Genomic DNA, 137,850 nt, shown 5'->3' with positions numbered 1-137,850 from the left:
TGTGTAAATTTTAATATTTGTGTCTTGCTACTTTGGTTCGATTTTAGTTTTATAGTTTATATTAGGAAAAATAAGTTTTTTGTCCATTAAATTATCTATGTTTTTGGTCTATTAACTTTTTCAATGTGGATTTTGGTACACTAACTTTGCATCTTCAGTGTTTTTTGATCCAACTGCATACGTGTGAACTTCTGATTGGTCCAAAATGATGACGTGGACCAATCGGAAGCTGACACGTATGTAGTTGGACCAAAAAACACTAAAAATGCAAAGTTAGTGTACCAAAACCCACATCGAAAAAGTTAATAGACCAAAACCCAAAGGAGTTAAAGTTACTAGACCAAAAAACTTATTTTTCCTTTATATTAACGAGGTTCGGTCATTTCGATTTGTTTGTTTTATACAGCTGGATAATTATTTAAATTAATTAGTGATTAAATTATACTTGAATTATAAATTCTACATGAATCAAACAAAAATTAATTACAAAAATTAACAATTTTATTATTAATTATAAGGTGTTTGGATGGTCATTTAATTGCTTAAAAAGCACTTTTTAAGTCAAATTTGAAGTTTTTTCAAAAGCCAAAAATTAAAGTTAAAAAAAACATTTTTTTAAAAAAATATTTTTGAAATCCAAATGACACTAAATCTCGGTTTAACACTACAATTTTAAAAACAGATATTCGATTTGATTCGATTTCAAATATTTTTCAATTTAGATTTGCGATTTTTTATTCAATTAAGCTAAAGTTTGAAGTTTGAACATCCTACTTAGGTAGCGTTTGATTCTAAAACGCTCTTTTGAATTTGTAAAATAAAAGCTAAAAAAAACTTCATAGAAACAATCCAAACACTACCTTAAAACCTTGTAGTGAGTCATGGTTGAAATTTGAAAACTCATGTGCAACCGATTTTTGGTAAGTGGGCCACGGGTTAAAGACTTATGAATATATTCCAAATTGTACACTTTACGCCGGGTCCCTTATCTTGAATAAGGTGTTTTAACTGTTTAATTTAATTAATTAATTATGTGTTATGTTTTTTATTCAGAAAAACTCTTACAAAACAATTTTTCGGATAAATTTATAAGATAAAGCTCTTATTTGATCAAACTCATTACAAAAATATTATTATTATTTTCATTAAATCTAAGTCGATCGAAGTATTTTTTAAAAAAAATTGAATCTTGAAAATTTTTATGAGATCGACCCAAAACCATGTAGGATCCATGTAAATCTCCCCGCAGTCAAATTTAAAAGGCTCAAATCAAATGTGTTTGGGGTTTAGCTGGAGACCCGCACTTTTGTGCAACTTGGGAGTTGACATTTTTAGGATTGGATCCGGATAACCATTTTATTATTTTTATCTGAATAATCCAATCGACTTTATTTAATTTTGACATGCATTAATAAAGTATTATGTGGCTTAATTTCTTCCTACCTAATTAAATTCCTTATTTCTGTACGTACGTAGTATGAACCACCAACTTAAAATTTCTTAATTAAATCCCCGGATGAGTTATTAATTCAAAATATACAATTCACTATTCAGTAAGAGAGAACCAGTCTGCGTTGTACAACCAGCAAATATATAATTATTTTTTCTCTTCGAATCTTTGTCTTGCGTTGAAATGCATGTGGTCAAAACTATTTATTTATTATGTATATAGTATATAATCATTTATTGAAGTAAGGCACGTAAATACAGATGACCCTTTTTCTCCATTCTTCCTTTATATAGTATTATTTATTTATTTCACACATGCAAAAGATATATGCAATGTGGTCAAATCACGTCTCTTTTCTCACTTTTTTTTTTTGGATCAACAAGAAAAAAGGTTTTGTCAAAAAACTAGCTGGTATAAAATAATCATGTCGATTTAGATTTTTTTTTAAAAATAAATTATTGCAATTTAGTACAAATCCTAAAACATCAAGCAATATTTAAATAGGGTATGTTTGCTTTGTGCGTTTGGAATCTGGCATCTAATTTAATTACTCGCCTGTAATAGGTGGATGATATATATAGTTTTCAAATAAAGAAATACATCAACAAATGAACGTGTTATCTTACCATGCATACAACCTTCTAGTCATGTGGTGATGAAAGAGTTAAGCCCTCTATTTAAAAAATTAATTAGTAGTTGTAAATTCATTTATTTTTAAAAATATATCGCTTACTATATTATTAAATCTAAGCACCCTATACCAACTGATTTTGGTGTCATGGTGAATTTTCACCTATTTATTCCTTTTATACCCCTCATCACTCTCTCTCTCTCTCAACTTCTTTCCCACTTCTCACTCCATCCAACAACCTCCATCCTTCGAATTTTCTATCCATTATTTATAATATATTTTTCTGAATTTATTTTTATTTCTGTTTTGTATTATTTCTAAATTAAAGATATAAACACTTTTAAATATTTAATTTTTGTCATTTCCAAGTTTTACACACGCATCGCGTGTGCCACGACAACTAGTGTATATAAAGTGGGGTCGAATTGAAGTTATCCATTACATGTAGTTAATAATAATAATTCGGTGAAATTTGTCGTGATTAAGTGTGTTTGGTGTGAAAAACGATAAGGCAAAGATTTGTGGGGTTAGTTAAATGTCAGGTTAATTAGGACCCCTGACTGTATACCACACGTGGACTCTATGCATGTGTTTGTGTATAAATGGGATTTTGCTTGTTTGTTTATTCTTGGGATTTAGGCATGTTCTAATAATGTTGTTAGAGTAATGAAATTAATTTTCAGAGAGTTTGATGATACTCGTAATCATTTTTTTTAAACATTTACAAATACTATATATATATTTAAAAATTATAAAAATTTGTAGATTTTAATTAAGGGGGAGTGAATGATCAGTGATCGAAGTGGGTATTACCTACCATTAAATAGGAGGGATGGTCAAAAGATTTACTATATATCGCATATCCCACAAGAATATTTGGACTTTAATTAGTGTTCAAACTTTTTATTGAGATCGAAAAAGTTGGCTTCAACTGTATCGCACGACATTACAATTTCCCATAAAACTTATAAATAAATGGTTTTTGGAAAAGAAAAGAATTTATTAATAAATTTTGTGAAACACAATTACTTAAATTTCTAGGAAGGTGAGTGGGCATGTGAACGCACGGAAAATTCTATGATATGCAAATAATGAAATATTCTCGCAAAAAGGCTTAAGGTGTGACTCATGCATGGAGATATATGTAGAGGACCGCAAATAAAGTACTTATTTGGAATAAATACGACTTTAAATAAAATTTAAATTATTTTTTATTTTATATTATTTTAATTTGTTTTTACAAAATGTCTAACGGCAAATTGTATAGTTTTAATAAAAAAATATTGTGAACATTATTCATTTGACGTAGCCACATTTTTTTGTGAAAAATATATGCAAACAAATATTTATTAACTATTTTTATAAATTTTTATTTTAGTTTTATGCATTTAATTTTTAAAATTTTAAGTAATTAATTTTATGAATTAAGATCATCATTAATAAATTTACTCGAAATATATAAATCAATGAAAAAGGTATCATGATCAATATATGAAAAGAATATTTTATTCCTTAAAATCATCCTATTTTGAAAAAGATTTTATTTAATATATTTTGCCTTTCTTGGACATGAAGTAATCTTTATCTATGTGATTTATTTCCTATTTGCGATATTGATAAGCTGATTAGAATATTTAACATATCATATCTAATATTTATCTTTCTTTATTTGTGTAGATTTGATATGATCAAATCAAAGGAATCCTACGTCTACAAGGAAACATATATATTGAAAAAGGATTCTTGGCCTATTTATTTTGAGATAGGCGTACACAAGAAGAGAGAGAGAGATTTTGATAGAGAAAAACGTGAGAACCGAAGTACGTACATTGTGAAACGCTGAAGATCTCTCTGAAGCTTAGTTGAAGCTGTGACAACGTGAAGCCGTGTAGAACACTTGAAGATTGGAGATCAAGAAGTGTGCTGCTCGTGTGATTTTGGCTTCAACATAGTTTTTCTCCTTACTGTGTTTTCGTTATTCTATTTCTTATAGAATGCTTTTAGGAGAACGTTTACTATTTATTTTCTCACTTGGTTTGAGAAATTGAAATTTACAATAATCACTAGTGTTAGGGTTTGTAAAACTCTTTAGAAGTTTTCTAGTGAAGTTTTTCCCTGAGGCGCTGCAAGAGTATTTTATACTCTTGCTTAAATCATTTGAGTCTATTTATTTGGTTGCTTGTTTATTTTATTTACGCTTTAATTATATTCCGCTGCAAATTACTCAAGGTGTTATTGTAGGTGTTGTCAACACCTTGTGACAACACCTCAAACAGTTTATGTGCAACCCCTATTCCCTTACAAGTGGCATCAGAGCCATATTCTTGATACACTAAGAACTGATCTTGGTTTGTTTATTTTATTACAGGGAATAAGATGGACTCATCGTCTGTTGCGAACTCGTTCCTGAAACCTCCGGTCCTTGATGACACGAATTACGCACTATGGAAGAATAGGATGCGATATACTATTAAGGCTATGGATGTTCGTGCTTGGCAAAGTATTCTGACTGATTAGACTCCTCCAAAGACGCTAGATGAAGATTGAGACTACATCATCAAGCAAGAAAAAACTTGGACTGCCGAGAAAACACAAAGTTCAAGCTACAATGCTAAAGCACTCAATGCAATTTTTGCAACTGTGGATATGAGGATGTATGGAATCATAGCCGACTGCACTATTGCTAAGGATGCATGGGATGCTCTTCAAAAACACTGTGAAGGAACTGATAGCGTGAGAAGAACAAGATTTAGATTGTTAAACGCAAGATTTGAGAATATCAGGATGGATGAGAATGAAACTATTGCTGATTATGATAAGAAACTTAGGGAGATAGCTACAGAGGCGCATGCTCTTGGAGGAGCTATTGCTAGTGAAACTATGGTGAACAAGGTTCTTCGATCCTTGCCTAAAAGATTTAATGGGAAGATTTGGGCGCTTGAAGAAATTAAAGACACTTCAAAGATGAAGATGACTGAACTGATTAGCATCCTTCAAGTTTTTGAGATGAACAATTCAGAACAAGAGAAGGATAAAGGAAAATCAATAACCCTTCAAGCCTCGAAACCCTCATACGAGGAGTATGTTCAATTTCATCAAGAAGTTCATCAATCTGACTTGGAAGATGATTCGATCTCTCTTATGACTAGGAAATTCAATGATTATCTGAAGAAGATGAAAGAGTCAAGAAAGACGGATCAAAAACTCAAGGCTCCAATGTTCTCTAACAAGCCTTTAAGGATTACTGGACCAGAACAATCACCAAGAAAACCTGTTGATACTCCTAAGCCTCGACTGATGTTGGAAGGGAAGAAGAAGTTTGTCTCAAAGAAGTTGGACACTGTTCAATGTCATGCTTGTCAAGGTTTTGGAAACTATGCAAATAAGTGTGCCAACACGCTTAGGAAAGGAATGAACACATCTTTGAGTGATGGAGAGTCTGAAGAAGAAGAACAAGAAGATGAAGAAAGCCATACTGCCTTATCTGCCCTACTGAAGAGCAAGAAAAAGTTTCAAGTCAATCCTTTAGGTGTTGCCACACCTGGCCGAAACATCTCCCAAAGACCAGTTTGTTTGAATTCCTCCATTACTGATAACATGTGTGATAATGATACAGGTGAAGAGACAATGTCCATGGAAGAAGCTCGGATGATGTTTGAAGAGTTACATACTGATTGGGTTGAAATGAATAAGATGAATACAATTCTTTCGAAGGAAAATTCTGATCTAAAGGCTGATGTGTCAAGACTGGAAGTCATGCTGAGTAAGAAAGACATGTAACTAAGCCAAGTGAAGAAAGAACTCGGAAAAGCAAATGCTACATTGGCCAAGTTTAATTCAAGCACTTCCAAGTTTGATTCGTTACTCATGATGGGAAGAGATGGTACGGCTGGTTTAGTTTTTGAAACAACATATTTGAGGTTGGTGAAAGTTCGAAAGGCCCTGTGTTTGTCAAGGAAAGTAGCAGTGTAAAAAGCTCAAGAAAAAAGGTCTCACCAAGTGATCCTCCAAAACCAAAGCCACAGTCTGCTGCCCCTTCAAAATCTAGAAGGAAACGTAAGTACATCTGTCATTACTGTCATAGACCAGGTCATATCAAACCATACTGTTTTAAGCTGCAGGAAGACTACAGGTATAGATCTGCATCGAAGGTGTTGCCTAAGGTGTTGTCAACACCTCCCCACAACATCCCTAGAAACAGATCTTATGTAAGAAAGATTTGGATACCAAAAGCTGATATTCAATGTCATATGATTTATACTGCTTTGAGAACTAATGTTTCAGGTGCATGATACTTTGATAGCGGTAGCTCTCGTCACATGACAGGTTCCAAAAAGTTTCTCACTGACTATGTTGAACAGAAAAGTGGAAAAGTAACCTATGGTGGAGGTTCAAAGGGAAACATTGTTGGAAAAGGAACTCTGGATGTTGCTGGTCTGCCCAAGCTTCGCAATGTGCTTCATGATGAAGGATTAACCGCAAATCTAATAAGTATAAGCCAACTTTGTGATGATAATTTGCATGTGCAATTTGATAAGAAATTATGCAAAGTTTTTGATGATTCAAATTTGTGTGTCATGACAGGTACAAGGTCATCGGATAACTGCTATCAACTCGAAGAAGAGATGACTTGTAGGCACACAAAATTGAATGAGTTTGATCTATGGCATCAAAAATTGGGTCATGCAAACTTCAAAACTTTAAAGAACTTAAGTAAGTTAGATGCTATCAGAGGTATGCCGAACTTAAAATCTGGTATTCCTTTTGTGTGTGAAGCGTGTCAGAAAGGAAAGCAAACTAGGGTGTCACACGAGGTGTTGCCAACATCTGTGACAACACGCTGCCTTGAAATTTGGAAATATTTTGTGAAATATTTGGGCCGAAATTATCGAAGAAAATCGAAGAGATTTTGTGAGACCTCGTTTCTAAACAACTAATCTCGGACAAAACAACTGATAAGTAAATGAGAAACCAAAATTAGAAGCAACCAATTATTATTTTTTTATTAAAGAAGGCTCGCGCGCCCGCGCCGATGCTTCGCCAAAACCAGCGCGCCCACGCCGATGCTTCGCAAAAACCAGCGCGCCAGCGCTCTAAGGAAGAGCGCCCGCGCCCTTACCTCGCAAAGAGGTCGCGCGCCCGCGCCGCCCTCTCGCCCAGAAATGTTAAGGCACCGAAATAAACTCAACAAAACCTAAACACTTGCATTAAAAATATTTGACAAGCCAATAACAATACAAGAAAGGTTTAGGGAAGAGAAACATTCGATTTGGTAGTACCTACATCGACTCTTGCTTACAAAACAAATATGAGAAGTTCGAATGACTAAACATGTTCGCAAAACATAACTACTTTGACATGCTGATTCGAATTCTAAACGAGTCTCACTTCTATCTCTTGCTCTTGACGCTAACCAGGTCTACGCTGACTTGATCTTGCCCCTCCTGTTGCCAAGTACACATACAAAACAAAGCAACAGCCGGATAAACCGGTGAGAATGATAATCCCAGTAAAAGCAACATATCAAGTAATACAACAATAAACATGCTTTCAAGACAACAACAAAATCAATAACAACGTAATGAAATGCATGTCTTTAAACCGGGATATCAAATCTGATAAACGAGGGATTGCTGCTGTGCTTTTGGGATCCCGAGGATGAGATCATGTGACGACTCACCGACTCTCCCAATCGAGGTGGTGCCACATATCTCACTCCTCTAGACTTTGAGCAACCATAATGAGTATGCTAGCACTAGGCGATACGACTACGACCTAGGCCACTCAATCATAGTTCCCAAATGTCCAAACAAAAGGGCGGTTCTGCCCGCTGAAATCAACGTAGGCTCAAAATGAATGCATAACAGAAACATAAAACATAAGCCACATAGTCAAAAGCAAAATCAATCAACAAGACACAAGTTCCTCATGCTAGAACAAGTGTAGATGCAATATGTGATTTGAAAGGGAAACTCGAGAACCAACTGTCCCGAGTATGCTATCCCGCTACGATGACTGCTTTTACCTTTCAATGCCGTAGATCCAACTCCGGACAAGCTACAACAAAATATTGTATCAACAACTATACAACCTAAACAACAAACAACGGTTCAAGGAAATCTCTTTACCGTTCTTCGTCCAAAACTCGACGATCAAATGTTGCTAACACAGGACTCGACAACTCCAACGAATCTGTACGAAGATAAAAGATGATCAACTACAACGATCACTCACAAGCCAATGCTTCAACAATTCAAAACGATTCGAAAACCCAAAACTCAAACCGACGGCATAACGGTTATAAACTGAACAAACCGAAAACGCAGACAGCAGTTCAATACCGATATAACCTCATATCAATGCCCAAAACAACAATAACAAAGCAAACCCATCAATCTCAAAATACAAGTTTTCAAAAATGGCTTCCAAAAATCATAACAAATCCGAACGTCGCTCTAATTCAAAACTGACAGATAATAAATGATCAGAACTCTGTCAAGAACAACATACTCGAATCTCGAACGATTCTAACAACATCCAAAAACTAGAATGTATCCGATCGTAGAAAAACTTACAATATAACAGAGCTCTCACTGCAGTGATCGATAATCTGCCTTCAGAAATAAATTCCAATGGCCGGATCGAGCTCGGACTGGATTCAGAAAGCTTGGAGGCTCAATGGATCGGCTTCAATGGAGGAGACGTTCTTGGGGAAGGAGGAGAAGACTTGTCAAACCAATTATAAGTGTAGATAATATATAAAACTCAATAATTGCGTTTTAGTTCCTGAAAAATCCAAATTTTGCAAAAAGGACCCTGATCAAAAACAAGTTGGCTCGTGAACTCTGAAATCTCCTATTAACTCAAATAAACTCATTTAAGATAAAAACGGGGCGTTGCAGATTTATTGCCAAATTAAATCGGATTTGTTACCGTTCGCATCATAGTTACCGTTGGAGATTTTATTACCGTTGGGGCCTACTCAGAATCCGAGTTAGAATAGGAAAAGATTTGGTGCCTTATATGTTTGTGTGCTTATCTGTTTAAGGAAAGATATTATCTCCTTGCTTTGTTTCGCACCATTGTATCCTCTGTACTCCCTGTTTTTCCATTGCCTAAAATTTCTTCTCTGTTCACTCTTTCAAATTCTAATGGCAGGAAAAGGTTTTGATTCACATGATATTCGTTCGGAGATGGGATATACGGAAGATGCTGCGGGAGGTGTCACGGCACCTACATCACCACACCCTGTGATTGAGCAAGCAATCATTCCTGTTGCCGAGGAACCTGTGCCTCTGGACTCCATTGCTCCAGGAGAGCCTGGCAATGCCATCGATGTAGAGAATTTACCAGACATGAGTGTGGTGAATAAGGTGTTTTCCACGAAACCCTTAACTCGTCGATCCAAGAGACAAGCTGGATACAACCCAGATTACACTGCCTCCAAACGATTCCGTGGAAAAGGACAACCATCAAAACCATCTCTGGTGGACACTGAATTCACCTCTGGGGATGAGAGCTCTGATGAAGACTTCAAGCTTGTACGCCGAAAAAGGGGAAATTCAAGTACCCATGAACCATCTGGAGAAGCTATTCCTGTTCTTTTTGCCGCTGAAAGTAAATCATCAAGTGATTCCTCTGAGAGTGAGTCCACTGAATCAGGAACTCCACCTGTTGCTGCTACTGCTATTGAGAAAAGATGCACCTATATCTGTACATATTGTTGAGGAGACATCTACTGTTCCTCCTGTTCTGTCCGATGAAGAAGAAATGTCAATATCCCAGTTCATGGCTAAAATGAAAAAGTCTAAAGGCAAGAAGCCTACATCCACTGCTACTGCTCCTGTCCCAGAATCTGAAGATGAACCAGATGAGGAGATGCTCGCAGAATTTGCTGACAACTGCCCACAACCTTCTGAGAATTCCAGCTCTGATTCGAGTGAAGATTCAGATGTTGAGAAAGAGTTGGAAGAAGAGTCCAATTCTGATGACTCTGAACAAGAAGAGGAAGGTGCTGAGGAAGGTGTTGCCGACACCCTGGACAACACCTTAGGCGAAGAATAACAGATAAACTCGTCCTATTTATCTGCTTTTTACTCCAAAAATATTGCTGATTGCTGGGAGAACTATGCTGATCGAGAGTTTCTGGAGGAGCATAACATTGATGTTGAGAGCTATGGAGCTCAGAACATGGTGAGATTTTTCGAGGTAAGGAACATACTGTCTACTGTTACTACTGCTGGTCCTTATTGCAGAGAACTGGTGCGTGAGTTCTACTGCAATCTCACTGAAGCTGCGAAGGATCCTAGATACATGAAGTATGGGAAAGTCTATGTGCGTGGGAAGATCTTCGCTTTCAGCCCTGCCATTATAAATGGATTTCTTCAAACTCCTGCCTCTGATGATACTGCTCTGCCTACCACTGATGAGATGACATCTGTCATCACTGGAGGACATGTCACTGTTTACCCAGCTCATTCTAAGAAATTGTCAGCAGCCAAGCTCATTTCTTTTTACTCTGTCCTCCATAAAACTGCTGTGAAGACTTGGACTTCATCCGGAAATTTCAGTGTGGTTACCAAGCATCAAGCCCCTGTCTTGTATGCTATTGGCACTGGAATTGCATTCAACTACGGCCGACTCGTGTTTGACACAGTCATGGCTTTTGCAGATGGTGCTCAACCTACATTGAAGCTGCCTTATCCATCACTCATATATTCTATGCTGCTATCTCAAGAGATTGAGAAGGATGATGATGAAGCACATATTGCTCCAGGAGAGTTGCTAAAGATCGCACCTGCTTTGCTCAAAGGAAATCGGAAGATAGACCTTCCTTAGTCTGAGTCTGCTGATGTCGCAGGTGTTGTGGCAGGTGCTGACAATACCTCCTCTGCCACCGCTATTTTTGTACCCCCCCCCCCCCTCTCCTGCTCATGATGTTGATCCTGCATTCATACAAGCTCAATTGGTGCATGCTGAGCAGAAGATTGCACAAGCAAAGGCTGACCTAACCTATTATGAAGGGTTAAAGGCTCACTATGAATCACTACTAAGCGGAGTTGGCCCTTCTGAACAAAAAAGGGGAGAAAAAAGTGAAGTAGAAGAAACAGAATCGGAGAGCAATCAATTTTAATCTGAGTTTTAGTTTTTTTTTTGGTTTTGCTCTAGTTATGATTTTTTTGTTTAGTATTGTTTTTGTTCTCTGTTCCTAATCAAAACTGCCTTTTTGTGGTGTTAACTCTTATATGATTTTTCGTTTGTGTTTCTCCTTGCTCTTATAGTTTCTGATTTAAGGTGTCATAGCTAGATGTTGCCAACATCTTGTAACAACACCTCTGGATATACTTAGAGGGAGAATCTATTCAGGGGGAGTTTTGATTAAGGGGAAGTTTTAGTTGATATGTATGTGAGTTAAATGTGTTTTGTCCAGAAAGGCAAAAAGAGGAAGATTGAAAGAAATATTTTATTCCTTAAAATCATCCTATTTTGAAAAAGATTTTATTTAATATATTTTGCCTCTCTTGGACATGAAGTAATCTTTATCGATGTGATTTATTTTCTATTTGCGATATTGATAAGTTGATTAGAATATTTAACATATCATATCTAATATTTATCTTTCTTTATTTGTGTAGATTTGATATGATCAAATCAAAGAAATCCTACGTCTACAAGAAAACATATTGAAGAAGGATTCTTGGCCTATTTATTTTGAGATATGCGTACACAAGAAGAGAGAGAGATTTTGATAGAGAAAAATGTGAGAACCGAAGTACGTACATTGTGAAACGCTGAAGATCTCTCTGAAGCTTAGTTGATGCTGTGACAACGTGAAGCCGTGTAGAACACTTGAAGATTGAAGATCAAGAAGTGTGTTGCTTGTGTGATTTTGGCTTCAACATAGTTTTTCTCCTTACTGTGTTTTCGTTATTCTATTTGTTATAGAATGCTTTTAGGAGAACGTTTACTATTTATTTTCTCACTTGGTTTGAGAAATTGAAATTTACAATAATCACTAGTGTTAGGGTTTGTAAAACTTTTTGAAAGTTTTCTAGTGAAGTTTTGCCCTGAGGCGCTGCAAGAGTATTTTATATTCTTGATTAAATCATTTGAGTCTATTTATTTGGTTGCTTGTTTATTTTATTTACGCTTTAATTATATTCCGCTGCAAATTACTCAAGGTGTTATTGTAGGTTTTGTCATCACCTTGTGACAACACCTCAAACAGTTTATGTGCAACCCCTATTCCTTTACAATATATACTATAAAAATTAAAAGTGGAGTGTATTTAACAAAAATTGGATATCACTTGATTCACTTCCCTTTATTGACTTGACTTTATTTGTAATTTACGTTGTTTTGATGCACTTGTCTTGTCTTAATATGGTGTTTTGTCAGTTTTGATTATATATATTTTTACCAGATATCTCATATACTATTAAGTTTTATTTGGCAATATTCATAATTTATTCATAATGAAAAACATGTCAATAATTTTAAAAAAAAAGTTCAAAAGGAATATAAAATTAGCAACTAAAATAATTAATCATAGTCCATTTATTCAAAACCATTCATGTCTAAAAGGAATCTTATGTGGTTTTAAATACACAGAATCTGAGCCTCCAAGAGTGCAGTAGTTACACATTTAAGTATACTAATTATATTGTAATCATAACAACTGAACTTGTGTGATAATAATTAAGTATCTATGACTTGAAAAGTTGGAAGTCCTCAAATTAATTTCAGTGATTTTGACATGTATAGGATCGATATATCCTAAAAGCCATTTCAAAAAGATAGAAATAATTGGCTGTAATTTAATGATGGTTAATGAATGAATGAAATCAATCATGGGACCATAGAAATTACAGCTGATCAAAAGACAACACTAATCCTAGGTACTAGTGTAAGTCAACATCACACACACATGGAGCAATGTGTACGTGTCAAAGTTGATTGTGAGAATGAAAATTTTCACGAAAATATGATTTTGAAGTTTGAATACCCCTAATTTATTTTTATCATACTACAGATTCTTTATGATTAGGATTTGGTGTGTGGCAAGGACAAAATACATGTGTATTTGGAAGCCAAGAAATTTTTCCAGGTTTACGGCAAGCTAGAAATAATTAGGATGATAGAATTAATTAAATTGAGCAACTGCATATGTAATATTCAACTTTATATGGTGTATAATGTAGGGCTGACAAATTTCAGAAAAATCCCACCCTTCCCGATTTTCAACTCGTTCCCGTTCCGAATTTTTTCCGTCCCGAATTTTTTCCGACCAAGTCCCGACTCGATCAATTTTGGGATCGGAATCGGGATAAGGTACTCTATCCGACGAGATTTCCGACCCGACCCGAATATATAAATAATATTTTTTAATTAAAAAATAATTTTTTTATAATTTTCTGTTTTAATATTAATGTTTCATAATTATATATAATTATTTTTTTTATATTTATATTTATATTTTTTAATATTAACATTGAGTTATAAATTTTTATTTTTTTTATTATTATAAATAATTATATGTTTTTATTGTATTAATCTAGTAGTTTTTATAGTTTATTTGTAATGTACTAAGAAGATGTTTTAGTTTTTTAATGGTTATATACAAAAAAAAATTTTAATTTAGTTGTAATGTATTAAGAAATTGTTTGAGTTTCTTCATAATTTTTTTTTAAAAAAATCAATTTCATAAAAAAAATTTTAAAAAAATATTGTTCGGGATTACCCTATCCCGACCCGACGGAAACATTCGGGTCCCGACACTTTTCGGGTGCGAAATCGGGAGAAAAAAAATATCTCAATTCATATCGGGACGAGAATCGGATAAGAGGGTTACGGGACGAGTCTCGACCCGTTCCCACCCCTAGTATAACGTTAACGAGTCTTTTTTTTTCCTGCTCCGAAGAACCTTTTTTTTTTGTTGCGATCCAACACATATTTATGGGTGTAGATTCTAATATCATATTGAGATCATGAACTTGAGTCTAACTCGATTTCAAAAGTTAACTTAAGAGAGAAGATTGTCCAAGTTCACATGTGTAACTCCAAAAAATTTAATTCAACCAATTTGGACAACTAACAAATTTTATATGAAATTTAAATTGTTATAATATGCACTTAAATCTGACTAAACCTCAAAAACTAATTCAACGAGTGAAGATTGACGAATATACAATTTTTAAGTAGGGATGACTGAAGTCGGGTCAAAATCCGGTCCTATATTGACCCGTTCGACAGGGTGGGTCTAGGCCTGACCAAGCGGATCCGAGTTGGCCAAACCCACCCCGGGTATGTCCTACCAAAATATATGTATATATAAATATAAATTATATATGTATATATATTAATAACATATAATTATATTTTTTTATATTAACTAATTGATACAATATCCATAATTTGAGTTGATAATATTTTTGAATTCAAATAATTTTATTTTATTATGATATGTTTTTTATATGAAAATATAATTTTTATTTTTTATTAGCTATTAAAAATAAAAGTTAATAATTTTTAATTTGTGAAAATGATTTTTGTTTTAAATATTATTAATATAAATTTGAAATGTAATGATTTATGTTAATTTTTAGATTTTTTATTTAATAAATTTAAAATTATGTAAATTTCGAGGGGTCTCGAGTTTGGTCAAACTTGTCTCGTTACCATCCATATTCCCAATTACTTCCTATAGTCGATATGAGAAATTGGCCCCGTTTGGTTACAAAAGCTGGACCAAAAAAGCATTTTTTTTAAAAAAAAAAAAGTGTTTTTTCAGTTAATATGGTGTTTGGATGACTAAATAAGTGTTTAAAAAATCATTTTTAAAGTCAAAAAGAGCTTTTTCAAAAGCCAAAAATTATAGCTTAAAAAAACAATTATTTTAAAAAATCTCTACAAAATCCAAACGGGTTCATTGTTTAACATACTAACATCCGGATACTCTCAATGACTTAATTCAGCTTATACGGGGATTTTAACACAAATAATTTTAAAAAATTAAAAGATGGTTTTTAAACATTAAGATAGATAATACTTAGTATAACTATTTCTCCTAAAACTAAATCCAACCCTTTTGAAATTAATTAAAAGCCCATTATTTTTTTATAACTATTTCTCCTAAAACTAAATCCAACCCTTTTGAAATTAATTAAAAGCCCATTATTTTTTATAACTATTTCTCCTAAAACTAAAGAGTTATTTGCACTAAACACCCTTGTGAAATATTGAAAACGCACACTTCTCCCCTGTGAAATTTTAATAGGCATCTTCAACCCTAACCTTTTAAAAAATTAGCACACGCGCCCCTTCAGATGAGTAATTGTTGCGCACGCGCCCCTCATGCGACTGGTCAAAGATTTTGATATTTTTTTGCACCAAATACCCTGTGAAATATTAAAAATGCATATTTGACCCCTGTGAAAATAATTTTTAAATCTATTCAACTCATAATACACAATTTTTATTAAAATCTAATTATAAAATATTTAGCAAACATTTTTTTTTATTAATTTTATTTTTATTTTTAAATTTATTATGATTATATAATTATTTTCTAAAAATATTATTGTTTTATCTTGTTATCATTATTTTATTAAACTTTCTTCTTGTTTTCAACTTTTCTATTAAACATGCATTCATAAACAAGTATTTAAATAATTTCAAGTACTAAAATATTGAACTAAACCGATAAGTTCAAACATATTGCTTTTTTGATTTAGGACTATATATTATTGAACCAAAATTTAAATTTTTCGAAATTATGCATTGCACAATTTGTAATAAATAATAAAAAATAACATGCTTATATAATTCTAAATCGAAAAGGTAACATTCATGAACTTATTATTTGGTTCAATATTTTGGTATTTTTAGATATTTAAATCATTATTTATGAATCATGTTTAATGAAAAAGTTGAAAGCACGGAGTGATTTGATAAAATAATGATAACGAGATAAAATAATAATTTTTTAGAAATAAATTAATTAAAAATTATAAATTTAAATTAAAAAATAAAAATAAATAAAATTAAAAATGTTTGAAAAATATTTTATAATTAGATCTTAATAAATATTGTATATTATTATTTAATGCAAATTCTGCAATTCATTTTAAAAAATTTAGATTTTGATTAAAAAATATATAATACTAAATTGAAAAGTAATATGCATGAAATTATCATTTTAATTTAATATTTTGGTACTTTCAGGTATTTAAATCTCGTTTATGAATGTATTTTTATTTGAGAAGTTGGAAACAAGAAGAAAGTTTAATAAAATAATGATAACAAGATAAAATAATAATATTTTTTAGAAAATAATTATATAATTATAATAAATTTAAAATTCAAAATAAAATTAATAAAACGAAAAGTGTTTGCTAAATATTTTATAATTAGATTTTTATAAAAATTGTGTATTATGGGTTGAATAGATTTAAAAATTTCACAAAAGTCAAATATGCATTTTTAATATTTCACAGGGATATTTGGTGCAAAAAAAAAAATCAAAATCTTTACCCAGTAGCATGAGGGGCGCGTGTGCAACAATCACTCATCTGAAGGGGCGATTTTGCTAATTTTTTAAAAGATTATGATTGAAGATGCTTATTAAAATTTTATAGAAAAAAAATGTGCATTTTCAATATTTAACATGGTTGTTTGATGTAAATAACTCTAAAACTAAATCCAACCCTTTTGTTGGACGTGAGACGACTTTTCCATTGACCCAGCGACTCAATTGACCTTTGGTTTTCCTCGCTCCTTTCCATTTTTATTTTAAACAAACCTTTCTTTCCCAATTCAATTTTTCACCCAAAGACCAAAACAAAAAGAAATGTTCACATTATTGAAATTGACCAAACTACTATCGATTGAATTCAAAGAGGTATGAAATGTCTTACGCCAAAATCAAAGTTCCATAAAATAAAAACTAACAAAATCATGGAGTTCAAATCTTTGATAAATGGATACCCAGAAGAACTAAGCACTACAAAGACAAGAACAAAACAACAAAAGAATAATATAATATAATATAATATAATATAATATAATATAGAATATAGCTTATTAACCAAACTTTATGTGAATTTGGGGCTACAGAACACAACCTATCCAAAGAATTAAACAAAAACAGAGAAAAACAGAGTGGTCCGTAGCTTCCTTCTTTTTTTATCTACAACAGGGGGAAATTCTTCAAACTCCCTTCTGTAAACCTCCTTTTCTTTCTACATATAAACTTGAATCCAACTAATAAAATTCCTTCTCTCTATCTAATCACAATTCAACCCACATACCTCTAAGATGATTCCATCTCTAGACAAAAATGGGTTGATACGAACCCACAACAACGTCAAAATAGAAGCAAGAAGGATCGACCAAACCACGACTATAGTGGGGACTCTATCTTGCTTCCCCATGAATCCTTTGAGGAAGGGGTATAGATGGACGATCACCCACAATGCAAAGAAAAGTCTGCCAAATAGAGGCCCCCACGATTCGTAGCCATTGTTAATGGCGTCTGAGATCCCAACTATTACCCCGATAATGTTTATGATCATCAGTGTCATTGGAGGAATCAGCAAAGATGTCCACTTGAAGAGGTAAAGCTCTGAAAATTCTCCATCATCGGCTGCTTTGGATGTAACAGTGAAGTTCGTGCTTACACCAGCCAAGACCTTGAGCAGACCTTGTATTAGAGCGAAAAAATGAGACGAAACACCACCAATCACCCAAAACTGCTCGTTTCTCCACCAGTCGTCGATTCCAACACCACCCCACTGCATCTCTAAGATACTCGTTGCAGCAATTGATATAAAAAGGCCCATGAAAATTATACTCGCATAGTTACTGATCTGTGTAGCATAACACAAAAGAAAAAGAGTCAGCAAAACGATGATCAAACTAAATAAAAGTATATATCTTCTAGCAGATATTCACCTCTGGGACAATGAATTTTCCGGTAAGAAGGCAAACAGCTGGCAGGGTGCAATAGACGATCAAGGGAAGTGATGTCAATGGATATACCACCGAGTTTATGTAAGAAAATCTTTCCAATGGTTTCAGACCGCATCCATACCCATACCAAAGAGGGCAATGCCTGCTAAAGAAAATTTCAACAGATCCCAGTGCCCACCGAAGAACCTGGTGTAAACGATCCGATAGATTGATAGGGGCCGACCCTTTGAAAGCAGGTTGACGTGGTATGCAGTACACAGATCTCCAGCCATGGCAATGCATCTTAAAACCAGTCAAGATGTCCTCAGTAACCGAACCATAAATCCATCCAACCTGATGGTGAAGAACATGAGTTAGAAATGAAAAAAATCAATATAAGATCGTTTGGAAAAAAAATCTACATGGAAACAGCATACCTCTTTCCCCCAGTCTGTTTTATCCTCGTAGCCACAACTAATGACATGAATAGCTTCTTTCAAGAGGGAAGCTGATGATGCTCCAGGCGGAACACCACCTTCTTCTAGAAGTGATGAAGCAATAAAAACCGGTGATTGTCCAAATTTTTTCTCAAGTTTAATCTGGGGCATGAGGGTTGATTTTTCACTGTCAATTCCTGCCACACGTGAGAAAAAAGGTACACTATTAATACCAAGAGCTCGATACATAAAAACCACGGAAATTCGTTTCTAAATGTAACATCATCAATAGTGTTCAAATCCTCTTAAAATATGTATAAAATTTATAGCTAATGCCAATTTGAAATTTACTCTTACCTTCTATTCCTTCCTCGATATTTTCAAGAGCATGAACTTGTGTTGAAGCTTCCCTGCTCTTGGTCCTTTTCTTATTATTCTTTGATTTCCCTTTCTTGCTCTTCTTTCTAGATCCACAACAGCAGCAACACCATTTGGGCCAACAATTGCAAGTTTTCCCTGGTGGTTTTGCCTTCTTGGGAGCATCATATCCATAAAGGGCTTGCCTCCTGAAGACACATCCAGTTCCGACGTAAATTGGACCTTGGATCCCATCAAGTCCTTTCATATTTATCTGTTAGTAGTTAAGATAACAATTAGCCTTTTACAAAAGATGTCATAGAACCACAAATGCATAACACTAATAATTTGTAATAGAACACCCTTAAAAGTCATACATACATCAAAAAAGACAACATTGCGGTTTGAATATCTGTCATGCCGATCAATTCCATCAAATCTTTGAGGAAATTGCACATAACATATCTTCTTTCCAGCCTGAGGATCCATCATGAAACACATCGCTTCCCTTAGAGCTTTGCTGTTATTTATGTAATGGTCACAATCAACATTCAGTAGGTACGGAGCATTTGAGATGACAGCCGACACCCGTATCTGGAATTAAAAAAACATAAATTATACATAAGATAGCTGAAGATGGAACAAATTCCTCTGGATAACGTAAATATAACAAAAATGGAAGGATGATAGTCACCAAAGCATTCATAGCACCGGCTTTTTTGTGATGCTCAAAACCCGGCCTCTTCTCACGAGAAACATATATGAGACGAGGCAATTCATTCCCTTCAATATCCTGAACACCATTTTGACCCAAGAACACCTGTTGAGAAAAATCAAAATACAATTGACAAATTCTTCTTGTCAGTACCATTCCGTCAATAGGAACTTAGGAAGCATAAAATCAGAGTAAGCTCGTTATACCTGGATCATTCCAGGGTGGTCCCTGACATTATTTCCAGGCCACGGTGTTCCATCCTGCATGGTCCAACCATCCTCAGGAACCTTCTGTGCAGTGGACACCAATCCATTTATTCGAACTTTGAACTCTTCGTACTCTCTCTGAATGATGACAATTACAGAAAGAAAGTTTCAGTCATCAAACTTCAAACCCAAAATGAAAAATATCTTAGGGAAGTACTTTATAAGCAGAGCGTGGTCATCTTAAATGAAAACACAAGTTCTCGACCTATTTTTCTTTTGCATAAACATAAAGGTTGAGCAAAGTGTAAACTTCTATTCTAGCAAATAGAAGAAATACATATTAAGTCAATGACAAGAAATTATTTCTGAAACAGATAATAAGGGAAAAGGTATAACACCTTCATTGCCCGGCGTTCCCTCACAAATATTGGTTCTACCTTGTCTTTCAAATAGTCGACCTTTTGAGAAAAATACCATTCAGGAGCCCGAGGTTCTATGCTAAACCTTTTGCAGAATGGGACCCATTTCCTGGCAAACTCGCATGTCTCAGATAGAGCTTCAAAAGTAAGCATGGCAGCACCATCATCTGAGACATAGCAAGCAACCTTGTCTATGGGATAATCAACGGCAAGAATAGAAAGAACTGTGTTTGCCGTAATGAGTGGTGGTTCTTTCATAGGGTCCACTGTACTCACAAATATGTCCACAGGCATTAGCTCAGAGGGCTTTCCTTCTTTCTCATACCTGGAAGAGTGGAGTCAGATGTTTTAAACAAGACAAATAAATAACAACGTGCAGAGAAATTAATTAAATTAAAGATTAAAAAAAGAGGAAAAATTCACCTCAGTGAAAGTCTATCAAGGTACGTTTCTCGCAAAATTGGAGACCACTTTGGAAACTGATCAAACAACCACGAGACAGCAAACCATATCTCACATATAATTGACGTTAACCACAAGCCATATGCGTCATTGACAGGATGAAGAATTCTATAGTGAAAAAACAACCCAAGAATTGCCATTCGAAGTAAAATGATCATTCTGTAAGGGTTTATCTTGCTTGAAGGTATGGGTAGCTTCCTCGAAAGAGGCTGCCTGCCTTCATCCATCCTGTAAATTACAATATAAAACATCAAGATATAAGGTGAATAATCTGGAAGTGAAAGAAGTATGAGTGAAAGAAATCAAATTAATTTTATTGTTCGAACATTTTAATGCTGGCATACGATTCAGTTACTGGGTCATATATAGATTAACACTATCTATAAATTTTGTTATGAATCAACGGCTGTCGAACTTCGATGAACTGTAACACAACCGTGCAGCTCCAACAATTACTCCCTACACCTTAAGAGTAGCAGAAATCATGACAATAAGCAAACTACTACATTTGCATGCCTCAAACATAATTGATATAAAAATAAAGACCAAAGGTTGAGCACAAAGAAGAACGTGCAAGTCCTTTTATGAAAGTAAATTAGAATGGAGATAAAATACATCAAAGATTTATACCCTAGGAAGCTCAATATGTAAACGTTTTTTCTCACATTCCATTAGGTGCCTAAGTTCGACTTAACAAAGACAAAATATTCTCTTTCAACCTTATGCTATCTGCAAATGCTGGTCAATAGTACATTCGATACATCAATATAGCTTTCTAAGGGAGTTGGCACATGCAGGTCAAGATAAGATTGATTACACTACCAAGTACCAACGAGTGCAAAGTTGCAATTGCAAAAGCAAGGCTCGGATCACAGACGGATAATGTGAAATCTAAGAAGGAACTGAATAATAATTAGAACTACTACATATAAAAGCAAACAGAAAGAATAAACCTACTTAGGCAAATCAGGATCATCCAGGTCATCACCGCCTTTATCTCCTTGATGTTTAACAACCTGAAGCCTATCATTCTGTTTTTTCTTCCATTCATCCATTCTTTCCTTCCAAGCAACAGTACCATATCCATATACAGCCAAGTCTTTCTTCGGATCCATTGGACGAGGTGGCACTGAAATATTGTTGAAATTACTTTCGACAGCTAGGAAACTAGTTGAACATCTAGGACCGACGGATAAAATTACCGTTCATGGAGGAATCGGAAAATGGCATGGGATGGACTCGCTTTCCACCACCCATGAACGGAGGGATAATGAGAGCATGCTTGTCCGCAGAAATTGTATCATCCTTCATTAAGAACCATTCATGAAACATTCTTATCAAAACAACAGTAAAATTTAAAAAATAATAGCATTTACATTATCAAGACTCAATTTTTTGTTCAAATGCACAATCGAGGAACTGCATCAGTTAAACAAGAAACTCACCTCTTGACCATAAGTAAGAAGAGGGATGTCTGAGTTAACGGCTGAGGGATCCAATTCTGATGAACTAGTGTAGATACCAGAAGCACCACCACGACCAACATTAAGTCGCGCGGCGAGTGCTGAATCAGCTACCTGATGGGGATCTCTTCTTTCATTGATGTTATAATCAAATTCATTTTCCAAATCATCACATTCTTCTTCTTCTTCATCTCCATCAACTCTAGGACTCCCTAAAGATCAATTTTTTCTTTAATGACACCATTACTAATTACTAAAACAAGAAAAGTTGAAGCAGTAACATCCGAGATAATGACAAGATGAAAAACTACCTTTTATTCGCTTGTATCTGGTTTTGCACTGAGGACAAGCTTGATTACCCTCTCGTCTTTCATATTCATAACAATGTCTGCAAACAGGGAATGCGCATTCGTTACAGGCTACAAATGGCTCCCCATCTACACCAAACTCAATCTCATCTCCACAAATCTGACAAATCTGTCCAGTCAGCTCTTTCACGGAAGTCACCTGACATTTCAAACATTAATGTAAGAATTGGCACCAGATCGAGATTTCTGTGCTGCGAAATAAAGATCGACGCAAGACAATGCGACTCCACCAAGACCCTAACAGATTCAAAACGTAAATTCAAGATAAACTGCAATAAAGCAAGAGAGAACAATTTGGACTGGGCGTGAAATCTGGAAAAGATAACAAGAACAAAGAAAGAAAGTCAATTGCTTATCACAGACACTGCGTCCCAAATTACACAGAAACATAAATGATCAGGGAAAATGTTGAAATTGCTTTGCTTTATCAAACTGCAAAAAATCAAAATAACATACAGAAAATTAAAACAAAATTTCCTTAGAAAAAAAACAGTAAATTTGAGAATCTAAACCAAAAATCTCATACCAAAACGGCACGCAACCTTAAAACCGAAAATTAACCAACGCTGTGTGACTGAACAGTGTGAACAGAGTCACACAAAAAACCTTTCGATAATGCAACCAAATTGAGGGGAAAAAAATTAATAAAAACAAGAACACGAATTCTGTGAGGCGCTGACCCTTCCAATCTCATCGGCATTGATGAGTACAAACTCATTCCTGTTGTGTGAACCCGCCACAAGTCTTCCTTTCGTATCCATTCCAGAAAAACAAACCTTAAAAAACTCTTCCTATTCCAGTCACACGCCTTCGCAATCTTCACAGAAAGGGAGTAAAATTTAAAAAAAAAAACGATTTTTTATCCTTCACTCAAGACCCATCTGCACACACAAGAGAAATGCCGAAAACCCAGGTCCTCAGTCCTCTGATTTATTTCTCCTCTCCCACTGACCGCAAACCTTCGCATTAAACAATCAACTAACGGTGATGCATGAACGGACAACACAAGAAAACAAAAAACGTAATCACATTTGGTGAATGGAAATGTGGGATTCAATTAAAGAGGGATTTCGGTGGATTTCTTCCGGTTCTTTCCTTGAGAGAAACCCCCAGTATTTGATAAATAAATAAAAAAAAGGGTTTCTCTCCTCTCTCTCCTCTTTTATTTCTCAATCTTTTGTGATGTATGAGCTGTGAAGGGGCTGTACTGTGTGGATCAAAATACTAAATGACACCACCCCCGGTGGAAGAAGGGAAGAAATCGACAAAAGAAAACAAATAAAATACCGTGTAAGATCTATTGTTTTCCTTTCTTTTACACTAGACTAGAAAAAAAAAATTGAATTTGAGGGAAAAAAAAAAAGTAGAGTGAAAAAAGGAAATATGGATGTAAGAAGAGTCGAAGGAATTTGGTCATAAAATAGACAGAGAGGGAGAGAGAAGTGAAACTCGAAGTTTGAACGCGGACTGTGATTATGATTTATTAGATTTATCCTTAAATTATTATATCAATTGTTATTGAATATTTTCAAGGATCTTCCATTAAGTTTATGCTATATTTATTTTATGTATAATAGATGACTTAATAATTGTTCTAATCAAAGTAAAATACACTCTATATAATGTAGATCTATACCTTTATTACTTATGGATGAAAAAATGTTTACAGTTGGATCCTGAAAATTCAATATTTAATAGATTGAGATTACCCATATACTAGGTAATATAATAATAATGATAATAATAATAATAATAAATTGATAGATTTTTTTTCGAAACGATGATTGACACGATCCATATATATAATAAAAAATAATATTGTTTCATGAGTCAATTTGGATTGAAAAATCATCTCAAAAATTTATCCGTGAAACTATCGCTCTCGTATGAATTTTGTGAAAAATAATTCTACGTCATCCAATAAATATGTTACCTTTGAAATAAAATAAAAAACAAGTTATATAATTTTGACAAATTTTGGTAAATATTCTCATATAATAATTTAATAATAATAATAGTCCAAAAGTCTTTCAAAAAATAAAAAAATAAAAAAAGTCCAAAAGAGATGAGATGGGATGGGATGTTTGTTTGCTTCTACTTTCCTTGTGGGATTGTGTTTCACGGTTTTGGTGTGGATGGAATGGAATGGATTCACTCACTGCAATTGTCAACTCAAATATACAAAAGAAACGGTACTAAACTAAACATACAAATGCCATTTTCCCTCCGATCGCCCATTTTGACTTTTGACCTGCAATTTATTTTAATAAATTATTTTCTTGACATTGATTTGAGCTGGCAATGAAATATATTTGCTATTATTTTGAAATAATAGAGTAACATGTTTTGTCCCGAATTGGTTTCTCTCTTTTCTTGAAGAGTGGCATTGAATTGTAAGAAATTCCAAGTATATCCGATAAATTTTGATAATATATGTAAATGCAAATCACATTAAAAATGATTGTGTACAAAAATAAAACATAGAAACTCCTATAACACCGTCCACGAAACAATTTCACGAGTGATCCAAAATAAAAGATTCGTCTCAAATGAGTTTTGTGATGTCTGAGATATTGATTTATTTAAAAAAATTTAAGTTGTATTATCAAATTGGCTATAACTTTTGGTACGGCGACAAATGTATATCTATTTATTTTCACTTTTTTTAAAATGATCTTGTATAAAATTGAAATTGCTCATTTTTTCCGATGATTTGTTGGGTCATGGTTTTTTGTTGTAGTGGTGCTTAAATTTAGAAAATTACAAGCAAAAAGCTTTGGCCCACCATGTTGGAAGCGACAGAGAAGTAAACTTGGCTCAGTAAATTGCTTTAAATCTCAGTCATGTGGTAAGCGGTGAGTCCCCACCATATGCCAAATCACAGTACTTTCCTTTGAAATGATTTAGGACTTTTTTTTTCCTTCTTCACAAGGCTTCATCACCAAAATTTTATCTATAATTATTTTTCTGAAAATTCAAATTTCGGCCACGACCTACTAATTAATTGTGTGTAAAGATGTTAAATGATAAATTATAGGATGTGTGTAAAGATGTTAAATGATAAATTATAGGAAGAGGATATAAAATATAGTTATTTTATAACTATAGTTACCGAAAATTTCGATTCAAACAGTACGAGATAATACAAAAATGTTGAAAATTAATCATGACATCAAGTTAAATAATCAAAATTTTCAGAATTTTAGTAGCAATCTCGAACACCATCTCAGATTATTGGTCTTAATTTTTGCAACTGCTCATAAACGTTTTTAATAGTAATACTTGTGATTTTTTTTTAAAAAAAATGCTTGTGAATTTTGAGTAAAAGGTAAATGATTGATCTCATGTGCTAGATACGTCGTCTAGGAGACGGTGACAACTTCAAATTATACAATGATGTCAATTAAATGTTATACCCAAAAGGGGTAAACTAAGCTTAGGTAATATTTATACATTAAAAAAACATTAGGTAATATTAATTAAAGAAATACTATGGTTTGCACATAAATAGAAATATTTGAACATGAAGCATGTGTACAGGAATGAATCCACATGCCCTGCATTGAATTTTCATAGTAAAAAAAAACTAAGTGGACCATTCTTCAGTACTTCTTTACGCAAAATTTTTGTATCCTGCATTCCTACGTGTGCATTATATTATATATGTATATGGAGAGTGTTATTTGTATTTGAATACTTCATTGATCTATGTATCTCGACACATTTGTTAAATGAACATGCTCTAAAACTATAATTATATCGTCCAACTCTCTAAATCCACAAAAATAAAATAACATAAATGTAGCTTCTAGCTTAAACTAGACATGGTCCAAATGAATTTGGTAGAAGATTTAGCTGTCAAATAAATGGAATGGCTCCAATTATTTTTCCATAACAATGTTTGGTAACTCGAATTTGTTTTTATTGGTTTTTAACTATTTAAAAAGGGTTCATTAGGTCAAGCACGACAAGAAAAGCATGCATGTTCAAACCACTTTTCATTAAATTGTATTTTGACAAATTTTGTCCATATTTCAATCCACTGTTTTCTTGATTCAGTAGGAGGCACTAGCGGTGATATTGCATCACTCCTCTTCCTAAATTAATGTGTAACTAATTTTTTTTGAGATTTTACTTATATATATATATATATATATATATATATATACATATATATTTAAATAAAACTTCTCACCTAGTTAGTGTGCTATATTAAATAATAATAAAAAAGTTAGTGTGCTATATTCGAAACTAAAATTTTATGCTTGTATAATGATTTGAGTGTATTAGATTTCAGATACATTTCTGAAATTCATTGTATCTTATTTACTTCAAATGCACTTTTCAAGCTAGTCATTTGAAATTTACACACAAATTTAAATCGTTTCATTCATATACAAAGAGTTTTTATTTCTCAAACCAGAAAAATTAATATTAATACAATCATCATGTTAGTTAATTACAATATGAGTTCCTCTATTTTTAATTACATTCTTACGTACGTTTCTTTATTGATCTCGATGTGTTACTTGGTCAAATCATCTTAATTCTGTCCTTTGTCTTATATATTATTGACTTGAATATTTCATGGTCTAGGGACCGTTATTCATGCATGGAAAAAAAAAGTAGCCAAAAATAAAACAAGTTTGATCAACCAATGTGCAATCTAATAATCATATATATATATACATATACTTGTAACTTGTCCATAGGAGTATAGACGAGTTGGCAAGACCTGAGGTGATGTGAGAGAAAATTCATCAGCGTTGCGGGTTCGATCATCGTGTGGAGCATATTTCCTGCTGAAATATTGTGGGGTATGTTCTGGGGGTTGGTCATGTTGCTTCCTCCATCAAATCTCTGTCGCTTGTGCACATCTCTCGATTTAACTCACACATGAGTCAATAAGTCTCTAACTCACGTGAGATAGGGTCTCCTTCAGCGTCAACTCTTTTTTTTTAATAATCATATATATATATATATATATATATATATATATATATATATACTTTCCCCAACTACATTGAATTTGAATGATGAAATATACTTAATTAACTTGGTTTACAAACTACTATATTACGATCATCTTGGAAAAAAAAAAACACACACACACACATATATATATATATATATATATGAAAATATAATAAATCTTGTTAGATTTATGTATAATAATCAATTGTTTTGGGGTAAAATATAATAAGTATATAGATAACATGAAAGTGGCGTGGAAATGTTGTAATGAAAAAAAAAAATGAAATTAATTATGCGACACTTATTTGACGAAAGTATTAATTAATGTGTGACAATATAATTCAAGATTAAATAATATTAATTGCAGCTTTCCAACGGTTAATCATGAAAAGTCAAAAAGTCCATGAATGATTGTGATAGTGATTTTTTGCTGAATTCTATTAAAATAAAATAAAATGAAATCTAAGACCGGTGCTAATGCTATACAGCATTATCTAAACTAACGTACATCCACGTAAGCAGTGGGTCCACGCGGGTTTGGCCACTGTAAAAGTGTTTTTATAAATAGTTGTGTAAACACTTTTAACCTTCAAAAATAATTTTTATAAATAGTTGTTCAAAAAATATTTGTACTTAAAGTAATATTTAATTTTTTTTATAAATTTTGTATAAATTATTTTATAAAAATATTTTATAAATATTGGTTCGAACTAATTATATAAGACGGCATTTACAATGAATTGCTTTGAAAGGCATTTTTACGAAAAGAAGTTGTCGTTTTTCTTAAAAGATAAACAATAAAAAAAAAGAATAGATAAGAGAAGAGAAAATGAAAAGTGGTTTTAAGGATTCTCGTCAAGCTTTTTGTTGGAAGTAAAAGAAAAAACTTTATTTTAACGAATAAAAAACTATGTTTGAAAATTCTGCATCGAATCAGGATGTTTCGTAACATAAAGTTTCTTTCTTTTTTTTTAATAAAAATAATTTAACTCCGAGCTCAATTAAAACCTTAAAACAAAAAGAACATAAAATCTTAACTTGGGAAAAGTTATAATTACAAGAAATTTACGATAATGTTTTAATAAGAAAATATTTACATTTTGTAATTTAATCCCGATGCAATAATAGCCCTGCTCGAATGTTTCAGCGCTCCCGCCGACAAAAATCGACGGTTGAAAACATATGGGCCACCATTTACAATTTACAGCTACATAACAAACAATCCCAGTTGGCCTGTCACTTTCGTGAGCTGTGACCCAAATTGCAAACCCAATTTTATTTTATTCTTTATTTTTATGAATACAAATATAGAATTAGGACATAATGAAACATGTACTCACACAAATTTGGAAGGATGGATAAACTAATTACATCTAAATTTTAATAAACATATTCCTCAGAGTCTTATTGCAGATGTTGAGTTGGTAACATTATTTTAGCTAAGTGTTTGGCCCAAACATGAATTCTTGTGCGGCGGCCCGTAGGATTATTGGCCACTATGAGATTGAAACGGTGAATGGATCTCTGCGGGTTATAACAAGCGAAGCCCATCAGATGAATTATGGGACTAACGCGCTGGCATGAAACCAAAAGGCCAGAGATCCGTTAAGATGGAAGGTGGGAAAGTGTGTGAAATACATGGCCCATGAAGGAGAAATGAAGTTCGAAGGTGGTGGAAAAATTTATCGGATAAAAAGAGAAAGAGGCTCGAACAATCGAGGACAACCAAAAAATTCGTTTTCTAGTTGAAAGTTAATTTCAATTATTATTATTAAATGTTTCATCTTTACTTTCAATGTAATCTACTTAGTTTTGCTGTTTAATAGGATATTTTAAATTGATGGTCGAATCGAGACTCTGATGTGAGTTTTAGATACATCGACCATATGTTTCATTTTCACCGTTTCATGAAATCGGTGTCTTTTATGAGATTTTATTTGTATTTTTCCCATGTTATCATACAGAATCCAACTGAATGTAGAATGTGAATAGAAACAATCTCCAATTTTTTTTCCCCAAACTAGGAATTCTTTTTTGCATCATGTGTAGTTAGACACAAAGGGAGTGATTGATTCAAAAAACTCAACACTAAACGAGCATGACATATTATGATGTGTGGGTACGTATAATTTATGTGCGAGTACTACACAAAATTTACTTGAGCCGGTATATATGTGTGTTATACAATGAAGTCGAAAACGCACTGCCCATCTACAAAATAGATCATATACATGTCCACATTAATTTCATGTCAATTTCAGTTACTAAACTTTTGCTTTGCTCGTATTCATTACTCACCAAAATGTCACAACTCTTCGGAGCCAAGCCCAACGAAAAGGCGTACTATATTATCTATAAATATAACACCAAATTTCTTCAAGTACTTGAACTTATTCCACGACAGATCACAACACTTCCATCTCCCACAAATTGAATATTTCCACACAAAAAAAAAAGGCAAAATGGTGATTGCCAAGTTTCCACTCCTAGTAACACTCTTATGGCTAGTCCTAACCGTGTCCGCGACATCAAGAACGCCACAGATCGGGCGAGCCGAAGATGCCGCGAAACACGAAGGAGGCACGATGGAATGTTTGGGCGCTCTTCTGGAGCTCAAGTCTTGCTCTAATGAAATTCTACTGTTTTTTCTGAATGGAGGGTCTCATTTGGGAGTGGATTGTTGTCGGGCCATTCGGATAATCACTCACGAGTGCTGGCCTTCCATGCTTAGTTCACTGGGCTTTACAGCCCAAGAAGGTGACATATTAAGTCATCACTGTAGCCTCTCGTTTACTCCACCTTCGGTTGGTCCCCACGTCTGAATTTGGGCCTTGGCCCAATAACAGTAGATGCACTTTGATGCACATTTTGCATATTAGTGGATTTTAGAAATGATGACTTATGAATGATTATTATATTCTCTGCCTTATTTCCAGCTTGATGATATATATATCCAGAGAAAATATAAGAGATTTTATTGAAACCATATGTGAACATGGTGCATGGCATAATAAGACCAAAACAACATTCAAAACGTACTATTTCTTTTACATAAAACAGCAACATATAGAGATCCACGAACACAATCTTTATTTAGAGTGGGATATATGGATTGTGAGAATATATATATGTAAGGGGACCAAAACAATACATATATATATATATATATATATATATATATATATATATATATATATATATATATGTGATGGTATATAAAATTTGTAATCAAAAGTGGTGGTGGTGGTGCTTCCCCTCGGTTTTTTCTTGTTCATGTTTAACTTCCTTCTTCTCGTGATGCTCGTGGAACGTGTAGCCACCGGCTCCGACCGCCACCGCCGTCGCAATCTCCTCCTGTATTTTGTGCCTGTGCTTGTTCTCTGGGTCCTTCTTGGCTTGGTGCTTCTCATACTGATGATTTTCATTCATGTAATATGTCAAAATTAATAATAATGTATATGATATGATATGATATGATCGATGGGTGAGGGTGATAATTGAATTTTTCAACGTAATATAACGGTCAGTAAATCAATTTATTGCCAAGTCAAATGAAGCCGATCGACGGGATTCCTATAACCACTCCCGATCCACTATCGAGTCAGTGAAAACAGACTGAATAAATTTTTAGACAATTAATTAATATCAAATGTCACTAAATATTAAAATCTTGGGTAAATGTTACGTTTCATGATCCAGTGCCTTGGTAATCATGCAAGTTGAAAATGAATATAACATGAAATTATTTAAGTAACAATTAATCAAGGATTAATTTAATTACCAAGGCATAAGCACCGGCAGCCGCGGTTCCCAGCTCACCGAGGTGTTCCTTGCGCTGATGAGACTTTCTCTCTTTCTCATAATCATGCGTCGCAACGTAACCGGCGGTTTCCGTCGTCTCGTAGCGTTGGCCCGCACCGTCAACCCCGTAGGCGGTTTCCGAGTAGATCACCGCCTCCACCGGCTTCTCTTCCTCCTTGTGGTGTTGGAAGAGGTGGTGGTGCTGCTTCTCTTCTGCCATGCGTACGTATGTATTTTTCACCTCACCTTATAAATTTCACGAGACTTATACTTGAGTATGAGATGGTATAGACTTGGAGTGTGCTATTTATAAGTGTGAAATTATCTGTTCCAATATTGGTGTTGGAAATTTATATTCTAGATCATAATTATGTGTATATATTCTTTTATATTATTGTATTTATATTATAAACTTTTTTGTAAAGCAAAATATATATATATATATATTAAAATAAGTCACGAAGAATAGGAGACGAAAGAATAACAAGACCTTCTAGACTAGACAAAGAACCAGATTTTTTAACTCACGCATGAGCAGCATGATTCGCTGATATACGAACAAAACAAAAGAGACGAATTGTATATCCAAAACAAAGATTTTACAATCTTCAATAATAAGCATGATCGTAGAGGATTAATCCGATGTTGTAGAGTTTAAAATAATAAAAAGTGCATCGGATTCAACAACGATTGACGAGAAAGTCAGATCCTTTATCCAGCTCTCGAAATTAAACATTTTTGCATCATTTCGTATTTAGCTTAAATTATGTTATAATTCAAGTTAAAATGAACTATATTATTTTTTTTATCTTTTAAATTTTAATCATGATAATCTTATTCCACGCGTCAAGAGGGATACTTGATAAAGAATTCTTAGTGACGAAGCCAAAGTGTTCATACACTGAGGCAAAGTACCTGCAGGTACTCAATTCAATCATGTTTTTATAAAACATATAATATAAAATTTTATACAAACCTGAAAAATAACGAAGGGACAACAATATATATATCTATTGGTCCCCGATAAGATTCCGCCAGTATTATCATTATTATTATTATTTATTAATAATTCATGGAATCAAATAAATATCTCTCATGACTATATATCGTGGAGGGCATGGCATTCACGATGGATGGATTAATTGGGAGGTTTGGAAGTTTGTATTCTTCACGGATCTAATCAATATGTTCTCATTTGGACAACTATGCACCAACTAATTCATCCATCAATCAAAACTCCAATAATTCATATTCCTTTTGACAAAAATTATCCAAGAAAATTAGATACGCATTTATTTTTCTTTAAGCGGACAGATGCCACTTCAATCCCCAAATTGTCATTTCCTCGTAAATTTTCGCAAAAAACAAGTTATATATATAAGCACGCAAAATAGTATTAATGTAGGTTTTTATACCACAGCCTCTAATTAATCACCATTTGAAAGATGTAATTATTTTTACATAGGCTATAAATTATAATAAAATCTATAAATACATATATAGCTTCTTCGCCAAATTAGTATTGTCTGAGTAGCGACTTGCCCACATAGACATTAACGCGTACTATCAAGCCTAGTCTTCCCATTACGTGGAAACGTGTATCCAATTAATCCAATATTTTAAATGCAACTATATGCCCTACAAGTGATGTTTTTAAATTACTAAGAAAAATATATGATAGCGAAAATATCCTCAATATTTTATTTTATTGATCAAATTAAATAGATACCGTTAATATATATTTTTAGACCTAACTCATCTCAAAAGTTAGCTCAAAAAAGAAAGTTTGTTTTTGTCTATATTAAGGGCTCCCAGACTATTTATCCAACCGATGTGTGACACAAATTAAGACACCAACACATCTCTCTCACGCCCAAGAATGAAACGACTAGAGCGTGCGAGATATTAACGGGTGGCCAAATATGGGGCGGATGAGGCCAACTATGGGCCGTCCAAAACATAACGGTGGAATCTGGGCCAGGGTCGGAACCTGATATCTGATACCATATTAAGAAATTGTCTTGGACCTAACTAACTTCAAAAGCTAACTCAAGAGGTGAGAGTTGCATTTGTCTATATTAATGGCTTCCAGATTATTTATCCAACCGATGTGGGACACAAACTAAGACACCAACGCACCTCTCTTACGTCTAGGAATAAAACGACTGGAGCGTAGAGATATTAACGGGTGGCCAACTATGGGACGGGTGAGGCCAAATATGTGCCGTCCAACACATAACGGTGGAACCGTGTCCCACATCGGTTGGATAAATATCCTAAGAGCCCTTAATATAGACAAGAACAACCCTCACCTCTTGAGGTAGCTTTTGAAGTTAGTTAGGTCCAAGTCAATTTCTTAACATGGTATCAGAGACCAAGTTCCGACTGAAACATCTAGACCTTCTTAAAACTTAAATGCGGAATTTTTTATTTTTTATTTTTAAATAAGAACAATACATATATGCCCATACATATATGTAATTCAAAATAAAAGATAAATAATATCAGCATGAAATAAAAATAAGTTTTGCATGCTCCAAAAACACCAAGTGCGGAAATACTAAAGTAAAAGTATAATTTGCTTAAAAATCGTTAACAAAAATATATCTGAAATAATCCTAAGTCATGCAACGGTCACGGGGCCACTGTTCCGTGAGCTCATACGTCCTCACCACCGGTAGGAGCTACATAAAAGTCATCTCTCTCACCTGTACCATATAAGCGTAGTAAGCCTAGGGGCTCAACATGTCTAAACTTGAATATCAAGGTTTAAAATAATGCATCACATAATTATACTAATACATATACATGATACATGAACATGCATGGAAACATTTTCATAACATAAATGCTGAATCATAAATCTTGAGCATAAACATCATCTTTCTTCATCATACATAACATAGTTGAGCATGATATTTTTGAAACATTCTATGGTCCTATCCGTAAGTGTGACGCTTATCTGTGCCGACTGATCAGTCTCATGAACCAACGTACGTGGCGGTGATAAATCACCTCCTATGGTAGTAAACTACCTCATAAATCATATATCATATGGTGGATAACCACCCTTACGTCACACTACTTACATTTCCATCAAAAAAATATTTTATTGCTCAACTCATACATAATCATAATCATATCATATAAAATTTTCATGAATGCATGCATTGAAAATTTGTTCGTAATATATATTTAATTGATTTTTCATAATAAATATACTTAAAATATAAACTTCATGCATAAAAATAATTAAATATATATTTCGAACTTAGTTATTTTTTATGGATTGATCCAGACTGCTGGTCTCTCTACTAAACCCCTTAACTGACTTAAAGCCCATTAACCAACTTAAAGCCCATAATTAAATAAATAATTTTAAAAATTATAATTTTTACTAAAATAAAATACTTAAATATTATTGGGCTTAAATAAAAATATTTAGGCCCATTAACTAATTAATTCATATAAATTCCTGGATTGACCCAATAAAATCACTGACTGTCTCAAAAATTCCTATGGGCTCACGAGCCCATAAAAATCATTGGGCTAAATTAAAAATAATTTTGAAGGCGGCCCAAATAATTTTATTTATAATTAATTGGCCCAAAAATCAATTAAAACATAAATTACTTAAAAAAATAAAAGACTCGAGCCCGGCCCACTTAACCCAGACCCGGACCCAGACCGACCTGACCCGACCCACAAATTACCAGACCCGATCCAGGCCCCAAGACCGACCCGGACCTGCCCAAAACCCTAAACCCGTTTCCCTCTTGTTCCTTACTCTCGGCTGCGACCAGCTTCCGTTCAGAGGCATCAGCTGCCCTACTCTGGCCACCAAATGGCTGGAGCACTACCACCTAAACCTAGAAGACTTCAAGAAGTTTCCAGAAAGCTAAAAACCAGCCCAAACGGAGTCCTAACGAAGGAGAACGAACCAAAACAAAATATATCTAAGTTCTGCTCGCGCGCTGCGCGCGACACCGAACTTCCGGCCGTTTGGCCGCCCAACTCCGACCATCACTGGCTAGAGAACTATCTGAGATAACTTCCTCTATGTCTTGGGGCCCAATTGGAATCACCCTCAAACCCGTCCTATACAGTGCACACGAACCATTCTCCCAAAACCGCTCAAACTGCGACCTTCTATGCAACTAGAAGATATTGTTTCAGTTCAGACCAACCTTGGCTCAAACCACTCGAACCACTCGACCCTAAGGAACCCTAGGACACCCCTTGACCGAGCCCCAGCCTCTGGACCATACCATGCTTGGCAAAAACGTGAGTCATGACCAATCAAGAAAGAACATGCATCAATACAAGGCATACATGCATAAACTCGAAATTTCCATGAAAAATCTGAAATAAAACACATCATGCAAGAGTAATAGCTTATATGGTGGCCAAATAAAAGTTTTAGACATGCCTTGATAATTCTAGGATGATAATTGATGCGTCTACGAGGCTCCGGGACGACGAACGGACCAAAAACTCGATAAATATTTGAAAGATCGGCTATGGAGGCTGATATCTGCTATGGGGCGTGAAGATGGTGATGGAGAAAGGTTGGAGGCGGCTAAGGGAGAGGGAGACGTGAGTTTAGGGTAGATAGGATAGATTTTTGGTTAATTAGAATTTAATTAAGATAATAACTAATTTAAGATAAAATCATGCCTAAAATATAATATTTAAATCTCAACATAACATATTATTCTGATAATAAAAATCAAAATCCCGAAATAATATTTTAGGCAAATTTTAAAAATTAATAAAAGTCAATAAAGGGACTAATTTTGGCTAAAAATCAACCCTTAAATAAATATATAATTAAATACTAAAATTTTCTTGACAAAATATCTTAAAATAATATTTTAAGGCTCATAAAACTCATAAAATATTTTTGGCTAAGAATTTTGGTATCTCGTCTGTCCGCAGTTCCGTCTACGCGATCAAAATAATAAATTCCTTAAAATCTAGAATTTCCATAATTATGGGTTAAATGCTAAACTAAATTAAATAATGCATATAAATCACATAATATCACATAAATACATTTAACCCTTAATTAAAAATTAATTTTTTCCTAATTATGCATGCGGATTTACGTTTTAAAATTTCCGGGTGTTACAATTCTCCCCCCCTTAAATTGAATTTCGTCCTCGAAATTCGACTGATCAAACTCTAATGACGGAGTCCCTCAAATATCCAATTTACAAAATCCACGATTACCTATCTAGTTCCCAAGTTTCGGTATCCCAAAAGTCTTGCTTCTGCTGCGCACTCTGATAAACAACATATTTTATCTTTCCCATTTGTCCTCTTCATCTCCATCAAACCTATATTTATAAACTTCCGCTGCTGAAACACCTCGTAAAGAGAATCATTACAATTTACTTACATTTCACTGTAAACAAAATCTGACGTTTTATACAAATCTTAGTACCATAATGAAAGTACACCCACATATTTACCTCAACTTATACGTACAACTCAAGTATTAACTCTACTATTCGTTTTTCTAAACACAACAATCGCACTATGCCAAAACTTGACTGATTTCATATGCTTATACACCCTACTTATCAATCCTCCAACATTCGTGAGCCGAACTTTTGTTCCCAAATTTACTTATTAAAGCATAGGATTACGATATAAACTCCAATAAATTCAACTTGTAAAGCTTATCCACACACCAGCCTTCCATAATAAGTTAAACATCTTTGAGTCGAACATTTGTCATTCATCGCCATTTTCTTCAACTCATCCATTTACCACTACACTTCCAACTATCGAACACTTGAAAGTCTTAAATATCGAGTTCTATAAATCCATGAAACCCAAAAAAAGTGAATTTAGTGTCAAACGTCATGTACAACATAAATTCTCCTAACGTCAGGAATATGCTTAAAATACATGAATTCTAATTCTGTGGTTAGTTTAGGCTTAAGGCACTTAGATTTTCCTATTGGAGGAGTGAAATTTCCCGAATAGTATTTACATGTCATCATATCTAAATAGCATAATAATATAACATTCAATAGTTAATTCCATATCATTTCCTAGTTGCCTCTATTTATATTTCATGGAATCTGAACTCCTCAAAATCAAAATACTAAGTCAATTACCTAATAAACTGAATAATCCGCTCACAAGTAATACATGTTGGTCCCATGTACAGTCAAAACACAACCAATACCTTTTTGCTCATGCATCCCAAAAATCTTGGTGGAGACACTCCTATAACATGACCCAATAATTCAAGTTTATACAACTCAAGGATATTGAAAGAACATCCATACAAATACTTATATATAATTAACCCCAACGTAAAACGAAAGTATCGAGATAACAGTTATAATATCAAGTCATTACGCTGACTCGTGATTATTCCAAGTGCTTCAACTACCCATACAAGCGTAGAACCAACAACCCAAATTCTCAAATGACTCAACTCTTAACAAAAGAACTCACTCTATAATATATATATATATATATATATATATATAAATATATATATCGTCAACTCTTAGGTCATATCTAAAGCTTATATTACACTTGACATCGAAACCAAAATTTTATAACAAGTGTTATGCCACACCTGACCAATTACACAAGCCTATAAAAATTTACACCTTCATCATTCAGTCATCACAATATCTATAAGTCAGGCTGACAAGTTCCCAAATCTATTTATTTAAACGTAGTGACTTGAACATCAAACCCAATACAGCTTACTTGGTAACACCAACCATGCGAACCCGTAATTCTTATCAAAGATTACCCAATTCTTTATCAAACTAACTCCACGATTATTTTTTTATCCTCAAAGATTCAAGAATCTAATACAAAACATACTTATCATCAATTTATACCTCATATAATTAAGAGTACAAACTTAAAACCACAAACCATCAAACTATAACCTTATGGTACCAGTGTCATCTCCAAAAAAATCATGACTTCTTCGTCAAGGGAAAAACCTTAATAGTTAAATGAATGACAATATGATATCTGTGAACCCACTAGCATAATTTGACACATGAGAACTTAATTCCCAAAAATATATACTAGACTCTGTAAAGTAACATTTTAAATTCACCAAAGAAGAAAATGATACAACCGAGCCCCAGCCTCTGGACCATACCATGCTTGGCAAAAACGTGAGTCATGACCAATCAAGAAAGAACATACATCAATACAAGGCATACATGCATAAACTCGAAATTTCCATGAAAAATCTGAAATAAAACACATCATGCAAGAGTAATAGCTTATATGGTGGCCAAATAAAAGTTTTAGACATGCCTTGATAATTCTAGGACGATAATTGATGCGTCTACGAGGCTCCGGGACGACGAACGGACCAAAAACTCGATAAATATTTGAAAGATCGGCTATGGAGGCTGATATCTGCTATGGGGCGTGAAGATGGTGATGGAGAAAGGTTGGAGGCAGCTAAGGGAGAGGGAGACGTGAGTTTAGGGTAGATAGGATAGATTTTTGGTTAATTAAAATTTAATTAAGATAATAACTAATTTAAGATAAAATCATGCCTAAAATATAATATTTAAATCTCAACATAACATATTATTCTGATAATAAAAATCAAAATCCCGAAATAATATTTTAGGCAAATTTTAAAAATTAATAAAAGTCAATAAAGGGACTAATTTTGGCTAAAATCAACCCTTAAATAAATATATAATTAAATACTAAAATTTTCTTGACAAAATACCTTAAAATAATATTTTAAGGCTCATAAAACTCATAAAATATTTTTGGCTAAGAATTTTGATATCTCGTCCGTTCGCGATCCCGTCTACGCGATCAAAATAATAAATTCCTTAAAATCTAGAATTTCCATAATTATGGGTTAAATGCTAAAATAAATTAAATCATGCATATAAATCATATAATATCACATAAATACATTTAATCCTTAATTAAAAATTAATTTTCTCATAATTATACATGCGGATTTACATTTTAAAATTTTCGGGTGTTACACCGACCCTGGCCCAGGTTTCACTGTTATGTGTTGGACGACCCATAGTTGGTCTCACCCGTCCGTCAGAGGGGTGTGTTGGTGTCTTAGTTTGTGTCTCACATTGGTTGGCTAAATAATCTAGGAGCCCTTTATATAAAAAGGTATAAACATCATCTCTTGAGCTAACTTTTGAAATTAGTTAGGTCCAATTCAATTTCTTAACACATACAATGATATTTATTTACGGACATCATATTTTTTTGGCTTTGCTACATAATTTTAATCTCGTGTCTACAATATACATGGTAGTTATAAACATTATTACATATGTATTACTTAAGAAATAATTCATATGGATAATTTAGTTCAGAACCATCAGTCAACTACAAAAAAAAAAAAAAAAAAAAAACAATAGTAATCAATATATGCATTCATCGAGGTCATAAAATAATTGGATTTCCGGCACTTATTTTCAGTTTTCCACACATTCAGTGGATGCTTGTGAAAATAAGAAATTTATTTTTTTAAAAAATAAATTATATATTAGCCACATCAGTAATTACGGAAGATTTAGCTTTTCTAAAAACTTAATTTTTTTTCTTGCAATTGTTAAATTTTTGTTTGACTTAATTGGTTAATATTGGGAATCATTAAATCAAAATAATGTGACTTAGTTGTTAAGCATGCCACAAAATTTTCTCGGAGACTCGTTCTCCACACATCTCTTTCTCAGATATTTCTTCTCATCAATAAAGTTGGTTGAATTAAGTTGTTTAATAAATAAATTAATTAATTAATTAAATAAATAAAAAGTCAAACATTTGACATTAAACGCTTTTGAGCATAGGTAATGACTAATGAGTACTTGATCACGATCGCTCGAATCGAGCTCCATCCAAATATGCATATTTTGCGTTCCAAATATCTTCAACTAATCTTATCACAAATGAGTCGTGCCGTCCGCTATTTTTGTTATTCTTGTATTTTTTTTTTTCGAGGTGACAACGTACACAACGTCTATATTGCACCTACATAGATAGAACACCATATGTAAAAAACCAAAATCATAAAAATACAAATATAAATGATCAAAAATTGCAGTTTTTTTTATTACATAAATTATAAATCACCACCCCGAATTTGTGGGAGGTCTCGCTGGATCTTATTAATGAATTAACAATTTTTAAAAAGGAAGAGGAGTACTAGACCCTTATCTATATCGATCGGATTACAAATTTTTTTCAGCATCTATTTGCAAATCGTACTTTAAAACGGAACTGTATAATCTGAACATGCGGTATTACATTAAAAAAAATAAAAATTAAAGCCCTTCAATATTTTTTTCGTAGATTCTTGCGTACATAATAACTCTACGTAGCTCTCCTTTTGTACATTATCCCATGCATATACTTTCGCGATCTTATCTGCTTATTTGTATTATCAAAAAAATTAAAAACAAAACAAAACAAGCCCCCTTCAACAAAATTGTTTTTTGCATAATTAATAATAAGCGGAATTAATAACTGTCCATCAAATTATGCTCCTAAAAGCACCCGATCTTTAGAGGAGGAAGACTTTGACCTTTGGAATAGTTTAAAATTTGATTTAATTATACTACCAATATGCAAAAAATAAAAATAAATAAATTTTTTAATGTATATAAACTTAATTTAAATTAAATTACCGAGAGTTTAATAAATTAATTTTGCAAAACAAATTGGGTTATTGGAGCTAGGCTTTGCCTTATTGGGCTCGCAAGCAGCTTATTTTATTCTATTTGCCATGCATTTTCGTCATTTTTAGCTTATGTTAAAATTGCTTGCCTTTTTATTCTTGCAAGAATCTTCTTTGGTCCATAACATTGTTGAATTGTAACTTGAAAGCAAGATATAATAATGACACGATTGAGTTTAATAAACCCTCAAGAAAAAGTTTAGTTCAATTAATCATTATTTGTGATATGTCGGCAAAAAATAAAATTAATATTAAACAAGCAATTGGATAATAATGGTAAATTATTAGCCTCAAAATCCTATAAATTAATTCTGGATACATGCATGTACGTTTTTCTTGTGTTAACAACTTTTATGTTTTCCCAAAATTTCTAATTGTTCAAGTTTCAAGCTAATGGAAAATCGCGAGAAATTAACCGCATGCAACCCAATATATTTCACGTGTTAAAATGCCGTACATACATTTTCGGATTACTATATTATTATTTATTAATAATATGGCTATCATATTAACTACTTTTTGTAGGTTGATATATGAATTATGCAATTCATCATATTATAATTTTAGTATCACAGTCTCTCATCAATTCTTATAATTATGATATTATCTTTACTTTAATATAAATCAAATTTATTTTTAAAAAAATCGATTAAACGCCAGAGATATTTACAAAAAGTAAAAGACTATACAAGCACACGTTGCGTAAAAACACTAGTATTAATCCAATTTGTTCACTAAAGTCATGCAAGATATTAAAAGATCTGAACGATAACAAATTTGCGGACGTTATCCTTTACTTAAAACTATGAATTTTAACAGATATGGAAGAATGGGGTTTGCTTGCAGTCGGAGTACTCCATGCATATTAAAATGGCTATGGTGATGAATAAAGTAATTAACTGATTCAGCAATATTGGTATTGCCCCAATATACCGATGATTAATTATGTTATAACCAATTTGACACCATATATATATGTATTGGATGATGCAAGATTGATTTGTGAGTGACATCTACATAGAAGAATGGCTATATATATACTTAGATAATTGCATTATTTATCATGTCACACCACATATAGAAAGCTATTATCAGAATTTCTCCGGCCAAAAGGAAGAGCAAACACATCTAGGTAATCGCTTATTATTCGTATTATGCGCCGCGAGCATAATCAGAGAGCACAGTCCTTTGATGTATCGTCAAATTCAAAATATTTTTTCTCAGACAAACATTGATATATATTGTGGATGACTTTGCCCTTCTGTTCCTGGTTTCAGCAGTGGACTATATTTTTTGACATAATATTTTTACCATGCATGCAGTCGCAGATGGAATTTGTAGTATTTATGGTTTTGTCTTTCTTTTAATTTATTCAGCAATTGCATAGATCTATATGTTTGAAGTAGTTAATTTGTTGATATTATTTACATTTCGCTGCGATTTTGTTTTGTATTTTTTCCATTAACAGGATTATCTTTTGATTAATTTGCGAAGCTCTCACACACAAAACGGTAATATGAGTCTCAAAGGTAAGCATTTCAAGCTAAAATTACTAGATATATGCAAAGTGTGCTGAAATCTTACTCGGGAAGTTTTATAAATTCATGCACCTTTAATCTTTTCTTGATAAAGTCATTTGCACAGGTAACTAAATTATGTTTAAACCTCGCCAAAGAAACCATGAAACAAGCAATGTAAAAAAAAAATTTCAAGAAAAAAAGAAAAGAAAACTTGACATCTTTGGTCTAATTTGGTGAAGACAAGGTGATCGATTTCTGCAAGAGGAGGAAGAGGAGAGAATACAGCAGCACAGAAGCAAAAAGCAGCATTGCCAAAAGATGGAGTCTTCTAAGTGGCAAAAACCACTGGAATGGTCTGTTAGATCCTCTAGACAGGGACCTTCGTCGATACATTATCAACTACGGTGAAATGGCCCAAGCAACATACGACACTTTCAACCACGAAAAGGCATCAAAATACGCAGGAAGCAGTAGATATGCTAAATATGATCTCTTTTCTAAAGTAGGAATAGATAAAGGCAGGGAGTTTAAGTATCAGGTTACCAAATATTTTTATGCGACTTCTTCTATTGAAGTTCCTGAGGCCTTTATTGTGAAATCATGGTCGAGGGAGGCGTGGAGCAAGGAATCGAATTGGATGGGGTATGTTGCTGTGGCTACAGATGAAGGGAAAATTGCTTTGGGGAGAAGGGATATTTTGATAGCTTGGAGAGGGACGATTCAGGCTCTTGAATGGGCGAACGATTTGGAGTTTGTTTTAGTTCCTGCTCCAAATATCTTTGTGAATAATGCAGAGGTCAAGGTGCATCTAGGCTGGTATTCTATATACAATTCTGAGGATCCAAGATCACCATTTAACTTGACCAGCGCAAGAAACCAGGTAAGTAAATGGATAAAGTGGTGACCAAAATTTATAATTTACGTGGAAGGGGATGAGTTATCTTTGGTCAGCTTGGTGTTTGTTCATGCAGACAGAATTGACTAATTTGAACAATTGCAATGCCTTTAGGTTCTCACTGAAGTAAGGCGATTGGTGGACGAGTACAAGAATGAAGAAATCAGCATAACTATAACAGGACATAGCTTAGGAGCAGCAGTTGCGACACTAAATGCGGTAGACATAGTTGCTAATGGATACAATAGGCCTCGGGACATGCCTAACAAGGCCTGTCCTGTCACAGCCTTCGTATTTGCCAGTCCTCGCGTAGGGAACGACGATTTTAGTAGACTCTATGCAAACCTACAGAATCTTCATGTTCTGCGCACAAAGAATGCACTAGATGTTGTCACATCATACCCATTGATATTCTACGCAGATGTTGGTGAGGAGTTGGTCATTAACACCAAGGAATCGGACTACTTGAAGAATCCAGGTAACGAAAATGGTTGGCATAGCTTGGAAGTTTATTTGCATGGAGTTGCAGGCACACAGGGGAGCAAAGGAGGATTCAAACTCGAAGTTAATCGTGATATTGGGCTTGTCAACAAGTATATGGATGTGCTGAAGGATGAATATTGCGTACCAGCTTCGTGGTGGTGTGAGAAGAATAACGGTATGGTGCAGCAGGAAGATGGATCTTGGGCATTGATGGATCATCAGGATGATTGTTTTTGATTTAACATCGTCTAACTGTATAGCATTAGCATATAATGCCTAAAGAAATAAAAGAGATAAGAAGTAAATATATTATGACTAATAATAACCATACATTATATAATTTATATTATCTGACTCATGTTGGTTTTTATCTTGCGGTTTTTTTCGAAAAGCCTAAAAGGATTTTATATGAGAAACAATTTGTCATTTTGAGTTACAATCATGTTAATAGATTCCAACATTCAAGACTATATCAAGATACATAATAGTTAGTTATATTAGAGACTGTGTAAGTCATCTCCACCGAAGCTTGACCGAGTCTCCACTGTGGCTAATGGGAAAAATAAAAATAAAAACCCCTCGCATTGTGAACATAAGTTTAAATGATATACGCAACATATTTATGTTATAACAAAATCACCAACAAGAATATAATGTCAACAATAGTCAATAAGAACTTGAAAAAACAGACCATTTGTTTCAAGTCAGCCTGACATGTTACTCCAATTGCAGTATCCATATTCCATAGCAATCAAGGTTGTTAAATCTGAACAAGTAAAATAACTATTGAATTCATTTTGTCTTAGAGTACATTAGAAGTTCAAAACACATTAAGTTCATACTAAAGCAGTCAAGGGTTTGAACCAATGTATGCAATGACTAATACTCCAAAGACAAGAATCAAGCCGTACCACATTCAAAGCAAGGCAGCAAGCATTATCCACAAACTAAGGCGACCTGCACCATCCACGTTGAACTCTCAATATTTTAAATCACTTCAATCCTGCCCGAAGAGTTGTATATAATCACGAGTAGTAATTCCTTTCTTTTGTGCATGTGGGGGGAAGGGAGACAATTGATCTCACCTCTTCCGCTACTGCTTAACATGTAGTGAAGTTTCAATGCGTTCAATGAGCTTGTCGGCAGTCATCGCACCCTCCTGAAAATTGTTTTATATATATCATAGTCATAAGATATTAATACATTTAACTACAAACAGTCCTCAAAAGTCAAAAGTTGATAGTTGACACCATATTAAATAACGACGAGCCTTTGTGAATGAAGAATATAGGTGTTAATCCACATATACATGTCAACACAGATAGTTCTACTTGTGACACTGGGATCCAACTCAATCTGAAAGCTATGGGATAAAAGAAGTTTTTCTTGCCATTTCCCTCAATCTTGCACCAGTCTTCTCTGGTTTAGTCGCAAATATAATAAGATAGGGCTGAATCTCACAAGCAATCAAGCAAATATTTGAAGAATTCCAAGGTAATTAAAGTGATACTTACAAAGCTATCAACAGGTTTTCCATTCACAAACAAAACGAAAGTTGGCAGCGCCTCTATGCTGTACTGGTTGGCAAGGCTGGAATATTTCTCTGTGTCAATTTTCACCACTAGGATCTTACCCTCCATTTTAGAGCTGACTTGTTCTAGAACAGGAACCATCAACTGGCAAGGACCACACCTGAAAATTTCAAACACAGAATCAGGACAATACTCATCACATAGAACATCTGAAGTTGAAGTTAACAAAGAGACATACCAAGTAGCATAAAAGTCTACCAATACTGGTTTATCAGATTTTTCCAGCAACTCGTCAAAAGAAGAAAATGTCTGCTTCTTTGATGCAACCTGATGCAATATCATCCATGCTATTAGCTCCAACATATGACAAAATCTAAAAGTCTTGATACTGTCAGGTATAAACTATTTGTCAAGAGCTTTTATCTCTTGGTTAGTTCTGCTATTATAATTGTTTTTTATTTTGAAAAATCTGTCATTAAAATGATTACAAGGTAGAAAATTATCACCTTATTATAAAAGCTTTCCTGTTGTTGAACAGGAAACCACAAGATGGGGTGTTTTTATTCATTGTTTCTTTATGACCACGTAGCCCGAGTTGCAGTTCCATACAATTCAGTTTCACGAGTAATGTAACTAATTCTAAAGCATATTTAACCATATCTACAACTTCAAGCAGAATTTTACCCAAGATAATCCTTATTAATTCTTAAAATAAGGAGAAAGTTCCATCTTTTACATTTTGAAGTTTCTTCTTTCACTAATATCAAAGGAGATAATAATGGAATATACCTCCACGCAATGAAACACCATATCAATTGTGGATAAAGAAAGTAACTACACTAACCACACAAGAAAAGAACTAAACTGAAAACCATACACAGAACAAGTCCAATGTCACCATGTACAATTACCACTCCATCGTCGTACAGAAGGAAAAAAAAAGAACTTTTCCCCAAGCCCAGAATAAAAACAAATCACATTTACCAGCGTAAGAGTTCGGAGGCGTGGCTTATATTCGAGGGACTGGCTCCGGAGTTGAAAGATGCGAAGCTCCGCCGGGAACTGAAGAGAGGACAAGTGCGGAAGCTTCGAATTCGACGACACTGAAGACGACGATGTTTTAACGACGGTTCTGGGGACTGCCGGCGCCACAGAAATGGCCATTTTACGTTGTTTTGTAGAGGGAAATGGGCAAACACAGAGGAATGGATTGATAATTGATTATTTTGGAGATAATTTGATGCTCTGTAATATTAGTGGCTAAGAGAACTTGAAATAAACTTGTGAAATTCTTGATAAAATACATCTATATCATTAACACAACGATTCTATATAAAAATAAAATAAAATAAAATAAAAATAGCACAAGGAAAATTTAAATTTTATTAATTTATTTTGCTTACCGAAATTGAAATTACTTCGATTTAAGTAATATTAAAGTTTTCTCATGACGTAATGTTTGCAGCTTGCAACATCATGGGACATATGTAATCTGGTTTGGAAAATTATTAATTTGAGATAAAGTAATGTTTTTTCAGATGAGAAGATGTTTTGTTAAAATTTGATCTCGAACTTGGAGCAATTTATGCTATCCCACTCGGGCACTGCCCGGGTAGGGTAGCAACGACCCGGATCACCCTCGAAAGTGCTCGGGTGGGGTAGCAACGACCCGAATCACCCTCGAACTTGACTGTCTTATCTAATATCTTATCTAATAATATTACACGAGTCGCCTCTTATTTTACGTGCAGTAAGAAAGTTGAACTAAATATACACACAGAATTCTTAGTTTATGCATACAAGAAATCGAACCATTCTACGGTCAGTGTATTGGCTTTCTTATCGAAATCTATTACAACTACAACTCTTGAGGGCTCAATGAATGTCTGTTACAAAAATCGTGAAATTTGATTAAAAAAGTACATGGGAATACATAACGAACAAGAAAAATGAAATGAATAGCTATTAAGAGATGACTATTTACAGTGTAATTGGAGTACACAAATACTGCAAGAAATTCAAGAACCACCACACGGTAGGCAACACAGTCTTCCAATCTGAATGAAAATCCATTGCAGCGGATTTGGAGTTTCATCTATCTCCGAAGGAGGTGGTGTTGGCAATGGAAGCTCAGGCGGTAAATGGCGATGAAATGCATCAACTGCAGCTCCCACACCATCTTCGTTCTGGATATGTACTGCTAATTCCATCACTCGGGATTTCACCTGGAGTTTATTTTCGAGAATTAAAAGAGAAATATTGCTTTGACAATATGTTTAAAGCAACCCTCACCTCCTACAAGCTCTTGACCAATGGAAATAAAACAGGTGTATTTTAATCCGATGTGTATTGGAAAGAACAATGGTTGCAGTTTAGACTGTTCTTCTACACTGTGATATATGGTACTGTGCGCTTGCTGCTACGCTCCAAAAGTTAAGGATGGTAATCATGAGTAGGTTATTCAACCGTGAATCAACTTAAATGTCACATTTTGATCACCACGCCACATAGTTACCCACAGAGGAAAATGACCAGAGGAAGTAAATTCTAATACTCTTATCTTATATCGAATATAGAATCTTCGCACAACTTACAAGCATTGGCTGAGAAACTCACGTGCACAATGAGATTCAATCTTTTATGCTGCACTTAGGCCATAATGTTGTAGGTGTTGATTAAGTTGATATGTACCTCTGGTTGGAGCATGAATCTTATAGCTTCTGAAAGGGATTCAACGCTAAGCTGTGAAATAGGAATTGGTGCAGGACCCAATCCTTTCTGACAGACTCTTTCTCCCCAGAAAAACTGATCTCCAAAGAACGGAACTATGGTTGTAGGACACTGCATCAACAAACTCCATGTTTATGTTATATAATGATTCAGTAAATTTCAAACATTCCTTTCGATAAGTCAGATGCATATATGTATTCATGGTAGTGGAATCTAGAAATGTGGGTTACTTGAGGGCATGATTAATTCCAAATATGGCTTTCAAAAGGGCTATACTATTTAATTAAACAAAACTTATTTGGATATTTTAATCTCTGGCATACCCCTGCTTGTAGTCCAGTGGCTGTGGTTCCAGCTCCACCATGATGAACCTCGAAAATGCAATGTTATTCTTCATGAGTGCAACAGGATATAATAAACAGAGTTCTTCCTATGAAAAATCTATGTTTAAACGTTTTTCTAAATTCGACCGCAATAATCTATTGATGTTAATGCGACTATTTCACGCTCCCCTTACAAAAAAAGAAGAAGATATAAACCTATTGAAGCTTTGAATCTGGACTAACCACAGCTGAACACTGAGGAAACAACCAGTCATGAGGGCAGTCCACAAGAAGGAAAACATCTTCTGGTATATTTTCATCTGCGATAGAAAGAAAGTGTAAATAATGTTATTGAGAACAACTGTGCTCGAGGCACTTGTATGTTATGTTGTAAAGGTTATATTATATGATTCTGCAGATGTAATATTCTCCAAATTAGGCTCAAATACAAGGTGGGATGATTACAAGCCAATAATTCATAATAAATTTTCAACCCATTATCATATGCACACTGACTCTGTGAACATATGACATCATCACTAGAGTAGCGATAAAATGCAAAATGGAATTGGTCATACAACAGATGAAAGAAACTTACTAGTACCAAGGTTGCCCCACCCTCGATCGATTATTCCTCTCTGCCCCGTGTTCTTCAATGCCTCCAAGATAATAACCGTCGTTTTCTTTGAATCCTCGAGAGGCTAATCAAACAACCAAAGTTAACATATGGATACAGAAAAGGATCCCATTACAGAATATGAAACATGGATTCATAGAATCACAAGATACCAACACAGAATAAATGAGAAGAGAGTTCTCATTTGACCATCATACCATGCTTCCAAAGCCAATATAAATTGGTCCATCGCCTTTTTTTATCCACCGAAGAAATTCTTCAGTTGGTTCATATTTTGATTCAAGATTTAGAAAACAGTAGCCAACAACATCAACCAGGGGACCCCAGTCTGCAATTTAGTCAAAGAAATATCAATTGTGATGCATCCCCATTAAAATATAAATATATCTAGAACACATAGGCTATATACCAGGAAAGTTGAAACCAAACTATGAAAAGTTGAACGGGAATATTTTACCAAATGAAAACGGCCAAATGTTTGGATAATTTGAAAATCTCAAAGACATCAATCATATCAATTATCATAAAATGTAAAGATCAATGACTGATTAAATAATAACAGTGAGGAACATGCTTACCATTTGGCTTGGGGACGACATTGGGACTCCACATGTAGCCTGTTGGAAGATGAGAAATCGAACCATGGTACGTGCTGAAGTATGCAATAGGGGCGAGCTTCAGCTTATTTTTCCTAAAGTCATTAATATAGCTTCTTATGCCCCACCATATCAGTAAATCCACAAGAATATATGATAGCTGGATCAATCAAGAAATACAAGGTCTACATTTAACATAAAATTCAATTAATTTATCCAAATTAAAGAAGAGCATCTCATGAAGTTGAAACATACCCAGTATGCTGCACTCTGTGGTACTCTTGCCAGTGGGTGAGGAAATGTATATGTTGGCCTGAAAATAAAATACACATGTAAGTATTTTTTTTCCTTTTCTTTTTCTTATAAATAAGATAAAATTACTTTAAAAGATAGACAGGAATAGAAATCAGACAAAATAATTTAAACTTACGTCCAAGGCATCGTGAAGAAGATGTGCAGAGGAACGCCAAGAGCCTCAGCCACATGTGCATGTCCTGGTAGCCAAAAAACCTAATATGTTTAAGATGAACTAAGAAGAAAACACGGCTTTTTATGTATATTTATCAAATAAGTTCTAAATGATAGAGAAAGTTCTCAAATGCTTTTAGTTTAAAACTAACCATATGCAGGTGGGTTTGCTATAATTGCCTGAGCCCTGAATGGCTCACCCGTCACTGGATCTGGTTCTGTGCATGCTGGAAGGAGAGATTCAATGATGGCCTTTATTTGTTTCCGTTGAATAGTAATTTCTCCTGGACCAGATGGAATAAGACCTTTATTTCTTGCCATATCTGTGATTGCATTCAAAAATTTAGTCGAGATATGTTCAGACTAAATCAATTATTATCAGGTAGTTCATTGATGAAAAAATAAATAATTTGGAATGTTCATTATGAGTGTTGCAAGGTTATGGGAAAAAGTTCAGGAATATGAAACATAGTTTTAATAGTAAACTAAAGTTATGGGCTAAGTACGAAAAACACGAGTATCAAACGCTACCGGCGCAAAAATAAATAATCATCGATAAGGTTATCTTAAAATTAAATTCCAAGAATATTCACAGGAATACACAAGCATGTTGAGGACCTCTTACATCCAGCCAAAACACGAGGATCACCGCCCAACGGGTAAAAACCGACCTCAGCTGACTTCACAAATCCACTGAAGTTGGAATGAGTTGCCAACCTAACACGATGGCCATATTCCTGTTGTTACATATGAATTCGATTAAGAAGTTTGGAAAAATCTTAAGAAAGTTCTTCACGAAAAAGTAAACTATATACTAGCGTAAAAACATGAATTAAACATCACAGATTTGATCATATACAAAATTTGAAGGCTTACCTGAAGTCTCCTGGCTATAGCTAGAAAAGGCTGAACATCTCCTCTTGTCCCAACAATAAGCAGGGCGATGTTTAATTTTGGTATAGGTTTGTCGTAATCACTCATGATATAATCAGTAGTAGAAGGAATTGCCTCATCTGGCTGGAGCTCTAGTAACTCAGAAGCTTCATTTGCACCATTAGTGAGGTCAACCTCCACGGTCCCATCGCTTTGTATCTTCACTAAGTTCACTATTAGTTTTTTCTGGGTGCGAAAGGGAAAAACGGTATTTTCTCAGAAATTGACATCAATCTAGAATATCCTTTAAATCTAGACAAGAAGAAGGATCAGATGAAGAATAAGGTTGCACATCACAATATGTAGCAGAAATCATCCCACAGGTTACAAATAAGTCAAGCCTTCTATATGACTCGGAGAAGAGTTGGTATGGATCCTTTTCACGGACCTAAGGAATGGCTAAAGACACATCAAACTATAATGAATGAACGCATATATTCGAGAAAAACACAATTATCATCTTTGAAAACCAGGCAGATAATACACTATAGCAGATAATCACAGAGCTACTGAATTGCATAGCATAAGATATCCTTTTTGAGAGTGTCTTTTTAGTTATGAGTGATTCTTCAACACTACAGAGATCTAATATATGGATGGCGCGAAAGGAAAAGACAGGCTAGCAGGCACAAGTCAACAACAAAGAAATCAGTCCTAAGAGCTTTTGTGTGCAAGAATATTAAATTTCATATGACGTGGTGGCATCTCACAATAAAGTAAAAGAACATATAAAATGGAAAGAGCAATGCAACTGGAATCCCAACTTAAAGGGAAAGCGTGAGGTGATCCATGTGTCCATGAATAATGATATATTCCTAGACGAAATACTGAGTACCAAATGTAAGCGCCCTTGTAGTTTCTATGAGACTCATGTAACACAAAAGAGGGAGTGTGTACAAGTTTAACAGAAGATATATCATTGTAAATATTACAGGGAAAGACGGTAGGCATAAATGACACCATCTAAACGTGAAAACACAGATACAAGAAAAATAAAATAGCAAACAACAAGGCCACAAATTCAACAAAGAAATACAATTCCACTGAATTTCACGTCACCTTCTCATGTTCAGATAGTCTATCCAATTTCAGATCAGGCCTTGGAGTACCCCTTCTCTCAATCATAGACTTCGAAATTGCGACCTCTTGGCTGTCAAGAAAAAGAGTTCTCTGCACTGGTGCTGTGATGCAGTAATCCAAACCTTGAGACGATAAGGAAAGTGCATAATCAGACACATGTAAATCTCAAACAGAAAGTTTCCCTCTACCTCAACATTAACTTCGCGATGGACACAATTAGATAACCATGCAAATACTGGAATATATCAGAAATAAAACTGATGAAGCAGCAAAATAGGCCATCAACGACAACATTAATACCAGTTCTAAGCTTATGTTCAAATTTTTCGCATGATGCTACGCCTCGACAACTAAATCAGGAATGAAAAACTAACAGGATAAGTTACCAACAATTATGAATGCTAACCTCTTCTCGCCCGAGGTTGTGAACCGATACTAAAATCTTTTGACGGTGAAACCCCGACAACAGATGGTGACTCCAACGAACTTGTCACCCGCTGGTTCTGTTTGGGCGTTGTACACAAATCAGATTGTTCATGTAAAGACTTATCATCTGATGCAAATACTGCACTTTTCCTCTGATATGCTAATTCTGGATCAACGCTAGATATTTCATTGGGATATATACTCATTACTTCCATTGGACTATCCTCTGTCACTGTCCCTGTCAATACGCCACGATTGAGTTCTTTATCTGGGAACTTATTTCTATGAACCGGAGTATCATAACCATAAACTCGGCCCACACCCATCGAAATCTTCAGGTTGTTTTCAGCCTTACTCTCTAATGCTGTTGGCATTTTCTCAATGCCATTACCATTCATGTCATCTGATTCACTCGAAAATAAAAATTCAGTTCCAACAGAAACTGCTTTAAGCCCTCTAGTACCACTTTTGATATCCAATAACTAACACCCAAACAAAAAAAAAAATCTTTCTTCGACAAATTACTCAGCTTCACGCTCTGAATAAATTTCCTTCAGGATAACATATCACGAAAAGAACAGAGAGACAATAAAAATCTTGCAATCCGGTGATTCCGTAACATTTCAAATAGCAGTATTTAAAATTTTACCCTCGAACTTCCAAAGTCTTCAGCTGAAAATGAAAAATAGCACGAGAAAGTTCACGATTTAGCTTACCAAAAAAAAAGCGATTGAAAATTTTAAAAGCCTCGAAACTTTAAAACTTTATCACACATTAAGAAAACTAACTAAAACCAACGAGACCACCACCTAACAGTCAATACCACGCGCTGAACAGTTGTCAGAAAATCGACAAGGTTTTACACCATACCTACCATCAATAACAAGAACAAACATATGCAGCAGATGTAGTGAACAGATCACAACAGGGTGGTAGAAGTTTACAAATAAAGTAAAACTCAAGAAAATGGGCAACAAATAATAAAAACATAAAAGTGCGAAATATATTACAAACTCGGAAAGATCCATTTTTTTTACTGCTAAACAAATTCCTTCATTTTTCTAAAAGAAAGATGAAAACTTTTGGGTCCGGGTTGAGTGGCAAGTGAACCTTTACGAAATGGGCCCTAAGAAGATTCCCGCGGCCTTGGATTTGTAGGAAATCGAATGATCATATACGTTGTGGTTAAGGAATCCAGTGCAAGTTCATACGCCAAAAACTACCGTTGAAATTGATTGACTGGGAACACAACACAAGATTTATTTCTGAATTTATGAATAATAAATAGTACAGCCGAGTCTGTAAAGATCCTGGCTATTGATGATGGTGGATGATATGGGCAGTTGATGGGGGTCAACTGGCCAATTGAAAAATCGATTTTAGGACAGTAATTAATTATGAAAATAAAAGGCAAAGTTATAAATTTGGGACTTGGGAGATTGACTTGTTTTTAAATAAATTGAGTTTTTTTTATTCTCCCTCGACTTTGTTTATTCATTTTCAATTACACAATATCTCCTATAGAATCGTATCATGATCATTTTTTTAAAAACAAGTTATCATGATCAATTTTAATATACGTATAATAGGTAAGAAAGACGCACGTGTAAAAAAGACACTGATGTTTCAACGTGTAAGAAAGCGGGTGAGCGTTGCGTTGAAAACCTCTGCACGGTGAATCGTCCAACTCATTATATTTTGTAAAAAATAAAAAAAAAAATTAGATGGCAAAATCTAGCTGTTATCAATTTTGAAAATGTTTCTAAAAATTATTTAAAATTTGTGAGAAATTAATAATAAATTATGAAAATATATAAAATTATATAAAGGACTTGATTGAATATAGTTGGACTTTACATGTGGATGTTACGTCCACAAGCAGAAATTTTCAATCATGTTCATTTTTTAATTATTATTATTTACAAGTTTTAGTTTTGATTTTGATTAGTGATTGTTTTTTTAACTTAGTTGTGTGTTTTTTTTTAATCTTGCCTAAAAAAATACAAATCTATTTAACGAAAACATTTAATATTTCAAGATCATCTCACTGCAAAGAAACGCATGAGATGAAGTTATCGTACATAAACACGGTATGAAAATTCACCACACTATTGTACATGTTCTTATAAGACTGATATCTAATCCAACTTGACTAATGGAAACTGGTGGAAAAAAACTTTTTATGTCAAGAATATAATTTCAGTATAAATAAGGATTAAATCAACATGTTTTACGGATATAGATTTGTGATATCGTTTCACAAGAAACTCACCCACTTGCAAAAACTAACTTATTGTTCACGGAAAATTTGTGAGACGGTCTCACGAGTTAATTTTATGATACGAGACTCTTATTTGGATTATTTATGAAAAAATATTACTTTTGTATGCCAAAAATATTACTTTTATTGTAAATATGAAAAAGACTTGCTCCTAATTCTTTATGTTCTTCCTTCAAAAAAAATTTTATTTATGTTCTAGTAAATCGAAAAATAATAAATAAAATATCATTGAGTAGATCTCTTGTGAGACGGGTTAACCCTACCCATATTCAAAGTAAAAAATAATAATTTTGACATAAAAAATAATATTTTCTAATGAATAACTCAAATAAGAGATATGTATCACAAAATTTACCGTAATACCGTATCACACAAGTTTTTTGTAAATAACATTACAATGATAAGAATAACTTAATCGTGTTCGGAGAAAAAGAAACATAGAGTGCGCAACAAAATACACAACAGAAAACTATAAATGAATCGAAGTAAGAGAACGTAGAAATTGCATTCAATCAACTAATTTGATGTTAATCTTTAGTCAGTTATCTTATTCAACAAAGCAACTCTTTTACAATAGACGATAAAACATCCAATTTGAAATCCATACTTCACAAGTCTTATTTTTCTTTTTCTTTTTTTTTTTGGGTAAAATATACATCACAATTCTCATGAAATAATTAAGAGTTGGTTTGTTGTGAGACGGTTTCACGGATCTTTATTCGCGAGATGAGTTAACCTTATTTATATTTACAATAAAAAAATAACATTTTTTCATGATGAACATAATAGGAGATTCGTATCATAAAATTAACCAACGAGATAGTCTCACATAAATTTTTACAAATGATTAAAGTGAACCTAATCAAAGTTTTCAAACATTTTTAAAAAATCATAACCTTTATTCAATTTTATTTTCAAAAAATTATCCTCAAACATAGAGAAAAAACAAAGGTTAAAATTTGAGAAAAATATATTTCAAATGGCGATGAAACAAAACAAGAAGTCATTTTTTTGGTTAAATATTTCAAATGAATGTGAAAACGAGTCCCTCGTACATTGGAGTATGGCCCATTGCTTTTGATGTCTCCTAAATGGGCCAGAACTTTTATTTACAAAGCATAACATCATTGTCTATTTTTGGGCCTTCCTCACAACCCGTAACACCCCACAATGTTGTTTTTGGTGTTTGGACATTGAGTTTATACCGATTATATATGTTCGAAGTTTTTTTTAAAATTATTTCTTGCAGATATATAAGTTTATATGATATTTAGTAATATTTTTATTAATTAGTATATCCTTATTAATTATGTCACGAAAAACGCATAAACATTTTTAAATGAACTAAACAAGTTTAATACTTTGCATATAATTTATTTTTCCAAAGATTTCTCTTAATTAATCCATATAAAAAAACCAGTGTTATATAACAAAACGGGTGGTGTATTAATTAATTAATTCGTCAAATCCATAAGTTACGCCTTGAAACTCGAAAGTCAAAAATGTAATAAGTCCCAATTCTTCCCTAACTTCCAGACTAATTGTAATAATAAGAACAAAAACCATTAGTGCTCCAAATGATTGCTCATGACCTCCAAATCCATTACTACCATATACCAACTTCTTTCTCAATTTGGCTCTGGTCTCACCATTATTCTTACAACAATCTTATCTTTATCACGGGAAATTTTATGTCACCCCAAAGAGCACTGCCCTGGGATGACGTGGTAGAGCATGATTGGTTAAAATCAATGGGCCCCAGATGCCTTGGGGTGGAATAGAATTTCCCATGTATCACCCTCAAGCTCAACAAAAAAGTTGAACTACATGGGCATTTAAGACATTTCACATAAGTTGGGCTAATGGAGCCCAAAAGCGACAAAGCCCCTATGTAATTCTTGAAAAAAGTGGCACTACATCTACATGGACGGGGTGACCTCCGTATAACGTGATTACTTGTTTAAGTTTTTTTTTTTTTATATATATATATAAAAAAAGTAACAACTTTTAAATATGACTTTATATTTTAGTTTGACATTCTTCTAAAAAAAGCTATAATAAAACCAATAAAATCGAAAACTTTGCCACTTGCATTTAGATACACCCAAAACATACCCATACTTCTCCTGCCGAAACACCACCAAATTTGGTCCTGTGCTCTCAGCTTCAAAGTACAGTGATCACTGTACATCATCATTCCAGAGAATCAACGGGATTTTGGAAATATATCGGCACCCATTAATTAGAGTTCTTGTTTTATCATGGGCTCTTCTCTGATCTTAGCCAATACGTGCAGTTTCAAGAAAGTTATTGCAAGAATCTTGAACTAAAAAAGCCAACTTTTTGAAGAGATCTTTTTCCAGAGAATGGATTTAGACGAGTTTCGTTCTTTGGTGGTGGAATCTGGGCTGGATGTTTGGACGTGGATCGATATGACAATCTCTTTAGCATCTGCTGATCATGGAAAAGAGTTGAAGAATCGGAGAGACGGAATCATTCAGAAACTTTATGAACCAGTGTTTTCTAAGTGCCAGAATTGTGATGACCCGTTTTTCAGAGGGCCAAAGTGCAATGTTACAGAGCCTGTAAACTGTGAAACTCGAGAACCGAGCTCAGAAAAAATGGCGTCAAAGAATGAAGAAGAAGAAGAAGAAGAAGAAGAAGAAGAAGAAGAAGAAGAAGAAGAAGAGGAAGGAGAAGATGGTATTGAACAGAAAGAGATTCTTGAAATCAAGAATCTTATAGATTCTTCCACCCAGGTTTCATAGCTGATACCTTCCCATTTATTTATTTTTTTTTCATTCAAAAATAAATCAAATGTGCTTTAAATTTAATGTTTGACTTGTAACTTGATCAGTCATTGGGCGTCTATTCAATTTTTTTTAAATTTATTTTTGGTTCTTTATTTGTGACTGGATTTTTAGTCCGAGGGAAGTTTGGCTGCCCTGCTTCAGAGGCTAGTGGTAATGAATATCACATTCAAAGCACTTAAGGTGAATTAATTACTATTTACCTTTTAATAGTTGGTATTTGTCGTTGGATTATTAATATTATTATATGTACATATTTTCAAGGAAACTGACATTGGAAGACAAGTAACTCGACTGAGAAAACATTCATCTGATGAAGTTCGTAGGTTGGTGAAAATCCTTGTCAGGTTTGTGTGAGAAAAAAAAAGTGTTTTTTTCAACAAAAATTTAAAATTCTCGAAATCAATTCAAGAAATTGCTTCTTACTTCCAGGAAATGGAAGGACACTGTTGATGAATGGGTGAGATTGAATGTAACAGAGGAAGAGATCACTCAATTCAGCGGTAAAATCAAGAAACTAAATTATTCACTTTTTTTTTCTCTCGCAAATTATACTATATAATAAGAATAGGAACAAATTCATATATTTTATTTATGCTACTGAAATGGCAACTTTCTGTAACAGATGACAAGAAGTCACCACCCCACCAAGCTCAACTCAAGAACAACATTCAAAATGCAGTAATGGTACTTCCCCACGGAGAAGCACAAAATGGTTCAGTTTCATATTGTTCGACTCCTCCTTATAAGGTCAGAAATCATCATATATTTTTTTCCCTCGAAACATTTCCCAGAAAAAAAGTCGATTTTATGCATTAAAAGTGGATTCTTTGGTTCGGTTGCTGTGAAACAGGAGAAATTGAAAGATAACCAAACTGAATCAGATAACTTGTATGCATCATCTGCCAAGCGTCTTCATGGAAATCATCAAGAAACTCAAAATGGTACTGTAATTTAATTTTTTAAAAAATGTTATAAAAGTTTGAGTTGAATGACTCAACAGTGAGTTTAACTCTATGTTTGATATCTGATATATATTATGTTTTTATATATATGAAGCCAGAAGACAAAGAACAGAGCAAACAATGAACTTTGACAACATGCCAAAAGCCAAGAAAGCCGCTGTTACCAACACCCTACCTGTAAAATACTGCTGATTCACCAGCACAAATTTGTCATTATTTACCCTGGCGGTAACATTAATTCTTCTAATTACCCATCATTAATCGGGTTCAATCTCTTTGAAATCAAGATTTTGTTGTTTCTTGGCCATTCATTTAATGTTTGATATTTAGAACAGATTTTGAAGTGTACTGTACATGAGAAAAAAGTGGCAGAAGGATGCATTAATTTGATTTGAAGTTTCGCATGTGACTCCAATAAAGCTAGAATAATAATGAGAGTAGTAATAAGATAAAATTAAAGATTATAATATTTCGAGAGGGGGGGGGAGGGGGAGGAGTGCATGTGATGTTGTTTGGTGGAGTTTGGGGTGGGCAGATGCATTGCTTTCAATAGTGGACAAATAGTTGCAGATGTATAGTTCTAGGGGGCACCACAACATGCAAGTGTGTGTATATACATTTTCACAATCTATTTCAAATTTTATAATGTTACTCTTACTTTTGGTCAATTCAAATCGATGGCATTCATACTCACCTAGCGTAAGGACAGTATATGAATGTCATGTAATCGAATTAAAATTGAACCATTTGATGCAGTGAGATGACAATTTTGTTAAACGTGTCTATCAAAGTTGGATAATAGTGGATCTAGAAGTCTTAGCTGAAAGCCACAAATCAGAGATAACCGAAAGCCTACTAAAGGTTTGACAGTTAGAGTTTGTTATTGGAGTTTGAAGCTTAAAAGGCAGCTGGTGTTAATCTGGATAAATACTCCAACATGCATTCATTCTAAGAGATTGGATAACAGTTACAAGAGAAAGCGAAATAGAGATTCAAGAGAAGAGTCATAGTAGCTAAGTTTTTTTCTTAGAATTGTTCTGTGATTGATCTTGGATCAAAGAAGCTTTGTAATTGTATACTTGTCTTGATCAATAAAGTGATTATCATTCCTCCCGTGAATGTAGACTCTTCACAAGAGTTGAACCACGCAATTGATTGAGTTTTCTTGTGTGTTCTTATTTTTGTTCACTGAGAGGTGCTTGTAAGTGAGTTTCTGGAGATCAAGAGATTGGAGATCGTGAATGAAACTAACAATTGGCGCCGTCCGTGGGAAACGAACAAATTCCTTGAGTTCTTGATCGGAAATGGTGGGAATGAAATTCGACAACGAGAAATTCACCGGCGTAAATGATTTTGGGCTTTGGAGAGTCAAGATGAGAGCCATCTTGATTCAACAGGGGCTTGAAAATGCTCTTTTGGGAGAAGAATCGATAACTGGAGACTCAAAAGAGAAGACTCAGATTCTTCAGAAGGCATTAAGCACAATCATATTGTGCTTAGGAGACAGGCCACTGAGAGAAGTAGCAAGAGAGACGTCTCCAGCTTCTATGTGGTCCAAACTCGAAAGCCTCTATATGACCAAATCATTGGCAAATCGTTTATATATGAAACAACGATTGTACTCTTTCAAGATTGGTGAAGACAAGTCATTATCAGAGCATATTGAGGATTTTATAAAAATTCTGCATGATTTGGAAAACATCGAAGTGAAATTGAAAGATGAGGACAAGGCATTGATTCTGCTAAATGCTCTTCCAAAATCTTTCGAAAATCTGAGAGATGCCATGCTGTATGGCAGAGAGCAGACCATATCTCTTGATGAAGTACAATCGGCTATACGAGCAAAGGAACTCCAAAGAAAGTTGCATCTGGATAATCAACCACAAGGTGAAAGTCTGATCACACGTGGGAGAACTGAGAAGAGAACTCCAAAGAATTATAAACCAAGACCAAGGTACAAGAGTCAATCCAAATTTAAATGTTTTCATTGTCATAAGGAGGGACACTATAAAAGAAATTGCCCAGAAAGGAAGAAGAAGTCCAATGACAGAAATGAGAGTGATGGAGAAGCGTCTATGATATCGGGTGGATATGAATCTGCAGAAGCTTTAGCAGTGACTGAAAATAGCTCATCAGCTGAATGGATCCTTGATTCAGGATGTTCATTTCATATGACTCCTAATAAGTCTTGGTTTGAAGAACTAATTGAATCAGAGCAAGGCCTAGTTATTCTGGGAAATAATAAATCTTGCAAGGTCAAAGGTATTGGATCAGTAAAGCTGAGAATGCATGATGGTAAAGACAGGGTACTCCAAGAGGTGAGATATGTGCCTGAGCTTAAAAGGAACTTAGTTTCTCTTGGTACCCTGGAATCGAAAGGCTATTCATTCAAATCAGAAAATGGAAACTTAAGAATTCTAAAGGGATCACTTGTGATCATGAAAGCCAAGAGGATAAATTCATTATATATCCTTATGGGAAACACTGTTATTGGAGGATCTGCAGCTGTACAAAGTGAGGCCGATATGACTCAGCTATGGCACAAAAGATTGGGCCATGTTAGTGAAAAAGGGTTAGTTGAACTAGCTAAACAAAATCTGTTGTGTGGTGATAAGATTCGAGAGCTAGAATCATGTGAATATTGCATGTTAGGCAAAGCTAAGAAAGTTCAGTTTCACACAGCAAGACACACAACAGAAGGACCTTTAGATTATGTTCACTCTGATCTTTGGGGGCCAACTTCAACACCAACTCATGGAGGTGGAAGATACTTCATGTCAATTATTGATGATTATTCCAGAAGGACATGGGTTTATATAATTAAGACAAAGGATGAAGCTTTCCTTAAGTTCAAAGATTGGCTAGTCACGGTGGAAAACAAGATGAACAGAAAGCTTAAACATCTTAGAACAGACAATGGTTTGGAGTTTGTTTCTGAGAAATTTAACAGATTTTTCAAGGATAAGGGTATAACAAGACATTGGACTGTACCTGGTAATCCTCAGCAAAATGGAATAGCTGAGCGCATGAATCAAACATTATTAGAAAGAGTAAGGTGTCTGCTCCTAAGTGCTGGACTTCCAAAGTCATTTTGGGGTGAAACACTCTCCACTGCTTGTTATCTGATAAATCAGTGTCCTTCAAGTACATTAAATTTCAAAACTCCCATAGAAAGATGGAGAGGAACTCCCGCTGATTACAAACAACTAAGAGTATTTGGTTGTTTGGCTTATGCTCATGTCAAACAAGGAAAGCTGGATCCAAGGGCATTAGATGCATCTTTATAGGTTATCCTGATGGTCAAAAAGACTATAAAGTATGAAACTTAGAAACCTCAGGGCCAAGATGCTTTGTGACAAGAGACATAACATTTGATGAAAATAAGATGGGCTACCAATTAAAGGAAAAACATACTGTATTAAATGAAGAGATAAGCCACGAATTACAAGTTGAGGTGGAGCAGGAAAAGGATACTAAAGACAGAAAAGGTGACCAAGAGACAGAAGGATATAGTACAGGGCAGGAAGAGCAAGATGGCACAAGTTCATATATGCTAGCAAGAGATAGACCAAGGAGGGAAATCATAATGCCTCAACGTTACATACAAGATGATTTAGTCTCCTTCGCTCTCAATGTATCTACTGGTATGGACAGCACAGAACCTACTTCTTATCATGAAGCAATATCCAGTAAACAGAGAGATCATTGGATTACAGCTATGAAAGAAGAATATGATTCACTCATCAAGAACAAAACATAGGTATTGGTACCTAAACCGAAGGATCAAAAAGTAATATGATGCAAATAAGTGTTCAAGTTAAAAGATGTCAATGGTAAAGATACTAAGGTAAAACACAAAGCAAGACTAGTTGCAAAAGGATTCACTCAAGTGGAGGGAATAGATTTTCATGAAATATATTCACCTGTTGTGAAACACTGATCAATTAGGATTGTGTTAGCCTTAGCCACACAATGGAATATGGAACTGGAACAACTAGATGTTAAGACAACATTCTTACATGGAGATCTTGATGAAACAATCTTCATGGAACAGCCTGAAGGATATGAAGTTTCAGCTCATAAAAATAAAGTGTGTCTTTTGAAAAAATCACTTTATGGCCTCAAACAGAGTCCTAGGCAATGGTATCGAAGATTTGATGAATTCATAACGAGTATTCAGTTTAAAAGAAGTAACTTTGATAGCTGTGTGTATGTGAAAAAGGCTGGAGATCAGATTAAAACCATACTTCTGTTGTATGTTGACGATATGCTGATTGCTAGCTTAGACAGGGAAGATCTTGAGAGTTTAAAAGGGAAATTGAATTCTGAGTTCGAAATGAAAGAGTTTGGTGAAGCAAAGAGGATAATAGGAATGGATATTCAGAGAAGTAAAGACAGGAAGTCGTTATACTTGAATCAAACTTCATATATCAGAAAAGTGTTGATCAAATTCTGCATGCATGAATCTAAGATAGTGAGTACACCATTAGGACAACACTCCAAACTATCTATAGATCAATCCCCAAGTAATGAAGCAGAGGCTCAAGACATGAAAGTTGTTCCTTATGCAAATGCTGTTGGAAGCATAATGTATGCAATGGTATGCAGTCGGTCAGATTTAGCCTATGCCATAAGTGTCATATCAAGATTTATGGCAAATCCTGAAAGAATGCATTGGGATGCTTTAAAGTGGACTTTGAGGTATTTAAAGGGAACTGATGGCACTGGATTGATAATTAGAAGACAAGATGATTGTGAGCAGCTTGTGGAAGGCTATGTGGACTCTGATTTCGCAGGAAACCTAGACACAAGAAAATCTCTCACAGGGTACATCTTCACTCTATTTGGTTCAGCAGTTAGCTGGAAGGCAACACTTCAGTCAATTGTGGCTTTATCTACCACCGAGGCTGAGTATATTGCCTTAACCGAAGCTATAAAAGAGGCTACCTGGCTTAAGGGAATTATGGCAGAGCTTGGAATTGATCAGAAACAACTAAAGGTACACTGTGATAATCAAAGTGTCATTCACCTCACCAAACATCAAGCTTATCATGAGAGGAGTAAGCACATTGACATCAAGCTTCACTATGTAAGAGATATTCTGAGTAAGGAACAGATCATTGTTGAGAAGATACATACAAGTGAGAATCCTGCTGATATGCTAACCAAGTCATTGCCTCAAGCTAAGTTTAGACACTGCCAAGACTTGGTTAACATAGGTGAAATAACGTAGGTCTATAAGTGGAGGAGGGTAATCAACTTATGAAGACAAGGTGGAGGTTTGTTAGATGTGTCTATCAAAATTGGATAAGAGTGGATCTAGAAGTCTTAGCTGGAAGCCACAAATCAGAGATAACCGAAAGCCTACTAAAGGTTTGACAGTTAGAGTTGGTTATTGAAGTTTGAAGCTTAAAAGGCAGCTGGTGTTAATCTGGATAAATACTCCAACATGCATTCATTCTAAGAGATTGGATAACAGTTACAAGAGAAAGCGAAATAGAGATTCAAGAGAAGAGTCATAGTAGCTAAGTTTTTTTCTTAGAGTTGTTCTGTGATTGATCTTGAATCAAAGAAGCTTTGTAATTGTATATTTGTCTTGATCAATAAAGTGATTATCATTCCTCCCGTGGATGTAGACTTTTCACAAGAGTTGAACCACGCAATTGATTGAGTCTTCTTGTGTGTTCTTATTTTTGTTCACTCTGAGGTGCTTGTAAGTGAGTTTCTGGAGATCAAGAGATTGGAGATCGTGAACTAAACTAACAAGTTTCTTGACATTTCATTTATCTTTACAAATATAATATTTGTGTCGAAATTATTGCCGGCAAATGTAGCTCAAAAGTAACCAACTTTTCTTTATACATCATACTTGGTCTTTGTGAGTGCGAAGCTAATTTTTGACCCTATCTAACGGAGAGACGGATACATGATGGAAAGTTTGACGAGTGAAAAGTGTTGTGGACTGTCAAAGAATACTATTGATACCTACAACACTAATAGGGACGAGATATAGGCATCAGATGCTTTAAGAATCTAGTTTGCAACAAGACAAATTACATTGACTAGCTATCACAATTGCGATTTTAGTGGAATCCCTTTTGTTTTGGAGTTTGGGCTGAATTGTGACCATATGCATTGCCCTTTCACAAATTTTTTTTTTTGTTTTGCCAATTGGGTAACTTAATTGGTTGAATGAATAGATAAATGGGTAAATAATGGTGTCAATAAATGGTTTTTGGCAGCTACCAATTTGGTGAAGATGCGGTTGGGAGAAAAATGCTAAATTTTATTTGAAATTTTTTTAAATTTGTGTATTCCAGTTTGCCATCGAGTCGGGTTGATAAGAAAAAGAAAAAGAAAAGAAAAAGAAAAAAGAAGCCCTCGGTTAAAAATATATCGTCATTTATCTTTAATTATATTAAGAATAGAGAATTTATTTTTAAAAAATATGAAAGAATCTGATAAATAACTAACAAATTTTATAAAAGTTGGTTTTAGAGTCGGATATTATCTACAAGACAAGATATTTTAATTCTAAAATTCTTAAATACGTTGGACCAAATCGGTTAAAAATTTAAACAAAAAGATTATCTGTGAATTTGAAGTGGGCTGTACAATTGGCCCACTTTGTGGATTGATAAAAAGGGCTGCGTTAGGAATTTGGACCGTGTAACTAAAGGTTCCTCTTTTGGTGAAGCTCAAACCCAATTAAATTTATGTACAAACATTAGATCTGTCAAAAAGGCTGACCCGCTAACAAATGAGCCGGAGGCCCGGAACAGAGCGGCCAGCCAATTTGGCGGGTTAGGTTGGGTTGTGTAACTTTTTTCAAACCCACAAGCTAATAAGAATTTTTTTTACATACTCATGTACAAGTTGGTGAAGTAGATGAACTCTTGGTCAGTGTTGGATTTTTTCTGCCAACACTTTCTTGGACTAGTCTATTACCTAACTAACGTATTTTGATAGACATTGTTTGATGCAGAAAATAAAACATTACTTAAAGTTAACTGTTTTGGCTTGTCTTCTAGCATTTGTTTTTATCCATAATTCTTCTTTGTTTTTGGCGTTTACAGTGATCCCCCTCACGTAACAAGGCTGGGTTTTTATGTCTTCAAGACACGATCACACTGTCCCACAGTTATACGTGTTCTTTTGCTTCATGTCTTGTTTGTACGAGTGCAGCTTTAAAATCTTGGGTTTTTAAACAATATATCGAAATTGGAATATTCAGATGATTTTTTAAAATTTTGTCAAAGCATAGATTCTGTTGCCAAATACATACACTCGAGGTTTATAATCACAACCCTAATGATTTAAGAATGATAATCTCCATCACCATTTGCCATGAAAAAGGTACTTGAATTTTGTTCTTTTATTATTATTATTATCGGAAATTTTAGTCATAAATACACTCTCTCCCATGTCTGTCCAGCATTTACAAACTTTACTGCAAAAAGCTACACAAGCCTGACAGCTCAATAAACCCCGCACAAATTAACACACATTCTTTCAAGTTTTCTTTGTCAAATTCCTCAACTTCACATTTCACTTTTCATCATAATAACCAAGTATTTTGATACCCAGAGAATTTCATGGGATTTTCCTCCATTATGGTCTTCTTCTTCGCTTTTGTCACTCTACTGTATCAAACATCTGAGTCTGCTACAGTAGTGGTTACTGGTAGTTTGGACTGGAAAAATCCACAGGTTCAAGTTGGAGACTCTGTCAGTAAGTTTTTCTTGATTTTTCTTTGACCCATGCTGGATTTTTTTTTTTTTACTGTTGCCTACTGGTTATTTACCTGAGCAAGATGCGGTAAAAGCGAAAAATGACTTTCAATTGCTTTTGTTTTGTCAGTTTTTCAGCACAAATATGAGTACAAGCTCTACATTTTCAAGAACCAGAAAGCCTTCGGTCTCTGTAACTTTACCCAAGCGACATTCTTGAAGCAGCCCAATTCTACATCTTACACAGTAAGATTACACCTTCTTCTGTGTGTATTCATTTTCATTTTCTTGTTTTAGACTTTAGAATTCAATTTTGAGTTGTTGAAGTATAATAATGGGTTGGAATTATGATTTGGAATTTTTTTCACTCTTTTAACCTTTGAGTCTCTTTGTCTGGATGCTTGATTTTTAGTGTTTGTGTTCATAGAAAATTATGTCGTTCCCATGATAATGTGACAAAACAGGCTTGGACTCCAAATTTAGTACAACTAAAATAATTTATTTAAAACTTAAATTTGCAAATTGAAGTGGCACACCTCTCGCCCCGGCTTCTTCTACTTCTCCTACTACAATGGCTCAAACATATTATGCCAACAAGGTCAGAAGTTGGCTGTGAAGGTGTCATTGCCACCACCTCAAAATCATGCCACCTCCCCTGAGCTGCCACCACAAGTGGCAGCTCCTCCGCCTAGTTCTGGTGGTGTTGTGGCATCTTCTCCAGCATTTCCTTGGCCATTTCAGCCGCGAGAGGCCACGTCTCCAGGCCCTGCACCCGGTTCATCTATGATTGCCCTTGGCCCGATGGGGCCAGAGGAAGGCATCCCATTTATCAACAGCAATCCTGCGGTGCCTCTGCCTACGGGTGAAGTTGACTCTGCTACTATTCGTCCTTGGTCTACATCCGGTGATTTACGACCTAAACAGGTACTCTTAAATTGTTAGCCTTTTGTATTTTTTAAAATCTTGGTGAGTTTTTGTGTTTGATTCTTGAAAAACTATGCCTGCGAGTCTCCCTGCCTTACTAAGGTGGGATTACTGGATAACATTGGGAGAAGTTGATTCTGCAGCAATATAATTTAGCAGAAACTAATATTAAGATGTTGATTGTTGACTATTGACCAGAGGTACCACTTTGTAGCTTGTGGATAACACTCATTGGCTTTAGCTTTTAGAGTATCAAAAGAGGGTGGTTTATTGCAATTAATTTTCTAAAAGAAACACTAAATCTTGGAAAATTTTGCTCATTCTAATCTACTCATCATATTGTTCAGTAAGCTATCTATTCTTGAAAACAAATGGTAGCTAGGATCTCATAATATACGGGGATGGTATTAAATGAATGCATGCATCAAGCATGTGCTTTCACCAATAATGTAAATTAACTGTCTAATCTGTGGGATGATAAGAAAGAATTTATCTACATTTGTTTTTTTTAACTTGACATTGGACGCATATTTGTTGCCATTTGTCCATTGCGAGCCCATAAGATAAGAAAAAGTTAGTCCGGAAAAAAAATTTAAACACGTAACATCTCTGTTCCTGTTTATTAGGCATTCCTATTTTGCGATTTTTCAGGAAAATTATGTTGGAAATCTTGTATACACGTACTAAGTTTTTGTGCTTCGAATTTCTGTGTTGTTGGTAGGTGATGACACTGTTTTTTATTAGATTGAATAATTTGTTTTGTGGCAATGCAGGTTGTGGGATTTTGCAGCTTTCATCGAGCTTTGAGTTTTATGGTTATGATGCTGCTGATAGGCTAGAGAAAATGACATGGAGGACTTCATCAATCTAGAATGATTTCCAAGGGTGATGATGAAACCATGTGTTAGATTACTTTACTAAGGAATGTAGTCTTCATCTTTATCAGAATTGACACTTTCAAATGAAGTTTACTTGTTCATCCTCTGTTATATTTCTTGCCTTTCAATATTATGAAACCATATGATGCTGCAACACCTGAAACCTGATAGAAACATATTATGCATTTGTCTTTACAGAAAACAGGCATTTGCACAAATTTACAGTCCCTAAGCAAACTTAACACGGCATCAATGGCAAACAAACAAGATCCATGATAATTATTTCCGTAATTATCAATTTTTCCTCTTGCTAGTTTCGTTCTTACTTCTGATAATGTGGATAACAAATACTACGAATGACAGAAGTATTGCCGATCCTGCTGCAACAATGGGTGTACACATTTTGCACCTTTTACTCCTCTTTTTTGGTTCTCCCTCCTCTCCTCTTCCAGCTTCAGTTTCTTGATCCTCTTCTTCTTGGGTGTGCCTTTCACTTTCTTCATCTTGAATGTGATCATTTTCATTTTGAGCTTCATTTTTCACCTGCATTGTATCCAAAGATTCAGCACGATCAAGTTCAGGCTCCATTCTTTCTCGTGTATCGTCTTCTGTGTTCTCATTTACCAATTCTTGTTTTTGCATTTCAGTTTCCACGCATGGAACTTCACTTGATGGTGAACTCTTTGTTTTCTCGGTAAGTTCTTTCCCATGAAAGCCGTTTTCATGTGCTTCATCTTGCAGATGATCTCCTCCTCCTTCTGATCCCAAAACCGATTCAGATTCTTTTCTTGGCACCTCTTCTTTAGTCACTTCATTTTCTCCACTATCTTCTTGCTGCCCAGATTTTGTAATTTCATTGTGTTCTTGATCTGAAGTCTCGTTTTTCGGAACCTTTTCATCCCAAATCTGCAAATTCCCAGAACCATCTCTGGCCAGCTCAGCTACTTCTTTAACTTCCTCAACCGCTATCCCCTGAATTCCCTTCACTTTCTTTGGCATGGAGATGGTTAAAGTTGATTCATCATCATTATATTTGGCATCAATCTTGTCCAAATTCACAGTAGCAGGAATTTTGAAAGCTTTCTTGAATGCCTTAGTCTCAGTATCCTTCTTATACACTTTCCACCCCACCATCACTGTCTCTTTTACCTGCCTTTCACCGCTTACCGTGATGAGAGTCCCGTCCTCGTTTATGTCAATCTTTATGTTCCCTCTCTTGTAACCTGAAATTTTTTAAGCTTCGGTTCAAACAGCTGTGCAGGTAATCGAGTTTGTTCAAATAGTATTTGATATCATTTATCTCGAGCTGATATTCATATGTTTGAAAATGCTTTGTTGGAGCTAGGATGGACTATAACTATATTTGGTGTGGATTGTTCTAAATTTATTTTTTTCCAAAAAACAAAAGTACTTATTTTCCCAAAAATATATCACTTTTAGTTATAATTTATGAATTTGGAAGCATGCAACTACTTGAATCTGGCTTAAAATGGGCTCCTAAAACTTACAAAAAATAAAAATAGTAAATAAAATGATAAAAGAACCATTGAGATGAGCAGTGAGTATGAACATTGCTTCTGTTTCTCGGGACAAGAACAGGGGACCGGCACGGTCTTTAGAGATTTGAAAGTCGGAGGAGAATTCATCAGCAACTCTAGTAAGTTTCAGCCCTAATTCCAGCTCCATTTTTCGGAATCGAATTAGCTGGGGAAAAGGGCTAATGTATTTGGCCAGGAGAAGATAGCAAGTGCATATAGAAGCAGCAAGCAAAGAACTTATGCTTTGCTTTGATGAAGTTGCCAATGGAACAGGGAAAAATCTAGTTCCTTTGATTATAAGCTTCCATAAGTTTTGCCCTGGCGGTAAGTTAAGACAATATCATGCATTTGAGATGCTAGATCCTTGTTTTTTTTTTTTTTATTAGCCACAATATTTATGGTGCATCTTCACGTATTAATTTTCTATTTTGTCCAAATTCCTCTCATGAAGAAACTTGTACAAGAACTTTGATAAGCATTTCACAAAAATACTCGAAATATTGTATTTTATTTTTAGAAAAAATTCAAAGAACGCTTGAACTATCTTGCCGGCCCCAATTCGTATGCTTGTTAGGTGGGTTATTCCATTTTTTCGATGAGAATTTAAAAGCTGGAAATGGAGTTGATGGCCCCATAAGCTATACTAGAGTAAAATGCAGTGTTGATTCCAGCCCACAAAAAACAACTTTTAGCATTTATTGTCATTACACCTAGAGACGTCTTCTTGGCCTCTCAAAGTTTTTCAGTAGTTAGGTCTTCCTTCCACATGCCAGCCATGTTTCTTCTAGAACTCAAAAATGGTTGTAGCATTTAGAGCTCAAATCTTGAGATCTTCGATTCTTTGTCCTTTCCATAGTCGTTTCGAGCTGGCTTGGCTTATGATGCGAGTCGTTGTTTACCTCGTCCAGAAAAGTACAATGTTAGAATTAAGACAAAAGTGGAGAAACATCACGTTTGGTATTCAAATTCAAGAACTGAGATTAAAAAATGTGACCTTATTGGATTCACCCGACACGCTGTCAAAAACGTTAAACGTGCAGGCAAAACTGCAGAGTATTCTTGTTTTATATGGCTAAATATAAAAATCTTTTTCTTGAATTCTAACTAATTAAATGATATATAAAAATAACTGGTTTTCACTTTTTTCAGAAAATGCCCAGGGGACTACTTGCGTAAGGCTCCCGATCAACAATTCAGATTTCTGTCCCAAATTTATACTCCCATTTAGTGTTTCAGAGTATATCATCATCGTCATATGTAGAGGAAAAAAAAGTTAAGGCTGGCTTCATCACGCACAATGATCGAACGAGATGCAAATAAAATGTAATGGCACCAACGTTATCAATCATCTACATTGAACATAAGATGGCCACACACAAGATAGAGCAAATTTACAGAATGATTTTATTATACAAAAGCAAAGATCAAGAACAAAGCATCATGGACACCATAAAGTTCAACCATTTTACCTAACCTTTTTTTTACATAGTGATACTTCGTTAATATGAAAACACTTTCAACACTTCTTATTCTAGGCAAGTCGGTTCCATTGCCCGAAATTCATAGAACACTTTTAAGATCAATTTACAACAGGTGCCGTCAGGACATTCAAAGATAAATCAAGTAGGAGTATTTGCTCGACCGATTGAATCGAGGCCCTCGGTCCGGCTACGCACGATCCTATGGAACACCTCTCTAACTTGGCGTTCCAGTGGATCCAGTCCATCTTTTACAGCTTCATAAACCAATCCTAATTCTTGAACCCTTTGCTTCACTTCTCCTTCCTTTTCCTCTGTCAGTGGGAACTGGACCGAATCAGTCAATTCATTCATGTGCCGGGTGCATATCTCAATATCATGAATCTCCTTCATCAACCCACAAGCATTTCTTCTGTCCCGTTTCTTTGAATCCTCCAAGATTCTATCATGAAGGGAATGAATTGGAGCAGCCCAAATGAACTGCCTTGGCACAACAAAATGTGTCTGAAGACCACGGTCCTGACAGGGGATTGCCGCCACTAGCGCCCACATCACAAATAGAAGCACGTAGTTCATAGTGAAAACAGCCACATTCAGTCCATTGGTGGATGCAATCTCATTTGTTCGTGGAGCCGCCAAATTGTTGCTAATTGCTTGGAGCTGCCTAGCAGCAGACCAAGACCTTGAAACGCTCCACGAGAGTGACCTGAAGTGAACAAAAGGCCTCTCCTTCGGTACATTATTGCGACCAAAAGATCTGTTTCTATGTGCGACAGCCGAGCTCGATTCCTTTTCATCAAGCATTCCGATGGCCAAATCAATTAGCGCCTTCTTCGCACGGCGAAACTGACCTTCACCAATGCTCCTTTGGTTACCTAGTGCACACAAAACGATCTCCAGCTGTTTCTGCCACTGCTTGATCTGCTCAATCCCATCACGGATAGCATTACAAACATCCAAAGCCTTTACGCTCCTCTCGAAGAACTCTGAAATGTATTTGTCCATTGGAGGCCTATTCAAACAGGCCTTGTTGTTGAAGATGATCACTCTGAATTCCTCTTGACAGCAGAGGAATGCGTCTAAAAGCTTTCGAATCCATGGGACTGAGAGCAGCTCATCGGAATCTGCTGCCGCTAAATCTTGGAACCTTTCGGCTACTTGCCTCTGGAAGGCTAGAAATTCGGTTTCTTGAGCAGTGGCTTCCTGTGGAGACTCCATGGAGTGGACCTGATCACGGCGTCTGCTTAAGATGGAAAATCCAAAGGGCGAAGATACCGACGAGGATGACTCTTGAAACTCTGTCGCCGGCATCTCTCAGATTACATATAACCGAAAGACTGAATGTTCGATAAAAAAAATACAGAAAAACACTGTAGAAATTTAGACTCAAAAGTCCCAGTTACAGTCGGAAAAAAAGAAAGAAAAAACTTTCGATTTTTTGGGCAAAACCTGAATACAGTTTGCTCTCGAGAGAAAAAATTACGAGGAAAAAAGAAACACAAACTCAGCTGACGATAGGAATGGGGGAAAATACGGGGAATAAAATTAAGCCAAACCCAGAAGAACCCAGATTGAAAACATCACCAAAAACATCTAAAAATTGATAGAAATGTAAAACGAGGACATTAAAATTTCAAGAAATCTTCACCACAAAACCACCCAGATGAAAGAAACGTATGCAAAAAAACTCAACCTTGATGTATTGCGAGAACGTGCAGTAAAATCAATGATCAAAATAAGAGAAAAATGGATTCTGGGATCAGAAGAACCCGATAAGAGTTTAGGAGAAGGAAGGAGAATTCGAAAGGGGATATTTTGAAACCCTAATGAAGAGGAGTGGCTTATATGGGGCGAAGATTTGGACCGTGCATTGACTGCTTGTTGGCAAAGGAAGAGAATATTCATTCATTTATATATTTTTTAAAAAAATGAAAGATATATCTCCTAATTTTACCATCATCCAATAAACAATAAATAATAATAATAATAAATACAAACACTAAATTCGTAAATATAATTAATTTTCCTTTTATTTTCTTATGCTCTCCGCTCTATCAAATATTAATGTTTATTTATTAATATTATTTTTTTTGAAGATTAGTATCCTTTATGTGTAGCTAGAGCTCTGAATAGTAGAATTTTTTAAAAAAAATCAATTTCTGAGAAGGTTTGATAAAAGATTTTGTATAAAGTTTATGTATTGGGGAAAAGAAAATTCTGACAGAAAATAAAAATAATATGTTAAGCAGGGTGAATATTCATTTGCCAGCTTAAGATTGATTTTAAATTGTTCCTACTAATGTTTCCAATTAGTAAACTTTAATTGTCGTGAGAAATAAAATAATACACGAATTCCGTTGACCACGTGTGAAAAGGTGATTGGAGAGCGATGGATGGCGCACACGTGGCCCGAGAGTGAGCTGGGTCTTGGTTGGCGCCTAAGCGGGGCAGACGGCCCACTCACGACTAAGTCTACTGCGATCCCATTTCCTTCTATCGTGAGCAACACCCCCTCCTCATACGGACAAATTGTTTTTTTTTAAAAAAGGACATAATTGATATTTTAAAATAAGCCATAAAGAATTACATCATAAATTGCATATAACGACGAAAAAATAACTCGACAGATAAACAATTTTTTTCTATCTAATACATGAAACATGATATCCAAAACATAATTAAAGACTATATCTTAGAAAATAATAAAATGTTACATCAAATCTTATTTAGTTTGAAGGTTATTTAGGTAGTGTTTGGGAGAGCTTTTAGGAAGTACTTATCAGCTTTTCGTTAACAAAATTTTGCAATGTTGTAAAATTTTGTTAACGAAAAACTGAGAAGTGATTTTTAGAAGTTTTTCCAAACACTGTCTTAGACTTTATGCATCATTGACTTTTATTTTTATTTTTTTAATACAGTATCCCTTTTTGTCACGAGTGAATAAAAATATAAACGTTTGGCAATGACTTGTGTCCATGACTGCCCTTGCATGTCAAATGCTGCTGTTGACATTCAAATTCAATCTTAATTATTGTATGCTTTGAATAACAGCGATATTATCAAATAAAAGTATATTTAATTAACTCATAATAAAATGCCTATCTAATCGTAGGCTGTCTGCTGTACCTCAGCGGCATGGTCACAAAACTAATATTAATTAGAGGAAAAGCACATTAGCTGGCTTTTTATACACCAATATTAATTAATTGTCCTTATATTTTAATTCTTTCTATTTAAACATGCCCACATCATCTCACGTCTCGTTACCAGCGGATTTTTCAGTATCTATTTTTAATCTAATATAGAGACTGATTTAATAATATTTATTTTCAGAAAAATAATATGCAGGAAAAGATGTTCAGGAGGCTGACGAAGAAACACAGCAATAGCTGTCAGGATTCATTTATTTTTGTAATCAAGCCTCTGATCCTAGGCCTAATAGTATATACCATTCTAGTAATCAAATAATATCACCATTTATTTATTAATTAGTCCTTACAAAATCGTACTTTAAAAAAATAAGAAGAAGAAGTCTGTGCCATTTAATGTGGGAAAAAAGTAGTTAAATGTATGCTTTTTAAATCACAAGAAATAATTAGTTTATCTAGAATTTATTTCTTATGTATTGTGATCTCCATTCTCCGGCAAGTCAGCAAGTTGAGTGGTGGCCCCGATGATGCACAAATAATCGAAAATAATTGCGACCATGTCATTTCACAATAATATAAAAATTGGGGGTCTCTTTTCACATCTTGAATGATGAAATTAGGGACTTGTCATTGGCCCAACAAATATGACTGAATCCGCAATGAACAATCAACATGACGTGACTCGTATGGTATATTTCTTTGTCACAATAATATTCACGTTTCGGAAATTCATGTTCTAATCTACTATACCGGAATTTTTCCAAATTAAAGTCATAACTCGTTCATGACTTTTTTGCACGCTCAAGTACCCGAATCATGACAACATTTGTTGCCAATATTATTAAGAGAGATCTAAACATCACCAAATGTTGGTACCGATCAAGAATGAGTAGTGTAGATGAGAGTTGGGGCCCTTTAACTAATGTCCAAAAATAATCTTTAAAGCATATGTGACTGTCATTTAAAAGTAGGCCCTCTTCTGATTGAAAAATTTGGCCACTATCCCAGCAATCTCAATCCAATCCAGTTTCCCAAAAAAAAAAAAAAGAAAAGAAAAGGCCATTGGAAGCATTACAGAACAAGGGGTTCACCACTGGTACCGAGAATGGTGAAGTCTCAAAGGTCGGAAGATCCTTTGGGACTGTTGCGGATACTCTTGCATCATTGATTCTTTTGTAAAGCTTGAGATGAAGCGTAAGGCAGCTAGTAGAGTTGCTTTCGCGCGCCGGTGTTAAGGACATCATTCTAGGAAACATCAGCAACAAATATGCTACCTGAATCGCACCATCCTGCTAAAACATCCCTATTGGAACACTGCAGTAGAAATGGACAATAATCACAAGTCAAGAAACTAAAAACAGCCCGTTTTAATTTGTTCTACTATGTTTGCATAGCCATCTCCCACTGCATCACAAGTGGTAACTATAAAGAAACTCTGCATATGCTGACACATTTGGGATATCAGACATGATACTCATGAACATTTATTTAAAAGAGCATCAGGTCAGGGTGATGAAGGGGAAGAAAAAAAAAAAAAAAAAAACCTTGCCGAATCCAAGCCAGTTCGAATCTCCCCTAAACGAAAAGGATTTCTTGCTTTCTCTCCATAGTCCACAGAACACCTGCAAAGTAATTTGAAATAAACCTATCGTTAAAGATCATTACAGGGTAATCTATGGGAAATTCTGTCAACTTCAGAAAACACATCTATCACACAATCTGCTTTTAAGTTCAACCAATTGTACATAGTGAAGGAGAGACCACCAAATATGATGTCAAGCTTTGAGGTTTATACATCATGAGTGGACTATCGTAAAAAAACTAACCTCATAATCAACTCCTTGCACATATATATAATCAGGATCAACTGATGAAAAAGCAAGTCCAGTAATCTGCAGAATATGAGGGGACAAGCAAATGTTATTCAATCAAATTTTATCCCAAGCAGTTTCAAATAGAACGTTTAAAATACATGTATAAAATAATGTCTTTTTTGCTCAAGTTCACTATAACAAGATACAAATTAGAGAAGCAAAGTGTCATTGTTACAGACACTCCACATATCCAATGAGTATGTTGATGTGAATTAGTCAGCATTACCAAAAAAATTACATCACGGACAGCTAACCTCGTATTTTGAGCAGTTAAGCCATCTGGCCACAGCTGACCATCTGCACTCAGTTTAGGACAAATTGTTCATCGTTAATCCAAGCACTGGCACATTATAATACCCACTGCATGGTACAATTGAAAGTTCAGGTATTTGACAATCCCACAAACCTGCGAGGGTCATAAACAGTCACAGTGCGATCTGCTCCACCAGTAGCAATATAACCAGATGAAGATGTACTAACTGCATATATCATATCCCCAACTGATCCCACTACTCTATGCACACAGCCCCCATTCTCTTTTGTTCGCAAGTCCCATACGCTGATCTGTTGCAGGTAATGGGATGAAACAATGTATTAACACCAAACAGGGAACAGTCGTTTGAAATTTATTCGATAAGTTTGACAGAATAAAGAATCCATGAACCTGGGAACCTTCTGTAACACTGATCATAGAATTCGTACCCTCACCAAATTTGTTCATAAAAACGAGCGAAGATGGATGCCATAATCTGAAGCAGAGATAAAACAAGAAAAATGGAACTTAAAAATGTTCATTATAGTCTTAACAGGAATGTAAAATAAAACTGATATTCACTACTTTCATGATGAGTATCACATCCTATTTGATGATGGAACTTTACGCATCCTCAGTACAGCATGGCAAAAATAAGATTTCATGATACAAAATTGATTCAGGAAACAGAAGACAGAAGTAGAAGTTAAAAAAAATGCTAAAAGAGCACAAAGACAATGAAGTACTCACGTACGTAAAGTGCGGAGATGAATATCTTGGTCGTAAACATCAATGCTCTTATTTAAGCTGACTGCTACAGCTGCCTGAAGCAAAAGCAGAATAGCCAGTCAATTACGGGAATTAGGTCTCTGATTGTCATTGCTGTCGAATATTTAGCACATTAAATCAAACAAGTGACCCAGAATCAAGAATTTTGAAATAAGAAAGGTAAAATATAATGAGCAAAAGTGGAAATACAGACAAACATATGACAAACAAAAATTTGAAGCGGAACAGAACAAGAGAAATGTGTACACCTAATTATTGAATGTTGGTCAAGGAAATAATGTACCATGGACAATTGATTTGGATTAAAGCAAAGTCCAGACCAGCTTCCTTCCCCGACACCAACTTCCCTAGGAGATACTGAATATGTAAGCCCATCTACATCTGGGGGAAAAAAAGAGTTCATATCATTTAGTACCATCAGTAAAATAAGGAGATGCAGTTTTGTGCCTCCAATAGCAATTGTGCATGAAAGATGTTAAAGCCTATTCATAATGCTCTCAACTTAGTGGATTTTCAGTCAGTCTATGTTAAGAATCAGATGAACTGGCGACCAGAATCCTATCATATTATCTTCATCGGCAGTGCGTAAAAACCCCAGCTTTAAATTCTTCCGTCAGTATTATCAAAACATGCTTGAAAAAGACAAAAAACTGAGATAGAGATTGGAAAAACTGACCAACATAAATTCAACACTGTACACACGTAATCAACATCACCTCAATAACCGACATGCAAAAGTAGATGGCACAAGATTCAGCATCACAGATTTATTGAAATCGTAGAAATACACACACAACTCAAGGAGGTGAAAAGTATAAAAAGTTAAAGAACACTAGAGTGAAGGAGACAATTACCTGTATTGCCAGAATCAATTTTAGAAACAATAAGGTGACCATAGGAGTCCACACTTCCCAGTAATGAGCAACCCAGATCTGCATGAGTGGCGACATTACACTAGTAAAACCATACAAAACACAAATGAGGTATGAACCTAAATTCAACAAGTATCCAATATTTTCAACCTTAAAACTTTTCAGACAAAGCAAGGCAACCCAAAGGCCAAAAACAAACACATGCTATTTATTCAACTGTTTTGATAGAACAAAGCTTCTGTTATCAAGTCCTACTTTTTTTCCTTGAATATTTTCTCACGTCATACTAAATAAAAAACGTATACCTGATAAATCTGGGGCGAAAAATGTAACTAAACATATTTCTTAAGGTAAATTTCTAGTTAAAAGTTAAAGGAACGAAAAGAGAGAAGAGATTAAGACTGTAAGAGTGTAATGATAAAATGCACAAATTTGAAAAGTAAATTATGAAGTTAGTACAGGGAATAGTCAATCACCTTCTGTTTCTGCACGCACTATACTTTGAATTTGAGACCGATGAGGGCAGCGGTTGACCAGTGCTGCATCCAAAACCTTCATTAACACCTCATTTGATCAGCTGAAGGAAATTTATGGTCTTTAAGGATAAAGCTACCGAGGGCAATGCATGGAACAAGCTTACCTGAGTTTGTTCAGGGATTAAAAGGCTTTCCTTTCCTCGACCCACAAATGTATCCTCCAATGAAATCTGACAAGGAATGAGAAACATTAGCTAATATGTGCCCCAATTCGGCTAAATATATGCAACTGGTTATGGACTCTAGTTCAAGAATCCAAACCTGACCTCCCTTCATAAGTGGGTATATAGAGGACACAAAGAAACAAACTAATGCAGTACAAAAACTCTTTTCAGAAACCTGAGTCCCCAGATACTTTCATGAGGTGGGAATCAACTTAAGTATGCTAGCACTTAAAATTCAATGAAAACTGGTAAATTCATGTAATGTATTCATTGCTGCTTATCTAACAAGACAAACACAATCCTGGACCAGCTCCAACTTCAATTTTTTTTGGCATAAACTCAAAGCTCATATCTATCTCTCACATTAAAGCGCATAAAGGTCATACTCGGAGTTTGTATATTCGTGAGCCTGGGGCAATGTAAACCCAGCAAGAAGTGGCGTCCTCGTTGACCTGAATCACACAATTACCACAAACATGAATATTGAAATTAAGCTCATATACCGCCAAGGAATAATAAAGTAAGATGTTTCCTTTTGGATTCATTACACTGAGGGCGAGGCGGGTGGATTGGAGGTGTGCCGCAGAAGGGTGGCGGAAGAGAGTTTCTGGGACTGCTGCCTTCTTCAACCTCTTAGCCTCCAACATCCTTCGCTATGCGGCTGTGGCGGCAAAGGACTGCACAGCTCAAGGAGTCATGGGGGTAGGAGGGGTTATTATTTTTTTTTCCAATATAATTAAATTAATTAAATATATTAAAACAATAATTTTAACGATTATGCTAAAGCGGGAGCCAGCTGTGCATCGAAAATCTATTTCTCTACTATAAAAGTAAAGTATGAACGATGAACAAAGTTTTTTTATTATGAATTTATAATTTTGCCGTCAAATTGTATATGGATCAAAAAACTTGTATGGGCAATTGTGAAAAAATGAGGTAAAAAACAAGGACAAAAAATTTTTTTACTATAAAAGTATGAATGATAGGCAAAGTTTTTTCATTGTGAATTTATAACTTTGCTCTCAAATTGTGTATACATCAAAAAACTTGTATGGACAATTGTGGAAAAATGAGATAAAAAACAAGGGCAAAAAATTTTTCTACTATAAAAGTATGAATGATGAACAAAGTTTTTTCATCGTAAATTTATAACTTTGCTCTCAAATTGTGTATGGATCAAAAAACTTGTATGGGCAATTGTTAAAAAAATGAGGTAAAAAACAAGGGCAAAAAAGAGATTAAAATTTTAGTCAAACTTTAATGAGAGATTTATTGCATTATGAGTAACGAATGTGTATTTAATTTTTCATTTATATATATTCAATTATAATCTCAAAATTAATTATTAATAGATTGTGTATAATATATAATATAAAATTTCACAAACAATATTTGGACACAATATTTCTATATTATCAAATATTTTACTTTTTCATATATATGTTTGACACAAATTTTTTATAAGTGTAAATATTACTAAAAGATATTAGTTATTTTTATTGTGATAATGAGAAATAAGATTAATAATTTCAATAATAATAAAGAGTCTATATCAAAATAGTTTATTAATTGATTGTACTTATATTACAATAGTATATATAGAGAGTTAAGTTTACAAATTCAATATGATATTTTGAAATCAAATTAAAATATCGTGTTTGATGGTAGTATTTTTATTTTCTTCGTACTATTGTGTGCTTTTATTATTATATTAAATGTGAAACTTATTGTTAATCATATATATATATATATATGGTGATATTCTTTATCCATATAGTTTATTTATTTATTGCACTTATATTACAATAGTATAGATGTTTAATTTTACAAATTTTCTTATAAAAAATATTAAAACTTTACAAATTCAATATGATGTTTTAAAATAAATTAAAATATTGTGATTGATGGGTTAAAACAAATAGCATAGTATTTTTATTTTTTTACTAATATAGTGTGCTTTTATTATTATATTAAATGTGAACTTATTCTTAATAATATATAAATTTATATATATATATATATATATATATATATTATTTAAATACAACTTTTGTAGTAGTGTAAGTTTTTTAGTTTTAAATGATTAATTTGTTATTTTTTATTTTAGTAGTGCGAAATGAGGCTAATAATTTTAATAACAAATAAACTATATCAAAATAGTTTATTCATTGATTGCGCTTATATATGCTACAATAATATATAGGGTTAACTTTATAAATTCAATATAATGTTTATAAAATCAAAAACATAATCACAAGATTTTTTTTTTTTTGCTGCATAATTTACCTCATACTAATAAAGGATCATTACTACTAATGACACACATATTTAAAGTAAAATAACCGAAAATTTGTCCTAAGTACTTAATTAATTAATTATCAATAATTTTATACACAATAATTTTCAGATGCATTATATTTCCAATAATAACTAAAAATGATGGTCTCTCCGATCAATAATTATCATTGTCTTATTTATATTAATACTTCTAATTATAACATTTTTCTCAATATTTTTTCACACCAAATGACATATTAATTTAAGTGGATACAAATCTTGCTCTTTTTTTTTTTTTACTATAATTTACTTTAAAGAGTTAAGTTCAAATATAAATAAAATAAAATAAAATGAGAAAAAATTTGATATGATTTGATATACAAAAACGGTTAGTATAAGACCCACATCTATTATAATATAGTATATTATAGACATAATAAAGCCAATGATGTAAATTAAAATGGTATTGAAAAGTTAATATGGTTAAATATATAATATATAACTAGTCGTTTGTTGCACACGCGTTGCGTGTGTAAGACGTCTTTATTTCAAGAAGAAATTAAATGTAATTCTTTTACAATTGGAATTTTAAAAACCGTTCTTTTTTATAGCCTAATTTTAAATTTTAATTCTCAAATAAGAATACATTACAAGGGGCAAAGGTGGTAAAAAAAAATTTGATGTGTCAATAACCAACCAAACCAGTTTCTATGTAATGCACACCCTTTATAATATTGTATAGATTATTCTACTTATAAATATTTCACTTGGTTTAATTTATTATTTATTTTTTTAGTGTTAGTTTGTTTACAAATATACTACATTAGTTTAATGAAATTTGTTAAAAAATAATGATTTAATTATAAATTATTAGTAACTGTTAATTAAGATGTTAAATTTAATTATGTTAATTATCATATTAAATTTTATTATATATTCTGAAGTAGCCCGGTTCCATTTTACTAAGTGATTTTAAACATGTTAGAAAGTGACATATAATTTTAAAAGTGTCAAAACATGTTTAAAGAGTCCTTATTTGGTGAAAATAAGTGGAAAATCAGATCCGAAACGTTCGAAAATGGTAGGATAGGTCCCGGGGTCCAAAAATGACTTCGAAAGGACCAAAACATTCGAAGTATACGGACAAGTTCGGGCCGTCCGAACCCGAGTTCGGACCGTCCGAACCCGAGTTCGGACCGTCCGAACTCCGTAGGGTCCAGGTTTCTAAAAGGCTTGGACAAGTGGCAGTTTGGATCGTCCGAACCCAGTTCGGACCGTCCGAACTTCGCCTATAAATAGGCCATCCGAGGGCCTCATTTCTCACACAATTTCTCTCTCTCTCTCTCTCTCTCTCTCTCTCTCTCTCTCTCTCTCTCTCTCTCTCTCTCTCTCTCTCTCTCTCTCTCTCTCTCTCTCTCTCTCTCTCTCTCTGTTCTAGCTTGGTTTTAGGGGTTTAGGGGTGTTTCCAGCCTTCCTAGGCTTGGTCCGGAGGTTGGCCAGGTGCTCCGGGGTTGCGGCGGAGCGGTGCCCAAGTTCTGGGGCAGTCGTCATCAGCGGGCTGACGACGGACGCAGGTATAGCTCCGACTCCTTATAGTAAATAGAGAGTATATTATAGATTAGTTAAGGCTTTTAGAATAAGGTTATAATGCATGAGTATTTTGCATTGTAGTGCGGATTATAGGCTTGGACTTTAGAGCTGGTATAGCTTGCCTAGTAGAACTAAGGTACGTAAGTACAGACTGAGATAGCCAGCTGAATATACATGTTTATGTGTTACATAATTATGTGTTGCATTATTATCTGTCATGATATGTGACAGTTTAATTCGGTATTTACTAGTAAGTGCCTCCCAGTCAACGCTAAAATTATAGTCTATAGCCCGACTATGCAGAAGCAGTCATCAAAGAGCGGCTGCCGCCCATAGTAAGAATCATACGGCTCTACGTATGGATCTTGATTTTCTACGCCCTCAAGCTTGGCATGATATTGAAATTGAAAGTTCGTCACTCCAACAACACTCGACATGAACTGATATTCATCTTCATAATCAAAATTCACTTTTGGCTCATCATCGCATGCGAACTGTTGGGTAAACCTTGTGAAAATCCGTCGATTAACCATCTCCAAGTACCTCACAAGGTAAAATAAATAATTAAATAAACAAAAGGAAATTAATAATAATAATAATAAGTCTAGTCTCAAGCAAATAATCTATCCTAATATTAACTAAACAGTCCCCGGCAACGGCGCCAAATACTTGACCGCTTAATTCGGTATCAACTAGCAAGTGCACTATGTCAAGCAATAGTAAAGTGGGCAAAGAGTCCAAGTATCGATCTCACAGGGACTGTTGTCAATTCTGAAGATCTAATTATTTTACTTAATCTAGACAAAAATAATAAAGAAGGATGCAACGAATTAAATAAAAATTTGATTACTAAAAATAATAAGAATTAAAATAGAAGAAGAATAAATTAAATTAAATAGAGATAACCAAGACACACGAAGGTACCGAACAATTTATGCAAACAAGTGACGAATCTAAGATCCAGATTTAATCTTAAATCACGACGAATTATCCTATCTTGTTTAACAGTCTATTTCTAGAACATGTTAAACCTATTCAAGTTATGACGGATTAATTTTCATAATTCTAATCAAACATGAATGCATTCAATATTTGTGATAATTCAGTTTTCACCTAAAACCGCATACTAAAACCGAATACTATTTTTAGTCGGTTTAACCATATATCAATTATTGGAGTGATCAAAATCAATTCCTAACCTTTTGACTCGAAATTAATTAACAAGCAAGTAAATAATTGATCAGGTTATTCACAAGACAAAATTTAAATCCAATAATCAATAAATTAAAGAAAGATCTAAAAATCTCAAATCAAAATCCACATATTCAACATAAAATTGTTCGGCTCAATCTCGCTGTTTTGGTTGAAGAAAAACTAATCAATAAACGAAAATATAGTTCAAACAAAAGTTTAATAATAAAAAGAACAAGGGAAGAAAAACTCGAATGAAGCGTTCTTCAATCTCCAAGCCTCCTAGCCGCCGTCTATCTGATGCAATTCGAACCCCTAATCACGTTCTGAACTCTCTTATTTATAAGTCTTTGAAAGCCCAAGAAATAAAGCCCGGAAAGTTGAAAATTTTAATACCCAAAAATTCTATTTTTTCTGGTTCTGCGACATGCACGGACCCTGGATAAGGGTCCGTATTTAGGTCCGTGCATTAAACTGGAAACAACGATTTTTTTACGAAGCTGCACGGACCCTTATCCGGACCCATGCACAGGGTCCATGCTTACATCCCTGCCTGCGCGCAATTTTCTTGAAAAATTTATATCTTCAGTTATAGTCGTCGGATCAAGCTGAAATTTGTACAGCACCTTCAAAACATATGGAACTTCATGTTGAACGGTGGAGATTCGATTTGGAGCTCTCTAAAAGTAAAAAGTAATTTTTGACCAAGGCTGATCCGTAATTCATTTTTCAAAAATCCATTTTCCTACAAAATTAACCCAGAGAGTGAAATACACACACATGCACTAAAACACATAAAAATAATTGAATGCACACAAAATTGATATAAAAATATCACAAACTAATGCATACAAAATGCACTCATCAATATGCATGATTTACTGTTCATGATTTGTATGCGGTATTTGCATATCATGTTGAGTCTGTTATCCTTTTGAGATAACCAGTTGTTTTGGGGTCGCTCAGCCCTAGGGTTATTGTTCTTATACGATCGGGTATCATGTGGCACCCACTGGACCGACGGGGCAGCGTGTGCGGTTTTACCCAGGATGGTAATAGTCCAAGATCAGGTTCAGTATGTGTGGCACCCACTAGATCTTCGGAGCAGCGTGCACATATTGGAGGCGCCTGTGTACTGAGCATGATTTTTTAGATATGATCCCAGTTACCCAGAGCATTCATAGTTCATGTTGCATGCATCATATAAACCTGTATATTCAATACTTTACGTACTGGGCGTTAGCGCTCACGTCCCTGCTTTTATCTCGGACACTTCATTCGACGGGACAGGTTTGCAGGTGGATCAGGAGCGAGAGTTGTAGTTGGTCGGTGACCAGGTCTTGGTAGCAGGAGTCTTCAGAAGAGTTTTAGATTAATATTTTAACTGGTATTTATTCGATTTGGTTGTATCATTATTTGAGAATTTATTTATGATTTTCCGCTGTTATTTTTGATAATTTTTTAAATTAAGTTAAATGCATGCTTAAGCTTCTGATTAGTAGGTGATCACGATGCGGGTCACTACATTTATGGTATCAAAGCATGCATAGTAATCTTGGGATCTAGATTGTTGAAATTGGGTTTAATACTTTGATCATCGTATAGATGGCGTGACATGGTGGCGAGAGTAGTCACGGTAGCATAGGTGGACGCTGGGGTGATCAGGACGATCGAGAGCATCGTCGAGGCTGTCATCACCATCGCCATGATGATCGCAGGCGTTTCAGCATGCATAGATTTATGCAAATGGGCCCAAAACCTTTAGTCGGAGGAGAGTCACCGGAGGATTCGGGGAACTGGCTACGACGTATGGAAGTTTGTTTCCGAGAGTTTCGATGCACTGAGGAGCAGCGGATGGATACTCTTGATTTCCTGGTAGAAGGACGAGCTCGAAAGTGGTGGGATTCTACTTCTGCGCCATTTATTGCAGCCCGAGGAATTTCTACCTGGGATGAGTTCCGCACGGCTTTTCATAAGCTGTGTTTTCCTCCTGCTCTCCGACAGACGAAGACTAGTAAGTTGCTGGGTTTGCGGCAGGGATCGATGTCGATCGAGGAATACCAGTTGAAGTTCTTTGAGTTACTACCCTATTGCCCCCAGATTTCGGATAGCACAGAGGCGAAGTATAATCTGTTTCTTCGGGGCCTTAATCCGTAGATTCATGACCGAGTTGCTGTGGGAGATGAGATGAATTACGAGGAATTAGTGAGTCGATGTTACCAGGTAGAGGACAGCATCCGCTGTAACAGATCCTTCTACTCATCAAGACCCATGAGTTCTTTGGGTCCACGCACTCAGTCATTTAAGAAATCTGGATCTTCTTCATCTACAGGATCTGGTGAGACTTGTCAGTTGGGCAAGAATAAGTTACAGTGTGATCATTGTGGGAGAAATCATTCTACTGAGAATTGTAGAGCAGCTGCTGGAGCTTGTTTCATCTGTGGAAGTGTTGATCATTTCAAGAAAGATTGTCTCAAGCGTAGTGGACAGAGTGGACAAGCATCTAGGATGGGATCTCAGGTTAGTAGACAGTCTGAGGCATCAGTACAACAGAGGACCCAGGGTAGGCATCATGGAGATGGTCAGCAGTCTCGGATGCAGGGTCAGATATATGCTTTACAGGGAGCTCAGACACAGTCAAAAAATAATGATGACGCTCATAATGATTTTTACGGATGATGTATTTTAGTTGGTTTGATAGTTCTGTTTTGTGATAACATAATGGTAATAAGTTGTAATTTGAAAATTATGTGGAATTATGATTTGGGATTTTCTGTAGTTAATTCCAAGTATTTTATGATTAATTTTCAGCGATGATGAATTAATAGATATTTGCATAACAACGGGTTAGAGTTGTGCTGGTGATCAGTTCTGGGCTTTCTCCTGAAACGATTCAGAAAGTCAGTGGTTTGACATAGTGTCTGAGATGACTCAGTGTTAGTGTCATTGGTTTTTGATGATGGATTTTCATCATAGATTCAGTGATAGAATATACCAGGTGCTGAGGACTATGCAGGATTGTTCAAGACGGGATAGGAAGCGCGACCTACGCCGGTATTTTCTGGGAAGTTTATTCCAGATAGGCTATTGGGGGAGGCTACCTGAGTATTGATATTTTGCACAGTTATAGCAAGGGGTATAATTATCAAAAGGAATGTTTTTATGAATTTGTTATTGGTACTGGATTAGTGCCAAGAGATTTGAACGCTATCGTCTGACTTTATCAGAGATACATATTTTTGTTTTCGTTAACAGAATAGTCTTGAAAAGGATTCTTTGACAAGTGTACATTCTGGATGGATAGTTTTCACTGGTGGTATTGGGGGAGACCAGGAAATTTGATCAGTATTGTCTGGCCTTATCAGAGTTGCATATAGAGATCAGGGACATGATCAGCATGATGATTTGGGTTTCTTATTAAGCGATTGTAAGAATTATTTGGGTGGTTTCCATTATTGCTCTGGAAGTTTTTTGTACTTCAGATAGGTTATTGGAAAGTTACCCCAGTCTAGAGACCATGATGTTACTAGTAATTATTTGGATCCAGTGAGGTCTTGTAAAATGATATGAGAGAATAAAGAACTTGTTGTTCTTATTCAAGTCCATGTCGGTACTTAAGATGTATTTCGAGGACGAAATTATCTTAAGTGGGGGAGAATGTAGTAGTCCGGTTTCATTTTACAAGATTAAGCGATTTTAAACATTTTAGAAAGTAACATATAAATTTAAAAGCGTCAAAACATGTTTAAGGAGTCCTTATTTGGTAAAAATAAGTGAAAAATCAGATCCAGAACGTCCGAAAATGGTAGGGTAGGTCCTGGGGGTCCAAAAATGACTTCGGAAGGACCAAAACAGTTCGGATCATACGGACAAGTTCGGGCCTTCCGAACCACTTCGGGCCCTCCGAACCCGAGTTCGGACCGTCCGAACTCCGCAGGGTCCAGGTGTCTAAAAGGCTCGGACAAGTAGCAGTTCGGACCGTCCGAACCCAGTTCGGACCGTTTGAACTTTGCCTAAAATAGGCCATCCGAGGGCCTCATTTCTAACACAATTTCACACATTCTCTCTCGGTTCTAGCTTGGTTTTAGGGGTTTAGGGGTATTTTCAGCCTTCCTAGGCTTGGTCCGGAGGTTAGCCAGGTGCTCCAGGATTGCGGCGGAGCGGTGCCCAAGTTCTGGGGCAGTCGTCATCAGCGGGCTGACGACGAACGCAGGTATAGCTCTAGTTCCTTATAGTAAATAGGGAGTATGCTATAGATTATTTAAGACTTTTAGAATAAGTTTATAATGCATGAGTATTTTGCATTGTAGTGCGGTGTATAGGCTTGGGCTTTAGAGCTGGTATAGCTTGCCTAGTAGAACTAAGGTACGTAAGTACAGACTGAGATAGCCAGCTGAATATACATGTTTATGTGTTGCATAATTATGTGTTGCATTATTATCTGTCATGATATGCATGATTTAATGTTCATGATTTATATGCGGCATTTGCATACCATGTTGAGTCTGTTATCCTTTTGAGATAATCAGTTGTTCTAGGGTCGCTCAGCCCTAGGGTTATTGTTATTATACGATCGGGTACCGTGTGGCACCCACTGGACCGACAGGGCAGCGTGTGCGGTTTTACCCAGGACGGTGATAGTCCAAGATCGGGTTCAGTATGTGTGGCACCCACTGGATCTTCGGAGCAGCATGCACATATTGGAGGCGCCTGTGTACTGAGCATGATTTTCCAGATATGATCCCAGTTACCCAGAGCATTCATAGTTCATGTTGCATGCATCATATAGACCTGTATATTCAATACTTTACGTACTGGGCGTTAGCGCTCACGTCCCTGCTTTTATCTCGAACACCTCATTCGACGGGGCAGGTTTGCAGGTGGATCAGGAGCGAGAGTTGTAGTTGGTCGGTGACCAGGTCTTGGTAGCAGGAGTCTTCAGAAGAGTTTTAGATTAAGATTTTAACTGGTATTTATTCGATTTGGTTGTATCATTATTTGAGGATTTATTTATGATTTTTTGCTGTTATTTCTGATCATTTTTTTAATTAATTTAAATGCATGCTTAAGCTTCTAATTAGTAGGTGATCACGATGCGGGTCACTACGTATTCATTCTAAATTTTATCATTTTAAAAAAGAGTTTTGTTTGATTTTTTTACCAATTAAAAATTTTATGTAAAATGCAATACTGATAACTAAGAATCACTTTAAATTTATATAGATTCATTATTATTCATGTCTCTGTATTGTTATAAGTCCATAACTTGAAATTATCATTAGTATTTAGTTTGTATTGAAAAAGTTAGTGTAAAAATAATTTTCACATATCTCTGTATATAATTACTGAGTCAATTAATTGAAATTGTTATTAGGATTTACGTTGGAAAAAAATAATTTAAATGTATAAATGATTTTCCATATCTGCTCACTATATTACATATAAATGGATTTTTAGAGAACATTCGTCATTTGGTTTTATTATTTATTCACTCATACGTTGTATTATATATAATAAAAGCATTGACGTAGATTAAAATATTATTGAAAAGTTAATAAAGTTAAATATATAAAACATACTACTTCTAAATATTTCCCTTGATTTAATTTATTATTTATTTTTTAGAATTCATTTGTTTACAAATACTGCAATAATTTAATAAAGTTTGATTAAAAATGAGTTAATTATAAAGTATGTGTAATTGCATAATTTTTCTTTATAATAAAATATCTTTTTATTGTATTATATTGCAGAGAACCCAACACTAATCAATATAACTTTTTATTCATATTTGATCAAATAAATTTAATTGAATATTAATTATGAAATACAAATATTTTATTATTAATATGATTATTATTGACTAAAAATAAATTGATAACACGTGCGTACATGTTTTTTTCTAGTTGATACTAAAGCGGGGGTCAGTGATGCCTCGAAAATTTAAGCTAGGGCCGATATCGCAAACCCCCGGCTCCTAAACTGTTATTTTTGTTCAAAAAAAATTTCCTGGATTATATATTTTTAAAAATTGTAAAAAAATTATATTTTAATTATTAAGAAAATAAATGTAGTTAAATTTCTTATTATTTAATAAAAAAAACTCGGAGAAAGGAGAATGCCTATGTAACTTTTGGAAAAAAAAACATATATTATTATTAAGAATATATCTTTTGTGAGACGATCTCTCACAGAAGACGAGTCAATACAACGTATATTTATAATAAAAAATAATATTTTTAACATACCCAAATAAATTATTCATATCACAAAATCAACATGTAAAACCGTATAATTACATAAGCTCATCGTCTCATTTCTCGGATCAAATAATGGTCGTCGCATTAAAAACTGTTTTGAATGCATTGGCATAAAAATGTATATACTATACCGTCCCATTTATGAAACAAGTCAACAACGTACGCCAGCCGAGACTAATTTAAAATATGATATCCCATGCCAAGTTTCCACCGATTACATGCAATTACGCGCGGTGGGGGTGATAATTATAAATTTAGCGGTGACACCTAACACTTTGTGACAAATAAATTAATTATAGTCAAATTCAATAAGGCGTGATGTGAGTGGTCCTAGTCTGGTATGGACCCAAATTGGACTTCACATTCTTCGCTCTCAGCACTTTGACCAATTCCCCGCACATCCGCCTTGTACTCTCCGAACAATCACTCTGCATCACAAGTAGTACCTTGGTCAACCCGTTGACTCTCACCACCCTCCCTTGCGCCACTGTGTCCCGCCCCAACCAACACACGCTCCACAGCACCCGGACACCGTCCTCCGTCGCCTCGCCGGAGCACTTCATCAATTTCTTCACCACCCCCACCACACATTCCTCGTCTGCGCCGATCACCGCCCTCCCCTCCGTGCACGTGGCAATCATCGCCAGCATCCCCAGAGCCTTCTCGTTGATCGCACGAGTCGAACTCGAACTCGAACTTGAACAGAGTATTTCCCCGACTCTTGCCACTAAACCGAACCGGATCAGCTCCTTTTTCGCCTGCCTGGAGTACTTCGACATCGCTGATAGAGCTGAGAAACTGGCTTCGGCGGCGGATGTATCGGTCTGATCCACGGTGAGCATGTTGCAAAGTTGGCGCAGTAGCTCTGGCTTTCCGGCGATTGTGAAATGAGATTCTGGATTTTGTGCCATTAGCTCCAAAATTTTCGCACATTTAAGCTTTGATTCCGAGCTGCATTTTTGTAAAACGAAAGCGAATGATGATGAAAACCAATCTTTTTCAATATCACTCTTGAATATATATATCAATCTCTCTCCGACCACGTTTTCCTGCGCGATCAAGTAAAAGATTTCGACTTTCAGTTCAGAGACTCGAATTTCATCATCGGCCTTCCCGAAAACCTCGAAAAGCCTCGAAATTGCATCACAAGACTGGGCGACGAACTTGAGATTCTCCTCCGAGGCTTTCATGAAACCGATGATCTTCTCCAGGGAAACAGGATCGATGAATTCACCGGCTTCGATGACTTCCGCCACCTGCTGTTTCGAGATTACCGGCGACGGCTGAAGAACCTCATCAGGCTGGGAGAGCCAGTGATTTATGAGGCGGCGGAGCGTGAGATTGGGCGTGGTGTGGGTGGAGGGGAGGGTTTGCATGGTGGCTGGACACGTGTTGTGGCCGAGAGCCAGCCACGTCTCGATGGAGCTGCGATCGTATGTGACGCCGGTGCAGAGGCTCACCGGAGACTTCATCACGTCCATCGAGATTGGGCAACGGAACAAACTAGGCACTGCGATATGCAATTCCTGTATTCTCTTTTCTCTTGCCATATTTTTTTGTTTCGGGGAAGATGAAAACCAACGGTGTTCTTATCTGCACTGTTCCAAGACTAAAAACACATTAAAATTAATAATTAATTAAGTTATGATTTTATTATGAATTAGTTGATTGTTAGGTCATAAATTGTGAGACAAAAGGTTCCCGTTTTACGGTGGGATGTGTTTGGACTTTGGACCCCACGCGTTGAAGAATTATTATTATTATTTTATTTTTTTATCCTTGATTTAGGTAGAGTCAATTTTGCGATAATATTTCGATGGAGTGGATCACAATTATTTGATTAATTATTATCATATGTGCTGTTGGAATATTTCATTCGTTGGGAAATGTAGTACAGATATAATCCCCTTTTTTAAAAAGAAACAAACTGTATACATTGATTGATCCACAAACAATCGCGAGGTTAGTCACTTAGTCTTCAACTCTTTGTTCATAAATGCTATGTTAAAAAAAAAAAAAGTTTTTGCGATTGTTATAAATAAATGGTTGTTGGTTTTAAGTATATAAAAGATCAATTTTTTGAGTGTTCATAAACTGAAATTAAATGTTAGTTTCCACTTAAATTAATTAAATTATAAAAGTTGATTATGCTGATTGTCCGAATGGTTGGGTGCACAAAATTGTCGGAAGCCATCAATCTTTACTTGGCTCGGGTGCCACTGATAACTCAAAATAATGAAATATGATAGAAATTTTATGCACTGATATTAATTAGGAAGTTGAGAATCATTGAAGAAAGAGAGAAGATGAACTATGAAACTGATAAAACAAAAAAAAAATGAATTCTTCACACAGATTGATATATAAAACAAATGACCTATATATAGACTAATGTGAAGACTTAGTGTTGACTTAGCATTAGTTTCATTTAACGGTCAAGATCTTCCTTATTGATTAATTAGTTGATCTAAAGGCTGAGATTTAAAAGCCTTGGTAGTTAGGCAGTTAAGTGAGCTAAGATCAGTTAAAAAGGAGTTTTCTCGGTTTGAGTCATTCATCTTGAAGTTTCAGATCTGAAGAGCAAGAGAGTTTTTCATTCTTTCTCTACGAGAGATCGAGAGCTTCTGATTCACATCTTGTTTCGTTCAAAATCCTCTAAGAACGTGTATGCTTACTTCTGGGTTACAGATTCAATCGAAGAGGCTCTTTGTTGGCTGCTGGAATCTTGAATAAGGAGTATGCTTCTGTTCTTGTTTTGATTCTGTTCTAAGCTGGTTTATAGCTGGAGATTCATATTGTCGAGGGTTGTATTGAACTATATCTGGTTTGTTGATTAGTGGATTCTTATGGGATTGATCCCAGAACCTTGGATGTAGGATTTGTATAATCCGAACCAAGTAATTCCCTGTGTTCTTGAGTTTTATTGTTTTTCTGATTATTTCCTTTGGTTTGCTATTCGTAAGTGTTTTGCTGAACTTTTGGATTGTGAAATATCTTGTTTTCTGGAAACGAGTAGTTTCAACAATTGGTATCAGAGCCTGAGATTTTAAATCTTGGGCTCAAGGCTGCGATCTTGTTATATTAGAACTTTCTGTTATAAGTCTCTATCTCGTCTCTATTTAAAGATTTCTTGAGAAGGATGTCTACTGGCCAGGGGCATTCTTTAGCAATGTTTACTTCTAGATTTGAGGTGGAGAAATTTGATGGGAAGAACGATTTTAATCTGTGGCGTGAAAAGATGATTGCTCATCTTGGTAATCTTGGTCTGGACGATGCTTTGCAAGGAGAATCCAAGATTCCAAGCACTGTGGAGAACAAGGCAGATCTTCTAAAGAAGGCAAGAAACACTATTGTTCTTAGCTTAAGTGACCAAATTCTAAGGAAGGTTGTAAAGGAAAAGACAGCTGCTGATATGTGGCTAAAGCTGGAACAGTTGTATATGACAAAAGCACTACCCAATCGAATATATATAAAACAGAAATTCTATAGCTACAAAATGGATGAAAACAAGTCCATTGATGAGAACATTGATGAATTCACCAAGCTGTTATCGGATCTTGAGAACATGGAAGTGAATATTGATGAGGAAGACCAAGCAATTTTTCTGCTCAACTCTCTGCCGAAAGCATATGATCAGTTAAGAGATACCTTAAAGTATGGCAAGGAAACACTTACTCTTGAAGAAGTGACAGGGGCTGCATATTCTAAAGAATTGGATTTGAAAGCTAATGGAAAGCTTCAAAAGCCTGCTGGTGAAGGGTTGAATGTAAGGGGGAGATCTCTTGAGAGAAAGGGTTCAACTAGTAAATGGAGATCCAGATCGAGGTCTAAGTCAAGATCAAAGAGGACTTGTTGGCTGTGTAAAAAGGAGGGACATATAAGAAGATTCTGTCCTCAAAGGAAAACCAATCCAGGACAAGATACATCTTCTAACACTGATGCAGCAAATATAATGAAAGGTTATGAAGAAGCCGAAGTCCTAACTATCTCATCGGATAATCCAACTGATGAATGGATCCTTGATTCTGGATGTACTTATCACATGTCTCCAAGAAAAGATTGGTTCTCAGATTTTAGAGAGACAGAAACAGGTTATGTCCTACTAGGAAATAATGAGTCTTGCAGAATTCTGGGAGTTGGATCAGTGAAGTTGAAAATGTGGGATGGATCAGTCAAGATTCTGACTGATGTAAGATATATCCCTGATCTAAAGAGAAATTTGATTTCCTTAGGTACATTAGATCAGAAAGGACTAACCTATAAAGCTCAAGGTGGCATTCTCAAGGTAGTGAAGGGTTCACTAGTTATAATGAAAGCCATTCTGAAACAAGAGTTGTATTTTCTTCAAGGATCTACCTTATCTTCTGAAACTCATGTGACTACATCTGATAAGAATCAAACTCTCCTTTGGCATCAAAGGCTAGGACATATGAGTTTAAAGGGGCTACATGAGCTATGTAAACAAGGACTTCTGGACTCAAAGCATATCAACAAGTTGGACTTCTGTGAAAACTGCATATTAGGTAAGACACATAGACTGAGTTTTAAGACAGCAATACACAATACAAAGTCACCTCTGGACTATATTTATGCTGATCTTTGGGGCTCGTCTAAGGTACCTTATTCACTGTCTAAATGCCAATATTTTGTTTCTTTGATTGATGATTACTCAAGAAAAGTTTGGATTTACTTTCTAAAAACTAAGGATCAAGCTTTTAGTAAGTTTGTTGAATGGAAAAGTTTAGTAAAAAATCAAACTGGAAACAAAATTAAAACCTTAAGAACAGATAATGGTTTGGAGTTTTGTAATCATGAGTTTGATGAATATTGTTCCAAAAATGGCATCGCTAGACATAGGACATGCACATATACACCACAACAAAATGGAGTAGCCGAACGTATGAATAGGACTATCATGAATAAAGTTAGATGTATGCTTAGTGAAAGTGGATTACCATTCAAATTTTGGGCAGAGGCTGCCTCTACTGCATGTTACTTGATCAATTTATCACCATCCTTTGCTATCGATTTTTTAGTTCCAGAATTTAAATGGTCTGGTTTGAAACCTAATTACAAACATCTAAGAACTTTTGGTTGTGTTGTGTACATTCATTCAAACCAAGGTAAATTAAGTCCTAGAGCTAAGAAAGGCATTCTACTTGGATACCCTACTGGGGTAAAAGGATATAAAGTATGGCTATTGGATGACCTCAAGTGTGCAATCAGTAGAGATGTGGTCTTTAATGAATCTATATTTTATAAAGCTAACAAACTTGCTCCAGATTTAGCCAGCTCTAAACAAGCTGAGCAGAGTTTTCAGGGAAATGAACAGCTGCCTACAGAAAGAAATTCTCCTGAGAATGATCAAGGTGGAGCTGATCTCAAGCAATTTGAAGAATTTTTTGACATGAATCATACAGAAAATAAGAGATCACAGAATGACACTGATGTATTGGATGAAATAAAAGAGGATCACAGTGATGAGACACTCAGTGACCATCAACAAGATGACTATCTACTGGCAAGAGATAGAGTTAGAAGAGAAATTAGATTGCCTGCTAGATTTGCATCTTCCGAATTCACAGCCTTTGCACTAAATGTAGCTGATTTGATGGATTTAGAAGAACCTAATACTTATGAAGAGGCTGTGAACAGTAAGGACAGTGAAAAATGGTTGAAAGCCATGAAAGATGAATTTAGTTCTTTAATCAAGAATAACACATGGGTGTTAATTGATAAACCAAAAGACAAGAAGGTGATAGGCTGTAAGTGGGTGTTTAAAAGGAAACCAGAAGTTCCAGGAGTTGAAGGGCTAAGGTTTAAGGCCAGATTGGTTGCAAAAGGATTCTCTCAGGTTGAAAGAATTGATTATCATGAGGTTTTTTCACCAGTGGTAAAACACTCATCTATTAGAATTTTACTTGCAATCACAACAATTCAAGATTTGGAGCTTGAGCAGTTAGATGTCAAAACGGCTTTCTTACATGGGAATCTTGATGAAAAGATACTAATGGCTCAACCAAAAGGTTTTGAAACAGATCCTCAAGCTGGAAAAGTGTGTTTGCTGCAGAAGTCAATTTATGGCTTAAAGCAATCACCTAGGCAATGGTATAAAGGTTTTGATGTCTTCATGCTACAGCAGGGATATATGAGATCAAAATATGATAGTTGTGTTTATTTCAGGAAGCTTCAAAATCAGTTTTATATCTACTTATTGATTTATGTTGATGACATGATTATAACATGTAAAGATCTAAGGGAAATTCAGAGGTTGAAACATCAGCTTAACTCTGAATTTGAGATGAAGGATCTCGGTGCAGCAAAACAGATTTTAGGAATTGAGATTCGAAGGGACAGAAAGCTTAGAACTTTGACATTGTCACAAGGAAGATATGTTAATAAGGTATTGAATCTCTTCAAGATGTCTGAATCAAAGGCTGTTAGCACTCCTATTGGTGCTCATTTCAAGCTTATGGCCGTACAACAGGATCAGGAGGAATTAGAGAGCATTCATATGAAAAATATACCTTATTCTAATGCTGTAGGAAGTGTAATGTACTTGATGATTTCAACTCGACCAGACATCACCTATGGCTTGAGTCTGGTAAGTAGATTCATGAGCAAACCTAGTAGAGAACATTGGAAAGCAATGCAATGGCTACTTAGGTATTTAAAGGGAACCACACAGCTAAAGTTAACATACACAGATCACACTTCGAATTCTTTTGGAGTCACTGGATACTGTGATTCTGATTATGCTGCTAATTTAGATAGAAGGAGATCAATTTCTGGATATGTTTTCACAGTTGGAGGAAATGTGGTGAGTTGTAAATCTAGCTTGCAGAATGTGGTAGCTTTATCAACTACTGAAGCAGTGTACATCAGCTTAACCGAAGCAGTTAAGGAAGGGATTTGGATCACTGGTTTTGTATCAGAAATGGGACTTAAACAAAAGGATGTTACTATCTTTTGTGATTCACAGAGTGCAATTCATTTATCTAAAAACTCAGTCTTTCATGAGAGGACAAAACATATAGACGTGAGGTTGCATTTTGTGAGGGATATTATATCAAGAGGTCTAGTTAAGATCCAAAAGATAGATACATCGATTAATCCAGCTGACATTTTAACAAAGGTGGTGCCTATGAGCAAACTCAAACATGCTTTGGGATTGCTCAAACTGGTGGAGTAAGATACACTCCTAAATACTGGGATTTCATAGAATTCATGTTATGAAAGCAAATCAGTCAAAGGTGGAGAATTGTGAAGACTTAGTGTTGACTTAGCATTAGTTTCATTTAACGGTCAAGATCTTTCTTATTGATTAATTAGTTGATCTAAAGGCTGAGATTTAAAAGCCTTGGTAGTTAGGCAGTTAAGTGAGCTAAGATCAGTTAAAAAGGAGTTTTCTCGGTTTGAGTCATTCATCTTGAAGTTTTAGATCTGAAGAGCAAGAGAGTTTTTCATTCTTTCTCTACGAGAGATCGAGAGCTTCTGATTCACATCTTGTTTCATTCAAAATCCTCTAAGAACGTGTATGCTTACTTCTGGGTTACAGATTCAATCGAAGAGGCTCTTTGTTGGCTGCTGGAATCTTGAATAAGGAGTATGCTTCTGTTCTTGTTTTGATTCTGTTCTAAGCTGGTTTATAGCTGGAGATTCATATTGTCGAGGGTTGTATTGAACTATATCTGGTTTGTTGATTAGTGGATTCTTATGGGATTGATCCCAGAACCTTGGATGTAGGATTTGTATAATCCGAACCAAGTAATTCCCTGTGTTCTTGAGTTTTATTGTTTTTCTGATTATTTCCTTTGGTTTGCTATTCGTAAGTGTTTTGCTGAACTTTTGGATTGTGAAATATCTTGTTTTCTGGAAACGAGTAGTTTCAACAACTAATACGTAACTGAACGTATAAAAAAAATAATCACCGACTGTTAATGCACTATCCCTTTTAACTATTTATTTATTTGACTAAGTCAATGTTTGGGAAGATTCTTAGAAACATTTCTCAGTTTTTTCGTTAACAAAAATTTGTAATTTTGTAAAATTTTGTTAACGAAAAGCTGAGAGTGCTTCTTATAAGCTCTCCAAAACACTACCTAAGTGAACAAAGACTCGTATGCAGAATAAAGAAAAATTGCAATTTTGGTCCTTTATGTTTGTTACTTTACGATTTCGTTCCTCTATGTTTTCACATTTCAGTTTTAATACTGCATGTTTCAATTTTTGGCAACTTTAGTCCTTTTTATTCGAAAATACTTACGTGATACTATACACGTCAACTCCACATCAGCACTGCATTGGTGTCACATTAGCGTCACATCAAAAAAAGGACTAAAATTACCAAAAAAAATAAAGATAACGGACTAAAACTGAAATCTGAAAATGTAGATGACCACAATCGCAAAGTGACAAACATACAATACTAAAAAACAATTTTTTGGCAGAATAATTAAATTTATCAACATTATATTGGTCAAAATTATATGAATTGATTGTGTTTTATTATTATTATTATCATTATCATCATTATTATTAATTTGAACGGAAAGGTATATGGCCCGAGGGAATGGGATCACTCGAGGAGCAAGTTCAGAATTTCGTGAAGACATGGGAAATGGAAGTTGTGCACAAGATCCCAATGAATACAAAACGTCGACCCTCAGAAATTTGTCATCGGTATTGATATACTTCAATAAAGTGATCTTATTGGATGAGCTAATTAGCCGCGTTAACAAAACTCCTCCAATAAATGATGACCTGTTGCTGACCTGAAACCACGAACAAGAGTGTTAAAGGGGGGGCCGGAAGGTGTTCCGGCGTATTCCCTCCGACGCTCAAGTCAGATGCTAGGATAGCGAAATATAGAGAGTGGTGTGTGTACACGAGTGAAAATTAGGATCCAAATAATGAAAGTGAACCTGGTATTTATAGGAGAGGACTCCGAATCTTACGCTTACCTTCCTTATCAGGAACTCGAGAATCCCGGGATTGCAATCCCGAATATATAGGAGGATATCTCGTCTGAATCTAGCTTGACCGTGAAAATATCGACATGTACATTTTATCCGAGCTGACCTGTCATCAATAAGACTCTATATTGCTGCTCCCCCGGGGGTCATATAAAAAGGGGTGAGTGAGTTATTACTGATCTCCTGAACTCGTCCTAAACATTGATCCTAACATCTTAGCTAGCTCACCAAGGTTGTCGAACCCATTTACTAAGCTAACTCCCTACTAATATTGGGGCTGAGCTGAGCCCCAAGCTCCCGAGCTGAGCTCCTGACCCGAGCTGTAAATTATGGTGGGGGAGCTTGGCCGAGTTCCGAGCTCCGAGCTCCGAGCTCCCGAGCTGGGAATTATGGTGGGGGAGCTTGGCCGAGCTTCGAGCTCCCGAGCTGATCTCCCGACCCGAGCTGGGAATTATTGTGGGGAGCTTGGCCGAGCTCCGAGCTCCCGAGCTGAGCTCCTGAACCGGTTCTGGTTGATTAGGGATGTTCCTTTTATATTAGGGTTATCGATGAGCTGAGGTGGTTTCCTCCTCTGGGTATCACAAGTCCCTCCCATAAAAGTCGAATTGAGGTCAAAGACTCGAAATTCGTTTTTATTCTGAGATGACCCTAAAAGAATGCCGAGCTGAGGTGCTCCACCGAGCCCAGCTGTCACTCTGACAAGCACTAGGTGACGGTAACTTTTTCAAAGAATCTGAGCCGTACACCTGTCTAATTTCAACGGTTCGATTTAACCCGAGCTTTCTATAAATAGCCCCTTGCTGTGAAAACTTCATTTTCACTTTCTTCACTTCCGTAAATTCTCTCTCGAATTCCCTTTTCCAAGCTTCCTCACTTTCTTACCTTTCTCTCAAGTTTCCGAGCTTCCTAAGTAAGTATTCCTTTCATGGCCACTTCTTCCCGAGCTCACTCTGGAAGCTCAGACGAAGTATTCCGTGAGGTGGATCAATTTGATTCCCTCGCTCTTACTCCCGCAGGAGAGCCTACAGGCCAGGACCCTGCTCGCCCCTCGACCTCAGCTCAGGATGTTGACTCGGGCAATGACCCTGATGTCCCTGCGGCGCCGTGGTCTGAGCTGTATCCTTCCGAGCTAGATGCTTCGGATGAGGACAAAATAAGAGCTCTATCCCATGCTCCCAAGGAATATGAGTTCATTATTCCTGACCTTGATGACCGAGCTGACAATCCCCAAGAAGGATATTACACCTTTTATGTAGATCAATTAGAAGCTAATCTTAGGTTTCCCCTGCCTCTCATCTTCCAGCAACTCAGCCGTTATTATGAGCTTCACTTAGGGCAGTTCACCCCTAACTCATTCCGAACCTTGTGCAGCTTTATAGTTCTCTTCAGAACATTAGGCTTTGAAGTAACTTGTTTTACTATCTGTAACTTTTTGCTCCCCAAACGCTCTGAGGAGGGCCCTTTTTACTTCTCTTGCCGACCTAATTGTAAATTTTTTAAGGGCTCTCCCAGTTCAAACAAAAACTGGAAAATCTCTTTCTTTTTTGTTCATCCCTCCGATGCCTGGGACATATGCTCAGCTTGGAGGGAAACTCTCCCCCTCCTGCCTGTTCCTGCCCCGGGCTTTCGACAGGGGGAGTTGTTTACTGGAGCCCTAAGGGCTATAGGGGTAAGGTGCTTCGATACTTCTGCCCTTCTGGCAGAAGATCTGCTCTGTCACCATGGGCTCAGCTCGGCCGATGTCTCGGTCCGAGGAAATTTAGGTATGGCCCTTCCCCGCCCTTGCTCTCTTTCTTTTTTTTTTTTACTGACCTCCTTTCTACTTGCTCAGAAAAAAGAGTCATGAATGCTGCAATGAAGAGGATGCTAGAGAAGAAGAAGACACCAGCTCAGCCAGGGAGCAAGGCTGAAGCTACCTCTGGCAAATCCAAAGCTGCTTTGCCCCGCGCTGCTGCTGCTGCCTCCGAGCCATCCTCTTCCCCTTCCAAAGGCTCTAAGAGGCGTGATGTATCCAGCCCCCACCCCGAAATAGTAGAGCTGAATTCGGGAAAATATACCATTCTTGAGGTAGTGCCTCTTCGGTAGTTCAGGTCGGAGAAGCCTCAAACCCCTGTGGTCCGATGCCGCTCCAATTTTTTTGACATGTACCATGATGAGCTTCGGATAGTGGGGGTAGGTCCTACCCCAGCAGTAGGATCAGTCCTTCGGGACATGCTTTCTCAAGCCGATGACTTTGTGAAGAACCTTGACTGGGCTGAGCTCCTACAGCGCTCCAACACCGCTTCCGCTGAGGTGATTTATACTCTATTTACTTTAAGCTCAGCACTTTATACTCAGCTCAAAATGATCTCTGTCCTATGCCAGGCTGCCGCACTGAACGCCGAGGTGTCCCTCCGAGCTTCCATTGCTCGGAAGCAACTCATCAAGGACACCAGGAGTTTTGATACTCATCTTGCTAAGCTGAACCAAGAGCTTGAGGTTCTAAAGCTGGCTCATAACAAGGAGGTGGCCACTCTCCGAGCTCAAATGGAGGATATGCGGATGGGCTTCCAGGCCGACCGACTGAAGCAGTTGAATGACCTCCGAGTCTCCGAGGTGCAGAAGGAAGCCTTGCAGGGTGAACTTAAAGGTTCCCAGGATCAGCTTTCTCAAGCCCTCCAAGAGCTAGAGATGTCCCGAACCGAGCTGGCCAAGGGAGCTGAAGGCTTCAAAGAAGGCTTCCTAAAGTCGGACGAGTTCATGGATGAGGTTGCTGTCCAAGCCTATGGCTACTTATCGAAAGGGTTCGAGGGCTGTACCCAGCAGTTCAGGGCGGCAGGTTACCCTCCTGAAGGGGTTCCTGTAGATTTTCTGGATTTGGATGGGTTTGCCCTCTCCCTCACCTCAGGAGAGCCAGTTAAGGAAGGTGAGGGCGAGGCTGAGCAGGGTGAAGGGGAGGGAGAGAATGAGCATTGATTTTTGTTATGAGGGATGTAAACATTTAATTTCTCGCTTTACTATGCAAACTCATTTATTACATTGTTTGTCTTTTATTTATCTGAATTGACCTACAAATTGGAAATAAAAGCTGAGCTAAACTAACCCCCAAAGGTGTTAAGCTCAACTAACACCCAAAAATGTTGAGCTGAGCTGAGCTGAGCTCCTTGAATGGAGATAAGATTAACATTTAAAAATAAACTAACACCCGGAGGCGTTGAACTGAGCTGAGCTCCCTAAGGGGAGCAAAGTGCTTATTTAAAAATAAACTAACACCCGGAGGCGTTGAACTGAGCTGAGCTCTTTAAGGGGAGCAAAGTACTTATTTAAAAATAAACCAATACCCGAAGGTGTTGAACTGAGCTGAGCTCCTTAAGGGGAGCAAAGTACTTATTTAAAAATAAACCAACACCCGGAGGTGTTGAGCTGAGCTGAGCTCCTTAAAGGGAGCAAAGTACTTATTTAAAAACAAACCAACACCCGGAAGTGTTGAACTGAGCTGAGCTCCCTAAGGGGATCAAAGTACTTATTTAAAAATAAACCAACACCCGGAGGTGTTGAACTGAGCTGAGCTCCCTAAGGGAGCAAAGTACTTATTTAAAAATAAACCAACACCCGGAAGTGTTGAACTGAACTGAGCTCCTTAAGGGGAGCAAAGTACTTATTTAAAAATAAACCAACACCCGAAAGTGTTGAACTGAACTGAGCTCCCTAAGGGGAGCAAAGTACTTATTTAAAAATAAACCAACACCCAGAGGTGTTGAACTGAGCTGAGCTCCCTAAGGGGAGCAAAGTACTTATTTAAAAATAAACCAACACCCGAAAGCTTTGAACTGAGCTGAGCTCCCTAAGGGGAGCAAAGTACTTATTTTAAAATAAACCAACACCCGGAGGCGTTGGACTGAGCTGAGCTTCAGGAGCCAAGCTGAGCTCCCAGAGCCGAGCTGAGCTGCCGTAGCCAAACTTCCGACCTGACTTGACATATGTTCTCAGATCGCCTAAATGGGCTCCCGAGCTCCTGAGCTCCCAAACCAAATTTTCCTGACTCCCAGCTCATCTAAATGAGAGCAATGTGAAGTGACTCCTCATAATTACCAAGTGTGTGTTTAATTAACCTGCTAACACCATTTGTACTTGAGTATCTAAAATGGGCTAAAAGCTGAAATCAAAGTGCTGTAACTGAGTTGAGCCCAAAAATCAGGGTCGAGGTGACGTGACTAAGGTAGGGAGCTGAACCAAAGTCGGGCCTAAGAGGCGTAAATAAGGTAGTAAGCTGAGCCAAAGTCAGGGACCTAAGAGGCGTGACTAAGATGATGAGCTGAACCAAAGTCAAGAGCCTAAGAGGCGTGACTAAGGTGATGAGCTGAGCCAAAGTCAGGGGCCTAAGAGGCGTGACTAAGGTGATGAGCTGAGCCAAAGTCAAGGGCCTAAGTGGCGTGACTAAGGCGATGAGCTGAACCAAAGTCAGGGGCCTAAGAGGCGTGACTAAGGTGATGAGCTGAGCCAAAGTCAGGGGCCTAAGAGGCGTGACTAAGGCGATGAGCTGAACCAAAGTCAGGAGCCTAAGAGGCGTGACTAAGGTGATGAGCTGAACCAAAGTCAGGGACCTAAGAGGCGTGACTAAGGTGATGAGCTGAGCCAAAGTCAGGGGCCTAAGAGGCGTGACTAAGGTGATGAGCTGAACCAAAGTCAGGGGCCTAAGAGGCGTGACTAAGGCGATGAGCTGAACCAAATTCAGGGGCCTAAGAGGCGTGACTAAGGCAATGAGCTAAACCAAAGTCAGGGGCCTAAGAGGCGTGACTAAGGTGATGAGCTGAACCAAAGTCAGGGGCCTAAGAGGCGTGACTAAGGTGATGAGCTGAGCCAAAGTCAGGGGCCTAAGAGGCGTGACTAAGGCGATGAGCTGAACCAAAGTCAGGGGCCTAAGAGGAGCTGAACCAAAGTCAGGGGCCTAAGAGGCGTGACTAAGGTGATGAGCTGAGCCAAAGTCAAGGGCCTAAGAGGCGTGACTAAGGCGATGAGCTGAACCAAAGTCAGGGGCCTAAGAGGCGTGACTAAGGTGATGAGCTAAACCAAAGTCAGGGGCCTAAGAGGCATGACTAAGGTGATGAGATGAACCAAAGTCAGGTGCCTAAGAGGCGTGACTAAGGTGATGAGCTGAGGCACATTTACATCAATATTTCCGAAAAAGTAACTGCTCATAGATAAAAATAGAATGTAACTTGCATAAATTACAACTTAAAGGAAAATTGTACTTGCAACATTAAGAATAATATTTTCATAATTGTAAGCGCTCCAAGGCTTCTTCATCATCTTTCCCTTTAAATCTTTCAGGTAGTAAGTATCCGAACTGTAGTGACCCTACATGGAATCACCTACTAGCTGGCAACTAATAGCATGCATTAAACTTAATACAGCAAAATAACTTAACAGAGTAAAATATGCGGAAACAAAACCATAATTTACATAACAGCTTAGTAACATAATCCAGGCTTAAATCTGTAGTGATACAACCAAATCGAAAATCTTAAACAGTAAACATTATACAGCTATATCGACTCCTGCTGTATAATAAAATCCTCAAGGCTCCTGCTCCCTAGTCCTGCCTTGAACTACCAGCTCCGTCCATCCTGCGACCTGCCCCATGGAATAGGGTGTCCAAGATAACAACTAGGACGTGAGCGCTAACGCCCGGTACATAAATATGAGTAAACATATGTATATAATGCATGCAACATGATGACTGGTAACGGGTCATCTGAAAAATCATGCTCAAAACCGGCGCCACATGAGTGCTGCCACCGCATGGATCAACCTCTGGGTGCAACCACACTCGTCTAGTACACCAGAGTAGACAGACATAAATGCCCCCGCCGTCGCGGTACTCTCAGTGACAGACTATCGAGTATAGAGCTGAGCGGCTCTATAGTCAGATATAACAAGGTATAGGCTCAATGTGTATATGCACATGACATATGAGTATAGAAAGCGATAAATCATACATCATGCCATATAATAATGCCAAATAAATGCAACATATAAACATGTATACTCGCTGGCAATCTCAGTCAATGTGTACGTACCTCTAGGCTAGTTCAAGTAAAGTAAGATTCTAGGTTCCAAGCCTATATTCAAAAGTTCACCGTATCACTACATAAATTTTATAAGCCTTAACTAAGCTAATAAGTACTCCCAAAACTTAAATATATTCCCGGACCATACCTTCGTCCGTAGTTAGCCCTTTGAAGTCGCTAGTCCCGGATGACTATAACCACACCTTGGTTATTCCAGAACCTCTATTATAACCGATAGGGCCCTCAAGTGTATATCTCACACTATATAACTGAAGAAAGAAACTCGGGAATTCGTATTTAAAAATGAAATCGAACGAGCCCTATTTATAGGAAAATTTCCGGACGAGTTCGGATCCTCCGAAGCTGAGTTCGGATCGTCCGTTCCAACTCACTGTCTGCATGCGAGACACGTCGAGTTCGGACCGTCCGAACGTCTCTTTGGGTCATCCGAAGTGACCTAAATCCGACACTTGTCAAAACACCATGCTGAGTAATCCTGCTTGCTTGGCACAAGGGAGTTCGGGCCGTCCGAAGTCCTCTTCGGATCGTCCGAACGTGCCTTAACTCCGAAGTCAACAAGCTCACCTTCGGAGCCCCCGGTGATCAAGTTCAGGCCGTCCGAAGTCCTCTTCGGATCGTTCGAACTGGCTCAGATAATGAAATTTCGTTTCTTGCTTCTGAAGTCCGATTAAATCCCGGAATTTGTTAATTACCAACCCTTAATCATGTTTAACATATTATTATCTTAAAATGAATTCTGGGTTACTACATTCCCCTCACCTTTAGATATTTCGTCCGCGAAATAACATCTAAAGACAAATCAAGATAACAATATGAAACATCAAACCATGTTTTATTACAACAACTGTAATTACATCTTACATGGTAAATCAAAAGTACAAAGCAAACAACTCAGGATATTCCGCTTGCATACGACTCTCAGTTTTCCAAGTTGCTTCTTCAATGCCTCGGCGCTGCCACTGTACCATCACAAGTGGTATAGTCTTGTTTCGAAGAACTTTCTCCTTCCTGTCTAGGATACAGATTGGTCGTTCAACAAAAGACAGATCTGGCTCTAGCTGAATATTAGTAGACTGAATCACATGAGATTCATCAGCTATATACTGTCAAAGTAACGACACATGAAAAATATTATGTATATCGAAAAGATTTGGCGGTAAAGCCAAACGATATGCAACATCTCCGATCTTCTCCAGTATCTGGAAAGGCCCAATGAAACGAGAAGACAACTTGCCTTTCACGCCGAATCTCATTACCTTCCTGAAAGGTGATACCCGGAGAAACACATATTCACCAGACTCAAACTGAAGTAGCCTGCGGCGAATATTAGCATAACTGGCTTGTCTATCTTGAGCAACTTTGATCCTATGCTTGATCAAATCTACCTTGTCTACAATCTGCTGCACCAATTCAGGACCCTCGACTTGTCGTTCCCCGACTTCATCCCAGAATAACGAAGTACGACACCGTCGACCGTACAATGCCTCGAAAGGTGCCATATTAATACTACGATGATAACTGTTATTGTAGGCAAATTCGATCAAAGGTAATTGATCCTGCCAAGATAAGCCAAAATCCATGACAGAAGAACGTAGCATATCTTCCAGCGTACGAATCGTCCGTTCTGACTGCCCGTCAGTCTCCGGATGATATGCAGTGCTCAAACTCAGAGTGGTACCCAACGCCTCTTGAAAACTACCCCAAAATCGTGAGGTAAATCGCGGGTCTCTATCACTGACTATGCTCACTGGAATCCCATGTAATCGCACTATCTCCTGGATATATAAGCGTGCCATGCGATCATAAGAATACTCCCAGTTGTAAGGAATAAAGTATGCTGATTTCGTCAAATGGTCAACAACGACCCAGATAGCATCACACTGATGCGAAGTCATAGACAAGTGGGTAACAAAGTCCATAGTCACATGCTCCCACTTCCATTCGGGAATCTCAAGATTCTGCAGTAATTCACCTGGTCGTCGATGTTCAGCCTTGACCTGTTGACAAACCAAACATCTCGAAACAAATTGATACACACTCCTCTTAATCCCTTTCCACCAGAATCTAGTTCGCAAATTCTTATACATTTTCATGCTTTAAGGATGAACAGATAATTGACTCCTGTGAGCTTGAGATAGAATATCGTTCCTGAGCTCCGCAATATTAGGTACAACCTGGTAGCGCTTATCGTGTACGCCCAAATTACCCGACTCAATCAGATAAACAAATAACGTAGTAGTGTGAGTAGGGATCGTTCCCACGAGAAAAGGTAAATTTAAAAGTGTTCTTTGAAAAATACTAAAATAGTAAAAAGGGGGGTTTGGGAGTTGAGATTAACTACTGAAGCTTGTAAGCAATTAAAATTTACTAACATGCAAAATTAAATAAAAGACCGAAGAAATCAATAAGAAATAAGACTTGGTATCGGTCGACTACACCCTTGATATTATTTATTCAATCATTGATCATCTAAAAATAATTAATCCTATCAAATATTCATCATTGGAAATTTAATTCCTGTTTCACCTTAATTTTAGTTAACTAGACACAAGCGTTCTAAGTTAACCCTTACCCCATAGACTAACCCAATACCAGCGATCAGATTTAAATCCACGGTAGCATTCAAACTAGTAAAACTGATAAAGCTAGACAACCCATACACAAGCGGATGAATTTAGCCTAGTCAATTATTATTCCCACGATTTAGCAAATTCAACAGCAGAAAATATTAATTGCAGTTGCTTCGCAAATTAGAGGTTTCAAACAATTACGGATTTGAATTCTAATTTAGCTTTTGTTTGTATAATGAAATTCTAAGATGGCTAATCTAAAAATCTCATACACAAGCATATCAATCAATTCAGAATAATTCTTGATACTTGATAGAAATCAAACATTGGAAATCAAAATCTCATGAATAAACTAAATCAAGGGTCTTGTCTTCCTCAACCAAGTATTAAAGTTTAGCCAACAATACCCATGAATTCTCTACAAAAATTCATGAGAGAAAATAAAAAATAAGAAAAGAAGGGAGAAAACCTAGCCGTCCACAGAGAGTTCTTCGCGTTCTAAGCATGTAGAATAATCTGATAATCTCCCTCAAAAACGAATTAATTCTCTAATAAAAGTCTAGAGCCTTAATTAAAAGAATTTCCCAAAATTACAAATTTTTCCCGCATCAGACCCGCGCGCTCGATCCCGACAATTCCCAGGATCGAGCGCATTCTAAATATTCAACTCTCTGCCTTTAAACTTCCTTGCGCTCGCTCGATCCGGGATTTTCACCCGATCGAGCGAGAGATCTTGAGCATCCTACTGCCTTCAGAATTACATGACCGCGCTCGATCCCAAGAATTTCCAGGATCGAGCGCATGCATCCCTGATGAAAAATTCTGCTCTGCTGTTTTCTTTGGACGCATGGACGCACTTCGATTTCTTCGATCAACAAAATAGCAATTCCTACACAATGAATAAAAACTAAGTTAAGAAGCTCAATGCATGACATAAAGTAAAACTAGAATAAAACACAAACAATGACACAAAATGCATGCAAAACACTAATAAAAACGACACTAAAAATGCAAACAAAACACTACTATCAAATACCCCCATACTTAAACCTTGCTCGCCCTCGAGCAAGTTATGCAAAACAAAATATAAACACAAGGAAAACATAAGAAAGGACGAATCACGCATACCATAGCCTCAGAGAAAACCACTTTCATCTAACAAATAAGTTCATAGCGACTCTCAATCATCAATGATACACCTTCAGTCGAATGCGAACGTATGTGTGTGCCATGTTACCCCAATTACATGCAACTTCAAAAGACAAAGTTTCAAGACTGTTCGCCGACCTTTTAAACAATTCAGTGTAAGCTACACCATCAAGAACTCTCCTCTCAACAATCATTCAACACAACACAACTTTCTTGAGAATAATTACGCACCTCTGAATTTTGCACTCGGTATTGCAATAGCCCCAATAATTACCCGCAAACTTAGCTACAACTAAGACAGGATTAAAATTTCAATCCCCTCGTCTATAGCCCGGATGGAACATCAACCCCATTTTATCCGCATACTTAGCCTTGATCTTGCTCTTTTAGGATTTAAATCCTGTCAAGGCTCGGATGGAGTTGTACATTTATTATATTTTTTTTATTTTATTTTTATTTTTTTAGGTGCGCCCAAGATCATAGGTGTCACATCAAAAAATCATCAAGGTTCAAGAAACTATCAAGTTTCACAGACACCTATTGCCGTGCAATGGTCCAACAGACATCCACGATATCTAATACATCGCTACACTTCACTGGTTAAACATGCGTGCTTAAGAATATTCAACAAACAACCTACAGTTTCTCATATCCAACTAAGAGTCAAATTTTTTTTCAAAAATTAACATTTTTCAACTATCTCATCATAGGCTAGAAATCATCCTTTACTTATACACAACAAAACCTCATGACACAATTTACGAACTATATGCAAATACGCAACAAACATAATGCAAAACAAACAACAAAACACTGAATGCACCCCCCACACTTAAACGAAGCATTGCCCTCAATGCTCGAGAACTAAACTAAACAACTAACAACACACAAAAAAAAAATGAAATGCAAAGAAAAAAAATAAAAAGAAAACTCCCCAGGTTTATGGATTGGCGTCCGCCCCGTCCTCATCATGCTCTGGCGGTGGCACTGGGTCGACCCATGGGAACTCAAAAGATGGCGAAAAAGGAACAGCTGGTGGGAGTGTGGTGGGATCAATCCCTAGTCGCTCGGAGATGCCACGAGTGATATAATCTAGCACCTGAAAATTTGCAGCAGTGGCTGCATTGAACATGTTCTGGTGCTGCGTGAAAGCGGCCATCTCTTGAACAGTAACTGCAGTCGAGCAGCGTGGAGGTGGAATAGGACGCACCTGCTCGTGCACCGCCACAAATTGGTCATCCACCAGAAATAGGCTCCGCCTATAAGCCCTTTTTGCATCAACGACGGCTTGATCAATGGGTCGCATTGGTTGCAACCATTCCTAGTCTGCTCTAGCTTGCACACCAGCTCGCAAGCATAGCTGTGTAATGATCATAGGAAAGAAAAGACCGGATGTCCTAGAAGCAACCGACTGTCGTATCTGAACATGAATAACTCGACCCACATTGACCGAAAGTCCGACATCGAGAGCATATAGCAATACAGCACGCTCCACATGTGCCTCACTTGTGTGTGAGATTGGCATTAGACGGCAGCAGAGGAATGCGTACCAGGTGGCCGGATTCACAAAAAGATATTTCTCTTTGAAGCACTTGTAAGTAATCGGATCCAACCAAGCAGCCCCGGTAAAGCATAGCTAAGCAAGGATCTCGTGAACATCCGGGTAAAGGGCAGCTCTTTGGACATCGACATCTGGTGTCTCGAGCATGGCATTCAGCTCAGAGGCTGCGTATGAAACCAAAGTGCCCCGGACAAAGGCCTTGCCATCCGTCTGCTCCGCGGCATTAGCATAGAATTCCCTAACAAGAGGGACAATGGCTGGAGTGGGTTGCTTACAGAACGTTCCCCACCCACGTGCCAAGACTTGAGCCGCCACTTTGTTTACAGTCACATCGAGATCAAAACCCCTCTCAGTAATAGGGGATCGATGGTTCTTGGCGTGGTCATAGCGATCACAAGCCGCTTGATTGACAAAGCGCCCGGCTAAGTTGAAGGATGCGGTTGTAGCTCGTGTGCCTTGGCGAGAAGATTCGCCTCTCTCAGTAGTATGCCTTGGACCCATGAGCACTCAAAAATTTGCAAGGATTAGTGATATTGGCAATTCGTCGAACACCTTGCGTACACCAAAAATTCCGGCTTTTCTAGCAAAATATGGCCTTGGAGGAGTAGAGAGTAGGAAAAAGATGAAGATTCCAAGCCCTTGAATGATCCTGTAATAGATTGATAACAATTCGTGAACAATGGTGAAATGTCAAAAATTTAGAGAAAAATGAAGCTAAGGGCCGAGGGGAATTTGTAGGGAGAGTGGGGAAAAGAGAAGGAAAAACGCCTAGTTAAAAAGCCAAAGTGGCGCGCGCTCGATCCGGGTAAATTCCAGGATCGAGCGCGCCTATATAAAACGTGAGGCAGAGAGCTTGTGAAATCTGCGCGCTCGATCCGGGAAAAATACCCGATCGAGCGCGCCCAAAAAATAAATGAGGCAGTAAGCTTTTTCAATATGCGCGCTCGATCCCAAGAATTTCTAGGATCGAGCGTGCCTCTAAATTTTTTTTTACGAAAATGAAATAAAAACAAAAATGAACGAAACAAAAATTTTTTTTTAAATAAAATTAAAAAAACAAAGTAAAAGCAAAAACTAAAAAATTAGAAATACTGGGTTGCCTCCCAGTCAGCGCCTTTGTTTATGGTCGTTGGCTCGACTGAATGTTGCAGTTCCTCAGGGTGGTTTAAATTTGGTTCCTTTGTCCACCTTCACCCATTTAAAACATTTTCTAGAAAATTTTGTCCCAAGCATTTGCTGCATCAATTTCTTGGAGGTGCTAGCTCCTTGACCCCGTTTCTCTTTTCTCATGGGCATCCTTTTCGCGTTATCAGGAGGACATTTTGTCGCAGTTTTTAGTGCCTGCATATCAGAGAAAAAGTTTTCAGCAGTAGAAATTTCAGCAGGTGTTACAAGAATATTAACAACACTTTCACGGGCAGGAATTTTCAGGGTATCAAAAATATCAAATTTAGCAATTTTTCCATCGAATTCCATCGTGAGATTACCGTTATCAACATCTATGATAGACTTAGAAGTTTTCAAAAATGGTCTTCCTAACAAAATAGGACTATTCAATTCATTACTTTTCATGTCAAGAACATAGAAATCAGCAGGAAAGACCAAGTCACCAACTTCTACTAAAACATCTTCTAACAAACCCCTTGGAAAAATAGTAGATCGATCAGCCATTTGGATAACAATATCAGTTTCATTCAAAGGCCCAAGATTTAAGGAAGCATAAACAGAGTATGGCATGACGTTAATAGATGCTCCTAAATCTAGCATGGCCGTATCAAGCTGAACACCTCCTATTTGACATGGAATCGAGAACATACCTGAGTCCTTGCATTTTGTAGGTACCTTTCTTTGAATAACGGCAGAAACCTGTTCTCCCAATTCAACTTTCTTACAACCCTTCAAATTTTGTTTTCTTTTCGCAGTACATAATTCTTTCAAAAATTTAGCATAGCGAGGTACTTGCTTAATAGCATCTAACAGTGGAATGTTTACCTCGCATCTACGAAAAGTTTCATAGAGCTCCTTTATCCCCTCATTTTTCCTAGAGTCCTTTAAAGCTAAGGGAAAAGGGGCTACAGGTTTATACTCAGACAAAGGAGGAAACTTACCTCTCGGTGCTTCTTTAGGAATGGGCTCACGCTCCTTCACCTTAGATTCTTTTTCCCTTTCAGTCTCTACCGGTTCTTTGACCAATCCGTCTTGAATCTGCAGCTCCTTTCCACTCCTCAAAGTGATAGCACTCACGTTCTCCTTCAGATTCACCACTGTTTGTGAAGGCAAACGGCTGGAATTTTGTGCTTCCAACTTGCTAATTGCTGCAGCGAGCTGCCCCATTTGGGTATTTAAGTTTTGGATGCTCGTCCTGGTGTCCTGTTGAAAAGCCAAGGTATTAGTGGCAAGATTCTGAACTATGTTTTCAAGAGACTCACCTGGCGTAGGAATCGGAGGACGCTGTGGTGGAGGGTACGGCGGCCTATAAGCTTGATTTGCTGGAGGATTGCCATATCTGAGGTTTGGATGATCCCTCCAACCTGGATTGTATGTGTTAGAGTAAGGATCATACTTCTGCTGAGGTGGCCCTGGAAATTCTCCTGCTGCATTGACTTGCTCCGCAGATCCCTCTTGAAGAGTGGGACACATGTCAGTTGCATGTCCCACTTGAGTGCAAATTCCACATACCCTTGCAATCTGTCCATTCCCTACAGCCATATGTCGCACAAGAGACGTCAGTTCGCTCAGTTGTTGTTCAAGGGAAGAAACGTTTACCTCGTTACTCTTCCTTGGTGCAGGATCACTTCTGTTGGTGCCAAATTGCTGAGAATTGGCAGCCATATTTTCTATTAAGTTCCTCGCTTGCACCGGAGTTTTGTCCACAAAAACTCCTCCACTAGCCGCATCCAGCATACTCCTGTCATGAGACAACAACCCTTCATAACAGTATTGAATTAGTAAGTTTTCACTTATCTGGTGTTGTGGGCAGCTGGCGCAAAGTTTCTTGAAGCGCTCCCAATACTCGTGCAGTGACTCTCCCATCTGCTGTTTGCACCCATAAATTTCTTTCCGGATGTTTGCTGCTCTAGAAGCTGGAAAGTACTTCTCTAAAAATATTCTCTTCATCTCAGTCCAGGTGGTGATGGATCCAGAAGGTAGGTAGTACAGCCAATCCTTAGCAGAACTCTTTAAAGAGAAAGGAAAGGCTCTGAGCTGAATCTGCTCCTCTGTAACTCCATGCGGTTTCATGCTTGAACACACCACGTGGAATTCCATCAGATGTTTGTGCGGATCCTCACCTGCAAGACCATGAAAAGCAGGCAGTAAGTGTATCAGTCCAGATTTCAATTCAAAATTAGCATTATTTTCTAGAGTAGGGAAAGTAATGCATAAGGGCTGTTGGTTTGGATCAGGAGTACCCAATTGTCTCAAACTCAGATTAGCGTTAACAACCATCTCTTCTTCTGGGAATGCAGCTCGAGCAGCTTCCTCTTGTTGTTTCCTACGAAGTTTTCTCCTTCGCGTAAGCAAGGTTCTTTCTATCTCTGGGTTGTATTGACATTCTTCTTCTTCTGAAGATTCAGCTGAAAGCATGAACAAACCAGAGTAGCACTACGAGGAATAAATAAAAAAAATTAAAATTAAAAATAAAAATAAAAAGAACACAATAAATTAACACCGTTCCTCGGCAACGGCGCCAAAATTTGGTAGCGCTTATCGTGTACGCCCAAATTACCCGACTCAATCAGATAAACAAATAACGTAGTAGTGTGAGTAGGGATCGTTCCCACGAGGAAAGGTAAATTTAAAAGTGTTCTTTGAAAAATACTAAAATAGTAAAAAGGGGGGTTTGGGAGTTGAGATTAACTACTGAAGCTTGTAAGCAATTAAAATTTACTAACATGCAAAATTAAATAAAAGACCGAAGAAATCAATAAGAAATAAGACTTGGTATCGGTCGACTACACCCTTGATATTATTTATTCAATCATTGATCATCTAAAAATAATTAATCCTATCAAATATTCATCATTGGAAATTTAATTCCTGTTTCACCTTAATTTTAGTTAACTAGACACAAGCGTTCTAAGTTAACCCTTACCCCATAGACTAACCCAATACCAGCGATCAGATTTAAATCCACGGTAGCATTCAAACTAGTAAAACTGATAAAGCTAGACAACCCATACACAAGCGGATGAATTTAGCCTAGTCAATTATTATTCCCACGATTTAGCAAATTCAACAGCAGAAAATATTAATTGCAGTTGCTTCGCAAATTAGAGGTTTCAAACAATTACGGATTTGAATTCTAATTTAGCTTTTGTTTGTATAATGAAATTCTAAGATGGCCAATCTAAAAATCTCATACACAAGCATATCAATCAATTCAGAATAATTCTTGATACTTGATAGAAATCAAACATTGGAAATCAAAATCTCATGAATAAACTAAATCAAGAGTCTTGTCTTCCTCAACCAAGTATTAAAGTTTAGCCAACAATACCCATGAATTCTCTACAAAAATTCATGAGAGAAAATAAAAAATAAGAAAAGAAAGGAGAAAACCTAGCCGTCCACAGAGAGTTTTTCGCGTTCTAAGCATGTAGAATAATCTGATAATCTCCCTCAAAAACGAATTAATTCTCTAATAAAAGTCTAGAGCCTTAATTAAAAGAATTTCCCAAAATTACAAATTTTTCCCGCATCAGACCCGCGCGCTCGATCCCGACAATTCCCAGGATCGAGCGCATGCTAAATATTCAACTCTCTGCCTTTAAACTTCCTTGCGCTCGCTCGATCCGGGATTTTCACCCGATCGAGCGAGAGATCTTGAGCATCCTACTGCCTTCAGAATTACATGACCGCGCTCGATCCCAAGAATTTCCAGGATCGAGCGCATGCATCCCTGATGAAAAATTCTGCTCTGCTGTTTTCTTTGGACGCATGGACGCACTTCGATTTCTTCGATCAACAAAATAGCAATTCCTACACAATGAATAAAAACTAAGTTAAGAAGCTCAATGCATGACATAAAGTAAAAATAGAATAAAACACAAACAATGACACAAAATGCATGCAAAACACTAATAAAAACGACACTAAAAATGCAAACAAAACACTACTATCAAATACCCCCATACTTAAACCTTGCTCGCCCTCGAGCAAGTTATGCAAAACAAAATATAAACACAAGGAAAACATAAGAAAGGACGAATCACGCATACCATAGCCTCAGAGAAAACCACTTTCTGTTGGAAAACTGGCGAGTTCCCAGACCAATTACGATTGATACCCGGTGCAGCGGAAGTTTAAAAATTTTTTTTTTTTCATGGAACGTTTCCATGGTATGGGTATCAACCGTTCATCGATTGAATTACGTGTGTGTAAAATTTAAATAACAATTAAATAAATTTTACCTCAAATCTCGCAACGAGATTAATGGACACCAACAGAACAATTCTGCTCTTGTTGTCTCTCCCTGGAACCGATGAACGCCTTCAATCAGGTCCACGAACAGAGGTTTAATCCCTCTGATAGATTGCACTAGAAAATCTATCAGAAGTTTTCTGCGAAGAGAATACACGAATTTGATTCGTTATTCCTTACTGCGATTCAAAATCACAGACCGGAATTTTCTCTGACAGAGTAGGGAGGGGGCGGCCAAAAACGTTTTGAGAGGCTAGGGTTTTCGATTTTTGCTTCTCAAAATAATGACCTGTTGTGTGTAATTTCTGTACTGAAATAACTTATTTATAATGCAGGCCACTAACATCTTAGGGCCCATTAGTCATAAGCTGGGGCCCGACAAGCAAAGCCCGCTCGTTCAGAAATTAATATAAAATTCATCGTGACTCCGATTGATGAAACGATTTCACCAATGTGCACAGAAACCATTTCTGCACGTTTTAAAGTCAAAATAAATTTTCCTGAATCCGAATTCAGTGGTTTCCAAAAATGTCCATCCCTATGTCATTTTAGGAAATCCTACTCCCTTACTCTTATTTAAGAAGTCCAACTCCTTAGTTCATTAAATTTAACTCTTTAAATTTAACTATCTCAACGGGGATTAAAACTCCATTACACTGTGTGACCCTCAATGGTTCAGGGATACAGCTAGCCGTGGGCTCACAACTCCTTGTGACTCGGAACAACACTTTCCGACTTGCCCAACGAATCATGGTAAAGCGCCTAGCAACATCGCCCCATGATTCCCTAGGTATCACTGATAGTGCCTACAAGAACCAGTAGATTTTGGTTAGCGTACAGTACGGTCCCTTCATCCATATATCCCGATCGAATCAACAACCATTGGTATATTGAGAGTCGCTCAAGATTCGATAACTATGCAATACATCTTGAAGATCAAATTAGTGACATCGCATGTGCTACTAAGAAACCATTTCTTAAATCACATCAAGTACTCTGGCCAGAGATTTGTCACACTAATATCTCCTCAGATCGCATAGGATATCCACACTCGCAAGTATGTGGTGAATCCTTGACAACAATGCATTGACTCCTATATGTGTCGTAACTGTACCCAATCTCGACACCTGATGACCCCCTCAGAGTCGGTAAACGAGTCAAAGCACAGTACTAGCATATAGAGTCTCCATGATGTTTCAAGTCGTAAGGACTAATGGTGTACAACCAAAACCGCGGACTTTATCCACTCGATAAGTGATAACCACTTGGAAAGTCCGGATAGGGTAGTTCGACTATTCATCCTATGAATATCCATTTGCATGCTTCGAACATCTCCATGTTCCCTACCAATGAAACGTGGTACTCCGCATCGCAAATGCTAGTCTCAAACTCGAGCGATCCTTATCCTTATTATCGGACGGCTCAATCGACTAGGAACGGTTTTAGAATATACAGTGACTATAAGATGTATTTCATGATAGACATCTCCATGTTCTACCACATCTTACATACACTATAGTATATTCAAGGTCTTTATCAAAACAACAATAGTATATCACAATATAACAATATGAAGTAATATAAAGTCATTGCCATAAAAGTGTAAATAATATTAAACAAAAGATTGTTTATACAAAGAGTCAACAAAGCCCATAGCCACACAGTTGGCTCACTGGGCACCCACTCTTACACTTTCATCTAACAAATAAGTTCATAGCGACTCTCAATCATCAATGATACACCTTTAGTCGAATGCGAACGTATGTGTGTGCCATGTTACCCCAATTACATGCAACTTCAAAAGACAAAGTTTCAAGACTGTTCGCCGACCTTTTAAACAATTCAGTGTAAGCTACACCATCAAGAACTCTCCTCTCAACAATCATTCAACACAACACAACTTTCTTGAGAATAATTACGCACCTCCGAATTTTGCACTCGGTATTGCAATAGCCCCAATAATTACCCGCAAACTTAGCTACAACTAAGATAGGATTAAAATTTCAATCCCCTCGTCTATAGCCCGGATGGAACATCAACCCCATTTTATCCGCATACTTAGCCTTGATCTTGCTCTTTTAGGATTTAAATCCTGTCAAGGCTCGGATGGAGTTGTACATTTATTATATTTTTTTTATTTTATTTTTATTTTTTTAGGTGCGCCCAAGATCATAGATGTCACATCAAAAAATCATCAAGGTTCAAGAAACTATCAAGTTTCACAGACACCTATTGCCGTGCAATGGTCCAACAGACATCCACGATATCTAATACATCGCTACACTTCACTGATTAAACATGCGTGCTTAAGAATATTCAACAAACAACCTACAGTTTCTCATATCCAACTAAGAGTCAATTTTTTTTTCAAAAATTAACATTTTTCAACTATCTCATCATAGGCTAGAAATCATCCTTTACTTATACACAACAAAACCTCATGACACAATTTACGAACTATATGCAAATACGCAACAAACATAATGCAAAACAAACAACAAAACACTGAATGCACCCCCCACACTTAAACGAAGCATTGCCCTCAATGCTCGAGAACTAAACTAAACAACTAACAACACACAAAAAAAAAAAATGAAATGCAAAGAAAAAAAATAAAAAGAAAACTCCCCAGGTTTATGGATTGGCGTCCGCCCCGTCCTCATCATGCTCTGGCGGTGGCACTGGGTCGACCCATGGGAACTCAAAAGATGGCGAAAAAGGAACAGCTGGTGGGAGTGTGGTGGGATCAATCCCTAGTCGCTCGGAGATGCCACGAGTGATATAATCTAGCACCTGAAAATTTGCAGCAGTGGCTGCATTGAACATGTTCTGGTGCTGCGTGAAAGCGGCCATCTCTTGAACAGTAACTGCAGTCGAGCGGCGTGGAGGTGGAATAGGACGCACCTGCTCGTGCACCGCCACAAATTGGTCATCCACCAGAAATAGGCTCCGCCTATAAGCCCTTTTTGCATCAACGACGGCTTGATCAATGGGTCGCATTGGTTGCAACCATTCCTAGTCTGCTCTAGCTTGCACACCAGCTCGCAAGCATAGCTGTGTAATGATCATAGGAAAGAAAAGACCGGATGTCCTAGAAGCAACCGACTGTCGTATCTGAACATGAATAACTCGACCCACATTGACCGAAAGTCCGACATCGAGAGCATATAGCAATACAACACGCTCCACATGTGCCTCACTTGTGTGTGAGATTGGCATTAGACGGCAGCAGAGGAATGCGTACCAGGTGGCCGGATTCACAAAAAGATATTTCTCTTTGAAGCACTTGTAAGTAATCGGATCCAACCAAGCAGCCCCGGTAAAGCATAGCTAAGCAAGGATCTCGTGAACATCCGGGTAAAGGGCAGCTCTTTGGAATAAATTGTCATCGACATCTGGTGTCTCGAGCATGGCATTCAGCTCAGAGGCTGCGTATGAAACCAAAGTGCCCCGGACAAAGGCCTTGCCATCCGTCTGCTCCGCGGCATTAGCATAGAATTCCCTAACAAGAGGTACAATGGCTGGAGTGGGTTGCTTACAGAACGTTCCCCACCCACGTGCCAAGACTTGAGCCGCCACTTTGTTTACAGTCACATCGGGATCAAAACCCCTCTCAATAATAGGGGATCGATGGTTCTTGGCGTGGTCATAGCGATCACAAGCCGCTTGATTGACAAAGCGCCCGGCTAAGTTGAAGGATGCGGTTGTAGCTCGTGTGCCTTGGCGAGAAGATTCGCCTCTCTCAGTAGTACGCCTTGGACCCATGAGCACTCAAAAATTTGCAAGGATTAGTGATATTGGCAATTCGTCGAACACCTTGCGTACACCAAAAATTCCGGCTTTTCTAGCAAAATATGGCCTTGGAGGAGTTGAGAGTAGGAAAAAGATGAAGATTCCAAGCCCTTGAATGATCCTGTAATAGATTGATAACAATTCGTGAACAATGGTGAAATGTCAAAAATTTAGAGAAAAATGAAGCTAAGGGCCGAGGGGAATTTGTAGGGAGAGTGGGGAAAAGAGAAGGAAAAACGCCTAGTTAAAAAGCCAAAGTGGCGCGCGCTCGATCCGGGTAAATTCCAGGATCGAGCGCGCCTATATAAAACGCGAGGCAGAGAGCTTGTGAAAATGGAATCCAGATGTACCAACTCCATTGGCTAGACGTGCCAAACGCTGAGTCTTAACATCAGATATCTGAGCATCTTTGATCCGAGAATATAATGCTGGCTCAGATAGAATAGTATACAAACGAATCCCATTCCTCCCTTTCTTGTGCTTGAGCGTAAAACTCAATGAACAGCACTCTTGAATCATATGAGATACTTCACTAGTCTGAAGTGTAGAAAGTCTCACCTGCCGACTCAAGGCATCAACAGTAAGATTAACAGAACCTGGATAATATTTGATTTCACAATCATAATCCTTCAGAAGATCCATCCAGCTTCTCTGTCGCATATTCAACTCCGCTTGAGTGAATAAATACTTCAAACTCTTGTGATCCGTAAATATCTCAAATTTCTCGCCATAAAGATAATGCCTCCAGATCTTGAGTGCAAATACAATGGCGGCTAACTCGAGATCATGCACTGGATAATTATTCTCATGCGTCTTCAACTGTCGAGAAGCATAGGCAATAACATGTCCATGCTGTGTCAGAACACATCCTAACCCCTGACCAGAGGCATCAGTATAAACAACATAACCTCCTGATCCAGAAGGTAGAGCTAGCACAGGTACAGTAGTCAAACGTCCACGCAGCTCGTGAAATGACTCCTCACAATCTGAGGACCATATGAAGGCAACATCTTTCCGTGTAAGCTGTGTCAAAGGCCTGACCAACTGTGAAAAATTCTCGATGAACCGATGGTAATATCCAGCTAGACCCAAGAAACTACGAATCTCAGCAACCGTCGTCGGACGAGACCAGTTCAGCACTGCCTCTATCTTACTAGGATCAACAGATATCCCTTCATTAGAAATCACATTACCGAGAAACACTACCCGATCAAGCCAGAATTCACACTTGCTCAATTTCGCATACAGCTGCTTATCTCGTAACGTCTGTAAAACAATCCTCAAATGCTGTGCATGCTCATCCTTGTCATGAGAATAGACAAGAATATCATCAATGAAGACGATGACAAATCTATCCAGATATTCTCGAAATATCTGATTCATCAGATTCATAAAGACTGCCGGTGCATTCGTTAAACCGAATGGCATCACCAAAAATTCATAATGCACGTATCTGGTCCTAAAAGCAGTTGTAGATATATCTGAGTCTCGTACCCGCATCTGATGGTATCCAGATCTCATATCTATCTTCGAGTAAACAGAAGTACCCTGTAGATGGTCAAACAGATCATCAATCCGTGGTAAAGGATACTTATTCTTGATGGTGACACGATTCAACTGCCTGTAATAAATACACAATCGCATCGATCCATCCTTTTTCTAGACAAATAAAATAGGTGCTCCCCACGGAGAAACACTCGGACGAATATATCCCTTATCAAGCAGATCCTGTAACTGCTGTTTCAATTCCCTCATCTCTGACGGTGCCAGACGATAAGGTGCTCGGGATATAGGCGTAGTTCCTGGTACTAAATCAATACCAAATTCAACCTCTCGCACCGGAGGAAAACCAGGAATCTCATCAGGGAATACATCAGGAAACTCGCTGACAACCGGTAACTGATCAATACCCGTACTACTCGTGGACATATCAACTGCATAGATGAGGTAGCCGTCCCCACCTGACTCCAAGACATGACATGCCTTCAGAGCCGAAACAAGTGGCATCGAAGGTCGCGCACCCTCACCATAAAAACACCAGCTATCACCCTCAACCGGATGAAACTGTACCAGACGCTGATAACAATCCACAGTAGCGTGATACAAAGTCAGCATATCTATTCCCAAGATACAGTCAAAATCTTCCATCGCTAATATCATCAAATTAGCTGCTAACACATTACCCTCAAACTCCAGAAGGCAACCCATCACTAGACGCTTAGTTACTATCTCTTGCTCCAACGGAGTAGATACAACTAAATCCATATCTAATGATAATGTCTCTTAACAAAGCGACTAGAAATAAAGGAATGCGATGCTCCAGTATCAATTATTACAAGTGCAGGAATACCACATAACAGAAAGGTACCTGCCAACATGCGATCGCTTCCCTCAGTAGCCTGCTCCTGAGACAGAGCAAACACCTGCCCTTGAGTCTGGGGACGATAACCAGAAGAACTCTGTGGTGCTGGCTGCTGACGAAGAACAATAGAAGCCTGAGATCCAACCTGTGATCCCGATCCACTAGCAGAACCCATGCGCTAAGGACAATCTCTCCGCAGATGTCCCTGCTGACCGCAAATATAACAAGCACCAGTAGCTCTCCGACATGAAGCTGCAGGATGCTTCCCTCCACAATGGCTACAAAATTCCTCCTTCTTCTTCTTCTTTCCAAAACGGAACATACCTCGTGAACCACGAGATCCAGATGAAGTAGTAGGAGTAGAAGAAGACGTAGGTCCAGATTGCACAACAGATTGAACTCGAGGCTCAAAAGATCCACTAGGCTGTGCTGGCATCATCAGCTGTGCACGCCTGTTGCTAGTCTCCACAAGACGGCAACGGTTCACCAAAGTCTCAAAAGATACCGGGTCATCACAGACGACAACCTGAGAGTAGATATCTTGGTTCAAACCTTATACAAAGATATCATACTTCGATGCATCACTCTCATTGATATGAGGACTGAAAGGTAGCAGATCAAGGAATCGTTGCTGATATTGATCAATAGTCATTGATCCTTGCCTCAAAGTAAGCAATTCCATCGATCGTGCTTGGCGAACAGCCGGAGGAAAATACAGTTTCTGAAACTTCCGACAGAAATCCCCCCAAGTCACCTGTCCTCTCTCAGTACGTGCCTGAGCAGCTTTGGCATCCCACCAAAAATGTGCTCGATCCTCTAGAACGAATTCTAGAACTTCCAGCTTCTGATCCTCAGTACAATCGAAAGCACGAAAAGTACTCTCGAGTTTAGACATCCAACTCCTCGCCTGTTCAGGATTCTCGCCTCCCACCAAGGGTTTCGGTCCTACTTTCATGAATTTATTAATAGAGTAGCGACGTCTACCCTCATGATGACGATGTTGATCATCATGATGGCGATGATGACGATGATGATGACCACCTCCCTGGCCAACACTACCGTGACTCTTGTCAGCCATATCCTGAAAAAAATTGCACATTAAAATCCCAAATGCACAAGAATTACTCAAGACTAGACTAAATCCCAAGTAGTAATCCCAAAATCTAAGCATGCTCTGATACAAAAAATGTAGTGACCCTGCATGGAATCACCTACTAACTGGCAACTAATAGCATGCATTAAACTTAATACAGCAAAATAACTTAACAGAGTAAAATATGCGGAAACAAAATCATAATTTACATATCAGCTTAGTAACATAATCCAGGCTTAAATCTGTAGTGATACAACCAAATCGAAAATCTTAAACAGTAAACATTATACAACTATATCGACTCCTGCTGTATAATAAAATCCTCAAGGCTCCTGCTCCCTAGTCCTGCCTTGAACTACCAGCTCCGTCCATCCTGCGACCTGCTCCATGGAATAGGGTGTCCAAGATAACAACTAGAACGTGAGCGCTAACGCCCAGTACATAAACATGAGTAAACATATGTATATAATGCATGCAACATGATGACTGGTAACGGGTCATCTGAAAAATCATGCTCAGAACCGGAGCCACATGAGTGCTGCCACCGCACGGATCAACCTCCGAAGCTGAGTTCGGATCGTCCGTTCCAACTCACTGTCTGCATGCGAGACACGTCGAGTTCGGACCGTCCGAACGTCTCTTTGGGTCATCCGAAGTGACCTAAATCCGACACTTGTCAAAACACCATGCTGAGTAATCCTGCTTGCTTGGCACAAGGGAGTTCGGGCCGTCCGAAGTCCTCTTCGGATCGTCCGAACGTGCCTTAACTCCGAAGTCAACAAGCTCACCTTCGGAGCCCCCGGTGATCAAGTTCGGGCCGTCCGAAGTCCTCTTCGGATCGTCCGAACTGGCTCAGATAATGAAATTTCGTTTCTTGCTTCTGAAGTCCGATTAAATTCCGGAATTGGTTAATTACCAACCCTTAATCATGTTTAACATATTATTATCTTAAAATGAATTCTGGGTTACTACACGAACCGAGCCTCAACACCACCTTGTACGGTCCTTCCCACTTAGGGTCGAGCTTCCCTACAGCCACCTCCTGAACTCTCCTGAGCACCAAATCTCCTACCTGAAAACCCTTCCTGCGCACCCGACGATTATAGGACCGAGCTATCCTGTTCTTGTATGCCTCCATTCTGATAGCAGTAGCTTCTCTCTTTTAATCCAAAAAGTCTAGGTCTTTCATTCTCCTTTCTCCATTTTCCTCATCATAGAAAATGATCTGAGCTGACTCTTCTCCAATTTCTGCTGGCAGGACGGCCTCATTTCCGTACACCATACTAAATGGAGTCTCTCCAGTCCCAATTCTCGGTGTGGTACGATATGACCATAACACACTAGGGAGCTCTTCCACCCAATTTCCCTGGGCTTTTTCCAAGCGCGTCTCAAGCTTTGCACCAAAGACCTATTAGTCACCTCCACCTGACCATTACTCTGAGGATAATGGACAGAGGTGAAGTGTTGCTGAATTTTCATTTCTTTACACCAAGCTTGCACTCGAGCCCTTTGAAACTGTCTCCCATTATCAGAAATAAGCTTCCTGGGTACTCCAAATCTGCATACTATATTCTTCCATAGAAATTTCAGCACTTCCCCTTCAGTAATTTGAGCCAAGGCCTCCGCCTCCACCCACTTAGAGAAGTAATCAATAGCGACCAACAAGAATTTCTTCTGAGCTGGAGCTGGAGGGAAAGGACCCACAATATCCATTCCTCACTAATCGAAAGGACACACTGTCACAATTCCTTTCATTAACGCTGCTGGCTGATGCTGAAGTCTGCTATGTCGCTGACAACTGTCACAAGAAGTCACCAAAGCTATGGCACCTTTCAAAATAGTAGGCCAGAAATATCCTGCTAAGAGAACCTTACGGGCTAGAGAATAAGACCCCAAGTGATTGCCACAACACCCCTCGTGTATCTCCTTCAGGACATAATGAGCTTCCTTAGGGCCTAAACACTTGAGAAGAGGTCCAGAAAATGACCTCTTATAAAGAACTCCCTCCACCACCACAAAGCGGAGACTCCTCTGCTTCAACCGATATGCTTTCTTTGGATCTTTTGGTAACTCGCCCTTCTCCATGTATTCCAAGAGCTCTCTTCTCCAGTCACTCTCTTCCTGAGCTAATGGTGTGAGCTCAGTAGAAGGTGTTAATTCCACTTGCATGACTACGTCTCTGTTCTTCCAGTTATGAAGTGAGCTAGCCATCTTGGCAAGATAATCTGCTTTTTCATTGCTCTCCCTCGGAATTTGTTCAAACATTACCTCATCAAAGAGGCCCCGAGCTTCCTCTATCGCCCTCATGTATTCCTTCAACTTCTCATTTTTCACTTCATACGTTCCATTAACCTGCTGAGCTACTAACTGTGAATCAGAGTAGAGATGCACCCGAGCTGCCCCAGCTTGCTTAGCTGCTCGGAGGCTGATTAACACAGCCTCATACTCTGCCTCATTATTAGAAGCTTGAAAATCCAACCTAACCACCAATCTGATCTCATCTCCACGAGGAGAGATCAAAAACACCCCCACTCCACATCCTTCATTATTAGAAGAGCCATCAACATATACTTTCCACAAATCCTTAGCTTCCACATGTCTCGTTTCGGCCAGAAAATCTGCCAACGCCTGAGCCTTAATGGCTGACCTTGGTTCATACTGGATGTCATACTCACTGAGCTCCGTAGTCCATTTCACCAATCTTCCCGAAATATCAACTCGAGTCAATATCCTCCCAATAGGGCTGTTGGTCAGTACCACAATAAGATGTGATAGAAAGTAAGGTCTGAGCTTCCTTTCTGTCATAACCAAGGCTAACGCTAGCTTTTCCACCTCCGAATACCGGAGTTTTGCACCCTTAAGGGCATGTGAAAAGAAATAGATAGGGTTTTGAGCTGCTCCCTCTTTCCTAATAAGTACTGAGCTGACTGCCCCTTCCAAAGCTGATAAATAGATGTACAATGGTTCACCATGAATTGCCTTAGCCAACACAGGGAGTTCAGCTAATTAGCTTTTTAGGTCATCAAATGCCTTCCCGCATTCATCATCCTATTCAAATTTCTTGGCTTTACGAAGCACTTTGAAGAAAGGTAGAATTCTATGTGCTGATCTTGATATAAATCGAGACAAGGCTGCTATCCTTCCTGCCAACCTCTGAACTTCTTGCAGATTACGAGGAGCAGACATGGATCGGATAGCCTGCACCTTCTCAGGATTGGGCTCTATCCCCCTCTCAGTAACCATGTACCCCAAAAACTTACCTCCCCTAACTCCAAATACACACTTCTCTGGATTAAGTTTCACTTGATAAGCTCTTAAAGTCGAGAAAGTCTCCTCAAGGTCGGCCAACAATCCCACATAATCCCGAGACTTCACCAGAATATCATCCACATAAACTTCCACATTTTTGCCAATTTGGGAGGCGAACACTCTATCCATGAGCCTTTGATAAGTGGCCCCTGCATTCTTCAAACCAAAAGGCATCACTCTGTAACAAAAAGTTCCATGAGAGGTAGTGAAACTTACTTTGTCCTGATCTTCCTCCGCCAAAGGAATTTGGTGATACCCCTGATATGCATCCATGAAGCATAAGTACTGACGACCTGCCGTAGAGTCAACCAACTGATCGATTCGAGGCAGTGGATAACAATCTTTGGGGCATGCCTTATTTAAGTCTCTGAAATCGACACACATCCTCCACTTGCCTGAGCTCTTAGGGACCAAGACCACATTTGATAACCAAGTAGGGAACTGCACTTCCCTAATGTGTCCTGCCTCAAGGAGCTCATCCACTTCTTTTTTAATAACCTTATCCTTTTCTAGTCCAAAGTGTCTCTTATTCTATTTTATCGGCCTCACTCCCGCAAGAGTGTTGAGTTGATGAACCATAATTTCCGCACTAACCCCTTTGAGCTCTGACACAGACCAAGCAAAAACATCCTTGTTCTTCTTCAAGCAGTCAACCAATCTTTGCTTCACTGATGGGACGAGATCAGCAGCTAATTTAACAATCTGAGCCCCCGGGCTTAATTCCACCTTCTCATTACCTTCTTCAGACATCAGAAGCACCTTCTGACCAAACACCCTCGATGTCCGACCTACCGAAACCATTCCTTCTTCCCTTCTCTTCTTCTTTGCATCAATCTTCACTTCATTCACATAACACAATCGAGCTTCCTTCTGATCACCCCGAACAACCCCCACTTCTCTTCCACTTGGGAACTTCAATTTCTGATGATAGGTGGATGCCACGGCTCGGAAATCACTCAGGGCAGGGCACCCCAATATTCCATTGAAAGAGGACGGTGCATCCACCACGGTGAAGCAAACCATTTTGGTTACTCTCTGCTCTTTATTTCCTAGAGATAATGGGAGCACTATTTGTCCCAACGGTTGCAAAACATGACCCGTGAACCAATACAACTCCGTGGTGATTGGGTCCAACTCAAATCCTTCCAACTTCATTTGATCAAGGGTTTCTTTGAAGATAATGTTTACTGAGCTACCAGTATCAACAAAGATGCGAGCCACATCATAATTGGCTATGGTCAAGGTGACCAATAAGGGATCATTATGAGTTACTACCACATCCTTTAAATTTTCCCTTCCAAAACTAATGTTCGGATCAGTAGGACAGCTAAGCTGAGAATTTACGTCAAAATTTTCCAATCTGCGCCCATGAGCTTTGCGAGCCCTTCCTGAATCCCCATCTGTAGTGCCTCCTGAAATCATATTGATCATGCCCCTATGAGGGTGATTTGCAATTTTCTCAACCCTATCTTCCTGACTATTTTGTGGAGCTCTTCTTTGATGATCAGGTTGGTTTCCCCTTACTTCATTTCCCTGATCCCTCCATTGAGGAGCTCGGCCTTGGCGAGGAGGATTTGCCCTTCGAGTCAGCTCAGCCCTGAGTCGAGCATCCTCAGAAATAATTCTCTGCACCTCCTCGCCTAGCCTCTGGTAGTCATTAGTGATATGCCCATACTCCTGATAAAAGTCGCAAAACTTGTCGGATGGCGGTAACCGCGGGCCTTTCTCAGCATTTTGAGGCCTCACAAGCGCTCGCCTATCCTCACAGACTTGCATTGCCTTCTCCAGGCTTACCGAGAGTGGTACGTAAGGGTAGGGTCCCTTAGCCCTGTTCATCTCTTCCGCAACCCTTTTTCTTCCAACATCTGCCTTCCCTTCTACCTTTGCTCCTATCTTGGTACTTGGATTACTCCCAGACGTTCCTTCATGTCTCCTTTGCCTCTGTGCATCCTCCAAATTCACATACTTCTCAGCTCGACTAAGGAGCTCATCATAAGTCAAAGGAGGCTTCTTGACCAAAGATTTGAAAAACTCTCCTCCCCTCAACCCTTGAGTGAAAGAGTTTACCAAGGTATCTGCAGTGGCCGCAGGTACTTCCAAAGCTGCTGTATTGAAGCGCTGAACATACTCCCTCAAAGGTTCCACCTCAGATTGCTTCAGATTAAACAAACTAAGAGAGGTCTTCAAATATTTTTTGCTACTCGCAAATTGGTGTAAAAAGGCTGAGCTGAAGTCATTGAAACTTCGAATGCTACCAAGCTGTAAAAGGTTGAACCATTGCTGAGCTGATCTCACTAGAGTGGTGAGGAAGACCCGGCATTTAATTGCATCCATATATCTGTGCAACAGGGCTGCATTTTCAAACCTTCCCAAATGTTCCTCTGGATCTGAGCTCCCATCATACTTCCCCTAAGGTGGGTTGCTTAAAATTCGCAGGGAGTTCTTTATCTAAAATAACCCGAGCAAAAGGGCTTTCTCTCTGTGTCGGCCCAGGCCGACCTCCGACTTGCCGACCCAATCTCCTGATCTCTTCCCACATCGCATCCATTTGGTTTGGCTGACCTCCAGGTGGAGGGGGAGGAGGTGGTGGATTCTGACCCATGGCTGTTTGCACCGTTTGAGTGATGAACTGGCTGAGATGATCTACAGTCATGTCCGCCACATTTCCTCCTCCCCTCCCTCTTCCTCTTCCTCTTCCCGCCATATCTACGCCTTAGCTTAAATTTCCCACAGACGGCGCCAATTGATATACCTCAATAAAGTGATCTTCTTGGATGAGCTAATTAGCCGCGCTAACAAAACTCCTCCAATAAATGATGACCTGTTGCTGACCTGAAACCACGAACAAGAGTGTTAAAGGGGGGGCCGGAAGGTGTTCCGGCGTATCCCCTCCGACGCTCAAGTCAGATGCTAGGATAGCAAAATATAGAGAGTGGTGTGTGTACACGAGTGAAAATTAGGATCCAAATAATGAAAGTGAACCTGGTATTTATAGGAGAGGACTCCGAATCTTACGCTTACCTTCCTTATCAGGAACCCGAGAATCCCGGGATTGCAATCCCGAATATATAGGTGGATATCTCGTCTGAATCTAGCTTGACCGTGAAAATATCGACATGTACATTTTATCCGAGCTGACCTGTCATCACTAAGACTCTATATTGCTGCTCCCCCGGGGGTCATATAAAAAGGGGTAAGTGAGTTATTACTGAACTCCTGAAATCGCCCTAAACATTGATCCTAACATCTTAGCTAGCTCACCAAGGTTGTCGAACCCATTTACTAAGCTAACTCCCTACTAATATTGGGGCTGAGCTGAGCCCCAATATCCCGAGCTGAGCTCCCGACCCGAGCTGGAAATTATGGTGGGGGAGCTTGGCCGAGTTTCGAGCTTCGAGCTCCGAGCTCCCGAGCTGATCTCCCGACCCGAGCTGGGAATTATGGTGGGGGAGCTTGGCCGAGCTCCGAGCTCCCGTGCTGATCTCCCGACCCGAGCTGGGAATTATTGTGGGGAGCTTGGCCGAGCTCCGAGCTCCCGAGCTGAGCTCCTGAACCGGTTCTGGTTGATTAGGGATGTTCCTTTTATATTAGGGTCATCGATAAGTTGAGGTGATTTCCACCTCCGGGTATCAGGTATCAATGGTGAAACCACATTTCACACAATGTCTCAAACGTGACAAGCAAAATTAAAAGTTCTTTATGCTCCCAGAAATCATGAGGAAGCTACATGTTCCTTCATGTACATGAATTTTTATGCCGCCATCAGGTTATTCGACCCCGATCAAGAGACATGATTCGTCTTAGACGGCGTTTAAGACAACATTTCCCCGTGGATTTGCTCTGGAGATACTTCAAGTTTATTCGGGACTTCCGGTGATATGCTACAAGTTCAGGCATATATTAGGGTTACATTAATAACGGTGAGCATTCGGTAATTAATTCAGCCAAAACCGCATTATTTTTAGGTTAATCGAACCAAATCGAACCAAATTTATGTTAAAATCGATATAACCGAATCGAATTAAAATCGGTTATTTCAGTCAGTCACCAAATTTAACGATTTTTTTACAAAATAAAATTAAAAAATACAAAATTTTATAAAATTAATTATTGAAATATGATATTTTTATCATAATAAAACACATTAAGCTTAAAAAATTTAAAATAACAAAAATTAATTAAGTATAATATTAAATATAAACACGTTAAAAAATATTATAAATTATATGTCAAACCTAATAAAAAAATTCAAAATTTCATTATTTATAATTCGGTTAACGAATTTTTTTTTGAACAAAAAATCGAACCGAATTAATCGATTAAACAAAAATTTCGTAACACTAAAACCCAATTTTTAAATTAATCGAATTTTTAAATTCATTCGATTCGTTCGATTGATTCAATTTAACCTAAATAATGATCACCCCTAGCTACATGGAGGCCCTTTCCGACCATGAGCCTACTGTCGAATTGGTTGAGTTCTTTGGGACTGCCGTTTTTTAGGTAAAATATTACATTTCTTTAATTTGCCAAACGGATTTACGATTAGTATTTAATAACATCAAACCAATATTTTAGGAAATAACAAGTCTTTAATAACAACAAAATAACAAGTATTTAATAGCATCAAACCAAGATTTTAGGAAATAACAAGTCTTTAATAACATCAAACCAAGTTTTTATCTGGTTTTCATCCATGCTAGTAGCATGTTGTCTTATAAAAATTGGACTGGAATCTCGGGCACCCAAAAACTTGTAAACAAATTGTCGAAATCGAAGGCACAGTGACAAACTCCGACAATCCAAATCCTAAACCATGACTATTACCAAGTAATAAGCTTCCCTCCCTCCTATTTTATATATAATTAATCTAATTATATTAAAATTAATCACATGAATTATGTATAATATAGTGGGAGAATAAGTGAGCCCATGAATAATTAAGTGGTATTGAACCCCATGAGACCCATGAGTGAAGCCTATGTGTTAGATAATATTGTACAGAATATTCTTAGAGATTTGTTTTGATCTTCTCCTTGTATATCTCTGTTTATATTAGGAGATTATAGTATATCTAGTTATCTCCCTTGTTGTATAAATATGTTTCTATTGTGATTAATAAATTCATTGATTCACAAAACCTCACATGGTATCAAAGTCCTAAGGCTAAACGCCACATTCCTAAACTTTTTCCATGGCCGACGCCATCATCACTCCTACCCTTGCAGTCTCTACGTCCCTCATCGCCATTTATGTGGCCGCTCAAGCCTCTTTTAAACTTATCTCTACCAACTATCCTGCCTGGAAATTCCAGTTTCAATCTCTTCTCATCGGGTATGATTTGATGGGATTTGTTGATGGCACACACTTGTGTCCCCCCGCCACCCTCACATCCACTACCGGCACCACTGCCAACCCTGCGCATGCACTTTGGATTTGTCAAGATCAGTTGCTCCTCAACGCTATCATAGGGGCTCTTTCACCCACCTTGATCCCGTTCATTGCCGCGTCCAAAACTTCCTTTGACGCCTTGCATACGTTGGCTAAGACATATGCGTCTCCAAGTCGGGGCCGTATTTTGCAACTCAAAGCCCAGATCTCTAATCCCATCAAAGGTTCCAAATCAATTACTGAATTCATGCAAAGCATCAAGGTTCTTGTTGATACTCTCGCTCTTATGGGTGTCTCGGTTGACTCTGAGGATCTAACTCTCAAAGTTCTCCATGGCCTTGATGACTCCTACAAAGAGCTTTCTCATGCTATTCAAGCTCGTGATACCGCAATTTCATTCGATGACCTACATGAAAAACTCCTTACTTAGGAGATTATAGTATATCTAGTTATCTCCCTTGTTGTATAAATATGTTTCTATTGTGATTAATAAATTCATTGATTCACAGAACCTCACACCATGAACTCTAAAACCCATGGTCCATTTTGAAAACTCTATAATAATATATAGGACATTCTTCATTTGAAGGTAGACTCTCATTGTTTCAACTTATACTCAAAAAGCTCTCTAGTTTTTATGATTGCATATTTTGAGTGGATCCCCGACTTGAGAGTCGGAGAGTCATCGTCGGGCATCCTCGACGCCTTTAAACCTCATTTTGTGATGCAGATGACAACCTTAATTTTACTGGAGTGGATACGCGAGGAGCACTCGACTTCTTAAAGCTAGCTGTGGTATATTCTAACTGACTGGAGCACGCGGAAGACCCTCTTCAGGGTAACAAGGTTTCGTGCAACATCATACATATATATGCAATCGACCAACATGGACCTCCAGAAATAGAGTGTATATACTATATATATAGACCTAATGTTATAATTCCAAGATTATTATCCATGGAAACCTATCTTCAAAAAAGTTCAAAAAAAAAAAATTTGTAACGTGGAAACTGGCCTGCAGCCGTTATCTTTCATGTGCACTAGGTAAACCCCCGTACTAACGCAATAGCCTACAAACTACGTTAATCAGGTAAGCCAGACTAGAAAAATCCTGCGTGACAAATTAGTCCAAGAAAGTGTTGGTAGGTGAAAAAAACAAAAATAAACTTTGAAATTCATAAGTAGGATCTCAAGGCGTCTTGCACTTTGGAGTAGGTGAACTCACCACACATTTATTTGAGGTGGACAACTTAGTTTTACATGTTTCGTTTTGGTTGAAAATTATTATTATAAAATAATGTGAAGCTGTGTTTACAAAGTTGAATGAAAAAAATGATAATGATGATACTAAGAATATATATCTATTTCTATTATAAAAGGGTGAATAAAGGACAAAGTTTTTTATTGTGTATTGTCATAATTGCCCAAATTTTGTTCATTGAAGTGTTATCTACCTACAATAAAAGGGTAAATAAAGTGCAAAGTTTTTTATTGTGTATTATCATAATTGCCCAAATTTTGTTCATTGGAATGTTAAATGCAAGGGGTATTTTCGAGAACTGCATGATAATTGAGTTTGTTTTTATTGCGTCTTATTTTTATTGAGTTTTAATTGACTTTCAATATCTGAGTTTTTTTAGTGAGTGTAATTTTTTTAGGTTTTTTTAATTGGGTCTAAATATTGAGTTTGTTTGTTTTATTGCATCTTATTTTTATTGGGTTTTTAATTGACTCTTAATATCTAAGTTTTTTTAGTGAGTTTTTTTTTTTGGGTTTTAATTGGGTCAGCTCTTGTGGATTATGTTCTAAGTGAATCATTTTTATTCTTATTTTTAATATTAATATTTATGGGTAATAATGATTTTTTATCTTGAAAAATATAGAATTATGAGATAAATTAAGAGGAAAAAATTGTTATGATTATAATAATATAATAGTACGATACTAATAAAAATGATGAATTAATCATATTGAAATAGATAATGAATTACATAAAGATTGTAACAAATATAGTAATATAAAAACTCACATATTTTTTGTACTATGACAATAAAATAATTGATCATTTAAAATATTTAAGCAATATTTACACTTCTAGAAAATTTATGTTTAATATAATATATAGATATATAACATCACCATAAATTTTATGAAGAATAAGTTTCATAATGTGATAATCTGTTAATAAAAGCATGCTATATTAGAAATAAAATAAAATATAATATAAAATTTTTTGAACTATTTAAATACTACAGTTTAATTGGTTTTTAAAATATCATATTGCATTTGTAAAGTTAATCATATACTATAGCAATATAAGTGAAATCAAAAAATAAATTATTTCATATAGTTTATTTGTTATTACAAATACATTGTGTCTATTCACCTCTTATTTAATTATAAAAATTCATGTTCAATGAATTGGTTTGAATTATTTTCTATCAATTTAAGAATACAAAATTTTAAACATATTTTTTTTAAAAAAATACAATAAAAAAATAAAATTTAGTTACGACATACTTATAAAAATAATGATACGTCATAATTCAATAGATATATGATCATAAAAATAAATTAGAGAAATAAAATTTTATCGAAACATAATTCTTAGGAAAATCTAAAAACAATTAAAATAAAAATGATTCAGATGTTGAAAAATAAAAATATGCATGAATTCTTTAAAATTATTAAAGATAATATATATTTATTTTATTATGACTATAAAATTTTAAATAGAATGACTAAAATTTTCACTGTGAATTTTTTATTTTGACTTTAGATTGTATATTCATTCGATTAATTGTATTGATATGAGATTTTTTACCCATTGTTTTAAAAATATAAAAATTGATGTATAAAGTGAATATATGTTTGAAAATATATATATATTTTAACTGAAAATATTTTTAAAAAATCATGTATATTTAATAATTTTATCTTTAAAAGTGTGAATAGAAATAAAAAAAATTCATTTGAGAATATTTCGATAGATAATTGCATTAACATTTGGTGGAAAATGAATATAAAAAATTAAAAAAATATATAATATAAAATTTATAGATAATTGGGAATTTAAATAAAATTAAATATTATAAATTTTATTCATAAATATTAATAAATCAAAGATAATTATGGAAAAATAAAGAAAAAAATGTAATTTTGGTCCACTAATATTTGCAAATTATGATTTTGGGTCTGTATTTTTATATCGGATAATTACCCATATGAAATCTCAAGATTCTTAAACACCCATTATGAAAAATGAATTATCTATTAACTCGTTGTGTTTTCAAATTTCGAGCACTTTTATTCCTATGTTTTCAAGTTTGAGCGCATCCCCTTATGTATACGTGTTTTTGTAGGCATTTATATCCAAAATTTGAAACACAAGAACTTAACATCTATAAATGTTTTTTAGCGATATCGAAATTTCAGTTTCAGTTTGTCTTGCGTATTTCGATTTTTGGCAATTTTAGTTATTTTTAATCAAAAATGCTGATGCAATACTATAAACGTCTATGCTACAAAAGTATCACATCGAAAAAAAACTCTAAAATCATAAAAAAAAATAAAACAAAACAAAACAAATACAACAGACTTTGAAATATGATAGCACAAAGTATCAGAATTACAAACAAAGAAACTTATAGAATCAAAAAAGCAATTTTTTCAAAAATAAATGTCAAAATGTAATCCATGCACATTTATCAAAATAATTTAAGACTCAAACATAAGACTTTATCAAATATTAAAAATTTAATATATCTTTAAACAAATAAAACAAATGAATATTATTCGAAATTTTAATTATTACTTATTTTACTTTTATTTTAAAGGTGAATAAATTTAAATTTATGATTTGTCTTATGTTATATATAATACATTTTCACGTGTCTAACGTGCAAGACACGTGTTAATTTATTTTTTAAATATCATACTGCATTTATAAAGTTAATCATATACTATTAGAATATAAATGCAATCAAAGAATAAATTATTTTTATATAATTTATTTGTTATTAAAAATACACTGTGTTAATTCGCATCTTATTTAATTATAAAACTTTACCTTCAGTGATTTGGTTTGAATTATTTTCTATAAATTTAAGAAAACAAAATTTAAAACAAGTGAGCATCAAAGTGGTTTTTCTGAAAAAATATATAACAGAAAAATAAAATTTGGTTACGCCATACTTTTAAGAAAATTTTAAAACAACAATACATCAAAATTGAATAAAAATTTGATAATAATAATAAATTATAGAAATAACATTTTATCGTACATAATTCTTAGAAAAATCTAAAAAAATTAAAATAAAAATGATTGGATGTTGGAAAAAAAGTATCTATTCATTAAAATTATTAAAGATAATAAATATTTATTTTATTAGATTGTGTATTATTTTGTTAACATAAAAATGATTAGATGTTGAAAAATAAAAATATCTATTTATTAAAATTATTAAAGATAATAAATATTTATTTTATTAGAGTGTGTATTATTTCAATCTAAAACAATTAACATAATAAATATTTTCACTCTAAATTTTCTATTTTGTCCTTAGATTGTGTATTATTTTGATTAATTGTATTGAAATTTTCTACTTAATGCTTTAAAAATATAAAAATGATATATAAAGTGAATATATATATATATATATATATATATATATATTGACAAATAAAAACTATTTTCACCGAAATTATTAAAAAAAAATCATGTATATTTAATTATCTATTATCGTACCTATCTAAAAGTGTGAATAAAAAGATAAAATTTTACCATTGTGAAATAACATTTTTGCTGTTTTATTTACACTATAAGTAAGGTTATATAAAAATATATAGAGATATAAAAGTAAAAACAAAATTTTAGTTAGAAAATAAAAATAAATAAATATTTTTATTATATTATATGTAAATATTAGTATCCATAAATATTTTATACGCTTTCATTAAATATCAACTAATGCGTCCATTAATACGATTACATAATTTATTTTTTAATTATTATTTTCTTAAAAGAACTATTTTTTCATTTTTGACAATTTGTTTTTATTTATTTTACACCTTATTTAATGTTAGGCAATATAAAAATATATAAGAATAATCTAAATTTTAGTTTGTGGCTTAATTGAGTTGCAGTTAATCAAATAGATAAATAAATTTTTAAAAGTACAAAAGGAAAAAATTAAAACTTACGGTATTCATATAAAAAGTTAGAATTAAAAAAATATAATAATATAAATATTGAAAAGAACAAAACTAAAAACTAAAATTTACGGTAATAATATTAAAAGTTAGATTTAAAAACATATATTTACGAAATTAATATAGGAGTATAAATTAAATTTATTACCTACCTAAAAATGTGAATAAAAAGGTAAAATTTTATCATTGTGAAATCTATCTATCTATTATCTATTACCTATCTAAAAGTGTGAATAAAAGGGTAAATGAGGAGTAATTAAGCAAGGGTAAATTTGCAAGATAAGATAAGAAATTAAAAAAGTGGAGTGTGAGAAACAATTTTTGGAGTGAGAATAACACTCCCCTTTCTTAATACTAGGTTTAATTATTATTGTTATTAGTAGTATTATAAAATTTAAAATAAAGAGTTACTTAAGACGTTAAGCGAGTTAGGAAGTATTTGATATAGCTATATAGTAAAGATTAATTACGATTGCCAATATGGGGGAAGGAAAAAAAACACAAGGATACGTGTTACAGACAATAATAATCACCAAATCGAAATATATCAAATTTAGAGAATTTAATAGTCTTATAAGGAAGTTAATAATTAAATCTATAAATTAACTATATATAATTGGTTTGGACGTTCGTGACACAATCGCGAGGTACCTTCATATAGAAACTAATGCAGCAAATAACAATGTTTTCCTTATTTAAAGACTTTACGGGTAGAAAAAAGCAAAGGAAAAAATTAAGTAGTTAATTGCACGCATGCCCCACAGTCGGCCATTTATTTCACTTGGGTCCACGCACTCACCTAACGAGG

The 137,850-nt window shown here is 36.3% G+C and overlaps 13 protein-coding genes across 30 annotated transcripts; 4 read left to right on the top strand and 9 right to left on the bottom strand.

Annotated features, from left to right (window-relative positions):
- Positions 1 to 17,143: 17,143 nt before the first annotated feature.
- Positions 17,144 to 23,834, bottom strand: LOC140894649 (cellulose synthase A catalytic subunit 2 [UDP-forming]-like). Its single transcript, XM_073303216.1, has 14 exons — positions 23,137 to 23,834; positions 22,400 to 22,595; positions 22,071 to 22,300; positions 21,828 to 21,930; positions 21,583 to 21,754; positions 20,587 to 20,853; positions 20,143 to 20,488; positions 19,745 to 19,882; positions 19,518 to 19,643; positions 19,205 to 19,417; positions 18,824 to 19,097; positions 18,467 to 18,663; positions 18,033 to 18,383; positions 17,144 to 17,947 (listed from the first exon to the last, which is right to left on the bottom strand). Exons 1-14 carry the CDS (start codon positions 23,215 to 23,217, stop codon positions 17,366 to 17,368), a joined length of 3,276 nt encoding a protein of 1,091 aa, XP_073159317.1. The 5' UTR covers positions 23,218 to 23,834; the 3' UTR covers positions 17,144 to 17,365.
- Positions 23,835 to 29,892: 6,058 nt separating this feature from the next.
- Positions 29,893 to 30,252, top strand: LOC140861863 (egg cell-secreted protein 1.4-like). The gene has a single exon (XM_073264867.1). The coding sequence runs from the start codon at positions 29,893 to 29,895 to the stop codon at positions 30,250 to 30,252; it is 360 nt and encodes a 119-aa protein (XP_073120968.1).
- A 130-nt stretch (positions 30,253 to 30,382) lies between these two features.
- Positions 30,383 to 31,511, bottom strand: LOC140894650 (abscisic stress-ripening protein 2-like). Its single transcript, XM_073303217.1, has 2 exons — positions 31,212 to 31,511; positions 30,383 to 30,841 (listed from the first exon to the last, which is right to left on the bottom strand). The coding sequence occupies exons 1-2, from the start codon at positions 31,449 to 31,451 to the stop codon at positions 30,659 to 30,661; spliced, it is 423 nt and encodes a 140-aa protein (XP_073159318.1). The 5' UTR covers positions 31,452 to 31,511; the 3' UTR covers positions 30,383 to 30,658.
- A 10,524-nt stretch (positions 31,512 to 42,035) lies between these two features.
- On the top strand, positions 42,036 to 44,183 carry LOC140866696 (phospholipase A1-IIgamma). Its single transcript, XM_073271729.1, has 4 exons — positions 42,036 to 42,087; positions 42,424 to 42,484; positions 42,715 to 43,355; positions 43,485 to 44,183. Exons 2-4 carry the CDS (start codon positions 42,472 to 42,474, stop codon positions 44,088 to 44,090), a joined length of 1,260 nt encoding a protein of 419 aa, XP_073127830.1. The 5' UTR covers positions 42,036 to 42,087; positions 42,424 to 42,471; the 3' UTR covers positions 44,091 to 44,183.
- A 233-nt stretch (positions 44,184 to 44,416) lies between these two features.
- On the bottom strand, positions 44,417 to 46,650 carry LOC140865162 (uncharacterized). Of its 4 annotated transcripts, XR_012144494.1 has the most exons (6): positions 46,370 to 46,649; positions 45,624 to 45,712; positions 45,368 to 45,545; positions 44,939 to 45,012; positions 44,765 to 44,810; positions 44,417 to 44,619 (listed from the first exon to the last, which is right to left on the bottom strand). XR_012144494.1 is itself a non-coding variant. In XM_073269702.1 (5 exons), the coding sequence occupies exons 1-4, from the start codon at positions 46,547 to 46,549 to the stop codon at positions 44,947 to 44,949; spliced, it is 513 nt and encodes a 170-aa protein (XP_073125803.1). In that variant the 5' UTR covers positions 46,550 to 46,650; the 3' UTR covers positions 44,417 to 44,856; positions 44,939 to 44,946. The 4 variants fall into 4 exon arrangements, 3 of the variants coding, with proteins under 3 accessions (XP_073125803.1, XP_073125802.1, XP_073125801.1); XM_073269702.1 differs by having other exon boundaries at positions 44,417 to 44,856; positions 46,370 to 46,650; XM_073269701.1 differs by having other exon boundaries at positions 44,417 to 44,810.
- Positions 46,651 to 47,162: 512 nt separating this feature from the next.
- Positions 47,163 to 53,925, bottom strand: LOC140860354 (sterol 3-beta-glucosyltransferase UGT80B1-like). Of its 9 annotated transcripts, XM_073263339.1 has the most exons (16): positions 53,689 to 53,925; positions 53,228 to 53,250; positions 52,559 to 52,981; positions 52,132 to 52,274; positions 51,016 to 51,258; positions 50,765 to 50,876; positions 50,292 to 50,462; positions 50,102 to 50,165; positions 49,927 to 49,984; positions 49,654 to 49,831; positions 49,273 to 49,403; positions 49,037 to 49,139; positions 48,682 to 48,758; positions 48,439 to 48,486; positions 48,077 to 48,226; positions 47,164 to 47,610 (listed from the first exon to the last, which is right to left on the bottom strand). In XM_073263339.1, the coding sequence occupies exons 3-16, from the start codon at positions 52,974 to 52,976 to the stop codon at positions 47,404 to 47,406; spliced, it is 2,103 nt and encodes a 700-aa protein (XP_073119440.1). In that variant the 5' UTR covers positions 52,977 to 52,981; positions 53,228 to 53,250; positions 53,689 to 53,925; the 3' UTR covers positions 47,164 to 47,403. The 9 variants fall into 9 exon arrangements, 8 of the variants coding, with proteins under 8 accessions (XP_073119435.1, XP_073119440.1, XP_073119437.1 ...); XM_073263334.1 differs by lacking the exon at positions 53,228 to 53,250 and having other exon boundaries at positions 47,163 to 47,610; positions 53,453 to 53,925; XM_073263336.1 differs by having other exon boundaries at positions 52,559 to 53,250.
- A 3,044-nt stretch (positions 53,926 to 56,969) lies between these two features.
- On the top strand, positions 56,970 to 59,737 carry LOC140866083 (probable mediator of RNA polymerase II transcription subunit 26c). 7 transcript variants are annotated; one of them, XR_012144800.1, is made up of 8 exons: positions 56,970 to 57,618; positions 57,784 to 57,852; positions 57,934 to 58,016; positions 58,102 to 58,172; positions 58,295 to 58,419; positions 58,523 to 58,613; positions 58,733 to 58,811; positions 59,391 to 59,737. XR_012144800.1 is itself a non-coding variant. In XM_073270961.1 (8 exons), exons 1-7 carry the CDS (start codon positions 57,226 to 57,228, stop codon positions 58,824 to 58,826), a joined length of 900 nt encoding a protein of 299 aa, XP_073127062.1. In that variant the 5' UTR covers positions 56,970 to 57,225; the 3' UTR covers positions 58,827 to 58,862; positions 59,391 to 59,737. The 7 variants fall into 7 exon arrangements, 5 of the variants coding, with proteins under 5 accessions (XP_073127062.1, XP_073127061.1, XP_073127060.1 ...); XR_012144799.1 differs by having other exon boundaries at positions 58,733 to 58,862; XM_073270961.1 differs by having other exon boundaries at positions 57,784 to 57,822; positions 58,729 to 58,862.
- Positions 59,738 to 65,876: 6,139 nt separating this feature from the next.
- Positions 65,877 to 68,279, top strand: LOC140864612 (uncharacterized). Its single transcript, XM_073268895.1, has 5 exons — positions 65,877 to 65,990; positions 66,222 to 66,365; positions 66,495 to 66,610; positions 66,893 to 67,288; positions 68,062 to 68,279. Exons 1-5 carry the CDS (start codon positions 65,957 to 65,959, stop codon positions 68,125 to 68,127), a joined length of 756 nt encoding a protein of 251 aa, XP_073124996.1. The 5' UTR covers positions 65,877 to 65,956; the 3' UTR covers positions 68,128 to 68,279.
- A 161-nt stretch (positions 68,280 to 68,440) lies between these two features.
- On the bottom strand, positions 68,441 to 69,885 carry LOC140864611 (uncharacterized). Its single transcript, XM_073268894.1, has 2 exons — positions 69,711 to 69,885; positions 68,441 to 69,389 (listed from the first exon to the last, which is right to left on the bottom strand). Exons 1-2 carry the CDS (start codon positions 69,850 to 69,852, stop codon positions 68,461 to 68,463), a joined length of 1,071 nt encoding a protein of 356 aa, XP_073124995.1. The 5' UTR covers positions 69,853 to 69,885; the 3' UTR covers positions 68,441 to 68,460.
- A 1,136-nt stretch (positions 69,886 to 71,021) lies between these two features.
- LOC140864610 (protein ROH1D-like) lies at positions 71,022 to 73,045 on the bottom strand. Its single transcript, XM_073268893.1, has one exon. The coding sequence runs from the start codon at positions 72,491 to 72,493 to the stop codon at positions 71,324 to 71,326; it is 1,170 nt and encodes a 389-aa protein (XP_073124994.1). The 5' UTR covers positions 72,494 to 73,045; the 3' UTR covers positions 71,022 to 71,323.
- A 2,101-nt stretch (positions 73,046 to 75,146) lies between these two features.
- LOC140865753 (uncharacterized) lies at positions 75,147 to 79,516 on the bottom strand. Its single transcript, XM_073270510.1, has 13 exons — positions 79,368 to 79,516; positions 79,206 to 79,271; positions 78,760 to 78,825; positions 78,596 to 78,671; positions 78,102 to 78,179; positions 77,531 to 77,628; positions 77,209 to 77,282; positions 76,870 to 76,954; positions 76,612 to 76,769; positions 76,460 to 76,502; positions 76,158 to 76,223; positions 75,876 to 75,953; positions 75,147 to 75,645 (listed from the first exon to the last, which is right to left on the bottom strand). The coding sequence occupies exons 1-13, from the start codon at positions 79,464 to 79,466 to the stop codon at positions 75,577 to 75,579; spliced, it is 1,056 nt and encodes a 351-aa protein (XP_073126611.1). The 5' UTR covers positions 79,467 to 79,516; the 3' UTR covers positions 75,147 to 75,576.
- A 10,686-nt stretch (positions 79,517 to 90,202) lies between these two features.
- On the bottom strand, positions 90,203 to 91,838 carry LOC140866328 (U-box domain-containing protein 28-like). The gene has a single exon (XM_073271299.1). The coding sequence runs from the start codon at positions 91,685 to 91,687 to the stop codon at positions 90,443 to 90,445; it is 1,245 nt and encodes a 414-aa protein (XP_073127400.1). The 5' UTR covers positions 91,688 to 91,838; the 3' UTR covers positions 90,203 to 90,442.
- A 19,780-nt stretch (positions 91,839 to 111,618) lies between these two features.
- On the bottom strand, positions 111,619 to 113,172 carry LOC140861862 (uncharacterized). The gene is made up of 3 exons (XM_073264866.1): positions 112,572 to 113,172; positions 112,423 to 112,520; positions 111,619 to 112,329 (listed from the first exon to the last, which is right to left on the bottom strand). The coding sequence occupies exons 1-3, from the start codon at positions 113,170 to 113,172 to the stop codon at positions 111,619 to 111,621; spliced, it is 1,410 nt and encodes a 469-aa protein (XP_073120967.1).
- Between the last annotated feature and the right edge of the window lie 24,678 nt (positions 113,173 to 137,850).

Source organism: Henckelia pumila, chromosome 4 (assembly GCF_033568475.1).
Source record: "Henckelia pumila isolate YLH828 chromosome 4, ASM3356847v2, whole genome shotgun sequence".
Taxonomy (NCBI): domain Eukaryota; kingdom Viridiplantae; phylum Streptophyta; class Magnoliopsida; order Lamiales; family Gesneriaceae; genus Henckelia; species Henckelia pumila.
Note: the sequence above shows the minus strand (reverse complement) of the source record. Positions and strands in the feature narration are given on the sequence as shown.

Excerpts from the sequence above, each read along its gene's own strand:
- LOC140894649 (XM_073303216.1), bottom strand. The coding sequence starts at position 23,217 with ATGGATACGAAAGGAAGACTTGTGGCGGGTTCACACAACAGGAATGAG. Across the intron at positions 18,664-18,823 it reads TATCGAGGAAGGAATAGAAG|GAATTGACAGTGAAAAATCA; the intron begins GTAAGAGTAAAT and ends CACGTGTGGCAG. Across the intron at positions 18,384-18,466 it reads AAACAGACTGGGGGAAAGAG|GTTGGATGGATTTATGGTTC; the intron begins GTATGCTGTTTC and ends CTTCACCATCAG.
- LOC140861863 (XM_073264867.1), top strand. The coding sequence starts at position 29,893 with ATGGTGATTGCCAAGTTTCCACTCCTAGTAACACTCTTATGGCTAGTC.
- LOC140894650 (XM_073303217.1), bottom strand. The coding sequence starts at position 31,451 with ATGGCAGAAGAGAAGCAGCACCACCACCTCTTCCAACACCACAAGGAG. Across the intron at positions 30,842-31,211 it reads CTGCCGGTGCTTATGCCTTG|TATGAGAAGCACCAAGCCAA; the intron begins GTAATTAAATTA and ends GAAAATCATCAG.
- LOC140866696 (XM_073271729.1), top strand. Across the intron at positions 43,356-43,484 it reads TGACCAGCGCAAGAAACCAG|GTTCTCACTGAAGTAAGGCG; the intron begins GTAAGTAAATGG and ends CAATGCCTTTAG.
- LOC140865162 (XM_073269702.1), bottom strand. The coding sequence starts at position 46,549 with ATGGCCATTTCTGTGGCGCCGGCAGTCCCCAGAACCGTCGTTAAAACA. Across the intron at positions 45,713-46,369 it reads GCCTCCGAACTCTTACGCTG|GTTGCATCAAAGAAGCAGAC; the intron begins GTAAATGTGATT and ends ATATTGCATCAG. Across the intron at positions 45,013-45,367 it reads GAAAACCTGTTGATAGCTTT|GAGGGTGCGATGACTGCCGA; the intron begins GTAAGTATCACT and ends AACAATTTTCAG.
- LOC140860354 (XM_073263334.1), bottom strand. The coding sequence starts at position 53,606 with ATGGATCTTTCCGAGTTTGTAATATATTTCGCACTTTTATGTTTTTAT. Across the intron at positions 49,404-49,653 it reads TGTCGTCCCCAAGCCAAATG|ACTGGGGTCCCCTGGTTGAT; the intron begins GTAAGCATGTTC and ends ACTAAATTGCAG. Across the intron at positions 49,140-49,272 it reads ATATTGGCTTTGGAAGCATG|CCTCTCGAGGATTCAAAGAA; the intron begins GTATGATGGTCA and ends TTGTTTGATTAG.
- LOC140866083 (XM_073270958.1), top strand. The coding sequence starts at position 57,226 with ATGGATTTAGACGAGTTTCGTTCTTTGGTGGTGGAATCTGGGCTGGAT. Across the intron at positions 57,853-57,933 it reads TCACATTCAAAGCACTTAAG|GAAACTGACATTGGAAGACA; the intron begins GTGAATTAATTA and ends CATATTTTCAAG. Across the intron at positions 58,420-58,522 it reads GTTCGACTCCTCCTTATAAG|GAGAAATTGAAAGATAACCA; the intron begins GTCAGAAATCAT and ends GCTGTGAAACAG.
- LOC140864612 (XM_073268895.1), top strand. The coding sequence starts at position 65,957 with ATGATAATCTCCATCACCATTTGCCATGAAAAAG. Across the intron at positions 65,991-66,221 it reads CACCATTTGCCATGAAAAAG|AGAATTTCATGGGATTTTCC; the intron begins GTACTTGAATTT and ends TTTGATACCCAG. Across the intron at positions 67,289-68,061 it reads GTGATTTACGACCTAAACAG|GTTGTGGGATTTTGCAGCTT; the intron begins GTACTCTTAAAT and ends GTGGCAATGCAG.
- LOC140864611 (XM_073268894.1), bottom strand. The coding sequence starts at position 69,852 with ATGGAGCTGGAATTAGGGCTGAAACTTACTAGAGTTGCTGATGAATTC. Across the intron at positions 69,390-69,710 it reads ACTCACTGCTCATCTCAATG|GTTACAAGAGAGGGAACATA; the intron begins GTTCTTTTATCA and ends AAAAAATTTCAG.
- LOC140864610 (XM_073268893.1), bottom strand. The coding sequence starts at position 72,493 with ATGCCGGCGACAGAGTTTCAAGAGTCATCCTCGTCGGTATCTTCGCCC.
- LOC140865753 (XM_073270510.1), bottom strand. The coding sequence starts at position 79,466 with ATGTTGGAGGCTAAGAGGTTGAAGAAGGCAGCAGTCCCAGAAACTCTC. Across the intron at positions 77,629-78,101 it reads AATTGATTCTGGCAATACAG|ATGTAGATGGGCTTACATAT; the intron begins GTAATTGTCTCC and ends TTTTTCCCCCAG. Across the intron at positions 75,954-76,157 it reads TGCAAGGAGTTGATTATGAG|GTGTTCTGTGGACTATGGAG; the intron begins GTTAGTTTTTTT and ends ATTACTTTGCAG.
- LOC140866328 (XM_073271299.1), bottom strand. The coding sequence starts at position 91,687 with ATGGCAAGAGAAAAGAGAATACAGGAATTGCATATCGCAGTGCCTAGT.
- LOC140861862 (XM_073264866.1), bottom strand. The coding sequence starts at position 113,172 with ATGGCTGTAGGGAATGGACAGATTGCAAGGGTATGTGGAATTTGCACT. Across the intron at positions 112,521-112,571 it reads TCCTAAAGAAGCACCGAGAG|CTTTAAAGGACTCTAGGAAA; the intron begins GTAAGTTTCCTC and ends CTTTTCCCTTAG. Across the intron at positions 112,330-112,422 it reads TGTTAGATGCTATTAAGCAA|GTTTCTGCCGTTATTCAAAG; the intron begins GTACCTCGCTAT and ends TTGGGAGAACAG.